At 52.0% G+C, this 135,179-nt stretch overlaps 1 protein-coding gene across 1 annotated transcript; it reads right to left on the bottom strand.

The window, feature by feature from the left end:
* Positions 1-27,169: 27,169 nt before the first annotated feature.
* CACNG2 (calcium voltage-gated channel auxiliary subunit gamma 2) lies at positions 27,170-128,106 on the bottom strand. The gene is made up of 4 exons (XM_084254953.1): positions 127,615-128,106; positions 37,485-37,568; positions 29,793-29,933; positions 27,170-28,507 (listed from the first exon to the last, which is right to left on the bottom strand). Exons 1-4 carry the CDS (start codon positions 127,823-127,825, stop codon positions 27,972-27,974), a joined length of 972 nt encoding a protein of 323 aa, XP_084111079.1. The 5' UTR covers positions 127,826-128,106; the 3' UTR covers positions 27,170-27,971.
* Between the last annotated feature and the right edge of the window lie 7,073 nt (positions 128,107-135,179).

The raw sequence follows: 135,179 nt of genomic DNA, 5'->3' as shown, positions 1-135,179 counted from the left end.
CCGTACACTTGGGTGTTCATAAATATGAGCAAGGCTGTGTTTAGTGCTTACCATCAGTCATTAAATCCCTCTGACAACCCTGAGGTTGGGGGAGCATTATCCCCAACTTCCATACACTGCCAAAGTCGCAACGCTAGTTGATGAAAAACCCAGACAGCTTGGCTCAAGTTTATACTATGTTATCGCGCCCATCAAGGGAGTAAAACCCAGGGGCTCTGGAGATGTTTACCAGACAGTTCCTATTAAAAAAAAAATCTATGCATTTATCATCTTTTGCAACCTTTTGAAAATGCTGAATGAGTTGAGGAAAATTCATTACACAAATATTTCCCGAGGCTGGAGAGCAATCAGAGAGCATAAGACACTGACTTTAGTAAAACTTGTCACTGTCTTGTCACGGGGGGACGCAAGCGCCCTAGAGGTGACAGGAGGGTGATCTGAACTGTGCAGCTACACGGCAGAAAGAGCACCGAGGAAGGGGAGGTGGTCTCCAAATAATTCAGCTTCAAAACTACCCCGCCCGTCCTGCACACAAGCACCATGCTAGCTAAGTCAACACCACTAACACCTCCGCACCCCCATTTTAGACGCCTTAAAGCTCAGCCAAATCACGCAGTGGATCCGCCAAGCTCTTCAAAATAGACTTGTTTCCAGGGTTGCCTGCCATAAGTTCAGCTTTCTTTCTATCCTATTACAGCTGGACAGAAACCTGAAAAGACCTGGGCCCACACCTTCCCTAGTAACACAGCATGGACATTTCAAGACACGCAGTTAAAAACATCCAGTTCTTCTGTCAGAGCTCCAGAAGGAACCAGGCCCCAGGTTTGCCAGCACCTCTCCAGGCAGCGAAGGGAGTCCCCTGGCTTCAGCACTTGTAACATCCAGTGCCCGGAACGGAGCCAGCAAGGAGCGCTCAATGAAAACGGAGTGACAGCTGTCCTGGCTGCAGGGTCGAGAGGGGGGACACCGACTGGGCAGTCAGGAGGGGCCCAGTCGCTGGCCGGCCACGGTGCTGTGTAGGTGATCGCGGCCACTACAGACCACACGCTGACAATCCCCGGGGGAAAGGACCGAGATCGAACCCACTCCGGCCTAACCTTCCGTTTTACAGGAAAGGTTTTCTTCTGAGTCTCTGAACTCTGGACTCCCGGGAGCAAGTCGACCACCGCCCAGCTCGGACTCCCCGATAACCTAACCCAAGGACCTCGGGGAGCCGGCAGTCACTGAAAAAAGACCCGGGCTTTACGGCATGACTGACTTTCCCAGCTCGTGGCTGCTAGCGGAGTCGAGGATCGGGGCCTTCACCCACCAGGCCGGGGCCAGGTCTGGGCCCCCGGAGGGGGACTCCTGCCCCGCCCAGCGCAGGGCCAGCGGCGGCGGGAGGGGATGTAGGAGCGGTCTCTTCCGGAAGGTCCTCGGAGGTCGTGCCCAGCATGAGGCGACTCCGGAGGCCCGAAGAACCCTGTAGAACACGCCGCTCACCTGCAAAGGCTCTGGCCGGCCCCGGATGGCGACAGATATTCCGGGCCGAAGACCGGGCCACCAGCTGCAACGCGAAGAACCGGGAAAAGAAGAAAGATGCGCGCGCAGCGGCCGGCGCGCCAAACAGTACGGCACTGTCGTAAACTGCACCCCCGCTCCTTCCGGGTTCGGAGGCAGGAAGCACGAGTCGTAAAGCAAGGGCGCACCCGGAAGATCGTCACTGATATTCACGAGGTGTTCGCCTCAACCTGTGAGGTGCCAAGACGCCAGAGGCTGGTCTCCAGTTACGTCACGGAGGCATCCGGCCACGCCCGGTGAGGGCGTTCAGAGTTATTGAGACGTGGCGGCCGGCAGTGCAATAGAAGCTGGAGGCAGGGAGCAGCTGACCGCCCCTCTGTGTCCCACAATGCTTCACGGGCGCGTCGATCCCTCTGTATCCCACAATGCGCCGCGGCGCCCTTAACCAATCACGTGATTCGATTCGCAGAGCAAGGGGCGGGGCCCGACCGTCATGGCGGCGTTGTGGTCCCCACGTCTTTTATAACTTGGGAAACTGAATTCCAAAGGGGTAGAGTGATCTCTGTGCTTTAGACTGCTAGATTAGGGGCTGGCTTTCAGGGCTCTGGCCGTACCCCCACATTCCCAAGCTTTGTTCTGCAGCGCTAGTTTGCAAAATGCAGATCCGGGTGTTCCATCGGTGGCTATTAAAACGCGCGAGCTGGAACCCAGGAATCTGCGTTTTAAGCAGCAACTGATTTTGAAATGGCAACTTAGGAACCTCTTCCCTGCGGTGGGCATCAATGCTGCCCTTTCCGCAGCTGCCTGCCATCGGACTTTGTCCCGGAACCTTAAAATGAAAATGTTAACAGCAGTATTTGTTTCCATACATTCTTCCTCAGTCTGCTCATCTCCCAGATTTCTAATTTTTTTCGAGGTGTAACTGACATGTTAGTTTCAGATGTACAACATAATTGTTATAGGACAGCCCCGATATTGAACGGGTTCCTGGGTGTGGGTCCTCACCCGCGCGCTTAAAAGGGTCTTATGAATACTCCACTACAGGCACACACAAAAGGTTAATAAAAGGTTTATTTACAAGGGAAGAGGAAATAAGGAAAATGTACAACTCAGGGAGAAAATAGGGAAATCAAGTCTTTAATGCGTCCTACCCGATCCGCTGACCTGGAAACCCAAAGTCACTCTCAGAGCTGGCCAGACGCTGCTAACTGGTGGAGAGCCAAAATGGGGGACCCCCCCCCCCCACAAAGCCCATGTGTCTGTCTTTATACTCACTTGGCTGCTTAACGCCACCCTCAGGTCCCAGCCACCTTCCCTTTGGTGGTGATGGGATTTGGAGTTCCCAGTGTCTTTGGCTTTGGCCTGGGGTGGGGGTGGAGTCCACAAAGCCTGTATGGAATTAGCTTTAGGACATCCTTTTCCCCCTAACATAATGACTTGATATTTGTATACATGGGGAAGTGATCGCCACAAAATGTTTAGTTACTGTCACCTTGTATAGTCACAAAATTTCTAAGTGATGAAAACTTTTAAGAGCTGATCTTTGCAACCTTATGCAATACCTCCCCAAGACACTTATAACTGGAAATTTGTATCTTTTGATTCTTTTAACCCATTTAGACTACATATGTGGGAGCATACAGTATTTTTTCTGTCTGTCTGACCTATTTCACTTAGCGTAATGCCCTTGGGGTTTATTCATATTGTTGCAAAATGGCGACATTTCATTTTTTTATGATTGAATAATATTCTGTTGTATAAATATATATTGCATTTCTTTATCCATTCACCCATCAGTGGACACTTAGGTTCAATTTTCCTGACTTTTGTTAATGATACCCAGTGGAAGTTTCACTGCTATCTTGGTACTTGCATAGAAGAGCTGGGAGGGAGGACAGAGGTGTGTGTGTGTGCACAAGGATTCACCAGAGACAGAGTGGGGAGCAGAACTGGGGGATCTACTGAAATACACTGCTGAGGGGAGCAGTGGGCGAGTCAGGAGAGGTCTGCTGCGCCTATGTGAATTAGCTCCCTGGCTAGGGATGGGACCCAGGTGGTAGTGGTGACAGTGCTGAGACTTAACCCTTAGGCCACCAGGGAGGCACACCATGGTCTTTTTATGCCTCAACTATACCAACCTCATTTCCATCTCTTCACTTTCTCTTCCCTTCAGGATGACACACTCTTCAGATCTACCCATGCCTGGGTTGGTCCCATCATCCATGGCTGCACTCAAAAATTATCTCTTTAAGGAGCTGTATACTCTGGCCATCCACCCTAAAACAGCTGGTTGGTCTCTCCATGCCTCCTCATCCTCTTACTCTGCTTCATTTTTCTTCAGAGTTCTCAACACACTGACTTCTTTTTTTGTTTTCTTGTTTAGGCTCTGTTTCTTCCTCTGAGGTGTGTACTCTAAGAGAGTAGAGACTTGATCGGTTTTACCTGAGACTGTGCTGTATTACCTATTTGTTGAATTGTTGAACAAATGGGTAGAGATTTTGTGAGAATGAAATGAGAACATGAATTTTGCATGATACCCTGGGCACACATAATCACTCAATGTTAGTCTAAGTCATATCAATAATAAATAATATGTTCAAGATACAAGGGAAGATATATTTTTCCTGAGTTGCTTGGGTAATGTCTTTTGTTTTCTTTTAAAATTTTATTGCTGTGGGCCCACAGGCCATCTGCTACAGTCTCTTTCATGTCAGAGTTTAATCATTTCCCCCATATTTTGGCCAAGATGTTTCTGCCCAGCCCAGATGGAGAAGAATTTGGTGTGTGGTGTCTCATTCTCAACTGTGGGTCCCTGGACTGGGGTGGGAGATCTTGCCTCCATTCCTCCTTCCTTGATGCTCCAGTTGCCTCTTTCTGCCTATCCCACTGACCTTTCTCTGCAGGGGGCTAGGATGACCCTCTCTTACATTCAATCAGAGCTTACCTCACCTTCCCTCCCCCTTTAAAATCCTTCAGTAGGGGCCTCCTGGTCTCTCAGTGCTATCAAGCTATCGCCAGCCACTGTGGCAGGAGTTCCATCCCTGGCCTGGGAGTTGATTCACATGGCAAAGCAGATCTCTCCTGTCTCACTTTCCTCCACTGTAGTGGCAGGAATGGGCACGGAGCAGGATCTCTATGATTCTATGCAGACGGAGTGACAGAGAAGTCCTGGAGCCCTCAGTGGGTTTTGCAGGCTTTTATTGGGATTTACCAGGTACATGGCAGGCAGAGGTGCTGGGGGGCCGGCAGGCCTCCCAGGCCCCAGCAAGTCTTTACTCTTTCTGGGCTCTCTGGCCTTTTCTCGCGTTCCCTCTGCTTCTCTCGTGGTTCTTTGCTTCTCGTGGTTCTGCTTCTGCTTCTCTTTCCTCTCGTGGTTCTTCTGGTGTCCCTGTGACGCTGCCTTTATAAGCCCAGTCTCTCAGCCCAGGTGTACCACTTACGTATGCCCACACCCCATTCCAGGTGCCCACCATCAAGCATGCATTCAGGACCACAAGGATCCATCATCAATCCTAATGGTGGGAGGGCAGAAAAGCCTGATACTTTACTTACCCTATACCTACTCTGGCTTTGGTGAATCCTCTCACCCTCCGACACCTCTGGCCTACACCCCAGTTCTTGTGTGCATAAATAAATAAGAATAAATCTTCAAAATCCTTCAGTAGCTTACCTTTATCGGAAGCTTAAAATCCTCACCGCTCTCCTGCCCACCTGTGACTATGCAGATGTGTCTCTTTCCCCTTTCCCAATAAGCCTCTCCTTTTAAAATGTAAAAAAATAAAAAGATAAATAAAAAAGAAGCAGCTTAAAATCCTATACTCTGTTACCATGGCCTGCAAGTTTCTAAGTGCAGCAGCTTCCCACGGCGGCCCTGCAGAGCCTGGAATGCATGTCCCCTAGACCTTCCTGAGCCCGAGTCCTCAAGTCCTCACCCAGCAGGCATTTCCTGATCACACTTGAGCAGCCTCGCCTGTCTTCACTATCTGCCCTGCTTGCCACATGCCTGGTATGGTTCAAGAACGTCCATCTTGGTAGGGCGTCCAAGAACGTCCATCTTGGTAGGGCGTCCAAGAACATCCATCTTGGTAGGGCATATTCTTCCTGTTTCACAGATGAAGCTATGGAGGCACAGAGAAGAGCTCCAGTGAGACTGTGGAGCGTTTGAGACTCAGCAGGATGACTGGCTTCTGTATTTCACTGGGTTACTGCCCTTGATCTTGACGAGAGTAGGAAATGTAGGATGGAAGCTTCACAGGCCAAAAAAAAAAAAAAAAAAAACCCAAACGAGAGGTGGGGGTAGAAATGATTAATGAGTCATTATACCAGCTGTTGGAAATGGAAACGCCTTAGGCTTAGGCTTAGGCAACCCCCAGGCACGACTGCAGGTGGGGACATGGAGATGTAGGGTATTTACCAAGAATCACCAGTCCTGCAGACCCTAGAAGGAATAGGTAAAATCTGCACTATGAAGCAATCCGCAGCCTCTGCAGCACGAGTTCCATCCCTGGCCGGCCAGGGAGCAACCCACATGGTGCAGCAGTGTCTGCTGCTGGGTGTCTCTCCTGAATCGCCCGCTGCTCCCCTCAACAGTATACTTTGGTCAATCTGCCTGTTCTGCTCCCCACTCTGTCTCTGGTGAATCCTCTCACCACCCTCCGCACCTCTGGCCTATACCCCAGCTCTTGCATGCATAAATAAATCATTTTTTTAATTTTTTTTTTCTAAAGATTTATTTATTCATTCATATAAGCACCGGGTACAGTCAGAAGCGCGGAAGGGTGAGAGAATTCACCAGAGCCAGAGCGGGGAGCAGAACAGGCAGACTGACAAAGTACACTGCTGAGGGGAGCAGTGGGCACGACAGGAGAGGTCTGCTGCACCATGTGGGACCCTCACCAGCGGTCAGGGATCGAACTGGCGCTGCAGAGGCTGCAGGCAGCTTTGCAGCCTGGTGCTCAACTGCTGCACCACCGGGGAGGCCCTACATAAATAAATCTTTAAAAAAAAAAAAAGAAGTAATAGGTAAAATTCCACAAAGGAGTAAGATCCCGCAAAGAACACCACATGCCTTGGCAATATGCAACAGCTCTCTGCTCACCTGTGTCTATGCGGGTGCCCTCCCTCCTCCCCCATTTCTCTTTTCCCTAATAAAACTGTCATTTAAAAATGCAGCCTTTGCCTGCTCTGTCTGTGCCGAATCCTTTCTCCTGAGGAAACTTGCTGTGTGCTGCTAAATGGGAAACTCTGCTGAAATCTTTCTCAAGGAAACCGAAGGACCCTACTCACTGAACCCCAATATTTCTTGCTAGAACGCCATTGATGTCTGTTGAAGATGATCTTGTTGGTTGATTTGTTATTGTGGAGAATGTAAGCCTCACAGAGGCAGGAGGCTGATGTCCTGTATCCCCAGCACTCAGGATTATTGCCGCGCTGGTGTGGCTTGGTGATCCCCTGACCTCCGCGGGCCTGGCCTTTCCCTGTGTGCCCACAGCGCTTGGCAGACCGCTCTGCTGCCCTGCTCACCACATCATCCACCTCCCAGTGTCCCCCTGCCCCAGACTCTGGGTTCCTCCATCTTGGGGCTGCACTAGGCCCCCTGCCCTCCCCTCCCCAGGATCCCCACGGCCAAGAAGCAACCAGGCAGGAAAAGCTAATGAATTCAGGGCCTTCAGATCCTGCCTTCAAGGACTGAAAAATAAAACGATCTTCACATTCTGGTCAGAAAGCTGTAGGATTGAGGGCGAGAGCTCTTTTCTTGGGAGATTTCAGTCCCTTTGCAGTTTGCAGAGGCACCAACACTGCCCTTGTGCCGTGGAACAACTAACTTTTCACCATTACCAGCAATGGCTGGCATCAGAGCAGCAGCTGACGGGAGGATAGAAGGGGCACGTTGGATTTCACTGGAGCCTTGTGGCTGCAATGTCTTACTTTTTTTAGAAAAGATTTACTTATTTATGCATACATGCACTGGGGTACAGGCCAGAGGTGTGAGAGGATTCACCAGAGACAGAGCGGGGAGCAGAACAGGCAGATTGACGAAATACACTGCTGAGGGGAGCAGCGGGCGAGACAGGAGAGGTCTGCTGCGCCATGTGGGTTGCTCCCTGGCCGGCTGGGGGATCGAACTCATGCTGCAGAGGCTGCAGACATTTCATAGGTTGAGTCCTAACCCTTTGTGTCACCAGGGAGACCCCTGCAATGTCTTAATGCCAAGTTTACAGAGGGCAAAGTGAGGCTGGGAGAGGTGAAGTCACTAACACAAGGGCCTGCAGCGAGGGAGCTGGGGAGAGGCAGAGCGGAGGGTTTATTTACGGATGCACTCAGCACCTCGTGGGGCGCCTTCTCTGTGCCTGGCAGGGTGGGGGGCATCAGCTGGGAGCAGAGCGGGCAGGGAGCCTGCCCTCACAGGGCCCTACACCTGGGGAAGACAGGAAATGGGCAAGTGGCAGAGATGTGAGAAGTGGCTGAGGGTGCTGCCCAGGACTGTATGTGAGGCTGATTTGAGGTGCAGCAAGGAGCCTCTATGAAGAGGTGACATTTGAGCAGACTGGACAGTGAGGGGGAGCAGGCTACATGTGGAACAGGGTCCGGCAGAGGCCTCAAGCCCTTTGGGTTCCTGTGTGTGCTCTTCTGAGGTGGGAGGGGTGGGTTCCCAGGTGCTGGAACTGTCAGGGATGTGCAGTCACCCGTCTGGCCCAGCTTCCCCTCCAGACCGGTGCTTCCTGGTCACTGGCCTGGCTGGCTGGATGCTCCTCCAGCCTCCGCTTGGATGCTCCTCTTGCCGGGGAGCTCACTCCTCTGCTCCTTTGCCCTCTGTAGGTTGCTTCTCAGTTAAAGTTCACATCCCCTTTGTCTATTTCCAGAGTCACGCTAAATCCCAGTTGGCCCCCATTTTCCCAAACCTTCCACTTTGTCAGAATTCTGACAAAATGGCCTCCTCTGTGATCACGCCTCTCTCCTCCGGGGCCAGTCTGTCTCCTGTGTGGCTTCTAGCCCCTAGCAGGAGGCCCTCCTTAGTCTCCTGTATGTCTGCCCATCACCCAAAGGGGCTGGTTTCTCCTCTGCCCTCTCTGCCCCATCCTTCAGGGCCGGCTCTCAGGAGTCACTAGGCATCCCTTCACCCTGTCTGTGGGGGCCCAGTAAGTGCCAAGCCCACCCAGAGCAAGGCACATGGTCTAGAAGAGAAACGGTTGCAACCCTCTTAGGATCACAAAATCTGCCACCCATGGACCTGGCAGTTTCTAAGAGTCACCCCCTGGCTGTCTGCAAATGTATGGCGGGAGGATTTAGGACACAGCAAATGCCAGTTTCTGAGGCAGCCTGGCTGGATGGGGCCTGGAACAAGCCTGGTTTATGCTGCTGGGTCAGAGGGCACGAGGAGTGAGTGGGATCAGGGAAGGGGAGCCAGAGGCCTGAGGCTGCAGGTGCAGAGACCTGGGTCTTGGCTTGCTGGCCCCAGCAGCATCCCCGTTCCTGGGCCGGCTGCTCCCTCATGCTGCCTCTGCTGAGAAATGCTTCTCAAGACCCGGGCTGCCCCTCGTTCTGTTCTGAGTCCCCGTGAAACTAGGGGTCCCCAGGGGCTTTCACTGCAGGGAAGTGGGGTCCTGTCGAGTTGTTTCCTGAGCTCTGCACTCATCGCTCCCCGCTGGTGCTGAGGAACTGCAGCGGACTGGCTGGGGCGCCCCGTGACGACCTGACAATACAGTCTTTTGCATCTCCCTGTGTGCCTTCTAAGACCCAGCACACAGGGATCATCCCTCCGCCCCCCATTTCATAGGTGGGAAGACTGAGGGGGAATGTCTTGCCCAAGGTCAGCTGACTGGTAAAATGTGCCATCTGAATGGATACCCAGGTGCACCAGGAACCAAAGCTGGTACTCACATGCCATCCCCCAGATCCCAAACCCCACTTTCTTATGAGTGCAGGGCAAGCATTTGATGTGAATCAGAGTGAGATTATTTATAGTTTTTATTTTATCCCACTTAGTGTGACTAGTCTGCATTTGCTTGCATAGAAATGAAAGGGTTTATGGAGCTGTCCAGAGCTCGCTGTCAGTAGCACACAGTATACAGTAGGTCACCCTGGAGGCTTCCTGAAATCCAAAGAATTCTAAGTTAGCAAACACCTTGAAACCCAAGGAACTGTGGATTTGCACTGAACTTTCCCATCTCAGTGACACCCCCATTTTGCTGGTGAAGAAGACTGAAGATGGGGATATGGTGCCCCGGGCAGATTCTGTGGACTGTGGCATATTTTTATCTCATTGGAGGGTCTACTGGGAGGAAGGAAAGCCATTGGGTTAGCAGTGCACCGAGCCTCCATGTCCTTGTCACCCCAGAAAAATTAAAGTGGAAAACCTGGAAGGATTAGCCAGCCCTGCCCCCCATGCTTCAAGTTCTCCGGAAGAAACAGAGGCTTGTGGTCCATTCAGATGGCTGGCATTCAAATTTATTTTTTATTTCAGCTGGATGTACACTCACCCATCACAGGACCAGTTCTCAGAATAGAGAGGTACCTGTTGAATCATCCACCCCACTTCCTGCCTCGTGCGGGCATCTCTCCAAGTGCTGAGCCATCCACTTCTCTGCCGGCCCGAGATATATCAGGATCCGCAGCCCTGGTGACAAGAGACAAAATAGATTTCCATTTCCTTTGGAACCATTTAGCTAGTTTAAAGAGGGCTTGACTATCTCAATGGGATGAGCAATAACTAGGCCTCTCTCCCTCTCTGCCCCATGCATTTTCTTCGCTTGGAAACTTGGGGTCCTGCGAACAAAGAGAAGCACTGACTTGACCTGGCTGTGCCACCATGGGCCAGGTGGTAGCCCTCTCTGAGTCTCACGCCCATGTTCTGTGGTACCAGCCTTGCTTTCTGCTCCGTGCCACAGGCCCTGGCTCTGTCCTTAGGAGAAGAAGCTGTGCCTGGCAGGGGCCTGGAGAGTCTTGCGGGGGCCCAGTGAGCGCAGGTGATATTTAAAGGGGTCTAGAGGGCATCACAGCAATGCAAGCAGACATCTGTGGGGCCAAGCTGCTTGAATGAACTTGAATCCTACCTAGTTTAATACTAGCTACTTGACCTTGGCAAGTTGCGTGACTGTCAACTCGGCTTTCTCATCTGTAAAATGGATGGAATCATGGTATGTATTTGATGAGAATAAGTCACATAATGGGAAAAGTGCTTGAAACATTGCCTGGCATGCAGGAAGCCATTATTCCATGCCATGTGGGCTAGGATGGTCAGCAGAAACCTGGATGTGGGGTAGGGGAGGGGTTTTGACTGCGGCAAGATCTTGCAACATTTCAAGAGCGGTCACTGGTCATTTGTGAGGCTCCAAGACCTGAACTGGTCATTCAGGTTCAGAGAAAGACCCATCCATGCTCTCAAGTGGTCCATAGTCTAGTGGAAAAAATGGCTTTGGCTAATCCAGGGGCTATAATTCTGACAGAATGCTTAATGAGATATGCTTTGAATCTGCACTTAAAGGGCAGAATTCACTTAAAAATCCAGATTTTTGACTTCTAGTGACACTAGTCTGGCTTTCCTGCTTGGTGATAAGAAACTGGAGGTGAGCAAGAGCTGGTCCGTTAACCAGGCAGTCTCTACTTTTCCACAGTCACTGCTACTCCCTATTGTGTCACACTTGACCTTCTTCATGTTCATGTATGTTTGCTGCCTGGCCCTCTGGGAATTTCCAAATAAATTGCCATGCAATGCTGAGCGCTATGGGAAAACAAAAAAGGATAATAGCCCAGCCTGGGGCAGTCAGGAGAAGAGAGGTGCCTTCCCAAGGGAGGCGAAGTCACAGATGCTTCTCCATAAAACCTGCGGACTCTGCTGAACACCCTCATCTTTATGGCTCAAGGACATGAGTAGAGGACGCAAAGTCAGAGTTGGCAGCATCTCTGCCATAAAGCAGCCCCGGCTCAGCGGCTTGTCTGAGGTCACACAGCCTGCTGATGGCACGACTAGGGCCAGAACCAGGACTATCAACCTGAAGCAGTTGTTTGGAGTCAGCAAGATTTGCATTCTGGAATCTTGAACTTGAAGTCCTGTGTCTTATACTTGCTTCAGTGTGACCTTGAATAAGTCTTGTCATGTCGTTGAGCCTTAGTTTCCTCATCTGTAAAGGAGAGGTAAGGATTCTGACCTCACAGGTGTGTTCTGAGGGCCAAATAGTGAGAAAACTGACAAGAGGACACTTGGGCATTTGGGAGGACTCTGGAAATGTGAGGGTCGTTACGATGGTTGAAAAGTAGCCACTATCTCCCCACAGATTTGACGCCATCTGTTCATGGGGACCTTGAAGGGGCTCTGTGCCCCCTCCTGCCTCGGCCAGTCCCTGTGGGAACACCGTCTTGAACCCAGGGAGGGAAGGTTTCAGGATCTCTGACTTTGACTGTGAACAGGACCCCGAGCACTGAATCCAGGGACTGACCTCACCCTTGAGGATCCAAGGTCAAAGGTGATGCAGGATTTCCTGGGAAAAAGGCCAATAATTCTTCTATTTTCAAGACACCCATGGCTGCCTTTGAGGGGTGTCCCGCTGTTCGGGTGCTGGGACAATTGAGACAATATAGTGTGAGTGGCTGCCCAGATTTTGACTCTCCTCCTTATAGTGGAGTATGTTTTTTGAGAAAATGTCTGCCTTCTGTAACCCAGTGTCCTCTTCTGCAAAACAGGTTCTTAAAAGTACTAAATTTATAGTTTCTGGGAAGCAAATGAGATTACGTGGCAAACAGTTTAGCACAGTGAGAAGCTCGATAATGCCAGTTTTTACTATTACTGAAAAGAGTAATAACAACCACACTTCATGTTCGTACAGCATTTTAGCACCTATGAACTGGTCCTGGCTTTCCTTTCCTCCCGCGTGACTTTCCAACCACTCTGCAGTGGCCAGGCAGCGAGCGTGACCTCATTGCACAGATGAGGAAACTGGAGTCTGGAGGGGAAGCAGCCTGTCAAGGTCACACGGCGTGTGTGTGGCAGAGTCAAGTTCAAGTCCTCTTAGGCGAACGATGAACAGACCACCGTGTTCCACAGGTTCAGGCCAGACTGTTCTTTGGATGCTCCGATTCTCCCAAAGACCCCTTTGTAAAGAAATAATCCGGTGTTGCTTCAAACTCTTGTTGCACCTATTCGTGCACTGAGCCTGTACCACCTCCGGGGGTGAAGGTGTTCCTCCTTATCCTGTGGTGTCAGTCTGACTTTTCCTCTCCTCTGTCAAAAAAATAAAACACAAAAAAACCACAAAAAACAAAACACCCTAGGAACTTCCCAGCAGCCCCCTCCCAACCTGATCCCTGTTTATCAGAAAACCCGTTGTTCTGCGCTCCAGCCGGCGGGTGGCGCTGCTCCCCAGGCCATGAAAAGTCAGGCCTGCACCTGAACCGCATTTCAATGCTTCAAATAGCAATTAAACACCTACTGTGTGCAAGTCACTGCGGCTGCTAGAGGGGATGGTTTCAGTTATTCATTGTCGTTGTATTAAAATATATAAATAAAAACAACAGCCATCACATGGGTGCAGGTTTCCAGAGCTGATGGGGCAACTTACATAGATGACCTGGTTCCATTTGCTAAAACGATCCTTATGTGGCAGATGAGGTGGGTTTTTGCACCCCATTTGAGAAGGAAACTGAGCACAAAGAGGTGATGGAACTTGAGTAGGGGCACAGAGCCCAGGGGCACGTAGTAGGCACTCAGTGGGGGACCACATGGGGCTACAAGGCTCTACCTCCTCCCCACCTTTGTCTGAGAGGGCAGGGGCTGTCTTATTTATCTTTCTGTCTCTGCTCCTAGCACAGCGCCTGGTGAAGGGCTTCAGCTGACCTCTGCCTCTGCGGCAGGAGAGAAGAAGAAGGGGGGCTCCCTGCAGGCCACGCAGCCTCCCCAAGGAAGCTGCAATGCCAAGTGGTGCGCCAGCTGTAGCTTCCAGGCCAGGCCTGGAAGGCTCCGTGGGTGCACTCAGGCTGAGAGATGCAGCCTCCGGCTTGGAGCTGGTGAAGAGACTGCAAAGAGAGGTCACCGCTTTCTCCACAGGCCTGGGCCGAGCAGCAGTGACTCACCATAAATTGGCCCTTGAAGGCTGCCAGGTAGCTGGGCAGTCAGGAATGATTCATTCATTCATTCACTCATTTATTCATTCAACAAACCTTTCCTAAGTGCCTACTACATGCTAGACCTAGGGATACAGAGATGAAACACACAGGTGCTTCAGAGCTCTGGGGAGAGAGGGCAAATAGCTCTAGGTGTCGCCTGGAGGTCTGTACTAAGGGAAGGGGAGACTGGAAGGGGCAGGCTCCACAGAGGAAAGTGCTTTTTTTTGTAGGATCTTGAAGGAGGAGGCAAGTTTGTAGATCACCAGGCAAAGAAAGGAAGGCGAAGGTGGAGGGAAGGGCCGGGAAGGAAGGAAGGGTCAGAGTCAAGGTGTGTGCAGGGAGGCAGGCCCTTGTGCATTTGAGGGGGCTCAGGGGAGAGTCAGAGAGGGTGAGCAAGAGGGAGGCCTAGAAAGCAACCCCATAGACAGTGACTTGTGTCCCGTAGCTATCGGGAAACATTTCAAGACTGGATCACCACGCCAGCAGCTGTGCTGGTAAGGCCTGGGACCAACGCTGAGCAGCGTGGTTCCTGCCATCACGGAAGAAGGACATGAGGCCATCAGCAGATGGACAAGGAGACCATCATGCCCTGATGGGGCCCTGACTGTGCCCTGTGCAGGTGCCAGGCTCATCTCACCACCCCCATTTTATAGCCGAGGAAATAGAGGCCTGAGTGCTTTGTTCAGTCGCTCAAGGTCATAAGAATCACCCAAGGTCGTAATGGTGGAGCCAGGACTTGTCTTTTGCCTTTTAAGTGGTCTCCTTTACTAAAGCCAGTTCTTTCAGTTCCATGGATTTTTCCTGCTTGTGAGCCAGAATTAGAAAGGTGCATAGGGGTGCTGCTCTCCCTGAGGTCCTGCTGGCAGCTCCCACGGGTGGCCACTCTCCACAGCTTCTGTCCAGGACCCCGCAGGGGTAAGAAAAGACAATAGCAGACTTGGGCTGTTCCCCCTGCATGGGCTTGGGGAACAGCCTGTCGCAGATTGGACCCTGACTTTTTTGGTATTTCTGAAGAGTGTTACCCCTAATTTATAGTTGGAGTGACAGGCAGGGTGCCTGGGGGGGAGGGGCCGTGGGAATGGGCATCTTTGTGTGCCAGTGTGTGATGGCTGAACTAGGGAGGGTAGTGGGGATGGAGGGAGACAGGGAACCAGGACCAGTGGGCCCGGAGGGGGCCTGTGTGGGGCAAGGAGGGGAGGCAGGACTGGAGAGCGGGTCACAGGACAGGCAGGCTTCTGGCGGGGCGGGAGGTACACAGAGAGGGAAGAGGGGCCGCTGGGGCTGGGTGGCCTGGAGCCTCTCTGGGACTTCTGGAGCAGAGCCAGCCCCTGGGTTCACGGGGAGGCCAGAGGCTGGTCCATGGGCCCGAGGAGAGATTCTGGGCAAGTCACTGGAGACTCAGTGCTGTCAGCACTTCAAGGAGCTCAGCAGGACAGGCCTGCTGGCGGCGGCAGCTGGAGGGGTGGGAGAGGCCAGGCGGGAGAGGGCTGGGGGCCCGGGGTCCTTCTCTGGAGATTTCTCGGGTTCCCAGCGCACAGGCTCTCCTGGGCAGCATGGGGAGCTGACCCCTGCACCCCGTGCCTTTGACCTGAGTGGGTCCCGAGGCCTGCATTTTCTTGTCAACAGACAATGTAAGCTGCGGAATCAATAAATACAGTTCAATGTAGTTTCTCTTTCTTTGCATTTTCTTAATAACACTATTTTCTCCAGCTGACTTTATTGTAAGAATACAGATAGAATATGCAAAAAAGGATCTAACACCCAATACATATAACATGCAAAATATGTGCACATTGACGTTCTGTCCTGGGGAAGGCAGCTGGTCAATGGCAGCCTGTTAGTGATAAGTTTTTTGGGGTCAAAAGTCATATGGGGGGCCTCCCCGGTGGCACAGCGGTTGAGCGCTGGGTTGCGAAGCTGCCCGCAGCCTCTGCAGCGCCGATTCCATCCCCGACTGCTCCCCGGACACCGGAGGAGGGTCCCACATGGCGCGCAGACCTCTCCTGCCGCCCGCTGCTCCCCTCAGCAGTGTCCTTCGGTCCTTCTGCCTGCTCTGCTCCCTGCTCTGGCTCTGGTGAATTCTCTCACCCTCCCGCGCTTCTGACTGTACCCAGTGCTTGTATAAATAAATAAATAAATAAATAAATAAATCTTAAAAAAAAAAAAAAAGGTCATATGGGGATTTTGGATGGTGTGGAGGGGCGTGTCCCTACCCCCCACATTGTGTAGGGTCAATGGCTCACACACGTCACCTGTACAGTACATAGGACAGTAGGTCACATCTGGTAATTAGTTTGCTTGGGTCTCGTCTCCTTTTTGAAAACCGGCTTTCAAAATAATGAGTGGTTCTCTGGTCTCTGTTCTTTCTGATGCCTAAATGGTCTCATCTCTGGCCCACAGGGGCCCCTCGGAGTTGGATGCTGAGCCTTATGACCCAGCCTCGATCTCTCATAACTTTCTGGCTTTCTGGAAGAGCAAGATGTTCCAGGCTCATCTGAACATTCCGTCCTGCAGTCCTGGAACCAGCCATTTCTCCAGCAGCCCTGGCTCCCTTTCACGGGGACTGCTCCTTGGTGGCCATAGGCCCGGCTTGGGAAGATGAAGGGAAGCAGCAAGCTCTGGGCAACAGGATCCAGATCTGGATGGCTCCTCAGTGCTGGCGACCTGGAGCAAGTGGGGACTAGAGGGTCAGTTAAGTCCTCCCCACCATTGTCTGAGGCGAAGAGCTGGATGTGGGAAGCATATAGCCCGGCCCCCCCTCCCAGGCTGCAATAGCTCAGTGGGGGAGCTCGGACCTGGGCTCAAGCCCCAGCCCTGCACTGTGTGTCTGAGTGACTTTGGGCACATTACTGAACCTCTGTGACCTTTGGGGTCTTCCTGGGGGAGATGGGAAAAAGTTCCTACCTGGCAGGACATTTACAGGGGTTCTGGATCCCTGAGACCAGTTGGGTAGTTTGCCTGACATGTAAGGGGGCATCAATGGGTGTGAATAGCCTTGTTATCCTTTCTTAATTATCTGACTTCAGCACCAGGACATGAGGCTTGGGTGGTTTGGAGCAGGGAATAGAGGTGGCTACACAAGAGGAAGGAATGGGGACATAGAAGGCTAAAGGAGAGGGGAAGGTTAATTCAAAACAGGGAGGGTGAGCCACTGTCAGACTGTCGGACGAGGGAGGCCCTGGTCATATGGGGGAGGTGAGGAGCCTCCTGTCGCTGGTGGTATGCAAGGAGAGGCCGCGGCCCGTGGACCACTGGGATGTTTTAGGGAGGGCTCTGCAGGGGCCACAAGGTTGATTCATGCGCTCAGCAAACTTTCAGAGAGGACTGTCGACCCGCCCCGCTGATAGGACCGGAGGCGCCAAGGTGAACGGGACATCACCCCCGCTCACAGGAGCGCTGGCCCAGGTAGCCAGCAGACTCGGGTTCTGCTCTGCTCTGCGGTTCTGCGCTTTTCAGCGTCCAGGGCTTGCAAGGAGCTGGCGGCGGCTTCGCGAGCGCTTTGGGTATTGATCCGCTGGAGCTGGAGGGCTGGGGAGCGGCCGGAGGAGGACACCGCAGTGTTATTAGTGCGGAGGACACGCTGTAATCTGTCAGTGTCACCCTGGCCGCAGCTGGTCGGAGAGGCGTCCTGCATTAACTCCTCCCTTCCCAGCAGCCACGGTGCCGCAACTGGTGTGGCACCTTCCCCAGCGCTCTCTTTTTGTGAAGGAGGGAGAATGGGGATGTTTACTCTTCTGTTTTTCCCCGGTGGTTTCTGCCCCAGTCACACTGATTTAGTCCGGGTTTCCCGAACATACCTTGGACATTCCTACCTCCACGCCTTCAACGACCACATGTCCCCACCAGCTGTGGTCGCAGAATCTACTCCAATCCTCCATCCATCCATCCATCCATCATCTTAGCATCTAAAAATTCATTCATTTCTCCATTTATCCAACCAACCGTCCACCAGTCCTACCACCCAATCATCTGCCCATCAATTTTCCATCCAACATCTCTCTACCCATCTATCCGTTCATGCCTCCCTCTTACCCCTTCCATTTGTCCCTCCACCTCCCCATCTTCCAGCCATTCAGTCTTGCAATTCTGCTTGATTGAATTCAGCTAAACTCATTTCCACTCAACTCGACTCACCTTCATTCACTTTCTAAGTTTGCAAGGCCCTGCCATGTCCCAGGCAAGAGAAGTGAGGGCTGTGTCTGTGAAGCGCCCCGGGAAGAACACTGCTCACCCTCAAGCTGGCTTTGCGGCCCACACCACTATCCCTTTGCTAGTTTTTTCCAGGAGCAGCTGTTGACTCTAAGGGGCTGTCCTTTGGAAGCAAGTGGGATCTGTTTTCCACAAACTCCAGAGGCCCCGCTGAGACAAGGAGAGGGCAAAGCACAGGAAGCCGTGACAACACAGGAGCCAAAGGGAGAGGAATTTGGGGTCTGTGGAGGGAGGAGCTTCTGTTCTGTTGTGTTAACTCTAGCAGAGACTGGCTGCATATGTGTTGGGGGTGAAGGTAAAGAGAAGGGGGCTAAGGCGACCCCCACTGGAGAAGCGGGTTAGAGTGGGGTGAGGATATGGGAGCCAAGAGGCCGCGTGGTTTACTGCTCCAGCTCGACCACATCCCTGCTGCGTGGCCTTGGGCCTATATCTGAATGTCTTGGAGCCTCTTTTTCCCGTCATAATCCCAACTTTACAAAGGAGGATCTCTCCTGTCATGTCGCTGTTAGCAGCCACGGGTAGGTGCTTCAGTTAATGCCTGATGCAGGGCAAACTCAGTCGACGCTAGAGGATTATCATTGCTCTGTACAGAGGTCCAGCCACATGCAGCTGGGAGTGCCAGCCCAGTGGCTCCTCGGCACGTCTCACCCGCTGACCCTCTGCAGGAGTTACTGAGCCCATTTTACAGATGAGGAAGTGTAGACTTGGGGAGGCTGGTTCTGGCTGTCATCACACGGTGGTGGAGAGTGGAGCTGGGCTTTCTAGCTACTGCATGTGGCCTGCTGCCCGCCCTCTTCTGCTGCCTCTTGAGGGGTGAGTCTCAGAGATGCGAGGATTCTCAGACTTCCATCTCGGTTTCTGTTCTGGGCCGCTCTTTTGGCCTCTTCTACTTTAAGCCTTGAGTGGTTAATTATAGTTTTGTGTGTATGTGTTTTCTCCAGAGAGCATGAGATCAGGACAAAATTGTTCTCCTCTGCTGCACCTTAAGTGTTGACTTTGACAATGAAAGAGACAGAATTTATGATGTCTCCCCTTTTGCCTTGCTGGTCAGGAAGCTTGTCCTTTTTGTCATCTCGCTTCCTCCTCCTTCCCATGGTTTGGGTTTTCTACCTTTAACATCCTTTTTATTTATGTGTCTTTTACTGCAAGTTCTCCCACTCGTAGAAGGAGCTTTATAAGTAAAGGTTAATTGAATGGAAAAGGGCAGGTTGCAAGTCACAAGCAAATCATTCAAATATAATTGTGAGCTTCAGGAAAGAGACATGCCTTGCTTCTGTCTGCAATAGCCCCTCCCCAGGTGTCCAGCACCGCCCCTCTTGGTGAATTCTGCATGGAAAACTCAGTGGTGATTTTCCCTGCCATGTCTGGGTCAAGGGGTGTCCTGTGCATGGAATAAACTGCTTCAAAAAGAGACCCCCACCTTCATTCGAAGTCATCCTGTGTCACGTGTCCCAAGATGACCACTGGGGTCATCTTTTGGATCAACTCACAAGCCAAGGTCATTATGCCTCAGGAAAAGAGGCTTTGCACATGTTGTTCCCTCTTCCTGGAATCTCCTCCTCTCTCCCATCCCCTGGTTTCTGTTTATCTCATTGTCCTCACCCTGCAAACTTCAGCTGAAAGTCAACATCTCAGAGAGGCTGCCCTTGACTGCGTCATCTAAACAGGTTGTGGTAGCCAGTCTTCAAAGATGGCCCCCAACTGCTCCTGGCCTCTTTCTTGCAAGTGTCCTCTCCCATCAGAAGGTGGACTCTTGCTCCTCCCTCAGAACTGGGCTGGGTCTTGGGACTTGCTCTGGCCAACAGAGTGTGGTAGACTTGCTGAGATTTCCAAGACCACGGGGCTTCAGATGGCTGGGAGCTTATGCCACTTGGAACCCATCTTCATTGCTGAGACACCCAAGGCTCATTGGGAGGCCCCAACTGGGTCCCCACCCCCTCCCACATCAAGTGCATGAGCCAGGTTTGTTGTTGCAGGGGTCAAACCCCCATGTCCCCCATGATGCAGCCTCAGTCCTTCTTAGGCGGAGCAGAAGAACCACCTGGCTGAGACTGTTGAACCATGAGTAATAATAAATTGGCTTTTGTTTAAGCCACTGAGTTGATATCAAAGAGAGATTGACCTGTTATCTTTCTAACTCATCGCCCCAAATGTTTACTTTATCAAACTTATGAGAATCTGTGACTGTAATTATCTGGTTCTTAACTTGCTAATTTTCCCTCTGGAACATGAGTTACAGGAGGTACCTGAGTTATAGGAGGTCAGGACCCAGTTTGTTTTGATGACTGCTTCTCCCAGCATTGAGCACAATGAGTGGCAAGTATTGTTTGCTGAATGATTGAAAAGCATCCTGTGGTATCCCTGAGAGCCAGGCTTGGCAGCACCCAGAAGAAGGAGGTGAGTCCAGCTTTCAGAACCCCACACTCTCAAGTTTCTCCTGGCACTTGCCTTTGCACCCCAAGCCCCAGGTCCCTGGGAGAATTGCCCCTTCTCTTCTTGCCCACCTGTGCCCCGCACAGCCCTCCACAAGGGCACTGTGACTGTGTGTGTCCCGGAGGGACAGGGTAATGGGTCTGAATGAGGACTCTGTCCTCAGGGTCACGGTGTCTGAACCCCAACTGTGCCCTGTTTTGAGTTGGTCTTGGCTCTTTCTTGAGTGTCAGTTATTTAGGAAACCCTCTAATCTCTGCTATGCAGCAGACATGGTTTCAGTGCTTTCGGTTCTTTAACTCCACACCACAATCTTTGGGGGCAGGAGTTGTTATTTCCCCTTCACAGGGGAGGAAGCTGAGACGTAGCTATCTTGCCCAAGGTTGTGCTCCTGGGAAGGGGCTTGAGCCAGGCTAGAACCCTGGCATTGTGACTCCAGAACCTCCCCTCTTAACTCCCATGCCATTCTGCTTCTTTGAGCCTCAGTTTCCGTATCAGTAAAGGAGATAATGACACCAGCTTCATGGGGCTCTGAGAATATATGATTTGGCAGAGCCTGATACATTGCAGGCCAGCGTTAAATCCTAGTTTGCAGAGACAACAAGATAAGCAGGGGCCTGAACGAGGGAGGACTTGCAAGACTTTCCTGTGAGGACCCTGGGGAGCCATGGAAGGTTTGTGAGGGGGAGAGTCACATAAAGAAACAGTGTTAGCTTCAATCCTGCCCTTTCTCTCCCCTGATCCCTCTTAGTCCCAGAGTCACCCTCTTACAGCTGATGATGTCCTGCCTGATGTTGGTGTGTGAGTTTCACATCCCGATGTCTTAGTTCCCTGTGAGATTTTGAACTGTTTAGGGATCATGACTAGTCACCCAACTTCCGGAATTGAGTGCATGGAAGGAGATACTCTCCCCTTTCCCTGCAGGACAGAGGACTTCTCGCTCCTGTTGGCCTCAGGTCACGGGGCGGCCTCCATGGTCTGTCCAGGCCCATTTCCTTCTCTACTTTGGGTGCTAGTGACAGAGCCGCGCCGGTCTGAGCTCACCATTTCCTCATTCCCTTTGGAATCCTTCCCTGGCAGAGGGTGAGATGAGGCCAAGACTGCAACTTAGTGAGAGAGGGAGGAGCTGGGAGAGCTAAGGAAGTGTGGCCGGGGCGTGAGGGCGAGAGGAGGAGACAAAGATACAGACACAGGGAGAGAGAAGGAGCAGGGCCATGCTCATTGCTGCGGGAATGGGTGGTCCTGCTGATGAAAATGGGCCATGGCCTAGGGTCGTGCTCCTCTGCTCTGTCTGACCAATGTCTGGGCACACAGCACAGGCACACATGGGCCCACCTGGGACAGGTGTCTGTATAGATCCCAGCACCCATAGTAAACACATAGTATACACACTTCTGTGCTCACCTATGCATATGGATGCAAGGTGGGGGCTACACATGCATGTGGCTCAGGTGTGGAGAGAGATAGCTGCAGGGGGGGTACATTTCCACCAAGCACCCCTTTCTCATGTGCGCATGTGCACATGTACAGGTGTGTATGTGATCATACAAACAAGCTCACAAGCTGTATCTTGAGGGTGTGCACAAGGGAACGAGAGGCACCTTGGACCTCAGGTTTAAGCAACAGGTCGCTGGTGAATAGCTGACGAGTGGCTCTTCCTTAAAAAAAAATCTGATTAAAAAAAAATCCATGCTTTGCAGCCTCTGCCCCTCTCTGTGGTGTGGACACTCTCACCACAGCCAAATTCAAGGTGCAATGTCAGGCCATAAAGCGTGCCTTTGGGAAGAGCTGGGAAGACACAGACTGGCCCCTGCCAGCCTGTAGGAGGCTCCGCACAGCTGGAGTGGCCTGTGGGGGCCCAGGGTGGGCAGGGCACAGTAGCTGCAGCCTGGGGGAGGGCTCTGCAAGCTGTCCAGATGTGCTTCTTCCCAGAGCCCAGGCACCGGGGAGCAGGTGCTATTGGTCACCAGCCAGCTCTCTCTGCCGTCCGTGGAAGCCAGTCCAAAGTGATGCTCTTGTTAGGCAGGTCTAGACACTTGGGGAGACAACACCTTCTTCCCCACCTGCAGATGGGCATAGGGCTTTTGGAGTTTGGTGAGGTCAGCCCTACTGCCTGGAGGAGCCCCCATGAAGCCTGGAGTGTGAGTGGGGGAGGAGAAGGAAGGCTTCAAACCTCCAGCAGAAGTGGTGGCCAGGAGGTGGGGGGGGCGGGGTCAGGAGAGTGGGCCGCCAGCTGGGAAGCCAGGTCACTGTGCAAGTCTGGACAGGTTGCCTGCTCCCCCCCCCCCACCCATGGCCCCTTATCAGGCCATCTGGGAGTCAGGCTCAGCTTGAGTGCTGAAATCTACAATCAAAAGCCAGACAGAGACAAAGCCCTCAGATGGGATGGAGGGGCCCTGCCTTGAACCCTGTGGGGCTTGGCTGCATGGCCCCAGGGGACTTGGCCTGAATGCCATTTTGGACTTGGAGTTTTCTAGGGCCTCATGATGCATGGCTGGTCTTCTCTTTGGTCCGTGGGCTCCGGCCCCTCTGCATCCTGGAGTCTCCACTCTCTACAGGCCCCAGGAGAGCTGCATAGCCACTAAACTCCCTCCCCCAGCTCAGTCAGCGTCTCCCCTCTTGGAGTAGAGACCTCTCAGAGCTCATGAAGATACGTGGCCTGGGTCAGAGCTGGGGCATGACAAGGGGGACTCACCCTGTGCCCCCTGACAATTCCCAAGGTGCCCAGGTGCTCGCTGCTCCCACAGGTGGCCCTTCTGGCTCTCCCGATAGAAATTCTAAACAAGCAGACAGTGAATCCCGACCACCATCATGAACATGACCTCCCCGCTTTCTTGTTTGTGATGAGATCGGAGGACAGAATGCAGCTTTCTTCTCTCTTCAGAACAATGTATCACCGTGGTTTCCCTTCGCCTGCTGCTCGGTGCTGGCGAGCCTGTGCCTGGCTTCTGAGTCAGGGACAATAGATGCAGTGAGGGCGCTGGTGCCACCGTGGCACAGGAGGCGTGAGGAGCAGGAGGGCTGTTACCATTTGCCAACAGGTGAGCACTTCTTGATTTGCTTCTTAAATCTTGACTGCTGTCGACTTTCTTTCCTTGCATCCTATTTGACATGAGTTCTTACAGTTAAAATGAACTGATTAAATGTAATCGCTGCATTCTGAGAGGCACTTGCATCCTCCTTTGAGTGGCTCACTGGCAGGAAGTCTGTCCTGGCCTGGCCTGGGCCGAGGAGGGCTGGCTCTCAAATATCGAGGGTCAAATCCTCCTGTTAGTGCGCTGGTATGGACCGAGTGTGTCCCCCAGTATATATGTTGAAGCCCTGTCCACCAATGTGACGGTATTTGGAGGTGGGTCTGGGGCCATAATTAGGTTGAGATGAGGTCATGGGGTTCCCAGCCTGGGGTTAGCGCCTTAGAAGAAGAGGCAGAGCAGCGGAGCCCCCTCTCTGGACACAGAAAGCACCAGAAGAGTGTTCTCGCCAGGAACTGTATCTGCTGGCGCCTTGATCTTGGATTTCTCAGGCCCCAGAATGGTGAGAAATCCAGGCCTGTTGTTTAAGTCCGCCAGCCTATGGTGTTCTGTTAGGGCGGCCTGAGCCTCATCCCATCTTACCTGTCTCATCTCCGCAAGTTAGGGGAGGCCCAGGGTCCCTGTCAGAGCCTCCCATTCTTCTCCCAAGAGCGCCCCTGTGGAGGGAGCCCCCGAGCATGGGGCAGGGTCATGTCCAGTGTGGTCTCACACCTTCCCGGGGAGCATGGAAAACCGGAGTGTCGCTGGGGTGATGAGTAGGGCTGCTCATTCTGTAGCAGGAAACTCAAGGACATTGTCAACCTCACTTTTTCAAATAGGTGAGGGGCTGAAGTGCAGAAAGGGAAGGGGTTCCTTCAACGTCGCTGCTGCTGAAAGGAGGAAGTGGATTGAAGCTCACTGTGCAGAGGAAGGTTTCATGGCACTGGCTGCGGCTGTCTAGGCAGGTCACGGGGGTGTGTGAGTGTCGAGGAGGAACATTTAAGAGGAGACTCATGAAATGGGATGTGGGGACCTTTTATTGCACAACCTCACAGCCTGCTAGCCCCTGACTCTGAGGCTCAGTGGCTTTAGGATGATTCTGAAAGGGATGCCAGAAGTTGGGAAAGCAAGGAAAGAAATGCACAGAAGTGAGGACCAAGCTATAAAAAAAAATCTTTATTTCATGTACCAGGATTTTTTTTCATTTTTTTCTTTTTTTAGTTTTCTGCTTTTTAAAATTTTTTTCTGTTAACAGTCTGAAAAAAAAAAAAGGACCCACCAAGAAAATAAAATGTTGGTTGGTTTCTTGAACAGGTTGGAGCTGGACATGAGCAATCGCCCGCTCTGGCAGACCGAGGCCTGCAGACCCGGCCCCAGCCCCTCCCCTCCCGCCGGGTCCCCTAGCCCTTTTCCGGTCTTGCTGGTTTCACCCCATTCCCCAGGGACCTGGGACCGAGGACCTGGGCCTCCTGGCATGGAAAGAAGTGCTGATGGCCCCCCAAACACTCTGCCGGAGCTGGGAGAATTGGGGTCAGTTTCCTCTTTGGACAATCCCCGCGTGTTAGCACGCAGGGCCTCTCCCTTCTCTCTAGGTAGGCCTTGATTTGTTTCTGGTTTGGGCTCTGGTGCCCAGTGGCCAAGACCGGAGTGGGGGAGGGAGAAATAGTGCTTTGCCACCACCCAGGGCGGCGGCCATGCTGCTCCTCCCTGGGCCCCACCCCTGCACTGCCTGGGCTGCCAGGTGTTCTGTCTGGTGGCTCAGGATGAGTTGTAGGTTCCAGCTGCTGCTGATCTGGGAAAAGAACTTTCCTCTCCGAGACTAAAGATGCGAAGGGCAGCTGAGGGTGTGCAAGCCCTCCCGAGCCTGGATAGCACCCCCAACTGGCCAGGAGATGCTCAAGAAAGAGAAGAACCAAGATGTGCCCCTGTGGGCTGCAGGGCCCCTCGCTGGGAGCAGAGTGACTCCCGGCAGCTGACGTTCCGGCTCTGAGAATCAGTGGGGTTTCCGTCAGTCTGCACTGGCCCTTGTGGCTCTGGGAAGAAAGAAAGGGGAGAAACACTGGACACCCCCAGACTTTACTACTGGGTGAGAGTTTCACTTGGGGGCTGGTCTTCACCCTGGGACAGGAACTTTTCTAAAGCTCTCCTCTCCATCCTCTTGGCCTGATTCTCCCAGCAAAACTCTTTTTTCTGACCCCCAGAGACAGAGGGGGATGCTCACGATTGGGGCACCTCTCAAGGCCCTCCTCACCTCTGTGACCCGGGTATGGTATTGAGGAAAGGGGACACAAAATGCAGAGTGGCTTTGGGGACCTGTGGTGCTTTGCCCTCTCTGTCTGAACGGCTGGATATGTTTGCTCACGTGGGTGTGTTTTTGCTTTGACACTGGAGGTGGGGACAGGGTGTTGGGAGCACAGTGAGGAGGCATACAGGGTGTGTGTGTGTGTGTGTGTGTGTGTGTGTGTGTGTGTGTGTGTGTGTGTGTGTGTGTGTGTGTGTGTGTGTGTGTGTGTGTGTGCGCGCGCATGCGCATGTGTGCATGTGTCTGCGTGGTGGATTTGGGAATGTTCTCAATGTCTGGGGCCTGGGTGGCAGCTATTTGGGTATCTCCGGGCATCTTCCTCTGGGCAGGTGGCAGGTCTCAAAAGTCAGTGACACAGGGAATAAAAATAGGCCTTTGGGAGCTCATCTGAGTCCATCCACACGCTTACGCGGGGGACGCTCAGGCCCAGAGAGGCCAGGCAGCAAGGGAGTCCAGAGTCCAGCTTCTAGACTGGTGCCTTTTCCATGCACGCGAGCAGGGTCTGTGTGTGTGCGTGTGTGTGCACACGTGCACGCACACGCTCTTGCCCACATGCACGCAGGTACGCGCGCATGCTCTGGGGGCGTGGTGGGAGAACGCTGTGAGCATAGAGGCCGATGTGACGCTGTTGTGGACAGTGGCTTCCAAGGGTGTGAATCAGAACCCCGGTGGCCGTGTATGGGATGGAGGGTGTAGACAAAGCTCCTTGTGAGTGACTGTCGTGCTGGACCTGGAGGACTGTGTGCGTGTGCGGGAGTGGGGGGGAGTGGGGTGTGCGGTCTCCCTTGTGTAGACCAGATCCTCCACTGTGGTTGTCTTTTTGTTCCACACTAGCAGCACCTTCCTGGTATAGGAAGACATTTTCACCACAGAATCCCCCTGCAGCTCCCTTGGGCCTTTCTCCTCTCTGTCCTGCCTTAAGCCCAGCTCAAATCTCTCACGTTATTTTAAAAAATGGGTTTGTATATTTGTTTTCTGTTTTCTCTTTACAAGTTCCCTGCTAAAGTTTAAGACCCCCACCCCACCCATTGTTTTTTTTTTTTTTTGTCTTCACAGTTTAAAGCTGGAAAAGAATTAAAAGAAAAATACTATCTGATTTTCTTGCAAGTAAATCCACTTATTATATATTTACATTTATTTATAGTCTGTGGTTTTTTTATTAAAAAAAAATCACCACTTGATTTTCTTTTTCTTTTTTAAAAAGAAACCTTTTTGCAGTGTCATTGTTGGACTGCTGGGTCCCAAGGGGGCTTCAGCGAGTCCAAGGACCCCCAAAGGGTCAATGAGCCCCCTTCGCAGGGGGCAGGGGGCCTATGAGTCTAGGGTCCACCATCGCCCCAGGGTCATTGGATGGCCCTGAGGTGAGGGGTGAGGAGGGAGAGCTGCTTTGTATCCCCTAGGGGGGTGGGCATCTCCTGACCCCAAGGACAGGATCTTGGGGTGGGGACCCCAAGAAGCTCACCCTGAGGATTCCGGGATTTCCGGCAATCTCTGCGGCCACCGGCAGCCGTCCCCTCTCCTTCCCTTCCCTCAAGGCCGAGGAAGTCATCACAGTGGGTTAAGGACCATTAAGGACTGGGAACCTGGGGCTGGAGAAGCCCCAAGTGCACCCCCCTCCAGGCACCTTTCACGGAGGAGGGGGCCAAGGACTCATGGGTCACCTGGAGGCCCACACTTGCCCCATCAGTGCTGGGTGGAGCCAGCTGGCGAGCCCTGGTGCTTGCGCAGCCGTCCTGGGGCACCCGTGCCGAGGTTCCAGGGACCTGGCAGTGACCGGAGGCTCACCTGGCCCTGGGGCCCCTGAGTCTCCACCCCCAGCTCACCCAGGGAGGCAGAGCCTGCTTGGGGTCAAAGGGAACAGAAAACAACTCTCCCCCTGTTCAGAACAGAACAGAACAAAACAAAACACAAACCCCTGATAAATGCAAAGAACATCTTCCTTTCCGCTCATTTCCCCTCCCCTTTAATGTTATCTTGGTTCCCTTTTATTTTTTTTCATTTAAATTGGTTTTTATTAAATGTTAAAATAATGGTACATGGGAAATCATGCATTTTCTTTTAGATTTATTGTCTAGTTTAAATTTTTATCCTCTCGCTTGTTTTAAAGTTTGTTTTTCTTTCCCTCGTTTATATTTTGTCACATTTCCTGCGGTTTTGCTGCTTTGTTCCTCTTCTATGTGTTCTTTTTTTTTTTTAAATTTACTTGTTATGTTTTTCTCTTTTTTTTTTGTTTGTTTTTTTGTTTTTTTTTGTTTTTTGCTTTTGGAAGGTTTCCCCGGGGATGGTTTGGTTCTCCCGCCCTCCCACCCCCCGCCCCGGCCCACCCCGCGCAGGCTGCGCCCCTCTTGGGCGCTCGGCCGGGACTGACCACCAGGCCCTGCCCTGCCCAGCCCTGCCCAGCGCGGGCGGGCCCGGGGGCTTCATACGGGGGTGGTCCGGCGGTTGGCTGTGTTGGAGTGGAGAGAGTCTTTGTTCTCCTTCTGGATACAGTTGTGAACCTGGAGGAAGCTGTTATCCCTGTCGGAGTTGTAGGTGGCGGTGGGCGTGGTGGCGGCCTTCAGGGGGTCCCTGCTGAGGGTGTACATGGAGATCTCCGTGGACGGCAGGGTGTTGAAGCCCTTGATGCCCACGGGGGAGGCGTCCCTGGAGTGTGAGGGCTCGGTGGAGCGGGAGCTGGAGCGGCTGCGGCGCTGGTAGCGGTAGCGGTAGCTGGGGATGCGGGTGATGGCGGAGGCCTGGAGGTAGTCCGTGGCGCGGGCCGTGGCCCGCAGCTGTTTGTGCCGGTCGATAAACATGTGCACCGCCAGCACCCCGACCATCTCGGCGATGATGAAGGACAGGGCCCCGAAGTAGAAGGACCAGCCGTACGAGTAACTATTCTTTTTGGAGTCGCTCTTGGAGGGGTCTCCGGCGTTGGCTGATATATACACGATGATGCCGATGATGTTGCTCAGACCTGCGGGGACAGGAGCGCGCGCGCGCGGGCGCAGAGCAGGGTTAGTGTCCAGGAGGCCGCAGGGCTGCGGGTGGGGTCGGAGGCTGGGGCGGCCCAAGGGGTTCCCTGTGCCTGTGTTTTCGTTTTCGGGGAGAACCCACGGACTTGGTCTTGCAGAGGGACCATGACAGGTGTCACCTCAACGTTTTACCATCCCGCTGGGAGAAAGCCAGAAAGGGAAGACCTCATGGAAACACATGGAAGAGGGGCGAGGAGAGGAATTCTATAACAGGAATGATAATGACAATATTGCTTATCGGGCGTTTACTCTGCTGAGTGCCTCTTTTATTTTAAATTTTATTTATTTTATGCATACAAGAACTGGGTGTAGGCCAGAGGTGTGTGTATGTGTGTGTGTGGGGGGGTGGGGTGGGGGGTGAGAGGACTCACCAGAGACAGAGTAGGGAACAGAACAGGGGGATCCGCTGAAATACACTGCTGAGGGGAGCAGCGGGCAAGACAGGAGAGGTCTGCTGCGCCATGTGGGTCAGCTCCCTGGCCGGGGATCAAACTTGTGCTGCAGTGGCTGCCAATAGCTTCACAGTGCTGAGACTTAAGCCATTGCACCACCAGGGAGGCCCTGCTGAGTGTCTTTCAAGGGGTTTGCAGATGATAGTGAGGAAATGAAGAACAGGGGGCTGAGTTACTTGCTCAAGGCTGCACAGGGATTTGAAGCTGGCTTAGTGGAGGGTTGAGACTGGCTCCTGGAGCCAGGCTGCCTGGATGCAAAGCCTTTGGCAAGGTGGCCTTAGTCTGAGTTTTTAGGTCTTTAAAATGGGGATAAAGAGAGGACTGACTCCTGTAGAGGGGTGGAGAAGATTCAATGCACGTGAGGGCTGGGGCACGGTAACTGCCCCTCGAACGTTAGTCATTCTCACTAAAGCCTCCTACTACAGCCCCTTTTCTTTTTCTGGCATTTGAAGCAGCCGGGGCTCATCATGTAACCAGCTGCATATTGTGGTTTTGGGGTCTGACTGCTCCCACCTGGACAGGACCCCAGGGGGAGGGGGCAAGAAAGGTCAGGCCTCAGATCCTAAGAGGCCCCTGAGTTTGGTCCTTTTGCGAGAGGTGGAAGGAGATGGGCCATGGGGCCAGGGACTCCGTGGGGGCTCAGGTGTTGGTGTGGGGTGGGAGCCCCAGTCAACCTGTCTTCCCTGCAACTCGGCCTGGTTCAGGGTCTGGAGGCCCCGCCCCCTTCCTTCTATCAGATCCTCTGCCTTCTCCCTGCTGGCTCAGCGGCCATTACCTGCAGATACGAAGAAGATGCCGGCACTCAGGATGATGTTGTGTCGAGTCTTGTAGAACTCGCTAGCTGCGATGCAGAGTCCACCCATGAAAAGCAGAATTACACTTAGGATTGGGAAGATGCTTGAGGCCCTCACAGCCCCTGTAGAACGTGGGGCAAGGAGAGAGAGAATGGTGTGGCCATGAGAGGAGGGACACAGGAGGGAGAGCTAACCACGGGGATGGGGGTGTACGGACAGGCCCAGAGTCGAGGTTGCTTAGCAACATAGGGAGGGAGGGAGAGGGAACAAGCCACTGCTCAGCTAACAGCCCCTTAGGGCCTCCCCTCTGCTTCAAGGACCAAACTCCATCAGACCCACAGGGGCCTGTGTGACTTGGTCTCTGCCCACCTCCAGTCTCATGCCTCCAGGTCCCCTTGTCCAGTCCACAAACTTCCCATGACACATCATTGCATGCTTCTGACTTAACATACTGAGCTTTCTTCCTTTGAATGTCTTTCCTGCCCTTTTTCACTCAGCAAACTTCTATTCACCCATCAAAACCCAACTCAAAATCACTCCCTCCATGAAGCCTTCCCTGATTTCTTTAGACAAAGTTATTATCTCCCTCCTTTGCATTTTGGGAGACTTGGGGCACCCTGAGAGGCTGTGGTTAGGGAACCACAGGGCGTGGATTTGAATCAGCCAGACCAGGCTGCCATCTTACCTATTTCTGGTGTGACCTTTAATCAAAAGACTCACAGAATTAGGTATAGGGAGGGCAGACTCCCTCTTTTCTGGGCAGAGTGTCAAGCTGTTTATCTCTGTTACCCCATTAGGGATTTGATCCATTTTAATGGGATAGAATCATAGGTGCACTGGGTTGGAAGGAGTCCTGGGCACTTGGGCGTCTCTCCCTATGCTCTTTCCCATTCTGCATTGGATGGGGAAGTTTGTGACCGTAAAAGGGATGGGCTGCCACACATGCATGTCCACTACAGTTTAGCCGCACTGGCCGTGATGACCCTGGCAGGAACGTCTCTCCAGGCAGTCTTGTGAGGCAGGACTGAGGGTGACACATTGTCCTTCTCTAGGCTCAGTTTTCCACATTTGTAAAATGGGCAACTGGGGCTGGGGGACCTTCCCACATGGTGGGAGTGGGGAGGATGCATCACACGTGGCAGAAGAAGGTGGGGGGCTTCTTCACGTGTTCCCCTGGGGCAGCCAGGGAACGCTAAGAAGGCACCACCTGAGCCCTCGTCTCACTGCAGCTTCGGAGCGCCCCAAGGGTTGGATGGTCTTCGTGTGGCTCAGGGGAGCTATGTCACTTGCCCAAGGTCACCAAAACTCACCTTGAACTCAAAGCTCAAGTCAGACCTTGACACCCAGTCTCCCCGCATCTCCCATCCTTAGTAGGTAGGACACTCCCAGCTCCTGATGGCACCAGCAGGGGCATGGGGAAGGGGGCATGGGAAGAGGGGCTGCCCTGAGGAGGTTAAGGAGGATTTGGATCTGTTTGAGACCAGGATCCGCCTCTGGCCTCACTCTGGGAAGAAGGTGGATGTGCCAGGCCGCCCTCCAGAGGATGGATCCGCATTTATTCCCTCAGCAAACATCTCCTGGCTAGGGGTGGGGGTGGGTGGGAGAGGAACTCTCTCTCTGCAGTTCCTCCTTTCTGTGTGCTCAAGCTATTCACGGTCTAGTGGGGAAGAAGATTCCCTAACAGAGAAAACAGAGCGGTCATCTCTCGCCCAGCCCCGTTCTGCGTTCTGGCCTCAGAAGGCTGCATTGTTCAGCCGAATCCCAGCCAGGATGCTTGCAGTCAGGAGTCCTCTCACCTCCCCCACCCAGGCTGTCAGTAAACCCTGCAGCTCTGCCTCAAATACATCAAGAATCAACCAGAATAGTTCTCAGCCTCAGCCTCCACATCCACCCTGGTCTAAGCAGCTCTTCTCCTCTTGGTCTACCTGCTCCAGCTCAGGCCCCACGGTCAGTTCCCCCGCAGAAGCAGTGATGCTATTGGAGTGGCTGTCAGCCCCTACCTCCCCTCTGCCCCTGGACAGAGTGTCAGGGTCAGCAGCTTTGGGCCCATCACCCCCAGCCCCAGATTGTCGAGTGGGGACAGCCCTGCCCTTACTAGTCCTGGGCTTTAGGTGGAATTAGGGCTTCAGCACCCAGTAGGTGCTTAATACCTGGCTGTGGAGGGGAACTAAATTTCTCTGAACCGCCTCTCTTCCCCTCCAGAAAATCTCAAATTGGGACAGCTGGAAAATATTGTACTGTCTCCTAAAGAATACAACACAGGCAGACAGACAGATACACACCGTGCCAGCACCTATATGCACACAAACAGGCACATACAAACAGGAACTCAGAAACTTAGACACAAAGGCCAGGCACTGGAAGACAGACGGTGGCAGACTCAGGCCCTCATGTATAGACACAGACACAGCAGGCAGCGGGTACACGGGGGTGGGGTGGGGGGGGGGTCGCTATCCTATCCTCAGCACCTAGGAGAGGGCCAGGCAGGCTGGAGGCTCTAGAAAGACTGTGGGATGCGTGCATTGCTCGCCCTTGCAAGAGAAGGAAGAAGCTGCACTTGTTTCATGGGCCTTGAGACTTCATAGGAGTTTGAGGGGCTACGGGCATGTACCCTTCTGGGTGGTTCAGCTTGCGGGAGAACTTTTGTGCAGCTCTTCTAGGGACTCGGGTTTAGGAAAACCTCCGAGGCTGGTAACGATAGGAACAAGGCCAGGGCTGTGTCCACCCAGCTCATACCACTGCTTTACTGGGAAGAAAGAACTCAGAGCCAGCTCCTCAGCGGACACCGTGCCTGGCAGGAGCTCTTGGGATCACACTGCTCGCAGGGTTGACAGCTCCCCTGTGTCTTCCCACCTCCGGCCCTATCCCCAAACATGCAGCTCTGGCCACAGTCACAGAAGTTGATATTTTTTGGGGGAACCATCACACCCTGAATGTCACCTCCTCCTGGGAGCCCTCCCTGGCCATCTTATACAAAAAGGGCTGTCTCCACTGTTCCTCTCTGCTCCCTCCCTTTGCTGCATTTCACCAGAGCACTTAGCACCATGTAAGATGTTTTTCGTTTGCTTATTTCTTTGTGTAATGTCTTTCTCCTTCCATTAGAGCACAGATTTGGTCTGCTTTGTTCACGCTGTAATCTTCAGCACCCACGGCAGTGCCCCACACGCGATAGTAGGTACGACTGAATAAACATAAAGAACATGCTGAATGAATGAATAAATGCGTGTGAATTCCCAGAGAGGCATACATATCATTGAGGAAATTTATAACATATATATAATATCTGTAAATATATAAATGTTATATATAATGCATAAATGTAATTTATATACATATAAATATTTTAATATAGCTGCTTCCAAGTGGTCTTTCAAACCTGATGTCATATACTCAAGTGGGGGAATTGGGGGGGTGCCTGGGGCAGGGGGTGAAGAGTGGGTGCTCCAGACCCTGACCTCTTTTCTCACTGTGATTCTATTTGCTAGGTGACCCCCCATTTTTCAGGCAGGGAGACTGTGTTCTGATCACTAAGGCACCAGGCAGACCAGAGGATGAACTGTCAATCGAACTCAAGTCTGCTGATGCCGAAAAGGTCCGGGCAGCTCCATCTCCTCACCTCCTCATACCAGGGTGCTCAGCCCCAAGAACCGAAGAAAAGATTCTCAGAGGTTTTATCGGAGCTGCCCGGCCAGCCCGCAGTCCTGCACCAGACACTGACGGTTCTGGAAGCCTGCTGGCTGCGCGCCGGGCGCTGGGGCACTGGGGAGGCAGGGTTGTTCCAGGGCAGATCTGGCCTTTAAGGCCAGTGGAGTTGGTGGCCTGTGTCCCTGACCTGGTGCCAGTGGGAGCTCCATCTGTCTTTCTGCAGCCCACCCTGCCCGCACGCCGCCCCTCTGGGTCCGAGGCAGGCATAGCATGTGCCCTCATAGAGAGCTGCTGCTCTGGGGCACAGGGTCCTGCGCGTGTCTCACTGAATTCCTTTCTACCCTCTTGGATTTCCCCCTGGGCCCCGTGCCTCCTCTTCGTCCTCTGGAAACCCAACAGGGTCCTGTCCCACGCCCGCCCCCCCCATCACCTGGTGTAGGGTAAGGTACAAAAGTGTCAGGCTTTTCTGCCCTCCTGCCATTAGGATGGATGAGGGATCCTTGCGGTCCTGAATGCACGCCTCATGGCGGCACCTGGAGTAGGGTGTGGGCGTATGGAGATGGGATTCACCTGGGCTGAGACTGGGCCTATAAGGGCGGCGTGACGGGGACACCAGAAGAAGCAGAGAAGAAAGAGAACCACGGGAAGAGTGAAGACTTGCTGGGGGCTGGGAGGCCTGCTAGCCTCCCGGCCCCCGGCACCCCTAACTGCCGTGTACCTGGTAAATCCCAATAAAAGCCTGCAAAAGTCACCAAGGGCTCCAGGACTCCCTCCTTCACCTGTCTGCTCGGGTCATAGAAAACCTGCACTGTGCCCATTCCTGCCACTACACCTGGCCGCCCTGCTGCTGTGTGACCTGCACCCCAAACTCCCCCTTCTCACCGTCACCACAGCTGACACGATCAGCTGGCCTCCCTGCCTCCTCTTTCACCCTCTTATGCTCTGCCCTGCCCCCGCCACGGCAGTCAGTGCCTGCTCCTGCTTGTTCCCGACTCAGAGGAGTAAGAACCCCAAGTCCTCCCTGCTCCTGTGCATCTCCCGTTGAGGGGCTGGATCTGCTCGCTCCCCCTCCAGCCTCCCCTCTCACTCGCTCCATCTCCCAGCTGCCTCAGGCCTCTGCTCTTGCTGTTCCCTCCTGGGGTACCTGCTTCCCTGAAATCCTCTTAGCTCATTTCCTGTGTCTGAGCAATACCCATTCCCCTGGCTCTCGCGGGGCTCACCCTCTACTGCTCCCCTTGCTCTGGGTCCCTCGTGGGGGTCGCTGTGTGCTTGCTCATTGCTTGTTTCCTCCGCTGCAGTGACCTTCACAAAGGCATGGTTTTGTTTTTTGTTTTGTTCACCTTTGGGTCCCTCCTCCTGCCCTTCCTGCCACTGCGCCCACAGTAGGGCCTGTGCACCCTGAGCGCTTGGGGTACACATCCTGAATGAATGAAGGGGGGGGGATGAGCGAATGAATGTTCTAGAGCCACAGCTTTGCTGCCACCTTCCCTAGGGAGTCCTTCCTGCTGTCTGGGTTAGGGACCAGGCTCCCGCAGCAGCCACACTTCTGTCCGGGCCTGCAGCATACACGTCAGGTTCCTGGGTCTGGCAGACAGCAAGCCCTCAGGGGCGGGGGCTGCTTTCGTCCATTATGGACTCCCCTTTATGGCCTCTCACGCAGCAGGTGCCTTTTGTGGTTGAATTGAACACACCTGGTCCAGCGCTGACTCAGGCCACGCCCACCAACCAAGAAGCCACACCCACCTCTGTCCCAGCCCTGCCCACCTCCGTGGGCCCGGAGCCCATCTGCCATTCTCTAGTTCCGCCAGGCCAGACTTAAAAGGGAGTCATAGGAACTCACATCTGGCAGCTTTAAAAAATTACCTTTGTTGTCTAGCCTGAAATTAGCATATTATAGATCAAAGGTCAGCAAGCCCTGGAAAATGCTACCTGGTGCTTGTTTTTGTAAAGTTAAGTTTGATTAGAGCTCAGCCTCTGTCACTTGCTTGGGTGCTGGCTAAGGCTGCTTTTGTGCTGAGATGATCTGGTGGGCAGTTAGGACAGAGACCATAAAACCCATAAAACTTCAGATATTTACTCGTTGGTCCTTTACAGAAGCTTGCTGACGCCTGTTATAAATGCTCAAAAAATATTGTCGAATCAAGTCAGCTCAAATCAAATCCTTGGAGTCTAGTATAAGGTCAAGTCTTTTGTTCAGGGACTCCAACGTGCACCAAAAACATGGAACCAAAAAATAAGGAAATCGAGGAAGTGGCAAACAGATCTTGAAAATTCCCAAGAAAAAGAATCTCTAACTCTGAGAGGTTAGGTGTGCTTATTGTGATCATTTCACAGTACATGCAAATATCAGTGCATAATGTTATATGTCAGTGATGCCTCAATAAAAAAAGAAATGGAGGTATAGAGAAGGTAGGAATAGCCACTGGCGAATCCTTCATCTTTCTTTTATTTAATGCCAGCATTTATTGAGTGCATGCTGTATTCCAGGAGCTGTTCTAGGCACAGCAGGCATGAGACAGATCCCCTGCCTCGTGCACTTGCCCTCTAGCGGGTAAAGTAGGACACCTTCCCTGTGCTCGCCCAGCGTGGCCCCTGGCACGGGATCAGCTTTGCTCCTCTCTGTAGGAGGGCAGCATCGCCGCCCAGCTGCATTTCTCCGTTTCTCCGAGAGCCCTCCCTGCCAGGCGCTGCTCTCCCCGGGGCCATGGACTGGGCTCCATCATTCATCTTGGCCTCCAGCTTGAGCACAGGGCCCTGCACACAGAAGGTGCTCCAGCCGCCTTTACGCCAATGCCAGGCTCTTTCAGAGCTCCAGACTCAGCAGAGGGGAATGGCAAAAATGGCCCTGTAGGAATCCCACTTAAGGGCGGCGTCTTGCGGGAACTCATGAAAGGAAATGATGAACATTGTGAGATATTTTTCCCCCTTTAAAAAAAAAACGGTCTATAAATTGCATCATGTTCTCTTCCTTTCTCTTCCCAGCTGCCTGGCTGACTTCATGTTCTCTGGGCTTTTCGACGACACCGATTCCTGGCTGACCTGAGCTCTGGGTTTGATGTGAAGAGTCATTATTGAAAGAGACAGGGCCGCTCTAGATCATAAAGTGCCTGCTACAGTTGTCATCAAAGTGCTGCCAGGGTGACGCTGGGGGAGGGGAGCAAGGGTCAGGCCCCACCTCACTGTAGCTGGGAGGGGCACCTGGGAGCAGAGGGGGTGATCCTGGGAGGATAACAAACGCCCCCCCCCCCCCGCCCCCACTGGCAGAGCTGCCTGAGGGCCTCAAGCGGGGCCTCCAGTCACTGGCTTTGCTGTCCCTGGTGTCAAGGACCCTTGGGCCCTCTCCTGGAAATCCCTTTCTCAGGGAACATTTTACCCTGTTAGTTTTTACTGACTCTTGAGAAATTTTCTTTGAACCTCAAAATGCTTTCTCTTGATAACATGTCTCAGGTGGATTTAAGATCGCAGCTCTTACATCAGGATTTAACTTTCACTTGACTTGTGGGGGAAGAAAAAAAAAATCCCATTTATTGTCTCAGTGGAAGGCCCTGTCTGGAACTGCCTGAGGAGTCTTCTGCTATTTGGGAAATATTTACTGAGTACTTATCATGAGTCAGGTACTGGGCCAGAAATATAACAGGAACAAGAGAGAGTCTGGTCTAGGACAGCTGGAAGGACTAACAGGAAAATGGTTCAAGGCGACAAGGACCCCATAGTGTGATAAAGGTGCTGTGTTCTGGGAACCTATGGGAAGTCCCTGGAGGACTTCCTGGAGGAGATGATATTTTAGCTGAGGCCAGGAGGATGAGTACGAGTTTGCCAGACAAAGAGGAGAGGGTAAGGGGTTGCAGGTAGTGGGAACAGCATGTGTCAGGCTTGGCCTCCAGGCAGGAGGAAAAAAAGGGAAGCTCGGCTTATTCCTGCCCTCTGCTGTGACCCTCTGCTGTGACCGGGACCTCTTGATGGCACTCTGAAGGATGCCAGGGCAGGACCCACCACCAGGAGGGAGATAAGAAATCACATGCACTCACGGAGGAAATATTCTGCTGTGTCAGCTTCGTAATCTGCATCCTCTGGGAAGTGATCGATTTGCTTGCACAGACCTTTGAAGTTCCCTGAAAAACAAGGGAGACGGTGCACATGAGGCATTGTTTTGGGGGCTCGGGGCCCACCGGTCTCTTCCTGACTTCTGGCTTTTCTGCAGCTGGCTCAGCTCTCTCTCTGGGCCCTGAAGGAGGTAACCCTTTGTCCGTTTGGACATCTGCCTGGTGAATCAAACCTCCCCCTGTCCCCCACCACCATGGTGCAGCGGAGAGGATCTGAGGTCCAAGACTTCAAAACCAGCCCTCCCTCCTTGGGAGGCTTCTGAGGGTTAGCGGAAGCTCATCGTGGGCATCGGAGGCTGGATTCTGGGCTGGGAATGGCCAGGCAGGAGGCTGAGGAGCGTGGTCAGCGCAGGGCCCCTGGGCGTCCGCCCGGCTGGGTATGACCCTGCATGCCCATAGCTCTCCGAGGTCGACCCCCAGTGGTGCTGACAAACAGCCCCACGGCCTTTGGCTGAGCTTGCAAAGCACTTTCCCATCTGCAGCGGCAGGAATTCACTGCGCCCAGCCCCCACAGCCTGAACGATCCCGCCAGGACTGGGCCCCAGGCCAGGCTCTTGAATTGGACTCATTTTAGCTCTACTCCAGGCTGTGAGAGGGACAGCATCCTCTCCACCTCACAGACCACAAAACTAAGGCTCAGGGAGGCAAAATGATTCGCGTGAGCGCTGTGACCAGGATGTGATGGAATCTGGGCTCCAACCAAGGCCTCCTGATTCTAAATGCACCATTTCCTTGGGGATGGCTGAGATGAGAATCAGCTGGGGTGAAAACCTTTACCCTCTAGCCTAAGGCCACAGCACCCCCGCCCACGCCACCAAGTGAATGAGCGAACTATGAATGCAAGCTTCAAATCTCATCATAGAATTTACAGTCCTCTTCCTGCCAGCCCAGAGTTTTCTGTTTCATTCACGAAACAGCCCAGCACCAGCAGAGGACAGCGAATGTCGCTGACTTTCTCTGAATGAACAGTTGACGCTGTGCCCAGAGACGGCCTGGGGGTGAGAGGCAGCCCCCCGTGGCTGGGCTGCTGGTCTGGCTCGGCTTGCTGGGGTGCCCCAGTTTCCTCACCTGAAGGTGGAGATCACAGAAGTTCCTCCTCTGTAGATTGTCTCGGGATATAAAGTGCACATTAGTAAAAGTGATGGGGTGGGGGGGATTGATGGGAGAGAAAAGTGATCTTTGACCTTTTCAGCCTCTGACATTTGGGATTTTTCTGTGACGGCTGCTAATATAACCTCACGAATGCAACCTTCAATACATGTTAGCAATTAATTTTCTTATAGAGGCCATGACTAGGTTTTATTATGTATGCTAGATATTTAGGAATTTTAAGACATTATGATATAGAGCTGAATCTGGAGGATACGGGGTGCTTATGTAACTGAGTATTTTGGGTAGTTCTAGCTATTATTATAGACTACATGTTATAAAGAAGATGGTGGCCCTCACCTCCCCCCCAACCCCCAACCCGCCATTCACTGCTTCCCTTCTGCAGAGAAATATGCCCCAGAGCATGGCTGGGCTTCTGGCAACGTTACTGAGGCTTTATAGGGTCTCTAGAGCACAGCGTTCACTCAGAATGGTCCCAGAGGGCAAGTTTCTGGAGTGTCCTCAGCTCCTCACCCCACCCTGGTGTCCCCTCTTCTCTGGTGTCCCAAGCACAGGTGCCCTTAGGCCTCTCTGCACATTAACTGGAGACCCCTCCCCCAACTTATCCCCTCCCCCCACATACTTCTCTCCCGAAGAGTCTCTGTACCAGCTGCCAAGTGGATAAAATATCCTCCCTATTGTTAAAATCACAAATCAGTGTATTTGAAAAGCACTTTGCAAAGCACTTTCATTTTCTCTCAATTCAATCTGACAAATATTTCGTCAGCTCCGACTCGGTGCCAGGCATCTTTATAAAGAGTCTGTGCAGGAGGGGGGTGCAGAGAGCAGTGCTGACGTGCCCCAGGTGCCTAACAAATTGGGGACAGTCAGGCCCGCACCAGGGCTGCTGGGCGGTGCCCCACGCCTTATCTAAGGGCCCCGAGCTCTTGTGGCAACCCGGCCGGGCCTGCTCCCTGCAGCTTGCTCTTCCTCCAGCATGAGCCTGGGCCCCAGTAGTGCTTGGACTGTCGGCTCCCAGCACAGTGCCTGGCACAGAAGGAGAGTGCCAGAGAGGCTTGGTGAGAGCGTGTATGAAATAAGCAGCAGCTCTACCCTCTCCTGTGAGGTCCAATCTGACCTCCCCTCCAGGCCTAGAATGATGATCTTGCCCTCAACCCTGGTTTTCTGGAGGCACCGACTAGCTCAAGGAGACCAGGATGCTTCTCCATCACTCCCTCATGAAGTCCAGTCACCATCCCGACACGCCCCCCATCCTCATTGCATGCTGTCCTGATGTCCTAGTCCCCAGAATCTTTCCAAGGGGTCAATTCTCTCCACTGATAGCAGACCCGCCACCAGGCCCCCACCCTGCCTCTCTGGATGACTTCAGTAGTCTCGTCATTGGTCACTTCCCGACAACTCTCACCCCTCTGGACAGAGGAATCATCGTGATCCATTGAAAATGCAAATCTGATCAACTCACCTCAAATTTAAAACACTCAATAGCTTCCCAGTGCTCTTAGGAAAAAGTTCAACATCTTTAACAGGACCTGACCCGACTTCTGTCTGGCCTCACCTCCCATTCACTTCCCTCTCTGTGTGCCAGCTCTGCCTGCCCTCCGATGTGCTCTCTCCTACCACAGGACCTTTGCACATACTGTCTGGCTGCCTGAGTCTCACCACACCCTTTGTTGTCTTTCTGCAACCTCCCTCCGTCCCCCTGCACTGTGCTCAGGGGGTGTCTACAACTCTGCTGGCTGCTCTGTGATGGGGCAGGGGTTAATGCGTTACTGATGCTGGAGGGAATATTCCAGTAGAGAGGGGAGACCTAAGAACCCTTAGAGAGGAGGGAGCAATGCAGATGCCATGTGAGGGGATGAGGTCCAGGAGGCCAGTGCAGGTGTGGCCTTTGATGGGGCGGACAATGGTGTGTCCACTGTGATGGGAGGGAGGCCGCACTGTGGGTGCAGGTGCAGGGGTGGGTAGATGTGGTATGAGCTTCTGGTTGCTTCTATTTTCTTGACAAAATGGGAAGCAGGATCATCAACTGAGAGTGAGGAAGGGCAGGAAGGGTTAGAAGTGAAATTTTTCTCATGAGATTGGGAGCGGGAATGGACGAGTACATGACGTGAACTATGTGTGTTGGGGGCTGAAGATCCCTCTTGAGGGTGTGCAGTTCCTCGGGCCCCATCTAGGGTGTCAGTGCCATTGAGCTGGAGAGTTGGCTTTAGCTGTGAGGGGTCTCTGAAGTGGGTATGAGAAGGGGAGGGGAAGGCATGACTATGCAGGTGGATGAGACTCAAAGCTAAGTGAAGGGGGCAGGAAATGGGTGGGGTCAATGCACTGGAGGCCTAGGGAGTCCAATTGTGGGAACTGAGGTGGGGGTGGGGGGCTCTCACAGAAGGGCACAGGAGGGTGGGCCGGGAGAACCAGAAGGTGGATGAAAAAGATTGTGATAGTGGAGGGGAGAGGTTATTGGCAACATAAGATCCTGAACTGGGTGGCTCAGGCGGCAGGGAGGTAAGGGTGTCATTCAGATTATTTAGCAGTGGCAGAGGTCGTACAAATGAATATACAAGACAAAAGTAAATGTTCACTTTTGGTTTTTGTCTCCACCAAGTGTGTACTGTGAAACTGCTTACGAGTTAAAAGTTGAAGTGCAAATGATTCATCCAATTATTCCAATAAGCTCCAAATCATTGCTTAGATTTTAGAAATGGTGAGGCTCTGAAGCACTAGTTGATGGCGCTGTCTGCACCACGAGTTGATGAAGGGGCCTCACCAGGTGCTGCCCACACTTCCCCGTTGGAGCACCAGAGGGATGTGCAAGACCTTGTAGGAGTAGAGCCGGTCAGCTAATGTTTAGGTAGCACCAACTATGCCATGCGTGCTTTTGTGCAACCTGCTGAGGACACAAAGGGAAAAATATTTTTCTGTCCCCACAGAACGTGCAGTTTAGGGTGGGAGACGGGAAGCAGATGCTGTGGGGTAGCAGGATCTGTGTTGTGACAAAGCAGAGCGTGTCTGGGAACACAGACGGGGAGCGTATCCAGGCGTGCGAGTGTGTGGTGACACAGGGCTTCGCAGGAGGAGGTGGCTGAGTTGATAAAGTGGAGAAGGAGCTATGTGTGTGCATGCGGGCATGCTGCAGTGTGACAAGAAAGTGGTGGGGGATGAGAAGGGAGTTCTAGAAAGATGGACCCGCAGCAGTTAAGTCTGGGGCAGGCTGGACAGCCAGGAGGGCACACTGTCTCAGGGGTCAGAGAAGCCCCCCAGCAGATTTGGGGGCTCTGGTATACTAGGGCTGGCTTGTACCAGTTCATAGGAGCTGATGGTTTGCCTCTCTTCCTAACTCACAGCAGTAGCTTGAGGTTAGCCTGGGTGAGAGGGGAGTGTTTGCACCACAGGAATTGGCAGATATCCCATACTAAGGCCTCCTTCTCTGCCCCAAGAGCAAGGGATTAAACCTTGACCAGCCCATCACTGGATGAGGGGTAACCTGGATGAGGGGTCTTCTGGAGCAATGACACGCATCCTAAGTGGAAATTTACAAAAAGACTGGTCCTGTTTAGAGAACTGGGTGGGCGAGGCAGGAGAGGGACCAGGAGTCAAACCCTCAGAGGCATGTGGTGTAGGTTGCACTGAGCAAAGGCACCTCACTGCCCGTCAAATAGGCGGTGTTGGCTTGAATTTTGGGAGGATGATGGTGTAGGGGGGACTCCCCACCAAAACCATAAGGGACTTCGATCCAGTGGCCCAACAATCACAAAATCTCTACTGAGCCCTCACCCACAGCAGTGGAGAGGCCCTCACAACTCCAGGGCCCAGTGGAACTGACCCAGGCCCCCAGGCTGAGGGGAGAGGCCCAGGGCTGTGCCTCAGGCCGCTGCAGCGCTGCCTGCGGGAATTTACCATTTCAAACTGGAAATTTCAGCTTGCAGGTATTAAGCAGTTTAAAAGGTGGTTTCATCAGCTTTGTAAAAAGCACATTAATACCTCACAACACCAACTGCTGTCTCATTTCTTTGAGATACAATAAGCTCTTCATAAACCTGGTCATTAGGGGCTGAGCAGACGCTGTTTTATTTTCCACATATTCATGAGAAGCTGAAAGAACAGCGAGGGAGCTGGGAGGGCGCAGGGACGGCGCCGGCTGCGGTCGGGGAGAGGGCGGCTAAGTAATTTTTTAAGTGAAGCAAATGAAGGGTTTGGTGGGAGCTGCTTTCTCTTGGGTTTTGAATCTTTTCTGCTCCTGGCTTGGTGCTTTGCTGGCAGGGCCCTCCCTGACAGCAGGGTTTCAGGAGGCCTCGGGCAGATGGGCGATGCCTGACTGGTCCCTGGGGAACCCCAGCCCCCAGCACAGTGCTGGCACCAGCTGGTGCTGGGGGGTTTGAAGCAACAGCCTATGTGGTCGTCCATGAGTTTGCTCATTTGCGCATTTGTTCATTCATTCATCCATTCACTGGAGAGTTTGGAAGGCCTACTGTGTGCAAGGTCCTGGGGGGCGGGGGGATTCGAATGGGGGGCGGGGGATTAGAATAGGATAGGACATCTCTTCTCCCCTCTCTCCCCCCACCCCTCCACCTCCCTCCTTCACGCCTTCCCTGGTGCTGCCCTTCCTGTTTGTCCTGAGCAAGGCAGCAAGGACTTGCTCCTACAATCTCCAGTTGTATCCTGGTCTCATCTTGTCTCCAGCGCTGCTTTAATTCCTTCCTTTTGCCGCAGGGCAAGACTCGGGAAGATCTGGCTTCTGAGCCTGGCCCTGCTAGCTATTAGCTGTGTGATCTGGAGCAAGTTACGTGACCTCTTTGTCCTCAGTTTCCTTGGCTGTAAAAAAGGGATATTAACCCTTGTCCCAGGAGATGATTCTGAGGACTCAACAAGGTAACAGGCGCGAGGCCTCCAGGTGGCTCCTGACGGAAGGCAGGCGCTTGGTGGGGGTAGCGCCTCCTCTTCCTTCCCCTTTTCTTCACCTCCCTCGCCCTCCTTTTCTCTGTTCCTCCTCTCTCCCTCCACTCCCTTTTATGCTCCCTCTTCCTTTTCCTTCAAATGCTGCCTCTTTCAGGGAGGCTTTCTTGATTGCCCTCCCTTCCCTATGCTCCCGTGCATAGGTTTTAATATACATGAGCATTGCCTGGGGATCATGCTGGGCCTGGGGCAGGGCCAAGACTCTGCATTTCACACAAGCACCCAGATGGTGTTGAGGCTTCAGGAAGCCTCGTGGATCACACTGGGTTGGGCAGTGAAGTTTTGATCACTTTGGGTCTGTTTTGGTCATATTCTCTGTGCTGATATCATTGCTTGAGAACAGCTGAGAGGAGCTCCACCAGCAGAATCTCTCCCAGAGTTCCCCCAGCACACTACAGCCCCGCGATTCTAAGTTGCTCACATGCACATTTCAGTGTTTCTGGAATTGGGATGGGTCTCATAGCTGATGGATTAATTTACTGCAGTGTGTCTCTTTTCTCCTGAAAAATCATTATTACATTGATGGTGTCTTGTAATTAATGATACTGGCTACATGACAAATGCTTATTGAGCAAATGGACAAATGAGTCAGTGGGTGTGTTTGTGTACCCTACACTCTTACGTTCTCCTAAACAGATGGACATTATGCTGACGATTAGAAACCCTGGGGCACAGGCCCTTTCGCACCTCTCTGACTAAAAGCGTATTTGACAATATTTCAAAATACGTATATACTGACTACCCAGCAATTTTTCTTAGCAATTTGCCTTGGAGAAGCCTTTGCAAGTATGCATAAGGAGACATATGAAAATGTCCACAACAGCACTGCTTATAACAGCAAAACCCTAGCACCAATCCACACTTCTGGTGCTGGAAAAAAGCTAATATCTTGGAGGAAAATAATATGATGGAATATTATATGGCAATGAAAACAATTGAATTGAAGCTACACACTTAAGAGGTGAGTTCCATGAACATAATTCCAAAGAAAGATGGTGCTGCAGAAAAATATATATGGAATAATCCCACTTCTATCAAATTAGAAACATGTAGGTCATTCAGAAATGCCCATGTACGTGGTGAAACTCTGAAGCCATGCACGGCAAAGGGAAACAACTCAAGAGGGTGTTGTCTTGTGGTGAGGGAGGCAGGGGTGGTGGCAGGGTGAGCACGTGGTGACTTCGAGCTCCATCTCTCCACTCAGTGGTGAGCACAGAAGTGCTCATTTTTATTGTTCTTCTCTACACCTTTCCATGACTGAGGAAGACCTCAGATCCACTTTACACCACAGTGAGACTGCAAGGCTGTGCCATGTAAGGGCCTCCACACAGCTAAGGAGCCGACCTAAGACAGTCTATGAAGCAGACTGTGGGTGTTGTTGCTGGCCATGAAAGAACGTGGGGTTTAACCTTCCAAAGATATGGTCGATTCAGCTCAGGAAGGCAAAGACCAGCGGTAGCCTGAGTCTGGAGGCGCCCCCCCTGAGTTTGTACCCCAGTTAGAGTCCTGGAGCTCTCCGAACCTCAGTCTTCTCATCTGCAAAGTGGGGAGACAATGAGACCTAGCCAGAGAGGTGTGAGAAGAGCAGGAAGCACTGCACGGAGGATCTGGCATGCTCCCTGGCTGGACAGAGCAGGTGCTGGGTCAGGGCCACTGCCCCTGCTGGGGCACAGGTGGGTCACACGCAAGATCCTTGCTCTCCAGAAGCTTCCAGGCTAGTCAAGGGGCTGATGATTACACTCCAATGTGTCAAGACAGCTCCAGGTGGGGGCCAGACAGGGGACAGGGGACCTGATTTGCTGGGACCCTGCAAAATGACCGTCAGCCCTGGAGCCCATGAGCTGGTAGGTCATGGATAAATACTGTCATGTGCTGGGGCCTCCCTGGTGGCATAAGTGGTTGAGTGCAGCACTGTGAAGCTGTCTGTAGCCTCTGTGGCACAAGTTCAATCCCCCAGCTGGCCAGGGAGCTGCCCACATGGTGCAGCAGACCTCTCCTGTCTCCCTACTGCTCCCCTCAGCAGTGTTTCCTGTTCTGCTCTCCAGTCAGTCTGCCTGTTCTGCTCTCCACTCTGACTCTGGTGAATCCTCTCACCTCCTGCACCTCTGGCCTGTACCCCAGTTCTTCTATATATACATAAATAAATCTTTAAAAAAATACTGTCATGTGCCAATGGCTCTAAGTTCACCTTAAGAGGCCGCCTGTGCGGTGGAAAGCGACTTTGCCACCAGTGAGGAGCCCTCGTCCTGCCCTTTATTCATCAAGTGATCCTGGGCAAGTCACCCACTTTTCCATTCATCCAGCACTTCGGCTCGTCTGAAAACCTTCACTGACGTCCTGCTCGCTATGGTGGTTGAGCTGGGTCCCATAATGGGGTGGGCTAGGGGTTCCTGGTCCCCAGGAATGGAGTCTAGGAGGTACAGGGCTCAGTCTGGGTGGACTGAGAATTCACCATCTGACTCAGGTAGGTGACTCTGGGTCAGGTAAGTGCCAGGAGCCAAGCGCTGGGCTAAGCATTTTCAACTCAACCCTCACAAAACCCTTGATTATTTTTTCTACTTTCAAGGCGTGGAAACGGAAACACGGGGAGGTGAAGGAATGCATCTCAGGAGTCCCTGCCAGTGGAAGAAGGGGCTTCCCTGTGATCCCAAGCTAGTGTCTTATTGTTATAGCAGAGCACAGTGTGAGAGGTGCTGGAGGGTGCAGGGCTCAGTCTGGGTGGTGGGTTTTCAGGAAGGCTTCCTGGAAGAAGCCCCATCTCAGGTGAGTCAGGAAGGATACGTAAGAACGAGCAGATGAAGGGGGGTGTGCTGGGAGGTGCTTTGGAGGAGCTCAAGCCAGAGAAAGAGGGGCCCTGAGACCATGAGCGTTGGTCTGTTTGAAGGATGATGGTTGGGCTGGGCGTGTGTGTGCGTGTGCGTGTGCCGGGAGAGATAGTAGCCACAGTCAGATTATTCAGGACCTAAGGAGTTACCAAAGTATGAATTTAGGAGCAGTGGGGAGCCAGGAGGAGTTTAAGGAGGTTAATCTGACGAGTTTTGTGCTTTAGACTCATGGCCCTGGTGTGGAATGGACTGGAGGCACAAGACTGGCAGCCACGAGCCCAGTGAAAACCAACAGGGTCGCTTGCCTGGACCTCAGTGACTGTGGTAGTCCAGGCCAGAGGGGGACGTGGCTCAGGCAGGGGGTCAGTGGAGACGGAGACAAGTGGACGGGGTGAAGTCAACTGAGAGCTGATGGGACACCGGGCCAGTCCTGCTTCCCCGACGGTGTCACCGAGTAGATGAAATGAGACTTAATAGACCCACTTGATAAATTGCACAATCCTGTGCCGAGGTGCAGTCCTTTAGTGAGTGAGACCGGGCTGGACGCACACCTCTCGCTCCGTACACACGCTCTCCGGCCCCGGTCAGACGACTGCTCTAAAATGCACCTGTTGTGTGATCTTGGGCATTTTCCCTCTCTTTGTGAAACAGGGTAAGTTTGTTGTAGAAATGAACTAGACAGTGTGCAGAAGTGCTGGATGCTGTGTGCGCAACGTAAATGCTGGAGGGACACACTCTCTAGAGTGTCCCTCCCCTACTCCTTGCTCAAGGATCAGGGCTTGACCGCCAGGGCCTGTGCTGTAGATGCTCTCATCCGGGGGACACGGCTGCTGGCCAGCACGCCATGGAGGTGTCAGTGTTTCCTTGCTGCTCCTTAGAATGAGAGAACGCCACTGGCTTTTCCTGCTTTGCAAAATCCAGTTTTATTTTCTGACCACCCATTTCCCTAAACCCCTTGGTGCATTTCCTCTGCATAGGGCGCCTGTTCCGTGGCAGAGATCCAGGCCAGCGTGGTCAGGTGCCACCTAAACCGCAGGCCCGAGTGGATGGAAACCTTTCATGTGACGGGGCCCAGACAGCTGGGGATGTTGGTCTAACCGCACGCTCTCCCGAGCCAAACACTCCCCTCGCAGAGTTTCAGGAATCGCCTGCCTCAGAACAGGGCAGCCAGCTCAAGAACCAGATTTTTCAGGCGGGGTCTAGCTGGATCCAGACTTTTCCCTCTATCTGTTCTGACCCTTCTGTCAACTGTGCTGGTCTCAGAAAAGCATGTCTTCTCCCTGCTCCTCCCCTTGTTACACTGTCCCCTCCCTGTGGAGTCCCCGCCCGTCTTCTCTACCCGGAACAATGCCAGGGGAGAGCCAGGTGCCCAGGAAGGGAATGAGCAGGCAGGGTGCGCGCTCAGGCGGGCGCCTTGGGTCCAAATCCCAGGAAACCCTCAGTCCTTCAGTTCAGCAGCTGCCCTCGCCCGGCCCTGTGCAGGGAGAGGTCCAGTGGCTCCTGGGCAAGGGTCATGGTCTCCTAAGAGAGTGAGCTCCCTGTCACCAGGGGAGTTCCAGCACAGGTCCATGGATGCTGGCGCGTGCTGAAGAGGGTGTTTCCATAACAGCCAGGGGCTGAAGTAGACGTTTGAGGGGGTGCTTCACCCTAGAAACCAGAACTTAAGGCGCCCTCCCTGGCACAACTCAGAGATCTCCACTCTCCTTCCTTTTAACTCTGCTTTCTTTGGCCTCCACGATCACTCATCTGGCCGTGCACCCCGGGCTGCCTTGTGACGGCGTCCCGATTGCTGTCTTGTCTTGTTATTTCAGGCTTCACAAGTGTGTGTGTCATTTTCCTAATCGGGGACTGAACTCCACACACTCTGCTCTCTTAGTGGGTGCACAGGAGAGTCTCTAACGTCTATTAAATACCCTCTCCTGGCAGCAATGCCTTGCAGAGGTGTATTTACTCACTGATGCACCTATCACATCAACCCCTGGGTAGGTTCTGTTAACCAGCGCATTCTAAAGATGAGGAACTAGCAGCTCATAGATGTTTTGCAACCACCCCAGGCCGGGTAGGTTTACCGTTGATTCTAGTGATTAAAGGAGAATTTTTGGGCCTTTGGCATCATTTTCACAGGTTGTGATGGGAAGCAGGAAACAAGCTCCCAGGGAGACAGCCCCTTCCCTATGGTGATGCCCTTTTAACCCCTTTGCCCTAAGCACAGGTGTGCACACTTGCACATGCGCACACGCCCATGCTCAGGTGTCCGTGGTCAGGCACGCATGCCCCACGCCCACGCACCCTCTATGTTAACAAGATCAAGGCTGCAGGTGATAGCCACAGAGGCCAGTGGCATAAAAAGCCTGATCAACTTCATCTACCCTGTGAGAAGCTGAGTCAATACATGGCAGCTACTATTTTTAACAGAAGCTCAGGGTGGGTGCCGTCTGAACACCTGGGTATGTTGCCTTGGGCAAGTGCTTAGGCTCTCGGTCTCGGTCACCTGACTCAGGGGGTAACTATGCCACCTATCAATTTCACGGGGTCTTGTGAGGGCTAAATATGTTAATATGCTGGTTAAAGTCTTAGGGCAAGCCAAGCCCTCTCAGGACACATTATCTATTATGAATTGTTCTTGTTTAAGAAGACCTGGGCGCGTCATGCAGGCGTGAGGAGAGGCCACTTGCTCTGAAAGCTTGTGACTGCCCAGAACTGTCCCTTTCCCCAGGAGAGGGGAGCCTGCCTCCAAGTCACTTGAAGAATGAAAACTTGGGTCCCTCCTAAGTCTAATGGGCAGGAATCAGCTCCCAGAACTTGATCGCCTTTGGTGAAAGTTCAATGAGAGTTCTTGAAACTACAGAGCAGAGAGCAAGACTTGGTCTTTTATTATCGATTGATTAGTTAAAAAAGACATTGGCAACCTTTTCCACACCAGGCACTCTGCTAGGGTGAGGAAGTCAGGCTTTGCTCTGGAACTTTCATAGCATGGAGGTGTGGGTGTGCAGGAAGGAAAGAGGCATGGACTGAGTCCCGACCCCCAAAAGCTACCCTGTTCTCAGAGGGGAGTCAGTGAGGCAGCCAGGCTGCCTCTGCTCTCCACCACCACCCCCAGGAGGAAAGGGCTTCCTGAGGGATGAGGAAAATTACTGAGCAAAGTTGCAGCTGACACAGGCAGCTCAGCTAGGACTCGGTCAGGAGGGAGGAGGCAGAGTCGGTTGTGCAGGCATGGATTTGCATTTCCATGGAAGAGGTGGAGGCAAGCTCCTGGGAGCGTGGGCACCCCCAAGGCCTCTGCCACCCCGAAGAGGAAGAGCAGGCTCTGGAGAGATCTGCCCTACTGGGCCTCCGACCCAAGCTTGCCTGCTAGAACGGCCCTTGGGTGACTTAGGAAGGCAGACACTGTTTGTGTTTCTGTCACTTAAAAACAATGTGATGTTGTGACACTCTGGAATTTGAAGATAAATGTTTAATAAAAGGATTCAATTTGATATGATGTCAGAACTTAATTAGATCCACCATGCACAGAGGGCTTTGCAGGTCCTTCAGTTGGGAGCAGCTGCAGGGTCTGGCATGTGTGTCTCTGTGCCATGGAGGGGCTGCAGGGCCTGGGATGGTGCCTCCCCACCTTCAGGCCTGCCCTCTGCACAAGGACACCAATTTCAGGTGCTCTGGTAGAGGAAGTGGAGGATTTTGATTCATTCTGTGCTTTGAAATCTGCATTTGCTCAATTTGGGGCTGCAATGTGAGAATAGAATGATGCCAGTGAACCAGCCTGGCTATGGCTCAAGACATGACCCTCAGTTACATGAGGCCTGCTCAGAGGGGGCCAACCTGGAACAGGGGTACTGCCTTTGAACCCCTTAGCCCTGAGCCCAGGGAGCTGAAGATCAACTGGTAAATAATCCTGCTTTCTCTTCCAGTCAGGCTGACATTCCACAGGTGTATACTGACACAGCTACCTGCCTGTCCAACGTGGGTCTGTAAAATGACTGCTGTCCAAACACTCCCATCACCCCCAGATTCCCCTTCTCCCCACTGCCCTGGCTGGCTCCTCCTCTGGGTTCTCCTTGGCTATTGCCTCCCTCTGAATTCTCCCCTCTCCCCCAAGTCACTGAGGGTTTGGAACCCGACACTGGGTGTCTCCAGGATGCCATTTCAGCACCACGGCCAGCGACCATTCTGCAGAAATGAGGCCATCTGGATGGCGAGAGGGGACAGCCCTCCACGAGTACATGGGCTTCAGAGTCAGACCCCCTGATTCAAGAGCCTCAGCACAGCCCCCTATGAGCTGTTAATGCCCCGCACCTCCTCCTCTGTGAATGGGGTTAATAACACCATCGTCAACATAGCAGAAGATCAAAGAACATAAATACTGTGGGCGGTTCCAGGGAATAATGGTTTGCACTTTAGATTCAGAACCCAGCAATCCAAGCTCAAATACCAGTGGGATGTCTTTAAAGGATAGAATGAATGTAGGGTTTAAGTTTATTGAGGAGGCTCAAATCACAACTCTGCCACTTACTAGCCATGACGCGGCGCAAGAAACTGAGGAAGTGTCTCAGTTTCCTTATCTGGAGAATAGGATAATAAATATCTACTGGGTTGTTGGGACGATAACTGAGCCAACAGCCTTAGGAGACTATTAGGTGCAGTGTCAGTTGTTGTCATGTGATCTTTATGTAGTGTCTGGCACACAGCAGGCGCTTAATAAGTGGTAGCAACCATAATCACTTTGAGAATGGTCCTCACCGGTATTGTTCATTGCCTTTATCACCATTGTTTTCCCTACTGACTTGACTTGAGGTCCCCAAACCTCACAACTCATTGGAGAGACGGTCACCTCATCGTCACCCCAACTGGCAGCCATCTGCTGAAGAATGCCCTACTCAGGTCGCCTCAATCCTTGCTTTTCCAGATGTACCACATCTGCCTTTCTCCAGGCCATGCCACCATTTAGTAAGCACCCCCACTGCCACTTGAAATCAATCAATGAATGAGGGAACCCCAGCCAAGGAGGCCCCTGTACTAAGCTCAGGTGAGGGTATTTTTACCAACAGTTGGCTGGCAACAGACATTTCATCAGTTACATGTGCCCTTTTCACAAGTCCTGAGATCTCCAAGTGTGTTTTGCTGGTGTCAGCCTGAGAAATTCTACTAGGGGATACACCACATGGGAGTCCACTGCCAAATAAGTCATGGGGGTGCTGGTGAACAAGGCAAAATGGACTTCCTGGGACTGGGCTTTTCAGAACATTTATTCTGCTTATTGCCTTGTCTAGCTGGCATGGGCTTAGAGTGCAAAGCCTTCCCCCTAATCCATTTTACTTCTGACTTGTGAGTGTGTGTGCACGTGCATGCGTGAGTGAGTATGTGTGACTGTGTTTCATCTCACAGGGCAAGATTCTTTGCATCATCTTTTGGGAACCACTGCACTAAAGGAATCTTGGATCTCACACCTGCACCTTATATAGAGCAGAAGTCACGAGAAAGTAGGCCATCAGTGTTTTTCCTTGAGTTCTAGGGTGGGAAGTGTTTTCACACGTCCTGTGGCATCTGCTGGCCTCTGGCATCATTTGAGCCAGCCCAAACTTCAGCCTCCTGTTGCAGCCTCTTTCCTGGAGTTTCCAGGATACCCTAGTTGCCTGGCTTTCTTCCTGCTCAGTGTTGGAGTCCTTTGCAAGCACCTCATCCTACGATTACCTTGTAAGGTTGGAGCCCTTGGGGGGCTCCCCTTGGAGACTTCTCTTTTCACACTTTGTTCCCTGGAGAAGCTCCTCTTGTGTCTTCACCTTCATCTACGTGCTGATGATCCATGAGTCTTTATCTCTAGCCCAGTCTGTCCTTTTACTCCTGACTTCATGGTGCCGGGCATCCCCCTGTGAATATCCCGCAGCTATCTGAACCACTGCCTGAACTTACTGCTTATCTTCCCTACAGACTCTCTTCCCATAGGCTCTTAACAAGCCATGCCTCCATCCAGTCATCTCCACAGACTGTAAATCTGGGGATCATCCTTGATTTCTACCCTCCACCTCTTCTGTTGAATTAGTTCTTTAATGTGTCTTGAATCAGCCATGCCTTACTTTAGACTACTGCTGATTTCTCTGCAGTCCAACTCCCACTTGGCATCCCTGTTTTCCTCTTACCCATTTCTAATCTCTCCACTCTGCAGTCACTGGGACTCACAAAAGGTGAAATCTGGGGTCCTCTTCTCTGCTTGAAGCCTCCCCACCCCGATGCTTCCCATCCCTCTAGGGTAGGGTTCAAGCTCTTTTGCAAGGCCTGCAGGGTCCATAACACTGGACAGCAGTTTTGCTCTCCAGCCTCATTGCATCAGAAGCCGCGACCCAGCCATTCTGGGCCTCTGACTCCCATGATCCACCGCGCTCACTCCCGTCTCAGACTTTTCTCCATGTTTCCTGCCTGTCCTTCCTTTCCCACTTCCCTCCGAGACCCTCCCCTCTGCCCATCCCCTAAGTACCTCTGATGGGTGATTCCCTTGTCAGCAGACACACCATTTTCTCTAGAAAGGCTTCCTTGAAGGCTGCTCCTTCCCCTGTATGGCCCCCAAGAATGGCCTGGCCCCATTTTCTTCCCTGCAGCTACCCATTTTGCAACCCTTCCCACGCCACTGCTTTCCTCTGCGGGAGTGCAAGCCTCTTCAAGGGCTGCTGTGTTACATTCATGCCTTCAGACCCCAGGCAGCCTGCCCACCTTCTCGTGTCTCCAGACATGCCCACGTACCATCGCCGCCCTGCCAGACAGCAGCAGGCTGGTGGAGCAACAAGTGGGGGGACTGAGATGCCACAATCAATTTTGCTGGGTTACTGAACTATTGAAAGGCTGTGGAAGGAGGAGATTGCACTATTGACTCAAATGAGGTTTGGGGATTTGCTGTGGTTTGCAATGATCCATTTGCCCATTACCAGCTGTGATGTGGAATTGGCAGCGCTGACATATGGCCTGGACCTTCTGAACAGGAGGGAGGATGCTTCGGAGCCTGGCAGCAGAGCCCATTTCTTCCCTTCCACTGCCTCTTTTTGCTCTCCCTCACCTCTTGAGCAATGCCAGCATGGCGGCAAGGCCCTTAGTCACCAGGCACGGTGACTGGGTTTACTTCCCATCTCTTGCTAGAGGAAACTCCCCACTGGAGCAGGGACCCTTTCTGTTTCATTCATGAGATATCCCCACCACCCATCAAAGGCCTCGTACCAGGTGCTCTGTGAATGTCCGGGGAAGGAATGAATTGGTTGAATGTTTTCACCCCCACATGCCCATTATAGCACAGGAGGCGCCATCTGATTGGTAAGGAGGGAAAAGGTGTGCACAAGGTTTGTAGTGACTGGCCTGTGTCTCACACAGAGATCAGTGAGTAAACTGCACGGATTGCCCCACAGGGTACATGCACCCGGGACCTCATAGGTGCTATGTCCACAGGGCCTCACCAGCTTGGTCTGTGATGACGGCCACACTCAGCACCGCTGTCCCCAGTCACTGCCCCCTAGTTTGTCCTTCAGTATACTGAGCAGGTTTGCCCTCCCTTTGCAGTGGGAGGCCCTGCCTGCCATACCCTGGCCCACATCCCACGGCCCTCTCTCTCTCGCTACCTTCAGGTCGGTGAGCAAAGCTCATCTGACCATGATCGTCTGTTTCCTAAGGGGACGTATTTTTCTTCCAATCATCCAGTCGCTGGCTGGTTGGTGTTGATGGCCTGTTTCTTCACTTATGTGTTTCTTCAGTCTCCCTCAAGATGCGCAGGGTGGGGCTGTGCTCTGTGAGCTACTGCAGCCCAGTGTTTAAAGCAATGCCTGGTATACAGTACGCACTCAATGAATACTTGTGGCTTACATGAACAAAATCTTGCAAGTTCTGTATGATCTAGCCCTCTGCTTACGAAAGAATGAACGTTATTATGGGTTTCAGTTAAAGCAAAGAATTACTGATGTGCTCCACTAAGGTAAGAAAGTGTGTTCATATTCAGCCCCCGACTTAGTCATCGGTCACTTCATGGCATCTTGGCCACTGGCCGATGCGTGTGTGACAGTGGTTCAGCCGGCTACACCTGGCGGCCTGCATGGGTGGCTACACCCTCTGGGTGTTTGGAGTTACACCAGGACATTCTCACCGCCACAAGTTTGCCTGATGACACATTTCTCTGAACATACCCTGAGCCACGAGGCTTGTCCCTCAAAACAACCCACGTAAAAGGTGCTATTCTAATTTCCCATCTTCCTAATTCAGGACTCAGAAAAGTCAAGTCACTTTTCCAAGCACCTCCAACTCAGAAACCCAGGTCACCTGACTTCTCATCGTGTGTCCCCTGGACAACACTGAGCTTGAATTATTTAATCTCTTCCTGCCTTGGTTTCCTCCTCTGTGGCATGGAGCTCAGAGGAACCTATGTCTCACAGCATATGGGGAAGGGGCCAGTGTGGGGAAGTGTTTAGAGAAGTGCCTGGCACATACAAACCACCCTGTAAATACTAGTGTTCCTGAGTTATCTTAATCTTGAATATTTTATTGAAATCACTCCTTATTAGATTTCATCCTCAACTTCTCATGTATTTTTCATGGCAGCTGTGTTGTAGGTGAGATTCATATTAAATCATTGTCTTTTGTGATTGAGCTTTATTCTGGTAAAGCTGTACCATATAGAGTGGGACGTCAGTCACTGGATTTTATTGTCTCCAGGTTATGTTGCTGTTTTCCCAACAAGAATATAAGGCTGTGGAAATTAAAGAGTATTGTAAGCACAGGTCCAGAGGAAGTTTTATTGCTTCCCCTTTTTTCATTTAGATCTGCAACCCGTTGGGAACTGTTCTTTTTCTATATGGTGTGAGGTAGGGGTTGAGATATTGGCATCACCCCATTTTGTCCCACTTGTTTGGTTCCCACTGTGCTCCCTGTGTGATTGGCATCTTTCTTCTCATGACCTGTTTTGAGTTTCCCATCTTTGCTAGTTCATTATTCAATTATTTTGTCACTATTTTTTTCCTATTCTGTGTCATGCATTGTGCTGGGATTTGGGAATATCGGGCACTGAGGAGACAGTGAAGGAATTGGGTACCATCTTGCACAGGCTAGTGGGGGACACTCACATTGGTCAAGTTCTGGTGCATGTAGTGGGTGAGGGGAAGGGCATGTTCTGGGAATCCTGGAACTGTGTAACTAGGGTCAGACCCATTCTGGGTGCTCAGTGAAATCCTCCCTGAAAATCCATTGAAGCTGAGACCTGAGGATAACCAGAGACTACCCAGTCAGAGGACAGAGTCGGGGAGATGGGGATTTCCTCAATCTCTTCGAGCGTTGGTACACTCAGTATCACTCCTCCTGTTCATGTCTTATTTCCTATCTGGGTGGGCACTCCTTGGAGACTAGGAACAGATATTTGCTTATAAAAATCCTTATGGAACCCAGCACTGTAGTGGGCTGAGAGCAAATAAAGGCTCAGTGCAAATTTGTTGATGGTAGGTAGAGTCACTGCACCACCTAGTAATGCTGAAAAAGTCACTCAGGGGAGGGACCTGGGGAGGGAGATGCAAGGACTTTTGGAAACAGATGCCCCTAGTGTGGACTTCGGCTTTGTCACTTACCAGCTAGTTCATGTGGAGCCAATTACCCAATCTATTTGAGTCTCAGTTTCCCCATCTGAAAAATATGTCTCACACCTACCTCATAGACGTTCTATTAAGATAAAAGGTAAAATATGTGCCAAACCCTACTCCTGGCGCCTAGTAGTTTTCAATAAAGCATGGTCATCCTCTTAAATTCCAGAGGCAACTTGGCACAGCAGGGCAGATATGGGCTTGGGAGTCTGTTCAGGGATTGAACTCCCTCTTCATCCCTCTGTAGTCTTTCTGCTTGTCCACCTGTAGAATGGGCTCACAGCCCCTGCTTTTGCAGATTTTTGAGATGAGTTAAGATAATTTATGTTGAGTACCTGCCACATTTTAAGTCTGCTAACTGTTAACCATTAGTCTGAAGTGGCAGCCACTTGCCAAGAGCATAAACCTGAGCGCCTCAGTCTACCTAACCCTGTGGCTGACCAGACAAGCACGTGCACAATGACTGACTGATTCTCTGTGGCTCAACAGTGCCCTCGCCCTCACGGAGATGGGGGGCAGGGAGGAGCAGCAGGTGGCAAGTTCCGAGCTGTGTGCTGGTGACACCTGGTGGCTCTGGGATGGGCTCCAGGCTCTGGATCCAGGACACTGCCAGCCTTTCCTCTGTGACTTTGTTCCCTTGGGTCTTGGAAGGACCTGCCTTCCCTCTTCCCTGATGCCATATGGCTGTGTATTCAGCTGGGCTGGAACCTGGTGGAACCCGGAGGAAGGCAGCCAAGTATGCCTGCAGGGGCCCCTCCAAGACAGCTGCTCCTCTGCCACATCCCAGGCTGTAAAGGCTGCCCCGTTTGACTGCCAGGTCTGCTCACTGTCCCCACACCAGTGACCGGCTTTCCCCTTCCTGGGGAGACAGGTGGCAGCTGTACATGCTGGGCTCCCCCCACCATTCTGCCTTCCTGCTGGCCACCCGGGCTCGTCCGCCCTGGTCCTGACAGACCAGGAGGAGTGAAATACCCAGGATGAGGCAGAGTTGTCCCTGATGGTGAGTGTGGCTGTTCCTCGGGCCGGTCCTCAACTCTTTCTTTTAAGATATTATCTTTACAGGGGCCTCCCTGGTGGCGCAAGGGGTTAAGCCTCAGCACTATGAAGCTATCAGCAGCCACTGTAGCACGAGTTCGATCCCTGGCCAGGGAGCTGACCCACATGGCGCAGCAGACCACTCCTGTCTCCCCGCTGCTCCCCACTCTGTCTCTGGTGAATCCTCTCAACCCCCTCACCTCTGGCTATACCCCAGTTCTTCTATAACTCTAAGGATAAATAGCATACCCGAGGACACAGAACTAACAGACCAACATTTTCTCATTAACCACAGCTCTCTCAAATATATCAGCAATTTTAGTAATTACCAGCTCAATAAGCTTCTATTCAATAAAGGGAAGAAAACAAGACAAAAATCACAAAAAATACCCTTTATATAAGAAAGTGTGTGTCCACCTGAAAAGCATTTCCACCCATCATCCACCCGCCCATCCATCCACCCACCCGCCCACCCACCCATTTATTTTTCTATTTATTTTTATGGAAAAGAATTAAGTCCTTCCCCCGATGTGACCTTGCCGAAACACACTTCTCTCCTTCCCTCTTTTGTTTACCCGCTTCCTTTACTTGAAAGACCCTTCCTTGAAATCTTTCATATCAGTGAAGCTCTCCCTACAGGAACAGTGTGATAGACACACTGTGTCTAGCGCACCTTTCTCCCCGCTAGCCCTTGTACCCGCTTGGCCTGCCTCCCTTGCTCCTTCCTCCTAACCTCAGAAACCTCACTTAGTCAGTTAAGGTCCCCTAATTTTCAGAAGTATGTTGCTCTGCCGAGGGTAAGCACCCAGTAATTGTCTGCGTCATCCTGATGTGCTTGGCGACACAGTTCCCTCCGCTCCCTCCAGCTTGCCATGCGGAGCGGCCCCTCATCTTTTCTTGTGGCTCAATAATCTCCATCGTGTGGCGAGGTGTAGGGTAAGGTAAAAAGCATCAGGCTTTTCTGCCCTCCCGCTGTTAGGATGGATGATGGATCCTTGTGGTCCTGAATGCACGCCTGATGGCGGCCCCTGGAGTAGGGTGTGGGCGTATGGAGATGGGATTCACCTGGGCTGAGACTGGGCTTTTAAGGGCGGCATCACGGGGACGCCAGCAGAAGCTGAGAAGCTGAGAGAGAGCAGAGAGAACACCAGAGAGCCCAGAAAGAGTGAAGACTTGCTGGAGGCTGGGAGGCCTGCCAGCCTCCTGGCCCCCCAGCACCCCTGCCTGCTGTGTACCTGGTAAATCCCAATAAAAGCCTGCAAAAGCCACCGAGGGCTCCAGGACTCTCTGGACTCCGCCTTTACCCCATCTGCTGGAATCACAGAAAACCTGCTCAGTGCCCATCCTGCTCCTTACCCGAGGCCACGACACTTGACATGATCCTCTGTCAGCGGACACTTCCATGTCCTGGCTGTTGCACAGAATGCTGCAACTTGGAAAGCAGAGGGGCAGCAACAGGAGGCTTACAGATGGGGCTCACACTTAAGAGAAAAGGGTGGAAGTCACTTTCGGTGGGCACCTACTGTGTGCCTGGCACTTTCCACAAAAACTTTTTACGTTCTCACAGGTAAATTGTGAGACCAATGTTACCATTCTTGCTCAGATGAGGAAGCTGGGGCCCAGCCAGATTAATAATAGGAGGTCACCTAAGATCATGCGGCAGCTAAGGGGCAGAACTGGAGTCTAAACTCAGGTCTGCCAGGTCCCCGACTGACATGGATTCCATTGCTTTAGGGGTTTTCAGACCTAAGCAGTGTAGGGGTGTGTGGAATTAAATCATCCTCTTTGCACTGCAGGAGGCAGATTTTTTTTTTTTTTAAGTCTGATGCTTAAGGGGCCTCCCTGGTAGCGCAAGGGGGTTAAGACACAACCTATGAAGCTGTCCACAGCCACTACAGCACGAGTTCGATCCCCAGCCAGGGAGCTACCCACATGGCGCAGCCGACCTCTCTGACTTGCCCGCTGCTCCCCTCAGCAGTGTATTTCAGTCAGTCTGCCTGTTCTGCTCCCCACTGTCTCTGGTGAATCCTCTCACCCCCACATGTCTGGCCTGTACCCCAGCTCTTGTATGCATAAATAAATAAATCTTAAAAAAAAAAGTCTGATGCCTGAAATGTAAGAATATATCACTACGCACACATTTCTTAGGCTCACTCTCACCGCTCTTAGATGATTGTCTTATGTAAACAAAAATGCCAGAGGAAACGTCGCAATACTAACCGCAGTCAAATGAACAGCCTTGACTTAAGGGCATGGGTGATGGTGTTTTGCTGGAGCCTCTGTTGAGTTCATTAGGCTTGGGCCAATATGTGCCACGTGATTCTGTTTGTCTCCCGATGCCTTCACTTTGAACGACCTCAAGACCCTCCCACAGAAAGACCAGCACAAAGTGTCATCGGAAGCGGTGGCCGGTCGTCCTCCTGTGCTGCTGCTCTTTTCTCATTCATCTGGCAAGTAAGATAGAGAATTTCCTGCCCCAGGAGGCTGTTTCTGTGATGTCAAATCAAAGCCTAATTTATCACGTAATCTAAGAAGTGCAAGTGTTATCCTGGGCTCCCTGTGGCTCACCGCCACACCGCCTGGAGGAGTTTACTCTTTGTCATGGAAAAGATCCCACCCAATTGTTGTCACTGGAAAGCTGGACATACCTGCCACTCCAGGGGCAGCTGGACATGCTTATTAACTTGTTAGAAGTTAGACGCTGTCACTCGGGGCCATGGCTTTGTGTGGAAACAAAGACAAGTCCTAGCACTGAAATGTTGCTCCAAGAGACCGCTGCGGAGCCTCATAAGTCAGTTATGCGTAAGTGGATTTGAAAAGATTATCATCAACCAGAAAATACATACAAATGTGTGTACACACACGTGCACACACGCACACACTGCCTGGACTGCGTGTCTAGGAAGTGCTTCTCCCCGGGAAATCCTCTGCTGCCTTCTGTGACTTTGCTCAGATTAGGTCAGCAAAGGCAAGTAATTGGATCCTCACCTTTCAGCACAAATCTTCCAAATCTGTTTGCAGAGGGCAAGTGGCTCAGAGCGGTGTTCCCTTACTGGCATGAGAACTTAAGGCGGGTGGCCCTCTGGGAGGCAATTGAATGCCTCTCAACGAAGTGAGAGCAAAACCCGCACACCAGAGTCAGGCTCCCGGTGTGGGGAGACACGTGCTTCCTCGGATGCACTTGCAGAAAAATGACTTAGTGTTTTTTTTTTTTTCCTTTTTCTTTCCAATAAAAAATCACCACCTTGAGAATCTCTTCTGGTTCCCTCTGTCAGTTTATCTGGTTTATGATACGGTAGCATGTTGGCAAGCATGGGCTTATGAGTGAGGGTCCTTAGAGTTCAATGCCAGCAACACCGCTTACTGCCTGTGTGACCTCGGGCAAGTTATTTAACCTCTCTGTGCCTCTCTTTGCTCCTCTGGAAAAGGGTGCTGGTGGTACTCTGTGGCCGCCGACTAGGTTTGTTATGGAGTTCACATGAGACAGGCCTCTTAAATGCTCAGCATGGGGTCCCGCACCAGAGAGTTCATGGGCTCGCCCCAGACCATTTGCGTTATTCGCCAGCTTCTCTGCTGCATTGGCCAGAGGCCTGTAGGAGCTCCGAGAGGGAGGAATATTTGCTATTCAAGTCCTTGTTCTTCAAGGAGGCGGACTTGAGGTGGACCTCCTCTGGGAAGCCTTCCCTGCTTCTGCAAGCCCAGAGCAAGAGCTGCTTTCCCCAAAGGAGAGGCTGCTGGGTAGGCGTGCTTGTCCAGGTCTGTCTGCTCTGGTCATGTCTTCTAGGGGCCCCACATCTTACAAGAGGGGAGCAACTGGAGGGCAAAGATGACTTTCAACTTAGGATTAAGCCTAGTGCCTGGATAAATGACTCATATTGGTATCACATAGGAATTGAGCTTGTTCTTGAAATTGATAAAAGGGGAAGTTAGAAGAACAGTATGAATTCCGCTCCAAATGCCCATATGTGGTTTTCATTAAAAAATAAAACATTTAGTACAAAGCGTTCTCTCTCTCTCTCTCTCTCTCTCACGCTCTCCCTCCCTCCCCCTGCCAGTCCTCTCCTACACCACCCGCCTGCCCTCTCCCCTCCCTGCAGCGTGGTTCATTTCCAGGAACCATGTCTTCCTCATCCTGGCATCACAGAATCAAAGACGCACTGGTGAATAATAGATGCTCACTTAAACACTTCCCGACCAGAGCCAAGTGATAAAGACACCTGGCGCTTCAGCCACTGAAGATGAGCTCACAGGTTTGCCAGGAGCCGCACAGCTCCCACCAGGTTAAGCAAGAGCGTCGCTTAGTGCGTCTGCAGCGCCAAAGAGCAGGTGCTCTTCCCTGAGCACTGGCTCCTGCTCCCTCCGTGCTCCCGGCTGTGATCTGGTTGACCACCCCGCCCCATCACAGAGCAGGCCGACTGTCACGCCCTCTACAGGTGAGGAACTGAAACAGCGACTTGCCCGAGGTTGCAGGCCCAGGTGAGGGTCAGGACTCACACCTGCCAATTGGCTCAGCCTACGTTTCCTGGGTCCCTGCTCTGCACTGGGCATCATGACCCCATCAGCTGCCGCCGTGCCCCAGAACGTCCTGGAGCCTTTTCTAAAAACAGGCTGGTGGGCCCCAGCCCCCCGGTTTCTGGTGGAGCAAGTTTGGGGGGATGCAGGAGAACCTGCCTTTCTAATGGGTTCCTGGGGCTGACAGTCTGGGGATGCGCCCTGGGAGCCACCGACCCCAATCTTGCTGCCTCACCCTTTGATGGGAAATAAGTGAGTTCAGCAAAGTGTGTAGAGACAAGTTACCTATGGGTGGGCCCAGGGGCCAAAAAATGTGGGGAAAGCAGAAAGTCAGGCCTGGAACTCCCTGGGGAGGGAATGGGTACTTTGGAGGCCCCTAATCTCTGCTGACACCAAATGACTTAAAGGGCAAGACCAGGTGTCTGCTGTCTCAGCTTTCAGATTGGGGAGCAGGGGGGGTTGCCTATGTTTGGGGGCGGTTGGAGGAGGTCAGGGGCAGCATGGTGTCTGGCGTCCGTGTGTCCAGCCCGCCCTTCCTGGTGGCGTCATCTTGGGCCTGTGACCTTATTGTCTTGTGCTCAGTTTCCCCACCTGGGAAATGAGGAGGCAGGAGTGCCGGCTTTATGACCTTCACCGTGAGGTCACGTTAGGGCAGCAGCGCCTGGCCCAGAGTTTGCCCTGACTTTGTCAGCTGTTCACGAACCTGCAAAGACAGAGTCTGAAAAAGTGAGGTTCACGCCACTGACCCGGAATGAGAGTGGGGGGCTGCTTACAGACTGCCAATAGCATTGATAATGCTGGAGAATGCTAATAGTATGACTCGCCCTTCAGAGGCATGTTATCTCTCAAAAACGAGATATCTGGGGCCAGTTACTGTGCAAACCACTGGCGTGCTTGTTTCCCGCGTCCCTGCGGTCATGTCCACAATACCTCTGGAGGCAGGAGGATGAGACAGAGGCTCCCCCTGGTTAACCCCATTAGCGCTCTGTGACCTCGGGCCAGTTGCCTGACCTCTCTGGACAAGGCGGGGTTGGCCTCTATGTTCTCTGAGGGCCGTGCCCTCCTACCTGGTGACTGCGCACCCCCCGTCATTAAGACACGTCACTTCTGAACGCCTGCGTGCTCCTCAGTGCAGGGACCCCTCGTCCTAGGGCCTTGGGTGTCACAGTGCCGGGCTCCCTGGAATTCGTGATTTGGACTTCTAGACACTTCAGGGGTCATTTCCCAACCACAGCGTCCCAAGAAGGTGGGGCTGTGTGGGAAGGAGCAGGGCTGGCCCGAGGCGAAGCGGAGAGTCAGCGGTTTCTCTCACTCTCTCAGCCCACCCCAGGCTTGGCGCAATGCCCCGCTACCTGCTGGAGCCACGCGCTATCCCTCAGCATCCTGAGCCCCGGGAGCCGGCCCGTGAGGTGGGGAGATGCAGAGTTTCTCTTTGACACGTGAGAAAGCAGGCCCAGAGGTCAGGCTGCTCACCCAAAGTCGCCCAGCTCGAGGGTCAGAGTCTGGATTTGAACCCGGCCTGGTTGCTCCCAGCCCATGCGGGGGCACAGCCCTGAGCTGCGTGCCTGTGTCTTTCTTCCTCTCTCCTCTGGCTTTCAGTAGTCCCTTCCTCCTGTCCGCCCCCTTGGAACCTGTTCCTTGCGCCTTGGGGGGAGGTGTGGTCAGCACCTTCCATGTACAAAGAAGCCGGGCAATGCCCCATCCCCCACACTGTGATTTGGGAGTTGTGGGGTGATGTGTTCTCTTGCTGGTGAACCACAGGGCCAGATGATGCTTGAGGTGTCTCCTGGCTCTAAGGTCCTTTGAGGTGAGGGTCCTAAGTCCTGTTAAAGAGGGTCTCTGCAGGCAGTTCTCCTGCCGGCCTGTGACTATGCAGGTGTTTCTTTTTAGAAACATTTCCCTTTGCAAAGAAGCAGCGGCAGCTCTCTGCCCACCTGGCTCTATGCAGGTGTCTCTTTTCTTTCTCCTTTTCTTAATAAACCTGCCCTTTTAAATGTGTAAAAAAAAAAAAAGATCTCTGCAGTCCTGTTAGGCTTTGCACAATCTCAAATGTGGGACTGCAGGATGTTTGGAAACAAACAAAAGTCTGTTCTTTAGTCAGAGGAAAGAGCATTGGGTTTGGAGTCTGAGAACTCACCCTGGCTGCCCACCAACTCCCCTGTGGCCTGGGGTAAGCGCTGCCCTGCCTCTGGGCTTCATTTTATTTTTTTTTAAAGATTTATTTATACAAGAGCTGGGGTACAGGCTAGATGCAAGGGAGGGTGAGAGGATTCTCCAGAGACAGAGCGGGGAACAGAACAGGCAGACTGAAGAAATACACTGCTGAGGGGAGCAGCGGGCGAGGCAGGAGAGGTCTGCTGCACCATGTGGGATTCTCACCGCCTGCGCCACCAAGGAGGCCCCCGAGCTTCATTTTAAGTGAGGGTTAGTGGAGACCAACTTTTCTTAGTTCTGCAGTTTGGAGATCATGTTCCTTTGATCTATGTGTCCCCCACCCCCACTCCCACTGGAGGGGAGTGTCCTTCGGGGCAGGGCATGGCACCCCTCCTTCGCCTTGCCCAGAGTCCCTGGGTCTAGACAGCAGCCCACACCAGCTCTGTGTTTAGTGAATGCTGAGGAATGAATGAAAGATGCTTCCAGGATCTGGTGGGCTGCACCATTCTGCAGGCGGGAACATATTACATCCAGATAATCACAATGATAGTAGCTAATCTGGGCTCTTAAAAAGAAACTGTTTGTATTATACTTTGTCTGACTTGATAAAATAGCTCAGCCTTGGAGAAATCGTGTTGATCTTTACAGTTTGTTTTTTGTTTAATCATTTTTTTTAACCTTCTGAAAGTAATTTGACTATATGGGTTTTTCTACCTCTAGTTATTTTCTTGGAAAAAAAAAAGCAAAGAATGAAAACAAGTGTTACTCAGTAACAGGCAATGCAGCTGGGGAATTTAAAGGCACAGACATGAAAATTTTAGCAGAAAGAGCTAGCTCCCTCAAAACCTGCTTATAAATCTGCATTGGCTTCTTAGGAATGAGTGTCTGTTGCAGACCAACTACAAGCTCCAAATTTTTTTTTTTTAATTTTAATTTTAATTTTTATTTTTTTTGTTGATTTTGATTTTCACTTTTTTTTAAATAATAAATTTTATTTTTATATTCCCCATACAATTGCAGCCCCCCCATTCTGACCCCAATCCCTCCCCTCCCGCCCCCCGCCCCCCTAAAAGTGTCTCTGGTTCATAGTTTTTTGTTGATTTTTGATTTTCACTTTCTTATAGTTATTCTTTTTCCTGGTCCCTTATTTAAGTTTTCTAGATTCCTGCTATGAGTGAGACCATCCGGTATTTTTCTTTTTCTTTTTGGAAAAGCTCCAAATTCTAATCCTATTTCTGATCAGACTTGTCTTAGCCCCCCGTGCATGTCACACGCTCGGATGAAGTTTTCTCCTCTGGAGAAAGGTAACAACTCGACCTACTTCATTCTTGCTTATTGTTCCCCTTTTTTTCTTTGTAAAGCATCACCCCATTCATATCATTCATTCCCATTTTATCTTCTCCTTTCTTCCTCTTTCTCCTCCTTCCTCCCTCACTTTTTTTTAAAAGATTTATTTATTTATACAAGCACTGGGTACAGTCAGAAGCGCGGGAGGGTGAGAGAATTCACCAGAGCCAGAGCGGGGAGCAGAGCAGGCAGAAGGACCGAAGTACACTGCTGAGGGGAGCGGCAGGAGAGGTCTGCACGCCACGTGGGACCCTCCTCCGGTGGCCGGGGAGCAGCCGGGGATCGAACCCCGCTGCGCCACCGGGGAGGCCCCCTCACTCTTAGATTTTAACTGGACAAAATGCAGAATTAGAAAACAGAAACTCAGATTTCTTTGTTATCACTGAAGACACTATTTATGGAAGATCTTTGCGGATCTCACGGTAAAGGCAAGCTGAGAACTGTAACCCAGCAGGAAAGAACTTTCTTAGGAGTTGAGTAATGTTTTCAGGCTTGCTTATTCAATATTGCAGCTTTGAAACCAGATTCCCAGCCCTGTAAGAGGGTTCCTGGCTCTAGGGTTAAAAGTTGGCACGTTGTTCAAGCAAGTAAGTCCCAAGAGTCTACATACAGCTCTAGCTAAGGAGATCGCCTCTCAGCCTTGACCAAAGGAAGGACAGAAGTGAGACCCCCCAAGATGGTCAGTGGTCACAAGGTGAACACATGTGTTTGGTGCAAGCCTTCATCAGAGATGAGTGCATTAAATCATGATAGAATGCTGCAAGCCGTATCCCTGTTCTCATTTTACAGATGAGGGGACTGGGGTTCAGAGAGGTTAAGGGGCCTGGCCAGGGCCACACAGAGAGGAAGTGACACAGCCTTCCTGACGTCAAAGCCTGTGTGTCCAGGCTTTCTGCTGAGCAATGCTGCCTCCTGGCATCAGGTTTTGGATGATTGGATGGGAGCCAGACAGGAAGGGACTGGGGATCAGGTGAAGGCCCCCCACTCCTACCCCCACCGCCTAGGACCAGGGTGGTGGTGGGCTAGACAGAGGTGTGGTAAGGGGTGCAGGCTGTATATCTAGAAAAGTAGGGGGGTGGGAAGAGAAATGAACACAGGGTGGGGACTCCCTTGGATTGTGTGAGAAAACCAGGGTAATATGTGATATTTACTTACACATGAGAATAACATCATGGTGTTTTTCTGATTTTAAAAGCAGGGATGCGCTTGGTAACACATTGTGTCTGTAGAGAAAGGAATAATAAAATAAAAACGACTCTCAATCTCACACTCTAAAGATAATCTTGACCCACAGCTGGGCTTCGACTTCTACTTTCTCAGGCTTTGCTACCTGACATTCACCTCAATCTTGCCTGTTGGTGGGTCGCCATGGAGACCGCCAGAAAGCAGCTCACAAGAGTAACTAAGTTTTGAAATTTGGACTCGGCACCTGGGGTAACCAGGTTATTGTCACCTGATAATGTCTTTGGGTTTATTTTATCTAAGATGGAGTTGAAAGCTAGCCAAATATGTTCAGCCCAAAGTCACCTTTTCAAAGATTAAGAACATGAGAAAATAGTTGACAGGAGGTTAAGAAAAAGGACAACACAGAATTGTTTATCCAATACGATCTGAGTCTAAGAGATATATCCATGTTAACAGAGAAAAAAGATAAAGGGCTTTCAGTATTTCTGCTAAGCTGTTTTCAGTGCTTATTTCCGGGCAAATTATTTTAACTGTCTTCTAATGAGCATGTTTTGCATATGCAAAGAGTAATGTATGTTATTTTTTTAAAGGATAGATGTTTGGGAATGAGATGTTTTTGAAATACAGTGACTAGGACGGAAGAGACAAAATGAAACAGAGTATTAAGCAATTTCCCATCGACCTTCATCAACGTTCTAGCCCGGTTGGATGTTGCAGAGGTGGTGGTGGGAGTAACTGGAGGAAGGGATGCTCATCTGAATTCCTGAAATATTCATTTTCTGCAAATGTCTCAACTCCACGCTATCTCTTAGGAGTAAAAACACCAGTTAAAATGAGCACGAGAAAGTTGCTCTCTGCAGGATCCCCAGAAGTTCTCATTTACAGTTGGGGTCCCGGGTAGTTTTGTCTATTTGCATCTACCAGAAATCAAACAGAAGGGGCAGGTGGGAGAACACGGCCTGTATTTTCAGCCCCATGGGCTGAAATTTCCTCAGTGTCGTGTCTGTTTCTGAAACCGTGAAGAACTCCCTGAAAGCTCCCGTTTGGGTACACAAGGTGGAGAGAGGAGCCCGCAGTCCCTCTTGGGTGGAGCTGAGGAGCCTCCCTGGCCTCCCACGGTGCTGGCCTTTTGAATGAGAGGTGGAGACAACAATAAAAACCCAGACTCCTTAAATCTCATGGGAGAGAGGAGCGGTGAAAGCAGGTCTGTTTTATGGAGCACCTTCAATAAAAGAGATTTACAGGTAAGTCATTTTCTCCTCTTTCTAGGTGTTAGATTGAGAGGATCCAGTAAACAAAGCCCTGGAGAGAGCTTGGTATAAATAAAAAAATCTGACAACTGTCAAAACAAATAGAAACCAATCAGAAATACTATGTCTAGGGAAGCTCCAATTCGCAAGTAATTCAGAGAAGTGTTAGCCTGTTGCAGCAAGAGTGAAGATTAAAGGGGCATTGGGAGGAGATGTAGGATGCCCCCCAAATTCACACTGGAGGCTGATTGAGAGAAATGGGTAATACAGGTTCAAGCTTATCTCTCTTAAGGGATCGCCAGAGCCCTCACTCTCAGGGAAGCATCTAGTCCTTCATTCACTTCCCAGGCAGCCACTGAGGGCCTCCCCTGGGCAGGCTGGGAGCTGGGCAATGGAGATGTAGAAAGGAAGGACATAGACTGTCTCCAGGGAGCTTGGAGCATGGGAGGTTCTTTGCCTCATACAGTGTTAGAACAGCAACAGGTTTAATGTTGACAGTTATTGTGGGAATTGGAGGAGAGGCAACCAATTTTGTGTGTGTGTGTGTGTGTGTGTGTGTGTGTGTGTGTGAGCTGATGACTGGCAGAGCTGAGTTTGAAGGACCAGCAGTTAAAGAGGGCCAGGGGATGAGAAGCCTACGGGTCAGACAGCAGAAGTCATTCATTCATTCACCACATACATTGGGCTCCTACTGTGCTCTGGGCTCTGCTCCAACAACTGAGAAGAAAACGGACAATGGCCCTGCTTCAGACAGCTTATATTCCAGGGGAGCAGACAGTGGGCAAAGATGGAGTTTCCGAATAGCCATGTGTTATAAAGTCTACAAGAAGTTACCATGTGATCCGAGGACACGGTGGACAGGAAGGTGGCTGCACTGAGTCAGCCATGCAAAGCCTGGAGGATGTGCATGCAGGTGGAGGGGGCAGCAAGTGCAAGGACCTTTAGGTGAGAGCAAGCTTGGTGTCTTCAAGGCACAAGGAAGGGGAGTGAGAGGGACACAGGGGAGATGGGGTGCTGTGATCAGACAGGTAAGCAGAGGTGGGAGCATGTGACATCTATGGGCCTTGGTGAGGACTGTGTGGGTCCAGAGAGACCAGCTGATCAGCAGCGGTGATAGCTCCAGTGGGAAGCCATGGGGAACTGGGTTGAAATGGCAGTTGTGGGCATGGAGAGAAGACGACAGTTTGGAACTGTGTTCCGGAGGCGGAATCAACATTCATGGGAGGATTAGATGTGATGAGGGAAGGAAAGAGGAATCAAGGATCATTCCTAGGAATTTTGCCAAGAAAAAGATAGATGGTGGCCATTAACAGAGATGGGCAAGGAGATGTTTTATTTTGTTTGAAGTGGGGACTGGCAAGCATTTGAGATCTATCGATTGCTCGGCCTGGCATAAACCCAAGTTTCTGGAAGAGGGTGAGCGATGGCAGCATGGACAGGTAGAGACCATGAAAATCCTGTTGTTCCCACAAGAGAACCAGACACAAGGTTGAAGCCTCGGATAGTCCAAGGAAGTCCTTACAGAGGGGACACAACTTTCATCCTCGGAGAGGTGCGCTGCCAGGGAAGATGTTTGTTTGGCGGGATGTGGCGGGACGCAGAGACCAGTTAAGATGCCGTGTAACAGTCCAGGCAAGGTTGGTGATGGCTGAAGTAGGTGGGCTGGAGAAGCGGGAGGATTCTTGAGCTCCTTACTGGGTGGGAAGAGGCCCTGGGGCGTTGTGAATTCTTATCCAGGTAAGATGAGGGAGAAGGTGAGTTTTAGGTCCTGGGTTCCTAAGTGCCTGGGTGTATCCACCACGGCAGTGCAGGGCAGAAGAGGTGAGGCATTTGGCGTGCAGGTGCTGGGCCCCGGGGGGTGCCTCCTTAATGTCCATTTACCCTTCCCTTGTTTCTTACAGAAACCTGACTTTGTTTAGCAATTGCTGCCCTGCCCCTTCCTGGTGCCATTCATGCCCCCGGGAAGCTGACTCCACTCCGGCTCAAGGACGGTCCTCTCGATAGGGCAGTGACTCCCCCAGCCAATGGGCAGCATGAGAATGGCCATGTGATCAACTTGGGCCAATGAAACAGAAGAGGTTTTCTCGGGGTTCTGGGAAAGCAACTTCTTGCTGTCACCTGAAAGCATCCAGAAGTGACCCTTCCCTGGCCCCCTGGGTGTTGTGCTTTGAGACTGAAGCTGTCTCACATCCCTGAGGATTATGAGCGACCCCAGCAAACAGGCTAGAGCCGCCCAGCTTGTGAGTAGCCGTTTCCAGACTGTGAACCAGGTTGAGGGACACGTGGTCTCACCTGCAGCTCAAAATATCTAAGAAGAGACCAGGGCAGGTAGGTGTCCCGGGCGGTTCCCAGCAGACTCGTGGGCCGCCGCTTTCCAATGGAGCCCACGCCGTGGGCTGAGATTAGCAAGAACTCGAGTGCTCATGCTTTTCTGAGAGTTGGTATCAATAGGGTTGTTTTCCTGTCCAAATACCATATTTTTTTTTTAAAAGCAGGGAAAGAATAAAGGGAAGGAAGAACCTCCTGGAAGAATGTACCCCACTACAGTATGCAGTAGATGGGGTGACTGTGGAAGTGCTTTAAAATCTAAAGGAGAGATGCTAATCAGAGTGAATCAGACACTGTTCAGAGAGAAGCTGGATGACCTAGTTTTTGAGATTTTTTTTTTTTAAGTGGGAAATCACTTTGCGCGGCTCGCTCCAGATGACCTCTGAGAGCTGTGGACTAGCCCACAGGAAGGAGAACGGGGTCTTCTGGTCTGGCCCACATGGAGGCGGAGTCCAGGTCCAGACTTAGAGCTGCAATTGTCTCCCCCGCCTCATTTATAAAATGGAAAAATCAATTGACTCCCCCTCCCCGCCCCAGGAGGTCCTGTGAATTTAATTGGCAAACTCAAGTGAAGAGCCTGTACTATGCCTGGAAAATAGTGGGGGAGAGAGAGAGGGCTGGGGTGGGTGGCTCTGGGGAGAGGGCGTGAGAGAAGATTTTCCCCTGGTCTCTCTCATCAGAATTTCCTCTCTAGCACCCTCCCGTCTGGTCTGTCCTCATCTTATTTGTCCGCTGGATTACCCCCTCCTTGAATTTCTTCATTTGCTCTTCCAGTTTCCCTGGCTGTCCCTCCTCATCTCCCTGAGGCCTGTGGAGTTTTCCAGGACTGCATCCTCCAAACCGTCTTCTCTAGCTGCACTCAGCCCTTCTGCCCATGGAAGCCGCCATCTAGGGCGTGGTGTGATAACACACGTGTGTAGGGGCGTGACCTGACTATGCACTTGAAACATATACTGTGTTGTAAATCAATGTCACCTCAATAAACACTTAAAACAGGAGAAACATCAGGGTCCTTTTAAAATAAGACAACATAAAGTCCACCACCCTTACCATGGGTGTGAGGCTCTACTCCTTCTGTGCCCCTTGCCAATCTCCCCTGCCAGCTCTCCTGGCACTCTCCCCTAGCTTACCTGATCTCCTTGCTGCTTCTGGAAAATGCCAACCATATCCTCCCTTCAAGCCTCTTCTCTTACTATCTCTTCTGCCTACCTATACCCGCACTATCTCACTTCTTTCAGGTCTTTGCTTAGATGGCATTGCTTCAGAGAAGCCTTCCTGAGTACACTGTATGACCTGGGAACTCTGCTAACCCCCTCATCCTCCTGCACCTTCTCTCCAATATCCATTTCCACAGCACCCAGCACCACCCTGTATTATATTCATCTGTCCATGTCTTCTTCCCGCCTCGAAATGTCAGCTCCATGAGAACAGGGTCTTGTTTTACGCACAGTTGTCTCTGGCTTCTATGATGGGATTTGGTACAAAGTGGGCTCTCACTGACTATATTTTTGGATGAATGCATTCATCAAGGGTCACTGCTATTGTTTCTCCAGCATTAAGATTCTATATGCTCATAGATGGGGAGAATCAATAATCAAAATGACTACTCTGCTTAAAGCAATATGAACATCAAACACAATCCCCATCAAAGGAGCAATGCTATTTTTCAAAGAAATTGAACAAAGAATATTGAAACTTACTTGGAACCACGAAAGGCCTTGAATTGCAAAAGCAACTCTGAGAATAAAGGAGAGAAACAGAGGGATCACATTACCTGATTTCAAACTTTACTATAAAGCAGCAGTGCTAAGAGACATGTGGTATTGGCACAGAAACAGATACCTGGATCAATGGGATAGAACTGGAAGCCAGAAATAAATCCACATACATATCAGCACCTAGTCTATGACAAAGCAGCTATGATCAGACAATGGGGGAAGGACAGTCTCTTTAATAAATGGTGCTGGGAAAATTGGAGTCACACATAAAAGATGAAGTTGGATCACTCTCTAGCTCCATACACAAAAATAAATTCCAAATAGATTGAAGATTTAGACCTGAGACCTGCAACAATAAAATACATAAGCGGAAACTTCGGCTGTTTGCTCCATGTCAACAATAAAGATGTTTTCTGAGACTTGACCTCTATGCCAAGGAAAATAAAAGCAAAAAATAAACAATTTGGATTGCCTCAAGTTAAAAAGCTTTTACACAGCAAAGGAAAACATAAGAAGATTAAAAAGACATCTTACAGAATGGGAGAAAATTTTCACACAATATATAACTGACAAGGGATTACTATCCAAGATAGAGCAAAACTTACCCAATTCAACAATAGAAAACCCAACGATCCAATTAATAAATGGTCAGCAGATCTGAGCGCAGACAATTCACCAAAGAGGCTATCCAGAAGGCCAATCAGTACGTGGAAAAATGTTTGTCATCACTTTTTACTCCGGAGACGCAGATCAGATTCATAATGAGATATCGTCTCATACTTGAGGGAATGGCACGTATTAAAAACACCCCAATAACAAATGCTGGAGAGGATGTGGAGAAGGAGGAACCCTCCTACAATGTTGGGGCACTGATGCCATCATGAGGGAACACTGGATTTACCTTAAAAAACTAAACACAGTAACACAGAATGACACAGCAACCCACTCTTGGGCATCTATCCACAGAACACGCAATCATCCACTCGAAAAACTACATGTTGTGCAGTGTTTATTGCAGCACTCTCCACCATAGCTAGCCATGGAGCGACCTTGACCCCTGGATCAAGAACGTGTGGTCTCTCCACTCTCTGGAATACTACTCAGTCACAAGGGAAGATGAAATGTACCAATTTTAGGCAAAATGGAGGGAGTTTGAGGGTCTGATAGGATATGCAGTAAAGCAAATCAGAATGACAAAAATAAATACCGGACATTTACGTAGTGGATGATTTGATGTATTCACAAAAACGAGTGGACATTCATGAGTGCTGTGAGGCTCTGAGCTCAGGAGTTGGGGGAGGAAGGCCCAAGGGAGCATGGGGCAGGTGGTGGGGAAAACAAGGAGGTCAGCTTGCCCTGCGCTTACTAGATATTTTAAAAGTCATAACATGGAGATGTGGAAAAGGTTTTCTTCCTCTTAGGGACCTCACGTACCAGCCCAGACCTTCTTTTTCCTCCCTAGCAACTTCAACTTTCTTTTCCTGTGTCTCTCTTCCTTCTAGTGCTCTTCTCTCTCTCTCTCTCTTTTTTTTTTTTTTGCACAATCTTCCTCCTCCTCCTTTTCCATATTTCAACCTCACTTTGATCAGACGGGATTTTTCAGTCCGACAGAAACTAATCAAGAACTGAGTGTTAAGATTCTGTGGTTTCTGCTCGCAAAGCAAGGGGTCAATGAAAAGACCTCCCATGATCCCTTTCGGCTTTCCAGGCCCAGGATCTGTAGCTCAGCAGATGCTCAGCACATTGCTTGCATGGGAACAGCTCCAAGCAGAATTACTGATGCTCAAGGGCTCCGATCTCCACACTCATGGATGCCCTAGACTTCCTAAAAAGCCCTTCTGAGCGATGTGGTTAGACAGCCATTTAGACACGTCTGTTTTGGAGGTAGTTTGACCTATGGTGAGAATGTCAAATGAAACAAAAACATTCTGACATTTTAAGAGCTTTAATTTACTCAGGATAAAAGCCGTAGCATCTGAATATGTCAAGCTTATGAGGCACAGACTTTGGAAAAGGAACACGCGCCTACCTAACGCGGGCATGTCAGAGGGTTGATTGACTCGCGGAAGGGGGGCGAGGGAGCGCCTTCCCAGGACACGGAGGATGCCTCTGCAAAACACCTGCCGCTTGGTTTTAGGGTAAACCTGCCACTCTGCAGTCTGAGCTGGGTTACATGTGAAACTAAACAATTGTCAGGATGATTCAAATAGATGCATTTCGGAGCCCCCAGAAGGTCTGCATCCCGCGATTGGCGTCCATCAGCAGGATGTAGTGGAGATAGCACGGGCAGGAGCTGTGAGACTGGGGTGTGGCACCGACTCCGCTGTGTGCAGGGAATAACACCTGGCAAGCCACTTAGCCTCTCTGGCTCTGGTTCCCGCTGTCACAAGACAGAGATGGTTGTGAATCATCCAAACCTGCTTCCCCTTTAGTCTAGATCCAGTCTGTCCACGCCTTAGTTGTGGCCAGGTGAGGGCGTTCTGGCCCCCAGGGTGGTGTGGGTGTGCAGTGCCATGCCCCAAGCCTGGCCAGCCCAGGCTCCTTCCCCTTGCAGATTGAGCAGAGTGACTTGATGCCTTCAGATGCCATGTACTGAAAGAACTAGTGCCCAGATCAGTGCTTGGAGGAGAGCTGCCTACTGTGGACTTCAGGGAGTGAGAGACCAGTGTCAGCGAGAAGTGGACTTCCATGCACTGAGCCACTGGGACTGGAGAGTGAGCTGCCATATCAGATACCAGCACCTACTACATTGTAAGACGGGGAGAAAAGGTTTTTGGAAAGTTGAGCTATATACATTTGTGAGTGAGTGAATGAGTGAGTGAGTGAGTGAGTGAGTGTGTGAGTGAGTGAGTGTGTGTAAAGTTCCTAGTACAGGTCTTGATATAAGACAGGGGTTCGGTGGGTTTTAATTCTTACCATCCTCTTGCCTAGTTAATCTACCATAGTCATTACCTGTGAGGGTTTCACTAGAGCTGGAGGGGACGTGAAGCAGAAGCCTGTTCCCAGCAGTCAAGGCAGGTGTTTACAATGGAAAGACAATCATCCTTCATGTGTCTACATGTCTACTCTAAAATATCAGGCCTCTTAAAAATACATATAAATAAGTCCTCCCCTGGTGGCACAGGCGGTTGAGTGCCGCACTATGAAGCTGTCCGCAGCCTCTGCAGCGCCGGTTCGATCCCGACCGGCCGGCGAGGGTCCCACATGGCGTGGCAGACCTCTCCTGTCTTGCCTGCTGCTCCCCTCAGCAGTGTGCTTTGTCAGTCTGCCTGTTCTGTTGCCCGCTGTCTCTGGTGAATCCTCTTCACCCTCCCGCGCATCTGGCCTGTACCCCAGTTCTTGTATAATAAATAAATCTTTAAAAATATATATAAATTAAAAAAAATCAGGCCTCTGAATGGAGAGAGTCTCTAGGCTAGGCCATTAGAATTCTGAGGAAGACAGTTCTTTTGGTGGAACTCATAAGAAAAGACAATAAATCACCAGATATTTGGAAGAGAGCAGTTTCATAAGCAACCACAAATAATGGTCAATCAAAAAAGAATTTCTATTTCATTTTGGAAACAATTGATTCATTGTCATAGCATTTATCCTTTGCTAACCATGTTACTGAGATAGGCTATTTAGAAAATTAACCTGGAATATGGAAAATGCTATCAATTAGGACAAGGATGCTCATTACTGGGACATTTATAAAGTCAGCTATCAGAAACACACATGTCCAGTAGCAGGAGAATGCGCAAGTAGATCGTGGAGAATCCCTGTGATGAATGAAGTCTGTCTCTAAGGGAATCCCACCGAGGGTCACAGCTTAAATTCCCATCTGCATAGACTGGCGCTTACATTTGAGACTCTGGCCCTGACTTCTCCAAATTCCACTCACGTATCTCCCGCTGCCTACAGGATGTCTCCATTTGGGATTAAGGCATCCAAACCTGGCATTCCCAAACCCGAGCTTCTGATTCACACGCTCATCCATCCCTCCAACACAGCCCTGCTGCAAACCTCTGGTTGATTCAGGAATCTGGACTCCGTTTTCATTCTTCTCCTCTCCCACCCCCTCACTCCCATATCCATTGTTAGCTCCCCAGTATCGTTTTTTTTTTTTTTAAAACATGCTAGTGCACCACCATTTGATAGCAATATTTAAAAAAAAGATTATGCATACAAGAACTGGGGTACAGGCCAGAGGTGTGGGGGGTGAGAGGATTCACCAGAGACAAAGTGGGGAGCAGAACAGGCAGAATGACTGAAATACACTGCTGAGGGGAGCAGTAGGTGAGACAGGAGAGTTCTGCTGGGCCATGTGGACTAGGTCCCTGGCCAGGGATAGAACTCAGGTTGCAGCAGCAATAGCTATAGTGTGACAGTGCTGAGACTTAACCCCTACACCACCAGGGAGGCTCTCCCCTATATTTTCAGTCCACCCCCCTTCTCTTCACCTCTATCTTACCTCGTTGACCTAAGATACATCTTCTTTACTGCAGCTTAGCTTCTCAGCCTGCCTCCCTGCAGAACCCAGGCTCCTCCTAGTCTGTTCAAGGTGCTATCACATTGCTTTGCTCTGCTCTTCCTCGCCCCCTGAACTTTACAATGACTTCCCACTGCTTTGAGACTAAAGAACAACATTACATGGCCCATGAGATGCCTCGTTGTTGGAGCCTTGCCCGTCTCTTCTCCTGCCAGGTTCACATCCACAGTGTCCAGCTTCCAGACTCAGTCACCCAAGGTAGCCCTCGGGGTCCTGCCTCCAGGCCAGCCTCCTCTGGGCTCTGCTTCTTAGCTCACACACAGACTGGGTAGAGGAAAAGCCTCAGGGACATTCTGGACGGTGAGGAACCAGGTGTTAAAAAAAAAAAAAAAAGGGGGATCACTGATGGTACAGAGTGGATGTCCCACCTTCACACCAGCGAGTCTCAACCCTCAGAGCAGCCTTCCGGCGCTGGCATTGAGCCGGGGCTCATCACTTGTTCGAGAACATTTACGATGTGCTGGACCCAGTGCTGTTTTCCCTGCTCTCAAGGAGCTTACCATTATTTAACACATCTCAAACACCTGGGTATCAGGAGGGCAAATCTGTATTCAGGGAACTCCCGCGGATGTGTTTGATTTCCTCGAGTAAGACATTTAATTTTCTGCAGTAGCAATAGCAGCCCTCGCTGACCACCCCGCGGTGCCGGGGCGGGCGTGACTCTGCTGAAGCCCTCCGACACCTCAGACCCCGAACGTGGTGCAGAGAAGTCGAGCTTTGAATGGGAGCTGTTGACGGGCGGCTTTCCTGGCCCATGCTTGACCACCCCCACTCCCCGCCAGAGGACTTGTGTTGTTAAATGGGAGAGCAGCGCGGGTCCTGCTGGCAAGCGCTCAGGGATTAATGTCCAGGGCGTTAACATCATAATTGGGCCACGTTGAAGGCAGCAACATCTGCTGTGTGAGGCTGTCATGCCAGGACCCACATTGTGTCTCCCGGCTGGCCAGGACCTCCTCTTGGGCGGCAGCCTGGGTGGCCTTAAGGTGGCACTTAGCACATGCTCAATAGCTACTGTCAGGTGTTGAAATGCTCTCATTAGGGCCAAGAATTGACTGGTGCCCTGGGCTTCTCAGGAAAACAATGGGGACCCCTGGGAGAGGCCTTGTGCCTGGTGGTGCCCGGGGAGCGCTAATTGAGTTACTGCTAAAGTGACAACGAGAAGCTGTGGTCAGTGACAGGTACGGGTGGCATGGGGCTGACAGGCGGCTACAAGGCCTCCTAGCAAGACCTTGCACTGCGCATCATCTCGCTGGCATCGAGTAGTGGGGAGTCTTTCTTTAAATGTTTCCTGGGCAGGAGAGTCCAGTCATCAGGCGGGGAGATCAGACTACTTGTGTCTGGAGGGGCTCGCTTGTTGGGGGCAGTGGAGGGGGGATCAGCACACTCCCCACTGGCACGGGCATTTTCTCATTCAGTGAGGACATTCCTGGGAGGCTGTTTCTCTAACGCTTGTTTTCCAGGAAAGGAAACTGAGGCGCCCAGAGCTTTGCTAACCCGCTTACAACCACACACCCATAAAAAGTAGGTCCTGTATTGGCACTTGTCTGTTCCCAAAGCCCACACGGCCTTTGCTACATGCTGGGTCCATTTGTGGACGTGACTGACTCATGTCAATATTGTCTACTGGGTTCAGTGGTCCTGCTTCCAAGAGAGATCTCGGTGCGTCCAGCCGGGCCCTAATGATCATCACCGTCTAGCCAGTCTCTCGTCCCCTCGCCCCCAGCAGGAGGAGGCTTAACACATCACTGCCTTGCCTCCCATTGCTTTTAGGCTGGACCCCAAAATGCAGTAGCCCCAAGATCCAGTAACGAGGACACATCTTCGGCCGCTGCCCGTGTCTCTTGCGGTCTTGCTCTATTTCCCTAATCTTAGCCCGAGCCACCTGGGTCTTCCTACACTTTCTGGAAGGCTCAAAGTTCTCTTTTTTTTTTAGGCTCAAAATTCTTAGTCCTGTCTCAGACTTCACATAAACTCAGCATCATCTTCCCATAAGCCGTTGCTTCTGCCAGGAACACACTCCCCCAATTTCTTCTTGGATGACCTCCACTCAACCTTACACACTCCTTACTCAGAGAACTCCCTGTCTAGCCCGAGCCCTCTCCTGAGCATCCTGCCCCCTTCCTTCCTCACTCTTTAGTGATTTGCAATGCCTTTCCCTTTGTGATGTTACTCTTTGCTTCTTTTTGGTCTTTCTTCCACTCTACTTTCCCAGCTCAAGGTTAGTGAGCAGGGCAGAGCGCTTCCTCTCCATCCCTCAGCTTCTCACAGACTGCCCGGCACACTGTGGATTTCCAATAAGCATTTGTTGAATGAAGAAACGGTTCTTAAAAGCTGTTTGCACTGTCTGTGACAACGTAAGTGCAAGTGAGCATATTTATAGAAATCGGTTCATTTTAGCTCATTTATATTCATCCATGCGTCATTTCCATCAATATTTACTAAGTACAACTGGGTGCTGAGGATGCAAGTGAATGAGATGAAGTGCCAGCCAGGAACTCGACTGGGGGCGGGATGGGGTGGTGTGGAAATGTGTGAGGGTGCAGCCCGGGGCCTCAGAGTCGGTGGCTCTAAGTCTGTCGCAGATCCTCTCGTCTCTCAACTGTGACCTTGGCCAAGTCACTTCACTTCTGAGATCACCACATACAACTTGGAGATAACCACATGCCTCTGTCACTTCAGCCACAGATTGAATGAAGTATGTGGAAGCCAATCATGGCAAGAGATGCTGTTATGATTGTTTATTTCTATGACTTGAGGGAGACTTTGGGGGGAGCTAGACCACATCTACCCAAGGGAAGCTCTTAATTAAGTACCCTTAAAGAGGGTATTGCCTTTTGGGTAGGGGATGAGAACAAAGATTTCTGGGGGATCTGAGATTGTGGGATGTTGAGAATCAGCATGCCTCCATTTCTCTCTCGCTGAGGGGCGCACACACTTTTTTCCAGAAAATTCAGTGTCTTTTGTGACTCTCCCTCCCTGTTCTCTCCTCCTCCCCACTCTCATCCCTGTGTCATCCTTGTCCTCCCCAGAGAAGCCTGTTGCTCCAGCTGTCCCTTCCCCTTAGCCCAGGGAGGAACGAAGGCTTGGAAACATCTCCACACCCACTAATAATGCTGAGAGTTGGCAACGGTGGTTTATTAATGGCTCCTCCTCTCTTCTCTCCCAATATCTGGGAGACCAGTGCCCCAGGATGGACCATCCCGGGGTCCCCAGGGAAGGACCTCCTGGTGACTTGGAGCTGGACAGGGCTCTGAGGCCCCAACTACGCTCCCGCGCTGGGCAGAGCGCCCCCCTGCAGGATCCCTGAGGAGAGGCTCCCAGCCCTATTGAACCTCATCTCCAAGCCCAAGCCACCACCCACCAGGGTCCACACCCCAGCTCCGCCACCTCAGATGGGTTAAAGCAGCTGAGATTCCATTTTCTCATCTGTAAGATGGGCGGATAACAGCAGTTCCTCGCTGGCCGCTGAGAGGATAGACACCCATCAGAGCAGGGTGCTGCCCACAGTCAAACTTGGCAAGTGCTGACCCCTACAATTAACTCTTGGTGGAACCCAAGGACTGGAGTGAGATTCCAAGGGCCGAGAAAACACCCAGCTCCCCCAATTTTCCTCTTCCTGCTCCCTGGGGAGTAAAATTCCTTCACCAAGGAATATTCCTTTCCTTGGTGTGGTCACAGACCCAGGCTGCCGGTGGGGATCCACATGGCTGCTTGCTAACCAGTTCCTACGTCAGCATCTGGGGTCCCTCACTTCCCCAGACCCTTCCTGGCCAGGCTGCCTTCATTTCTTGTCTACAGGCTGCAGTTCTTGGCCCCGGACTTGCCCCTGCACAAACCATCTCCACCCAGCAGCCAGAGAAAGCTTCTGAAAACCCAAGTCCACAAGCGTTGCTCCTTTGCTTAGACCCTCCAGCAGTTTCTGATGTCCCCAGAGCCCAGCCCTTGTCCCTGCCTGGTACACTTCCACGTCTGGCCTTTACCTGTCCCCTCATCCACTCTCTCTCCCACTGCCTCCTCCTCAGAGTCCATGAACATTTCCAGGACAATGAAAATGCACTAGCCTGGAATGCATTTCGGGTCAACTGGTTTGCTCATTCACTTCTCTTGGGGACTCTAACAACCGTTCTCTCTGCTGGGGGTCCTTCCATGGTGACCCCATTCTACGTAGTCCCCCGCTTCCGGTGCACTCCACCTCTACCCTGATTCATTTCTCTGATGCCCCTATCACTGCCCGACAAGCACATATTTGTTTATTGCTTCTTTCTTCCCATTAGTCTGTGGAGCCCACGAGGGGAGGGTCTGACTAGGGTCTGACTGGATCCTGCTGGCTCTCTAGGGCTGCTTTGGTCTAGAGGCCCAGAAGTATTTTTGAATGAATGCGTCATATGCAGCAATAATTAACATTTTTCATGAAAATGTGCCTGGTCCATTGTAGCTATTTGATAAATGTGCATTTTTAATCCCTTCATTATCGACTCAAAAGAACATTTTGAAAAAGGCAAATAACCCTTGGGAGGGGCAACATGTTGATTTAAATTCTCACGGGATTCCTGTAACAGGGAGGATGGCCTTGGGAGGGCAGGGAAAGCAAGCCAGGGGCCCTGTAGACAAACTTCATTTGCTAAGCAATTTTGCCTCTGGCCAGCTCTGTTTATGTCTGTGTGTACGACGATTCTCCAGGCAATTGAATTGCATTACCCTTTTCATTCTAATAATATGAACAGAATTCAGATGTGGTATTTGATGATGTCTTGTCTATTGAACGACTTCAGGACCGCCTGGCACACTGCAGCAAATTACTGTCAACTTGAGGGCCGCCATGCCTCCACCAAAGTGCCCATATTCCCGTGGAAAACCCCGGTCATTTACAGTTTATGTCTCAAAAATGAATTTTTATTTCATTGACTTCATCTTTAGAGTTATCAGAAATGTGTGTTTATTCCCAGGGAGACTTCAAATGCAAGAATCTTCTAACAAGACCAGTGCTGGAAGATTTCCTGGAGGGGGAGAAAAAAAGCATTCCCTGCCTGCTTGGAATTGCTGTGCGTATGCTACCTGCTGGGAGAGAGAGAAGGGTAGGCTGGATTCCTTCCAAAAATTGGAAGGGAAGCCGATTCAACTTGGGAGGGTGTTAAAATCTTAAGACTGAGGATGACAGACCGAGGGAGGAAGCGCAGGAGAAAGGGAAACGTGTGAGCAGCCTTTTCTGTTCTAACTGTTCTCTTAAAATCAAATGCCTGGAAATTTGCAGCATCTAGCAAGTCCCTGGGCCGGTCACATAGTAAGTGCTCAAGAAACATACGTTGAATTGGAGGTGAATTCCACTGGTGAGGGTTGAGGCTGTGCTAGCATCTGTGCTCTGCATGGGGACCCCACTGAGCCATTCCCCCTCCCCCCCTCCCCGAGGTACATCCATATTGCCCAATAATTTGTCACAGACAGACCCAGCATTGAAGCCTTTGGCCGTGTCACAGGGAAGAGGGCAGCCCTTCCGAGGACCTCTGTGTCAGGGACACGGCACAGCTCTGCCCACACCCGGGGTCTCCGAGTCAGAAGGGCATGTCTTTGCTGCGATTCACTGTACTACTGTTGTTCCTATTGCATTGACAAAACTCCGTTAGCTTTTTAGGAGGGGTTTGTACTAGCTGAGACCAGGGGCTTAGTTATCTGGACAAGGAGGAATTCTAACCAGCCTCTGACCCTCCCTGCTTCCTCATTTTCTGTTCGTAGACAGTTGGGGAAAAACAGACCATGGAGAACAGCGTCACCACTGGGCCAGCCACCTGGGATGGGCTGCTGGAATCAGGGACTGTAAGGAGTTGCAGCAGTCAGCCAGCTAAGCAGCACCAGTGCGAAGCTGTTGAGTTAGGGGTGGTGGTGAATCCAAGCCAGGGACTATTCTGGGCATCAGTTATGGGCAGATGCAATTGCCTTGTACCGTCCTAGTCTTCTGGGGGCGTAGCAATAACAAAACAGGCAATTTGCTCACTCGGGACTTCTGTTCTAATGATCCGCATCTATCTATGCATCTAATACAGTGACCAGAAATAAAACAGACCAAAAAATGTTTTTTTCTAAAAGAATCAGGATCAGGGCCTCCCAGGTGGCGCAGCGGTTGAGCGCTGGGTTGCGAAGCTGCCTGCGGCCTCTGCGGTGCCGGTTTGATCCCCGGCTGCTCCCCGGCCACCTGAGGAGGGTCCCACATGGCGCGCAGACCTCTCCTGCCTCCCGCTGCTCCCCTCAGCAGTGTACTTAGGTCCTTCTGCCTTCTCTGCTCCCCACTCTGGCTCTGGTGAATTCTCTCACCCTCCCGCACTTCTGACTGTACCCAGTGCATGTATAAACAAACAAAGAAACAAATAAATAAATAAAACATGCCTCTATAAAAAAAATTAAAAAAAAAAAAGAATCAGGATCAAAGAATATGGCAGTCAGAGGGAAGGTTAGTGCTAGAGGAGAAGAAAACAAACACCCGTGGGTGCGCCGTAAGGTCCTGCAGAGCTGCTGAAGCTAAGTAGGACCCGTGGCCTGAAGCTCCCTGGTGGCCGAGGAGAAAAAGCAAAGGCTCTCAGACACCCGGCTCTCCTTGTTCAGAAAGGGACATCTACTTTCCCTCTTTCTTCTCATGATGAAGTCTGCCATCTGATCGTATTAGCAAGCCTTAGAGCAATTTATGACTCAGTGACCACCATTGGCCCCATATTAAAGATGGAGGAACTGAGGCTTAAAAACAGTAAATACCTCGCTTGAGGTCAAATTAGGAAAGTGACAGAGCTGAGTCAATTCAGAGGCTTTGCTCTTAACCATCTTCTTCGGTGCCTCTTCTGCAGGGCATCAAATGATACTTGGGTAATTGCTCTGGGAGATAGTCTCCTGCCAGGAGATTTTTTTGGAGGAAAAAAAATAAGAGAGGCATGTCCATATGCAGTGGGAAAGCTGGATGTCAAGTGTGAGGGCCACTGGTGTTTAGGCTCAAGACATGCCAAGCGCCTGAGGAAAACCAGATCCGTCAGGGGCAGCACCTGACCGTGCTGAGCCCATTCTCAGTTGGCATAAGGGCATGGACTTAGCAAGAGAAAGGAGCAAAAAAAATAAAAAAATAAAAAAAATAAAAAAATCCCGGCTAGCTCTGCTCCTGCCTGGTCGCAAGCTCCCCGCTTTATGACGGAACCTTATTAGGCTTCCAAGAGTGGCTGGGAGGTGCTGAAGCAAGCAGAGTGTGTTTTTTTTTCTTTTCAGATTGGCTTCTTGCCTGAGTCACTACTCCTGGGAACCACGTGAGTGTTCTCGCAGGTTGAAAAAGGAGACAACTGCATGACCAAGTTGAGAAAGTGTGCTAATTGGTTCGAGTTCAAGTTTGTTTACAGAAAATGCGAACCCTGAGAGGAAGCAGAGGCTAAAAGTTGTATCGTGGATTCTGGAGCCAGACAACATTGGCTCAGCCACTCACTAGCTGGTGGACGGTTTTCTTAGACCTGCCTTAGTTTTTTCACCTGTAAAATGTTCATAATAATGATGATGCTAGTCATAACAGCCCCAAACAGATTGGCCATGAGGATGGATGGAGCTATGAGTTACAGAGCATTCACAACAGTGCCTGGCAAAAAGTCATAGATGTGTTTATAAAAAAATTGGTTACATTCCTTAAGGCAACACTGCTTGGTCACAGGGTCATCTCTGGGATGACGGATGTGGCAGCTGCTTCCTACGTTGGGTTAAATCTAGTCGCTGGGGATGCAGCGATGGCAGAGGACATAGAAAATAGTGCCTTGATTTATCCCTTTCGGTCTCAATATGTAAAGACAAAAAACCAAATCCAGTTTTCTATTGCATTTTGGAGTTCTGAGTCCAATAATTTTCTAAAATGTTGAGTTCTGTTTGCAGTACGGTTTTGAAGCAACAGCTGCTCCTCCACCCAGAGGTGGCTGTGAGGCAGTGTTCAGGGTTGTTTGTGCAGACCCATTTCTCTCGGCTCCCTCATGAGGATGTTGGGGGGGGGGTCTAATTAATTACTGTTTGCAAAGCACTGAGAAATCCTCTGGTGGAAGTTGCTATAGAAATGCAAGTTGCGGGGGAAAAAAAATGCAAATTGCGGTATTATTATTACATGTGCCTGTAATTGTTTTCAAAGTTTACTTATTGGGCAGGGAAAGAGGGAGAATATATTTTTTTCCCTTGATGGCAGTGCATTATGCTTTGTAAATTGGCATTTACGGATGTTAAATCACTTCATGGAGACAGCGTCTCTCTCGAGCTACAGGAATCTCATAATGGGAAATGTACATAAAGCATTTCTTTTTTCACTTTCGCATCCTCCCCCACATTCAACTCCTCTTTCCACATTTAAACAAAATGAAAAGAAACGCTGTAAAGACAACCATGTAGATCTAAACTTGAAAACCCTGAATACATATTTCTATATAAAATTTCCTGCATTTAGAGTCAGCTTGCTTTGTGGAAACATCCCTCCCATTCATTGATGCTGCAGTTTGAGCAACATTAGGGGGAAATAAAATTTTGCAGTGACAAAGTTAGGGATAGTCACAGACGCCAAAGATTAAAACTATGTGTTGGGTTTTTCCACCTAAAATCTATCAAAAATCTAGTTTTGGCTTGATTTTGTAAAAAACTGTGTGAAATGACTAATAGCAAGCTCCCATCTTTCCATGGGGTGCTTGATTTCTTTCTGCACTGTTTGCCGACATGAGGGGGAAATGCCTATTTTACAGGTCTGGATGATCACTGTGAGAGGAAACTTATCTGCTTTCCTCTAATGTACCAGTTTTCTAACTCAAGCTTGAGATCGTGCACTCAATCCTGGCATCCAGGAAAGAGCCAAACAAACAAGTTCCCTGGAATTAACATGTAGCATGACCCAGAAGAGGAACGCGAGACCTCGCCTGTGATCTGTTCCGGGAAGAATGCTATCATTGCTCCTACTGACTGCCCCGCAGCCAAGTTTTTCTCCAACCTTACAAAAATGAATTTGCAGTTACACTTGTTTTTTAAAATCTCGCCAAAAAATCGAAGCAGCCTATTTTCATCTGCAAAATGGAGCAAATACGAATAAAATGTAAAATCCGTATCTGGAGTAATGCCCAAGCCCCACCCCGGACAGGCACTTGGAGCATCAGCTGCTCCACACGCCTCTTGGGTGTTCTAGTTTTGTGTTCGAGTGTTCAGGTGAGATTCTCATCTCTTCTTCTCCTTGCCCCACTTGAGCCCCTGTGATATCTTGCATGTAATAAGATTTCTCATATAATATTAGATAAAGGAAAGAATGAATGAGTTGGGTCTTGCTGCAGGAGGTAGGAAGCACTTTTACATTTTCGTGTCACCCGATGATGGCCCCAGGGCGGGGCAGGCAGCAGTGCTCTTCATTCAAACCACCCAGTCGGTGTCGACTCACAACAGCGGCAGCAGCTGTTTTTTGTTCCCAGCGGATTAGCCATATTGCAAATAATCGATCAGTCAAGGATTCTGGCATATCTTCATTTTATATTCTTACAGCTGTTGTCACTTACTTAACTGCATTCGATCCTATTGATTTACCTCTCAAATCCTTCCACTTTCCTCTCTCTCTATTCACCATCCTAGTCCAAGCCACATCATCTCTCATCCAGACAGCTGCAAGGGCTGCCTCAGAGGTCTGCCCTCAATCACACTTGCTCCTTCTTATCTCCTCATCTGCACTGTAGCCAGCGGGGTCAAATGCAAATCTCATCACATCAATTCTAGGTTTCCTAAGGCCCTTCAGAGGCTCCCTTATTCTAAGGATAAGAGGAAACATCTGCCTTGGTTTCATCTTCCACAAGCCTTGCTTTACTCTTTGCCTCGCTGCCTGCCTTCCTGGTCTCGATTTGTCCCCCTGCCTCAGGACCTTTGCACATGCCGTTACTTCTGCCTACCTCTGCCTAGGACACTTTTCTTTTTTTACCTTTCACCTAATTACCATGTTATCCCTTCAAGTCCAGTTAAGCCTCTGGTTACAGGCTCTAACACTTAGCACAGCATGGGTGTGTTTGTATATCCAAGGTCGCTGGGAGTAGGAAATGGTTCTGTTGTTTGCTTCCCATCCTAGCCCCAGAGCTTAGGCTTCCCTGAAACGAAGTAGGAATTTAAGACATTTTGTTAATGAATGAATAACAGGAGGTGAAAGTAACATCTTTGTCTAATAAAGCCTGAGCCAGAGGGGAAATCTATTTGCGTAAATGTCTATTTCCCGACTACTGGGAAGGTGTGCACCCACCAGGTAACCACATTGCCCTGCTCTGCTTGATAGCAGTCCTTAGTATCAACCTGAGAAATGATGCAATTATTCCCAGTGTAAGTTCAGCCCTTTAAAAAAATGATTCCATCAAGTCATGGCAAGTGTTCAAGAGGCCCATAATGAAATGCAAATAAAAGATTTAAAAAGGGTGTATGATTTCCAAATCAAGCTACAGAAAAAAATAAAACCGTACAATTGTATAATGATGATTCTCTATCAGTGAGATAAATAGCCCAGAATTCACTGCTGTGGGGACGCACTGCTCTTGTTAACATAGAATAGATGCTTCTCCTGCCCTAGGTTGTCACGTCCGGCTGTCACAACCTTCTCAGAAACCCAAACCAGTCCCTACTGGGAACACGCCGCTCCCTCGGCCTCCAACTACCCCTTCCTTACCGGCCACCTCACCTCGGATCTGCAGAGCCCCTGGGCGAATCTTGCTTATCTCCCCCTGTCCAGGCCACACCGGACCAGCAGTCTCATCCAGTCCAAGTTTCAGTAAATGGCCCCGCCGACCCCTGCTGTGCTCAAGACCCACCCCTGGGAATCAGGTTGCTTCTCCTCCCTCTGTGACCTGTTCTGTGCCAGCCAGCAGCAAATCTTGTCCCACCTCTGTTCCTTTTCCCCAACTCCATCATCCTCACCTTCACCACCACCCTCCCTGTGAGTTTCCCGACGTTCTCCCTCCCGCCACCGACCAGCGCTCGGGAATGGTGCTGGGGAGGGGAGTTTGGTGGGGCTGCTCCTGCAGGTTGGGTCTCCACCTCACCCCAAGGAGGCAATTGAGCCTTAGGGGCACCGCGATGGCTGTGGGGCCAACATGCAAACTTGCCTCTGCTGGAGGGCCCAGGCTGCGCGCCGAGATGTTGTTTGGCAAGCACAGAGCTGGCCCACATGTTTTTTTTTTTTAATTTGGATGAGTTAACATTGAAAAATTGGGAGGTTTCACATAAATATTTGAATATTTGGCTTCTTTTGAAAAATCGAAAGATCTAGCAACCTTGGGCTGCAGTGCGTCAGTCGGCTAGGGACTCTGCTGTCATTGCACACATCCCTGCCAGGAATGCTGCCTCCATGAGGCCGCCCGTCCAGCTCTCTGAGCACTAGAGGCTGTACCAGCCTCAGCTCATGGAGACACAGAAGTAGCATGAGAAGGGCTCGTGGGTGAAGAGGCCAAGGACAGCCAACAGGAGAGGCCGGGGCTTGCAGACTCTAGAGACTGTGGGTGCTCTGGGGGACCCTCACACTGAGTTGCCTGTCTGGGCCAGTTCCTGGCACGCAAACTTGTAGAAGCAATGGCACTACCCGCCCTCAGGGTCAGGCGGGCAGAATAAGGGGTTGGTCTGAGGAGCATGGGCCCTTTCTTAGGATTCTGGACGGCGTGAGGCCTCAATATTCTGCGTATTGGCGAGTCACAGGTCTTGCAAAAACACCGCAGATATCAGATTTTTTGTCTACACTGCCAAGGAGAGAGGGAGCGCGAGAGCGCGCGAGCACACGCAGAGATGCAATTTTAGTACGAAGTGTTCTTTCATGCAAGAACAGCGGACCAAACTCCTGCCTCCTATGCTTCCCATATTCTCCAGAGAGTCAACCTTTCCTCCTTGAGGAAAGGTCTCCCTCTTCCGTCTGTACTAAGTGAATTTGGGCATGCTTCCGCCCACATTTCCCTTGCTTGGTTTAAAACCCACACTTATAAGTCTGCTAGGATACTGCTCCTTGCTCGATGTATTTGGAGACAGTGGAAAAAGCCATGTCCTTCAAAGACCAAAAGTCAAAAGCCAAAGGAACAGTCCATTAAGAAGTACGTCCATAACGCCAGTCTTATAAAGCACGCTACTTTAACTCAGACTCGTTATGAGGTCACGGTGTCCTCTAGCTACAAGAATTTCAAAAGGCCTCTTAGAACTTCAGCTGAGCGGGCTCTTCCCCACACCCAGCAGTCTAGTTATCAAGAGCGGGAGCTCAGATTCCTCAAACACCACGCAGGACCCGTGCCTGCTCTCCCCTGTCTTCAGGGTAAGTGAAGTTATGAGGCTTTCCCTGTCCGTCTCCCATTAGCCTCCACGACCAGCACCTGCCTCTCGTGCGCCTATGCTGAGGGGCGAGGAGCTGAAAGGGCAGCATCACTTTTTTTTTTTTTTTTTTAAAGAAGTGGCATATAGGCCAGAGTCATGGGCAGTGAGAAGAGTCACCAGGGAGAGTGGGGAGCAGAACAGGCTGATATACTGAAATGCACTGCTGAGGGGAGCAGCGGGTGAGACAGGAGAGATCTGCTGCGCCATGTGAGTTGCTCCCCAGCCGGTCACAGCCAGCCTCACAGCGTTGCGCTCAACCCCCTGTGCCACCAGGGAGGCCCACGTTGAGATCTTGAGAGAGACAGAAATACTGAGCGAGAAAGCTGGCTTGTCCCTGACGCAGCATTAAAGGCCTAGTGATAATCTTCTGAAGACCCCAAAATTCTCTTTTCATCTGGGAGAACTGAAGACCCTACCTGGCCTGGGATGGTTGTAAACACCATCCCAACTTAGTTTTTGCCTGACTAGAATCTGAATTCTTCTTGGAGAGACAGGAAAGTGTTGAGAAAGGTGAGCGGGGAGAGCAGACAGGAAGGGGACAGCAAGAGAGAGGAGCCCAACTTCATCTGGAGCAGGGAGCGGGGTGCAGGGCCAGTAGGCACAAGGAAGGCTCATTCTCGACTCCGGCAGCCAGAAAGGAGAGTCCTGGAGCCCGGAGTGGGTGGTCCAGGCCTTAATGCTCTAAGGGAGCCAGGCACACCAAGCAGAAGCAGGCATGGAAGGAGGCAGGCACGCAGGGGCCAGTCAGGGCCAGGGGACTGGCAGAAGGCAGGCAACTGAGCCCCCCCACCTGCCCACAAATCTTCACGCCCTTGCGCCGGGCTCTTGAATCTTCTATAATCACCCCCCCTTGTTCTCGCATAGCTGTGCTCCGCCTTCGCGTGACGCCGCCCTTATATCTCCGCATCCAGGCGCAGGTGGGCACACTTACGCATGCGCACACCTATGCACCAGGCACACGTGCCCTGTGCCCACACTCCCAACTGCCTCCTGCATCAACACCATCAAGGCTTCAGGTGATGGCCACAGAGGCTAGTGGCGTGAAAAAGCCTGATTATATCACATATCCTACAGGAGGGAACTCATGCTGGGGCCAGGCTGGGGGATTTATGCATTTGGCCTGGGAGATTCTAGACGTGAGAAATGTTTCCATGGGTTATGAACTGGGTCCTTTTTAAGGTTCTTTAGAGACCACAAGGAGAGATTGGACTGGAATTCCTTTTAATTCCTTTTTGACTAGCATCTTAAGAGGTGATTCAGAGCGAGCCAGTCGGAGCTCTGTTATTTGTTAGAGATACGTGAACTTAGGCTGCTGGACTTTCAACAAAATAGTTCCTGTAGGAAGAAGAGCAACTCTTCCATGTGAGGTCGGGTTAAGTAATTAAAATCAGCATCCAGTGACGCCCTCCTCTGTCCCCTCCTGTGGTAGTTTCCTGAATCCCCATCGGTGTGCCCATGGTTCTGATCTAGGGCTCACCCCTGTATGGCCTTTGTCAGTATACATGTGTGCCTCCTTTCCTGGACCCCGAGGTGCTGGTGAAGAGGGATCAGCTGTGCTCTAAGACTCATTATAGCTTCAGCCCTCAGCTAAAACCACAGAAGCTGGTACATGCCAGGCTCTCAGTAAGTGTTGAATGAATGGTAGAGGCTGCCAGTGGGTACAGTTTACCTAAGATTGCCAAATATCTTTAACCAGTTCATCCCAAGGGTTACTGAGACTTCCGGGCAGCACAGGAGGGAGCAGGCTAGTACGCTGGGGAGCTGATTTAAGTTAGGGCATGGGTTGGGGGGCTCAGGAAACGACACTGGGCCACTGTAGTTATTGTGTGTGTTTTTTTTAAAAGATCTTTTTTTTTTTTAAAGATTTATTTATTTATACAAGCACTGGGCACAGTCAGAAGCGCGGGAGGGTGAGAGAATTCACCAGAGCCAGAGCTGGGAGCAGAGCAGGCAGGAGGGCCGAAGTACACTGCTGAGGGGAGCAGCGGGCGGCAGGAGAGGTCTGCGCGCCATGTGGGACCCTTGCTGGTGGCCGGGGATCGAACCGGCGCTGCAGAGGCTGCGGGCAGCTTCGCAGCCCAGCACTCAACCGCTGCGCCACCAGGGGAAGCCCTGTAGTTATCATTCTTACAAATGATTCAGAGAAAGACTAAACCCTGGTGAGTTTATGTGTGACAGCAAGCTGGCCCCACACTCAGACACCCCCTTGGCTCCTGTCTTCCTCTCCAAACCCACACTCTGAGGCACAGTCGATCAATCTGACCATCACACAAAACCCAAGCCTGACCGCTTCTCACCACCTCCTCCACTCCCCCATCCTTTCCACCTGGACCAGGTAATGGACTCCTGATTCGGTCCATCTGCCCCCGCCGTGGTCTGTTCCTGCCCACCAGCCAGATGATGACCTGTCCTTGCTGGGAGCCCTCCAGTGGTCTCTCAGTCTGGCCCCTGCTGCCCCTCTGACCACCCCAGCTCCAGGGTCACTGGCATCCTTGTTCCCCAAATGCTCCGAGAACATCCTGTTTGTCCAGTGGCGAGACTCTGGGGCAGGGAGTGATGTGACCTTTCCCCTCAATCCTTTCAGGTTTTCCCCAAGGATTCCTTCCTGGCCTCCTGCTTCTAATTGCAGCCCCCTGCCCAGCCCTCCCTGTGCAGTTCTTCTCCATAGCACTTAGCTCCACCTGACCTGCTTTTTAATTTGTTTATTGTGTATCTCCTCTAACACAAGGGCTCTTGGTGAGTGTGAGGGCTTTTGTTTGCTCTGCCCACTCTGGTATCCTAGCACCTGGCATGGCTCCTGGCACAGAAAAGCTCCCAGCATGTTTGTGGAATAAATGTCAGCATCCTTCCAGGCATGGAGGTCCCTCCCAGGGGCCTGAGCCCCTCCGGAGATTGCTGTGAGGGGCTGAGATGATGGGGCACGTGTGTGAGTGTCTGTGGCTTACTTGTTAAGGGCAGTGTTTAGTTCTGGCCTTTTTGCCTTCTCAGAAGAGAGAATGTGGTTTGGGCAGCTGAACAAAAGCCTAGCTAGTCATCCCGGGAGAGAAAAGTACGGCAAGGGGGTGCTGGGGCAGGGGTCCCCCGCATGTGGGTGGGTGCTCCCTGCATGGGGGAGCCTGTGTTTCCTAATTGGATGCAGCTGGACAGTGGATCACACCCTCTGCCTGTAATGTTTCTCAACTATAGACAGTTTTCATTTTTATAAATCTTAAATCACTTTTTTACTGACACAATTAAATTGGCCTGTGACTGGACAGCATTGTCATGAGGTTCGTATGTTTCCTCGGCCATGATCCGGGGAGTGGAAGCTTCTGGTTCCAGAATGCTGAGCTGGTGCAGAAAGCTCTGGACTCCAGTGAGCTGGGTGGGTGGGAAAGTCCTGGTGCATTCTGGGGCCTGGACCACCCAGTACTCAAACTCTCATCTGCTTCCACTGCCCAGAGGCCCCAGGGGCCTAGTGAGGTGCTCTATATTGGGGGCTGTCTCCTGAACACCCCTCACCATATGTGGGTACACGGTGGCGGCGAGTTCCAGCCTGTGCTGGTTTACAGTAGGGTGGGAATCCTTCGGGAACAAATACAGGCCAACTAAGATGAACAGAGACCGCAGAAAGCCACAGCAGCGAACCAGAAAGTGGCCTTGGACTTGGTGTGGGCAGTGTCATGGGAAGCACGCTGACCTTGACCGGCCCTGGACTGCGAACTCTATTTTATTACTTTTTAAATTTTCAGGTCTATTTCATAAAGTTTATTCACTTTCAAATAAGCTTTCTATTTCTCTCATTTTATCGTGGCAGCACTGGCTTACATCCTGTGTTTGGTTGCGGGGAATGGGTTTGCACCTCCTCTGATGCACGTCACCACACCGCCCCCAAACACGCCGCCCCCAAAGCTCTCCATCCCTTTGCCATCAACACTGGCATCCTCTGCCCTCGTTGCCCTCCCCTCCTCCTCTGCTAGACTCAGCTCTGCAGTCATGTTTCCAGGCCTTGTGTTGCTTTAGTTCTGTCCGTTCCTCTATTTTGCTTCTCAGACACATTCCACATCCGCGTGACATCGCCCAGCATTTGTCTTTCTCCTTCTGACTTATTTCATGAGCAACATTCCCTCCAGTTCCAGCCATGTTGACGTGGATGATTTCATCTTTTTTTTTTTTTTTTTAGAGCTGAGTAGTATTCCACTGTGTGTGCGCCACTGGACTGAATTTTAAACCAGAACAAGAACCAAGGTCTGGGTTAACATCAAGGGAACGTCCCTTAACATCAAGGGAACGTTCACCCTCAGCAAAAAGGGCATGGGTGGAGCGGCACCCCTGGCTGGCCTGCTGGAGACTTTTATCTGGGGGCAGGACGAGGAGAAAGGAGCACTCACTACATACTAGGCCTCACATATACAAAAACGCCTTGAGAAACGAGAAGCAGTTATTACTCCCGTGTCATGGACGACGCTCAGATGCCACCTCAGTCACTGGGCATCTCAGGGCCGAAGCCTGTCTCCTGAGCCGCCTCTCCTTTGCCGCCTCCCTTGGCCACGTGCACAGTGATCGCCAGGTGCTCTGCACCTGTGGTGGTGGAAGCAGGTATGACCCTGCCCTGTGGAGGGTCCCGTCAGCGGGGAAACTGACTAGGAACAAAGCACCTACCCAAATGGGCACAAGGGGTGACGGAGCCGTGAAGGCACCAGATGGGGTGCAGTGGTGGGGACAGCGTGGGGCGGTGGGGTCTCCTTAGGTGGCCAGGGACTGTCTTCCTGTGGAGGCTTAGGATAAGGTGTAGTCTGGCCTGACAAGGGCTGCGAGGCAGCCGTGATGCCAGGAGGGACGGGCTGAGTGTCTCAGGAGCTGGGGTGCTTGCGAGTCTGCGAGGACCGAGAGGGAAGACTAAGGAGGTGCTTCTCCAGAGTGGTCTGCTTCAGCGCGTGGTTTTGCAAAAGGGCACCCCTGACCGGAGAGGAAGTTCCCGTTTACGCAGTAGGGAGGGCGTACCGGGCTCCTGGAAGTCCAAGCGATGGTGCAGAAAAGGATGCTTAGGTATGGGGGCAAAAATACCTCTAGCTTCCCAACAGGTATAGATGCAGTCCCACCTGCACCCCCTGATGCATTATCAAGGCAAACCAATTCCGGGGGTGTGGGGGTGCTCCATTCTCTTGAGGGTGAGGGTCTCGGCGACAAGCTGCCTTCCCACAGCACAAGCTCTGATCCTACGCTAGAAAAGAGGCCGCCTAGTGGGGTGGGGGCCACGTGTGTGTAGACTCTGGGTCAACATGGGGACCCCGATGGTATTTCTCATGCAGGAGAAAGGAGACCAGGAAGGGGGTTAACGCTGGTCACACCCCTTCACACTGCATGAGATCTGTGTTAACTGTTTCACATGACTCTCGTGCTAGAGGCTTCTCCCTGTCTCCAACATACAACTGGGGAAATTGAGGCTCAGAGAGGTAAAGAAGCTTGCCCAAGGTCACTCAGCTAGTCAGGGTGTGCCATGTCTTCCTGACTCTAAAGCCTCTTTCCTATGGACCAGATTGGGGGGCATCTTAATGGGGTTGTGTGGAAATGACACCAAAGAAGGAGGACCTGGAGGTGACTCTGAGGGAGGGAGGGATAGTGGGGGTGGGATGATGAGGGGACAAAGGGGGACAGGAAGAGCGCTGGTGTATGGGGACAGGCTTTGCCCTTGGGGACAGTCAGATCTGGGTTTAAATAACCGCTGCCCCAGCTGCCACCCTCTAGCAGGTAGAGGGAGCACCTTGAAGATCGCACGCAGCTCCCAGGCCACCCCTCCCCGGCCTGCCACCAGAGAGGAGGCCCCCACAGCTCCTTTTGCCTCTGGCTGCCTGAGTAAGCAGTCCCCCAGAAGAGCCTGACTCATCTGCCTTGGCTCCCTGCCACTGGAGCTGCAGGGAGGACTCTGGCCCAGTGGCCTGGTACCTCCCAGCCTGGTCCGACTGCCCAGTCTCCTCTGGGGAACCGACAGGGACAAATCCATCATGAAGCCACTCCTGGTTCCTGCAGAAGCCTCAGCCTCCCAGGTGAGCCTGGCACATGCCTGCACCACTCGCGCGTACGGGCTTGCGTGTTAATATGTCACTGTCCCTGGCAGGGCAGGGATGCGCCTGAGTCACTTCCATCCCCAGGACTCGCGACAGGATCTGGCTCGCAGGGGCTGTTCAGCAAATATTTGCTGAATTCCCTTCTGATGAACAGGAAACTCCCACCCTTGCAGGGGGACACTCCTGTGCCCCCAGCTCCTGTTATCGGAGCTCAGCCCTCTATGGCAGCCCTTGGGTGTAAAGCACACAGACATCTGCCACATTCCGGCATTGTTTTCCTTCCAATGCTTTCGATTGCTGGTTTTATTCCAGCCCATTCTCACTTTCTGTCTTGGAAAATCACAAGGAAACTCCACGCTGCTCCTAGAATTCTTGCCAAGGAGCAGAATAGAGCACATGGCATCGAGTTCCCACACAAACAAAGACGGGGCCACTTTCAGCGAGCAGCTTCCTTCTTCCTGCCAGCCTGAGCCGCCCCTGACCCAGGTGAGGGGGGCAGCGTGCAGACCTGGCCGGGCCAGCATGAAGACCTGGTGGGTCCAGGTCTCACCCACAGGAGCCCCGAGGTGGGTGTGCCCAGGCAGGGTGGGGAAATAAACACGAGGGGAGGTTGTCCACTGGGGATAACCTGGACACTCACTGCACCCCAAACCTGCTCACTCCCTGCTCACCTATCTAAAGCCCACTCTCAGTCAAGCCTCCTCTGTGCCTCAGCTTCCTCTTAGCCTGTGGGGGGCCTGGGGTGTAAGTTCATAGCTAAGAGCAGCTGTAGCAGTCAGTGCTGCTGTGGTCCTCAAGCCCTGACAACGAATCCGAATCCGAGCCTTTGGGAAGGGCTGTGGCTCCCCTGGCAGAGAGCAGAGTTGTTTTCAAAACCAGCTCTGCTGCCTGTCACCAGATGAAAGGGCACTGGAACCCAAGGTCTCCTGGGCAGGAGAGCCTGGCCCAGAGCTCGTCATAGGATGAGACTCTGCAGCTGGAGGCGAAGTGACCTAATGGACGGAGGCTTGGACTTGAAGGGGGACAGTGTTTCTGCTTTCCTGTCCCTGTGGAACTTCAGGCACAGGCCTTTTCTGAACCTCCATGTCTTTGCCTGGAAAATGGGGCTAATGATATCCCCTGTTCTGGATGTCTTCAGGAGACCAGAGAATTAATTACGGCTTCTACTTTCTATGACTACGATTCCATCTTCACTTAACACTTGGGGAAACTGAGGCACAGAGATGCCAGGAACTTGCTTGGGGCCATTCATCCATCCCTTCTCCTGACCTGGGCCTGCTCTGTTTTCCTCTCTCATCTGCCTTTCAGTCGCATGTGGGAATCAGGACTAAAAGGCCTGCATTTCCTCAGACTTGCCCAGCTAGTCCTCTGTCTGCCTTTGTGAGCCTTCCGCCCACAAAGGAAGGCTCCTCCACTCTGCTGGAGGAGCCTGTCCAGCCTGTCTCCTCCACTCTGCTGGACTCTGTTGTGTCCTTCAAGACTCAGCTTGGATGTCTCCTCCTCCAGGAAGCCTTCCTGCCTGGACATGCGGGTCCTAAGAGCCAGGCGCGCACCACCTGCAGGTAACACTGGGTTCAGGTCATCACCCACGCTCTCTTATTTGTGCCTCCTCATAGGAAGCCATTTTTTCCACCACTTCAGGGGGGAGGAGCCAGGGTCTGAACTCAGGTGAGCCCTTTCCCGGGGCACCGGGTTGCACGTCCCTTTTCACCAGCCTCGTACACTAGACCATGGCTTGTTTGTCTGTGTGTCCCCAGGCCCTGTGCCGGGCAGGGATTCGACCACAGATGTTGAAAGAATCCTGAGCACTGGGGGCAGTTTTCTAGAATAAAAATCATTACAAAAAATAGACCTCAGTCAAGCACCCCTGATATTCCCATCTCCTTCACTGGCTTAAGGCAAGTTCTCAAGAGGATCCTCACCTGAGAGCAGGCCCTCGCCCGAGTCCTCAGGCAAGCCCACCCCAGCGCCTGGCACAGAAGGAACAGTCGACAGGTAGGGGCACCTCACACAGGTAGGTGAGACCCGACACAGCGCAGCTCGCTGTGAACACAGGCTACCTTGTGGCCCCCAAATCCAAAGGCCTTTGGTTTCTGCCTAGGGGTTCTCAGAGAAAGAGCGATCCCTAGTTCCCCCAAATGAGGGAAAGTGGGTTTTGATGACTGCGGCACGCGCAAGCCAGAAATGAGATGGCAAAATGACAAGCAAGTCCCAGCGCGCACAGCCGTCTCCGGCAGCCTGAGTGTTTCCTTTTTAGAGCAAAACCCTGTAATATTAATAAACGACAGAGAGAAGGATAGAAAAATGACTCTTTCCCTTTGACATGGTGAAGATCACAGGGACTAGAGAGACCTTTAATCTTTATTAATGCGTCTCGAGGGGGCCTCGCGCGCGAGCTGCGGGGCGCAGAGATCCAAAGCGCGGCCGCTCCAGCCCTCGGCAGCCCTGGGCGTCTCAGAGGACCGCCGGGTACTGTACAGAGTCCAGCAGGCCCGCGTCACAGGGACCCGCTGTGTCCTGGGCAAGAACAAGGCAGCTCTAACCCAGCTCCCATCTGTGGGGGGCTGGAAGACAAGGGAAATTCAGGACACCGGCCTCGGTCACATGGACCCGCTTCTAACCAAGGGCACCGATGCCCTGAAGATGCCCAGAAGGAAGCAGGCTGTTGTGGCAGAGACGGCACAGACTGTGCTGGGGAGGGAGGGTCGCACCTGAGTTCATTAAGGATGAAAGGCCAGCACCCCGTTTGCGTGGTCCAGCCTCCTCTCAGCCTGCCCAGATACTTCTCCCCACCCTTCCTTCCTGCAGGAGGGCGGCCACAAGGGAAAAAGTCTGTAGCTCGCTCTTATGCAGACCTAATTCCACTGGCTTAGCGAGTCAGGAATTTCAAGGTAGCTTTAGGAGAGCGCAACAGAATTGAAAAGTTTTATAGTAAGGATTTAAGAGCCAAGAAAGTACAGGGTCAGACACAAACACACAGAGAAATGGAGAGAGAGCACCCAGAGAGCATGTTTTCAGTGGCTTGTTCATTCATTCAAAAATACGTCTTGCTCACCTCCTTGGTGCTGGCACTGGTCTAGGCACAGGACCCGGTGGCCGGCTGGACCACCAAGATCCTTGTTCTCCCAGAGCTTCCACACCTCTCCGTGCTCTAGTTTCTCCAGGAGCCGGGGTGCACAGCCTTACTCTCACGCAAGTCACACTATAAGGCAGAGGGACCACCCGCGGCTCCCCCACTTTCTGCATAAAGGATGATCTAGGCTTAGAGAGGTCGCTCTGCCCAAGGCCATGCACTGGGTTGTGGGCCCAGGATCTGATCCGCCTCTCCCGACTCCCAACTCAAAGCCCGCTGACTGGCCTGGGGGGAAGTGGCCCCTGCGAGCCAGTGCTCAAAGAAGCCATTGCCTAATCTGGTTATGTTTGCTGGACTGCAGTGAAATAAGATGGAGCTCTCTCATGAGCATCATCTCCTGTTTGCAGAACAAGAAAGCAAAATTAAGGTAGGACTTTCCGGGAGAATAAAGCATGAGTTTTAGGCTGAGATGCAAAGATAATAGACCCAGGAGAAATGGATTCCTGATTTCATAACTCGGCTCTGCTGATGGGTTGCCTGGTGGGAGGGGCGCTGCCTGGAGGGAGCCGCTGAGGGTGGCAGATCCTGCCAGAAGGACGGGGAAGCTGACAGAAAGAGAGTTGGTGAAGGCAAGTCAAGGACTAGTGAGGAGATGGGGACCCGTGGGTTTCCCGTGAACGCCAACTCGCTGCTGGCCAAGCCTCCACTTTGTCTTCCCATTGTCCACTCTTCACAGCACATAGCGGGATTATTTGCAACAGTGACAGCAGGTGGCTCTGGAACCAAGCTGCCTACGGTTGAGTTCTCTGTGCCCCTTCCTATGCTGTGTGACCCTGGGCAGATTGCTTAACCATTCTGAGCAACTATCATCTTTAAGTGAGGGATGAAGCCGTGCCATGCTCAGATGGTGGTCATGGAGATGAAGCAGCCATGTGCACGGGACGCTCAGAGCAGGGCCTGACCCGCAGCAGATGCCCAGTTAACGCAAAGAGCCATCATTATTTAAAATCTATGCCACGTCCCTGCTGGAAGCCCCTGAGTGGAGGCTCTGCACGTGCTCCGAGGGAAGCCGCTTTCTAGCCCGACCTTCAGAGCTGTTTTCAGTCAGGTCTCTCTGCTGGGTCTTCTAGCTTTCTCTCTGCTCTCCCTGCCTTCCCACTGGACCAAATGACTGGCAGCCCTTGCCAGTACCTTGCTGGTACTGCTTTCTCTGCAAAGAGCCCACGGACAGTCAGCTTTTAGACTCAGCTCAGATGAGAGAGAAACTTCTCACGTCTCTGCCCACCCTGGATTGACCGCTGCCTCTCTGTGCCTCCACTGTGACCGACCTCTCTAGATTTTGACCCTATCTCCGATGTCAGGCTCACATCCTGTCATTTCTGAGGTCCCAGTCCTGCCCAGTGCTTAGTGGGAATGGACTTGGCCATTGAGGAAGGAGACTGCGCGGGCCAGAGGGCTCTGTGATGGGGCATCGTTGGGAGGGAAGCACGTGCCTGGCGATGGGGAGCTGCTAGTCCACGCGGACCCTGGACTTTCTTGGTTCAAACCCTTTTGAGACAAAGAGTGGGAAGGGAAAGCTGCATTCCGCCTTTGCCTCGCCTTTGGATAAGGGAGGAATAAAGCAAGGGTTCGTGTTTCTCCTTCGAGAAATTAGGTCACTGGGTGTTGTGAAGTGTGCCTTACAGAGCTATGCTAATCAGTTCTCTTCTGGCCTAAATATCTGGTAATTATCTTGGTTTTTTGCTTTGGCAGACTTGGCTTCTTAAAACAGTTCATCCAAGCCGGTGCTTCTCAGAGATGATGCTCACCACCACCACTGCCACGGCTACCACCACGGCCACCACCACCACGGCCACCACCACCATGGCCGCCACCACCATGGCGGCCACCACCACAGCCACCACCACCATGGCTGCCACAGCCACAGCCACCACCACCATGGCCACCACCACGGCCGCCACCACCACGGCCACCACCACGGCCACCACCACCACGGCCACCATGGCTACCACCACCATGGCCACCACCACCATCACTATCACTGCCACTGCCACCAGCAGCAGCAGCAGCAGCAGCAGCAAGCATACCAGCTCCTGTGTGTGCCAACACTGTGCTGAGGACGCCTCAAATCTTCCCATTGTCTATGAGGCAGGTGACACCGTTAACCCCACTCGACAGGAGGGAAGCAGGCTCACTGTTCTCGGTGCTTTTGGCAGCTCCGCCTGGCTCTTGCCCCCTCTTCCTCCTTGCCCTGCTGCCTACTCCCCACTCTCACTCCTCATCCTGGGTGAGCGGGATTTGCAGGCACGAAGCAGAACTCCAGGGGGTCCAGGCTCCTGCTTCCTCTGTGCTCCTGTCATTCACCCCAGAACGTCCACCACCCTTGCGTCTGGAGCCCCCATGCATCCTCCAAGGCCCAGCTTGAGTCTGAACTCTCTGGAAAGTTCTCTCTGGACTCTCCTTGCACTTAGAATCCAAAGCACTGGCTTCAGTGTTTGGTTTCCTAGTGGTTGTGTGCATGCTTGTGCATGCATGAGTGTGCATGAGTGTGCATGGGCATGCGTGAATGCTTTCTTTTATATTTAGACTATAAATTATTTGAATATAGAATCAAGTCTCATGCTCTCCTTCTGCCTCACTACTTGGATAGAACACGGATCTAACTATAAGATTTTCCTCCAGACTTCATTAAAAAGTCGATGGCAAACAATTATTAAATGCCCACTGTGTACCAGATACTGATACCAGCACACTGGTGCGCTGGATTAGACCCTGACTATTGACAGAAGGCAAATGTGAATAGAACATTCAGGGGAAAAGGCAATAAATATGGGCCATTTTATCTTCAGAAACGCAAAACTCTACCGTCCCGTCATTGAGTCTAACATGCCAAATTATGCTATCAATAAAAATAAAAGTAGATATAAATACAGATTACATAGCTTAGCATCTTCTGAGTAGTTGGCTTGTTTGGAGGGGTCGATTTTAAGTTTGCATCTTTACAACCTCATAGTCTCACTGGGCTGTTAAAAGAATGATTCTCATAATAGTCAAATAATTGAGTTTTTAAAAAAGACTTCACTTAAAATGTCTCAGTGTTCAGAACTTTAGGGCAGGCCTCTAAAAACCTATATTTCTGGAGGGGAAACTGAGGCTTGGCGAGTTTAAGTCAGTTGCCCAAAGAGCAGTGCATTTGGAATGGCAGCTCAGGTCCGAAGTCTCCATTCTTTACTAGTTTCTCCTTTTCTGCCTCTGAAGTTCTAAAATTATAGCAAAAGAGAGAGAAGCTTTGACCTGTGGTAATACATTTTCTACGGTCAGAAATAACGAAGTGAAAATTAATCTGACAATCCCCAAGGAGGCTGAAAAATACCACTTCCCGCCCCCCTTGGACTCGACCCCCATCACGGCTCCATCATTGACAGCTGATCGGTTTAAATAATTCATGCCCCCTTGTGAGCCCACTGCTTGGGGTTATTATTTGCTGGGTGAGGGCTGAGGCTGACAGGCGAGTACAGGTTGACGTGCTCCAGAGTGAGGCTTGAGGCTGTCACCGCCCCCCTAGTCTAAAGCACGGAGGGTCAACAGGCAATTTCTGGGATATTCTGCACACATGCCTTCCAGGGTCCTGCTGGCCGCGGGAGAGGACGCCTGTCTCCTGGGACACCTGGCAGTCCCTGTGCTCTAAGTTACAGACCTACTGAAGCTGCAGGCTCCTCCAGGACACTGCTGCCTCCACCTCTCCCCCGCCACGGGCACTCAGGTCTTCAACTTTGTGGGGGGGGGGGGCAAGGTGGGGGAGGCGGGTCCAGTTCCTCCCCGCGGCCCCCTCCCAGGAAAGAGGTGCGCAGTGTGCGCAGCCTTTTTGCAGAGAAGGGTCAAGAGCTATTTTCCTGGAGGTAAGAGGCTGGGGTGGGGCAGGGCCAGGAGAGGCGTGACAGTGGCAGCCTCAGCCAGGGGTAAGGAAGAGGGGTGGTGAGAGAGAGAAGCAACAGCTCCAGCGCTCATCCTCAGAAAGGGGGAGAATGGCACCTTGGACTTGAGGTCAGGGAAGAAGCAATAGACCTTGCCATATACCTGGCCATATACCTGGAAAGCGTGGAAGGGGCGCCAGGGAGCAGCACGGGGTGGGAGGGCAAGTGGGAGCTGAAGGAGACGGAGTGGAGAACCCCACGAGTGAGGTGGCTCCCGCCGGGCTGACTTCAGCGAGGCGTGCTGCAGAGGCAGCTCTTCTAATCAGATGTCAGAGGCCCCCAGCTCCTCGGGGTGACCTTGAACCTGAGGCAATTTCAGTTCTCCTTCCTGTGTCCCAGCAGAGCCCCTGCTTTCCCATCAGCGCTGGGTCCTCAGCACAGGTGGGACATGCCACGGGACCTCAGGAGACTGTGCTGAGGCCTCGCTGGACCTCTGCAGAAGCAGGGCCCATGGGGCTGAGGAAGGGGGTGCAGGGGTGACGTCCCTCTCTGAGTAGCACAAGGATGAGGAAAAGATGGAAAGTCGGGAAGCCGAATTCTCTGGATGCTACTCACGCCAGAACTATTGATAAAACGCAGCCTGCCAGGGAGGAAAGGCCTCTCCTGGGTCCCTCACAGCACGGCCTCCACAGAGCGGCCATTCCAGGGGAGAAACCCTGGAGATGCCTGGCCAGGTGGCTGGCGAGGGAGGTGGAGGAGGGTGTGGGCCACGCTGGGCGGAAATCACACAAGACAGTCGGCCGTCACCGGCTCCGCTGCTGCTGAACCAGAGGATCCGGCCTCCCTCCCCCGCACCCCCGGGGGCGTGCGCTTTACAGTTTGCACGCACTGGGGTTCAGGTCCGTGGTCTCTACCTGGTGGTTCCAGCAGTGAAACACTCAGGTGAGCGGGAGAGGGGCAGTGTGTTCACGAGGGAGGGGGACAGGGCTAATCAGTAGGAGACCCCGTGTGAACCTCGGCGGGCACGGGGTGGGGGTGGCTGGTGGGCTCCCTCCCTCGTGAGCCTGCTGGGCCAAGGCAGGTGAGGAGGTGGCTGATAGCTGCAGGTGGACACTGGCCTGGTCCTGGGCTCTGCCACCTGGGGGGTGGGGAGGGGTGACCACGGGGTGCCCCAGCACCAGCATGGGCCTGGGGTATGCAGAACCAGCTCGTTCTCCTTTTGTTCTTAAACCACACCTGTGCTGGACACCCGATTGTACAGGTGAAGACACCAAGGCCCCGTATAGGCCACTGAGAGCTGGGGTGAGCATGGGGCTTGCGTCCCCAGATCCTGCCCTGGCCCACGAGGGAGGGGGCGGGAGCCTCACATGGGCTCCCCAGAGCAGAACCAGTCCCAGCGATCCGCTCAATGGCTGTGTGGCCTTGAGTGAGTGACTTTCTCTCCCTGGGCCTCAGCATCCTCATTTGTAAGCAAATGTAATTATAAAAACTCTCCGAGAGTGATGTTGAGGCTCAAAACGCAATACTGCGGGCAAGGCTTATACAGTGGTGCCTGGCCTGCAGCAAGTGCTCAGTAAATCCCCCCGCTTAGTGCTCGTAGGGCTGGTGGGAGGGCTCAGCGAGGTCATTTAAGAGCTGAGCCATCAAACACGTCAGTCCCTTCCCTTGCTCCTCTGACCCAACAGGTGAGCTCTGATCTGCCTCTAAGGCCAGGGTGGCATGGGTTCCCTCTGCCTTTTTATGCTGACTTTTGTCGGAGGGGGGCGCTACTGCCCAGACGGCTAGTTCTGTGGAATAAGAGCAGCCCTGAGTGAGGTCCCGGCAGTGACCACAGCAGCCTCCCTCATCCCAGGCTGTGCAAGGTGTGTCAGCTCCAGGGTGACCGGGCTGCTGGGCCCGCTCCTGCTCCAGCCTCTCCCTCTCGGGAGTGGGGAACATCCTGGCCCAGCCTTTTTTCTTGTCCTGGGGAGATGGTTGTGAGAGAGCGAGAGAGGGAAGGAGAAAAGGCAGGACTCAGGACTGTCCCCCCTGGACCTCGGTGACTGTCAGCCACTGCAGCGGGTGACAGCAGCCGCCACCGCTCTTCTTGCTAAGTCCACACGCTGAATCCTCAGCACCCCCCAGGTCGGCGGAGCCACCACCCCTCATTTTAGGAGGCGCAGAGAAGTGGCAGGTTTGCGTACACATGGCTAGGCAGGGGTGGACGCTTATTGGCCACCCCTGGCTGTGTTTCTCTCTAGGAGGTCAGTCTCTGCCACATGGAACCAAAGCCCCCCGCTGTCGTTTGTGTGACCCCCAAGGCACACAGCTCAGTGCAGGATCTCATTGCAGCAGCGCCATCACTTGTGGAGCAAGCAGCAAACACACCAGCCCCCCGCGCCCACGGCTCCTATTCTAAGTCATTCGCTGCTGAGAGCGGCCTTGAGAGACTCGGGCCTTAGAACCAGGCACCTACCCCCCCTCCCCAGGGGACCCCTCTGAGGCTCCACATGGGGCCCCTGCCAGGAGTGGCTTCGTAAGCCATGGCTGCTGCTGCAGGTCAGGTTTTACCTGCTCCTTCCGCTAGAGGACACGGAGGTCCAGAAAGGTGAACGGCCGGCCCAGGTCAAGGTCACGGTTGCTCAGAGTGGCAGGTGCAGCCCGACCGCCACTAGCCCAGATTCGCTCCTTCCACATCCTCACATCCGGCGCTGCTCCCTGAACCCCACTGCCTGGGAGCTGCTCGGCGAGTGCCCTGGAAAACGCAGGGACCTCTGCTCCCTCTTCCCGCTCTCGTAATGTGAAGTGCGCACACACACGCGTACAGATTTAAAAAACCTTTTGTCAGCACCGAATTCATCTGAACTTACAGCAAGAATAATACTTCACTGTCCTCTTTACCTCTCTCTGCTTCTAACAATCTTACAGTTTCAAACAGCCTCCGCTTCAGAGGAAAAATAATAATGAATGACTTAAAATAACTCTGCTGAAGAAAATGAAGGTTTGCTGTGAATTGCAGAGGGAACAACTCCCTTTCAGTCCCTCTCTCTCTTCGTTTCCTGGCGGAGACTTTCAGAATCTGCAAGATCCCTGTGCATTCAATGATTCCCAGAGTCACAAAAAACTGGAGTCAATGATTTGATCTAAAAGTATATTTGCCAGGTGTCTCTCCCTGTAATTCCAAGCTGCCACCAATATCACCTTATCAAGGAAGCGGTGATGTTGTTTTCTCTCCTTTCTTACACATTGTCTGGTTCACAGGAACAACACGGCTTCCCCCCACTGGACAGCTCCCTCTGGGGCGGGTTGGAGGGTCCACGCGCTGCAGAAGCCTATTAGGGTCTTATCTCATTCACGCGTGGTCTGGATCAAGAGGAGGGAGTTGTCAGGAGAGACCAAACCGTGGCCCCAGCAGCTTCATAGGACTCCATCCCGGGGTCCCAAGAGGATGCAGCAGGTCACGGGACTTCGAAAGAAACCCTATCTACCCCATGCGGGCATAAAGGAAGCTGGGGTGACCAGAGAAACAGCTGCTGGCCCGTGCTGACCTGTGACTGTCCGGTCGTCACTAGCTGTGGTGGGTTTCATGCATTTCCTCTGTAGTCACGGCAGAGGGAACTGTGGATCATGCTCCTGGTTTGCACAAAACTTGAGAACAGTTGTCGCCAACCAAGTAGCTGATGGGAGCTCAGTGAACCAATAAAATCACCTTCCTTTTAAGTGCAATTTTGGGTCTTGCTGTGGTTGGACAGTCCCCCAAGGGCATGGACATGAACAAAGCCAGTTTGGAGGCCACTCAAGTGAACTTATTACCCAGTTCTTATTTACAAAATGCACCCAGAGCCCCGGGTCGTGCTGTGGTTGTGCTGTGAGGCCGGAGGTCAGAAAAAGGAGTGAGTTGCCGTGGATGCTGTGGGCCAGCTGGGGCCCGAGTGCTCACCCCGTAGAAGGAGGCTCCTCAAGTCCTGGACTTGCCATCTCCCCGAATGTTAACTTGGGCTGGCTCGCAAAGTGTTGAAGCACGAATTCCTCCCTGCCCCGGGGGAGGATTGTGACCCATGATGTGGGGAAGGAGCAGGAGAACCTTGCTTGGTCTAACGGAAGTCATGTTTAACCCCCGTGGATCAAAGCTGCTTCCGAATTCCCCTTCCCTCCTGCTCAAAGAGAACCAGCCCATCCTATCACCTTCTATTACCCTCTTCCACGCACGATCACATTTGACCCAATTCCCCCTTCTATCCAAAGACTCGACCCAATTCTCGAGCCTTCTCCCCCACAGTTCTGACCCAATTCTCTCATCATTTCCACAAAGACGTGACCCAATTTGCCTCCATCCTTCCCCATGCACGTGTGATGACATTCCCCCCACACCTCCCCACACTACAGACCTGACCTCATTTCCACCTTCATGCTAGTCAGGCACACCTGTTCCCTGCCCCCGCCCGATGGGCAGGCGCCAAGGCGGCCACCTCCTCGTCCCGGGGCCGTGTCACCCGTCTCTTCCAGAAAGCGACTGAAGACACAGCTTCCTTCCTACACGCAGCCTCTTCTTTCCCCAGGTGCAGTCACAGGGCTCTGACCTGCTTCTTCCGCTCTCACACCCCACACGGTCCCCCCGCTCCCCAAGGACGCTCGGGCGGTGTCACGGCTGGGGTGTCCGGCCCTCCATCACAGCCAACCTTCCCAATTAAAGTTCGCAGCGCAACCCAGAGCAGGCAATTATTGCAGCACCTGGCATGGCCAGAGGAAACGACACAGCTGTCCCTGCCTTCATCTGATACTCAGTTATTAGGTCATTTTTAAAGAAATCATTGCGTTGGCAGCATATCCGTCAGCATTTTGAATTTTCTTTAAAAAAAAAAAGTGATGTGTGATTAATTCTGGTGAAGTGCAGTGGACTGACAGTTGAGGCTAAAGTCTCTTATGGGAAGTTGTGGAAAAGAGCAGCCCCGCCGTCTGCTGAAGCCCCCTCGCCATGACAGGGGGACCCCTTAAGAGGTTATCTGAGATGACTCTCCACGGGCTCCTCGTTCTCAGCTGCTACCTAATTAAAAAGTAAATATGTTTCAATTATCACAAATGATTTTTATTTATCCACTAGGAACCAGATCAAAATCATTTATTTATTTTATAAAAGCTGCTAAGCAGTTATCAGGTGACAAGGGCATCGCGTGCTATGGATTTGGGGGACTGAGCAGGGTGACTAATCTCGGAGTGGACTTTGCAACTTCACGCTGGTTTCCGTAACTGTCCACTCGTCCTGCCTGACTGGCCTCTGCGTGTGCTAGGGACAGACCCCCCAGCTGTCCTCTCTTTTCTCCGAACTTGACCAAGTGGAGACAACAGTCAGGAGGAAACTGAGGTTAGAAAGAGTGGTTTTGAAAAAACCCAACAGAGTGAAAGGTTTTTCTTCTAAAATGAAATAACGCAGGTTAAAAGGCTTGGGATGCTATGAAGGATATTCGAAATGTGCATTATGATGATACCAATCCCTGCTAGCATCACAGTCACCACCACCACCGCTGGTTTCATCACAATTGCTTCCACTTCCACCATCGCCAGCACCTTCCTCACCCCCTAAAAGCTGGCACTCCAATTCCATTCAACCCCATCACCCCGGCTGCGGACTACGTGCATATCCTGGAACTAAAACTCCAGGTACCGACCAAAGGTCAGACATACTGACCCCACCTTCCCCACCTTCACTGATACCAACATCGCCCCCAGCTCTGGGATGCCCTCAAGCCACCACAGCTCTGATTCTGCCTTTCCCTCCTTAATTCTTTTCTCTTGCCAAGCTTTTCACTTACAAATTTATCCTCCTAAAGAATGAGAGAAAAGGAGACAAATCATGCCCTGCCTTTGGTTATTTTAATAAATTTTTTGTTTTCTTTATGAGTAAGTTAGCAGCTCAAGACCTATGGTCCATCTCTCCATCCACGCATCCACCCCCACCCCATCCCTCATTTTCTTTCCACATTTGGTTGCATTTCTGTGATTCCTTCTAACTCCTTCATCCCCCACTCTCACTTGCAACTGGCCTGCAGCTCAGAGCCTCGAGGTAATTGATGTGGGACCTTAGAGAGAGAGAACACGCTTCCCAGTGCCCTCGGGGAGAGCCCAGACCTTTCCACTTGGAAACAGCATGCCGGAGAGCAAGTAAATTATTTTATCTTTCTGTGGAAAAAAAGATTCCATCTCTTTATTCGGAGTTAAGTTTCTGCAAAGGAGGATCTCAGTATGTCTGACCTTTGGTCGGTACCTGGAGTTTTAGCTCCGGGATATGCACCTCGTCAGCAGCCGGGGCGATGCTGCTGAATGGAATTGGAGTGCCAGCTTTTAGGGGGGAGAGGGAAACACCCAGAGCTCCCCACGCAGCTGCCTTTGCTCTCTCTTTTCGGGTCACATTCCTAATCAATCCCCTCCTTTCCTTTTGTCTCTTATCAACATTTATGATTCTGATGCTGAAGTAAAATTAACCATTCATATCTGGAACCCATGGCTAGACTCTGGTCTACAGCCCGATGTCAGCCCGACGTCAGTGACTAATCTGCAAAAAATCATTGAACTTTTTGGCCTTTGTTCTTTTGTGGAGGGGGACGTGCAGGGGAATCACCGCCCTGCAGGCAATGCTGTGGGGATGGAAGGAACTGGGGTCTGCGCAGCAGCTCCAGAGCCTCTGGCCCGCGGCCGGTGTGCGTGCAAGCTCACAAGCATTTCCTGTGGATTATCCCACACTTGCCCCTGCGGTGTCTGTTCTGTTACAGCCAAAGGATGCTGCTCACTCTTGGGACTCCATGCCCCCTGACCCCCTGGCTCCTCTCGGTGGTGCTGGCCATTAGGAGACTCTGCTCAGTGAACTAAGGAGGTGTGACAAGGGCAGAGCTAGCGGCATTCTGGCATTCTCTGGGGATTTGTCTCTGCTTTGCTCTCTGCAGGACAGACAGCCCAGTGCCCCAGGTGGGGATGGTTCCCACCACTTGTCTGAAGCTTGAGAAAGGAGCTGCAGGGCTGATGCCCTGTGGAGGAGAGAGGATGGAGCTAGGGAGTCCCGAACCCCACGGACTCCCGCCTCCACAGCTGCTGGTGGAGGCTCCGGGCAAGTTACTTAATCTCTTGGCTCCTCATTTTCCTGAGCTGCCACTTGTGGATCCGGAAACAGATTCTGCACATTGTCCTGAGGACACCAGGCCCCGAAGAGGATGCTTCACAAACGTTTCTTCTCTGCCTTCGCTCTCTATCCTCTCTCTTTTTTTTTTTTTAAATATTTTTTATTTATTTGTTTATTTATTTATATTTATACAAGCACTGGGTACAGTCAGAAGCGCGGGAGGGTGAGAGAATTCACCAGAGCCCGAGCGGGGAGCAGAGCAGGCAGAAGGACCGAAGTACACTGCTGAGGGGAGCAGCGAGCGGCAGGAGAGGTCTGCGCGCCATGTGGGACCCTCCTCCTGTGGCCGGGGAGCAGCCGGGGATCAAACCGGCGCTGCAGAGGCTGCGGGCAGCTTCACAACCCAGCGCTCAACCGCTGCGCCACCGGGGAGGCCCTATCCTCTTTCTTTTTGAAGACTAACTTTTCTTTTTACTTCCTTTTTCCCCAGGTTTTGGGATTCAGATTTTGAGAAGTGCTGGCTCTTGGGGTGGCTTGTGCACCATCTGAAATTGTTAAGAGGATGGACACTAAAAAAATCCAGTAAGTGATAAAACATTTGATTGCATAAATAAGTACAGCCACACAATTATTGGGGATCATTATGAAATTGTGAAATCCAATGAAGCCCAAATAATAATAATTGTGTTGAAAGTTACACCCTCTAATTTGTTTGAAAATACTACCCTAGTTTTTATTGATGCTCAATCATGCAGTTATTAAGACGAAGACCTCCAGACTGACAATCCTAATAATGGTGATAAATCCTCCTGCCACGGAGGGCTCTCACTTTGTTTTAATTGAAGGGAAGCAATGGAAGTGTTTTCCCTCATTTGAAAAAAATCTTCCCGTTTTTTCAGGCCATCTGTCTGGCTATTAAAATCCCATCAGCTCCATTGCAAGAACGCTTACTTCCCCCACGCCTGCCATCCCAGAGGGGGCCCTCAGAGCCAACTAGTTCACCACAGCCAGCCCCTCCAAGGGGAAACACGTGCAGCCGCTCCTCCTCAGAGGCACCCCGTCTTTCCTTCCCGGCCTCTCGGTTCATGGCTGCACAGACGTGATGATTTATTTCCAGGCCCCCGTGTCCATACCCAGAAATTAGTTTATATCTTTAATAATGTGTTGATTCATTCAACTGTTTAAGAAATAACTGTCTCTTCTCAGCAGTCCGGGCTCTAACGAGACAGTGCTGGATCTTCTGCACAAACACGCTCGGGGGTGAGGTTCAAGGCTTTGAGTTAGGAGCTCGTTTTATGGGCCCAAATCCCCTGCAGTGAAGTGGCTGAGTCAGGACAAAAGGCAGGGAGGAGATAGTGACGATCCTCTGGCCCGACCCCGTTCCTAACCCTGGAGACGCTTGGGTTTGTGTCACGTGATTCCAGACCCTTCCTTCCCGCCCCCAAATCCTTGCTGTCACTACAGTCCTACAAGGCAGTCATTACAGTTATTACAAGGCTGACTTCCTCACCCCACCCCTCCACTGGGGGAGCAATCATTATTGAGAAATTTCACAGCTTCTTGCAAGCAAGTACGTCTTGGCACCAGGGGCAGATCCCTCTGCAGTGGAGAGACTCCAGGGTGGAGAAAGACACCCTCCCACCTCTGGAAGATGCAGCGCAGAGACCTAACCCTGGCCCTGTGCTTTTAGGAGGGGGCGAACCCTCCAGGTCAGGCCAGGGTGTCAGCCGGGGAGGCAGGCTCGAGACCTCTCTCTCCCAGGGTTGCCGTCCACACCACTGTCCTTTCTAGAAGGGAGCAGGGGTCAGGATGCTGCTAAGAGCCGAGTGCTGCTGAAGCTGCAGCAGAGCTCCTGGAGTCCAAGTAATTCCTGTGGATTGGCCTCTGCCCTGCCTTTCACTTGTCAACTCAGTGCCCCTTTCATCACCGAAAGAAAAAAGCTGAGGAGTAATAGGGATGGAGTGACACCAGACTCTGTCTCTTTCAAACCTGGTGATGGTTATTGGTCAGAATGGCACTCTGCAAAGAGCTCTGGGCGTTTGTGGTCTGAGGGTGCATTTAGGTGGATTAGGGATGAACATTTAACCAGCTCTAAGTGTTTCTAATGTGTGTTAAAAACTTAACACGTGCATTAAATCTGAGATCCCTTGGACAGGATTAGGGTGAGGCTAAAAAGGGTCCAGTTTAAAATGAGTGTTGGATTTGTAGCAATAGAGGGGGTGCCCGGCTTTAGCAAAAATAATGAAGGCTGCACTGGATGACTGAAGGGGGGGAGATCTTGATTTAAGACACTACAACCGTCTTTTCGGCCCCCACTCTGTGTGCAGATCCTGTACACAGATTACTTTAATTTTTATAACCCGCGGGTGATGGGCACTGCTTCCCGGGGCAGACAGGAAAGGGGTGATCTGCCAGACCCCTGCCTGCCTGGGGTCACAGCGCAAGTGGGGATTCAAACCCAGGCCCAGACCGCGCGGCTGATGCGGGATCCTGTTGTCCAGCCCATTGGGGGAAGAAACTAGGGCAGGAAGTGGTTGGGTTCCAGGGAAAATCTATGGTCCTGGCTGCTGTGGTGTGCGCTGCTGTTGTCTGGCCTGTAACTTTAGCCTGAGTCCTGCCGTGGGTTCTGGGGTGTCAGGGCTGAGGCCACAGGCAGTTGTGCCCTGCCTGCTAGTTCCCGGCTCTCAGCAAGGCCTCCTCCCGCAGCGTTTCTGGGCCTGGAAGGGGTGTTTCTCCCTAGCTGGGTGGGAGGCAGGCCCCTCTCTGATTCTGCTGTGGCTTCTCCTTGCTCCGACCAACTGTCAGGGACCCTCTGGCTACAGTGTCCCATCTGCTCCGAGAGGGCACAGCCCTGCGCCCGGGCGTCTGCCCTCTCCCTGGAAGCCTCTGCCCAGCCTGTGCGCCCTGCTCACCCTCCCCCTGCTAACCTCATTATGCCGAGCGTCTGCGGGCGGGTGTCTTCCCTCTCCTGGCCTGTCTTCTGCTCTCCAGGGCTCGAAACGCCACTGACTTAGACATGGGGCCGGGGCAGTTCCCCTCTCCTGCCTGGCTGCCCCTCACATCTGACTCCTCACCCACTCTGCCTCCGGCCGTGTCCCTGTAACCCCGGGTTGGCACGGTGGCTGCTGAGGCCCACAGGGGAGCGCGAGAGACACAATGTTCTGGAGCTGGAGGGAGGCCCTTTGAAACAGAACTTTCAGGCCAGGCTCTTGTGTTCTCCTGTGAACCCCAGCCTCAGGGGAGGGACACGCCCGAGTGTGGAGAGCAAGAGCTGAGAGGCAGCTGCTTCCCTGCGAGCCCCACACAGACCAGCTCCCCTCCCCCATCACCTGCCATTCTTTCTCCTTTCCTGTTTTGCTTCTTTCTTTCATTACATTTTTTCGCTCAGTGCCCACCATGTGCCAACGCTGCCTCAGCTCCCGCATTCTGATCAACTGGCCATGTTCCCTTTTGTGGGCCAAGTGCCCATCCTGTGCGGGGCCCTGGCCAGCCAATGGGCCATGGCAAATCTGACTCTGCCCAGACTCAGGGCCTTGGGTGACGGGGACAAGGATTTGAAAGCAGCACAAGAAAGGACAAGATCATCGAGCACGTGGGAAGTGGCCTGGGCAGCAACCCTGGCTGGCATGACCTTTGTAGCGGCGGGGATGCTGGCTTCTGCTTTGAGCAGCCCCATCCCTCCCATCACTATGTCAAACACAGCAGAGAGGCCACGACAGTGGGAACAGCCTCCTGCCTCAGTCCGCCCAGTCACACACCCTGCTGTCCAGGAGCAAATCCGGAAGAGGAAAATCCGTTCCCGGGCTGTTTCTGTACTCTCTCAACCCTGCTGCCCTTGCCTGTGACTTTGGGGGGCAGCTAGAGGGACCCAGGTTCACCCCAGGAGTGCAACTGCCTCTGTCTCCCAAAGGTGGGGATTTCATCACCCTAAAGAGGCAGCAGCAGAGCTGTGGCCCCAGCAGGCATGGCGAGGCTGGGTGTGGTGGGCTGGCCGGGCTTCTTCAGTGGCCCAGGATTTACTGCTGTCCTACTGGGTGCCAGGCTCTGTGCTGAGAGCCGGCCAGGCCTGGGGCGTGCGGGTCCTAGTCCCAGCATGGCGGCTCCCAGCTCTGCAGCCCGAGCAAGCTCTACAGTGACAAGGTGGGGAGGATCTACACTGCATGGAGAAAGGCCTTAGTTGCCTTCCTACTTTCCTTTTCCTGTGGCCACAGGAAATAGAACCAGGGCAGGCGATAACCTGGAACAAAGATTCTATTTTCCAGACTTCCTTGTAGTTAATGTGGGGTCATGTGACAAGCTTCTGCCAAAGCAAACGTGTGATACCTTCTTCAGAGCCAGGTGATGGAGCCCCTTGCACTTGTGTCTTTGTGTCCTCCACATCCTGATGCCTGGAAGGGGGAGGCAAGGGCTGGAGCTCTGGCAGTCTTGCTGGACTGTGAGGTCAAAGGCTGCACAGCCCATAAGGGAATGGTGGGCAGGGAGCTCGCAGGCACTGGCGGTGCATTAAATCTGAGGTCCCTTACGAGTGTGCAGAGCCTCAGACCTGCCTTGTATTCGTGTCTCCAGATTGGTCGAGTGGGGAGAGAGGGAATTTTCTGCCTTGCAGTCAGAGCTTATCCTTTCTGAAACAAGTGCTGAGATACTTTCCGAGTGTATGGTTCTGGAGTTGTGACATTAGGGGAGCTCCACAAGCCCTTGTTCCCTGCACTTGGCAGAATGGAGTCCCCCGAAGAAATCACACCCCAATTCCTGCCACTTGCGGCTGTGGCCCAGATGAAGGCTACAGATGGAATTAAGTCAGCCAATGTGCTGACATCAAGATAGGGAGGGGGCCTGGATAGTCCAGGTGGGCTCCATGTAATCACCAGGGCCCCTAAATATAGAGGAGGGGGCAGGAGCGTCAGGGTCAGAGGTGACAGCGTGAGAAGGCCTGTCTGACACTGCTGGCTTTGAGGGGAAGGACAGACGACTGGCCAAGGACTCTGAGCAGTCCCTCGGCACCAGAAAAGGTGAGAGCTTAGGGTCCCCCTTCCAGCCTTGAGGCACAGGACCCTGCTGAGTGTAGCCTGGAGCCAGCCCCCCACTCCTGACCCCCTGAACTGTCAGCCAGTAAGTGTGTGTTGTTTAGAGCCATCAGGTCTGTGCTGATTTGTTCCAGCAGCAACAGGAAACAAATACACCACCCTGCCTGCTGTTGGTGGACTGAGTCGTGACAGCCCACGTCAGAGGCGAGTGGCATCAGGGAGGTGGACTGCGTGTAGCCCCCAGGACAAGGCCCAACACACACGGGGCCTCAAGCCACAGCCCTGCCTCGTGCCTCTCTTTGCACCACCTGTGGCCAAAACAAAACATACTGATACGGGGTGCTCAGTAAGCCCCCCTTACTCATGGGGGATACATTCCAAGACCCCCCCAGAGGATGCCTGAAAGCACAGATCGTTCCAAACCTACTAATACTATGTTTTTCCTACATGTCCAACCGCGTGAGATAGCTTAATTTGTAAATTAGGCACACTCAGAGATTAACGATAACAAATAATAAAATAGATCCTAAATAGCAATGGACTGTCATCAAAATGATGTGACTGTGGTCATTGCCTCAAAGCCCCTTATTGAAGGGAATGATTTGGACCATGACTGTGGCTAAGGGGGGAGCTGCGGCTGGCCACGGCGTTGGCAGATCCCTGCCCTCTGAATGTATCCGGTCCTGGGAGGATCATTATCCTCATCTTAGGGGCGAGACAACAGGCTCAGCCTCCTGGTGGTAAAGGGAGAATTTAAATCTACCCACCGGGGAGCCCCCGGGCCATACTCAGAAACCTTCTCAAAGTGTGGCCCCCAGACCTGTGGTATGAACCTTACCTGGGAGCTGGGAGTAGTCTCGGCCTCCTCTGGGCTCCCTGCATCAGCACTTGTGTTTCTCGAGCTCCCCAGGGGACACAGGCAGGCATGTGTAGGTAAATAAGTTGATCAGGCTTTTTACGCCTCTAGCCTTTATGGCTATCACCTGGGGCCTTGATGGTGTTGCTGCAGGAGGATCTTGGGAGTGAGGGCGAGGGCAAGCATGCCTGATCGTGGACACCTGGAGTAGGAGTGCGGCCTGCGTAAGTGTGCACAACAGAGCCTAGAGGCCGGGGATATCAGTACGGCTACGAGAGGACAAGGGGCTTGGCTATAGGAGAGGCAAGGCCATGAGAGGACGCCAGAGAGAGCCCAGAGAAAGAGTAAAGATGGGGGGAGGGGCATGCTGGGAGGCTGGGTTGCCTGCCTGCCTCCCAACCCCACCCCCTGCCTGACCTGTGCCTGCCTGCTTGCATGCCAGCCTCCCTGCCTGGTGTGCCTGTGTGCCTGGGGTCCCTGAGAAGGCTTCAAAGCCTGAAAAATCCACCAAGGGCTCTGGGACGCTCCCTTATCCATCTACCCGAATCCATAGTGAATTTGACCTGTGCGTGCTGGCCACTCGAACATGGAAGTTTGAGAAGCGCTCCTCTAGACTCTAGTGCTCTGCCTCCTCCTTGATCTCATTTCCTCCAGACCTCATTTCCAACTTCTGCCTTGGGCCTTTCTCCTTTCTTCTACTTGGCAAACTCCTATTCATCCTCCAAAACCCACAGCAGAGGGCACTTCCTGAGGATCCTTTACCTAACCTCCCTACGTAGAGTTGCTCCCTGGTCTGGCTCTTGTACATGCTTTTATCAGAGCCTGAACTTGCAGTAATGGCTCCTGTGCACACTTCCTGGCCGGACCCCCTTCAAGCAGAGCCATGTCTTCTGTCACTCCACAAACATTTGCTAAGCAACTACCATGTGCCAGCCACTGCTCTCCCTCCAGGGACCATTAAGATATTAAGATAAACAAGATCCTGGCCTCATAGATCTTCGATTCCGGTTGGAATAGAAATAATGCACATGGTAGACAAGCAAACAGGCTCAGGGAACCTGGAGTGTGATGAGGAAGCGAGATGGTCCAGAGAGGATGGCCAGGTAGCTGGGGGGATTGGGCACTGCCCTCCCCTCCCCTGACAACTGACTTGTTTCTGTGCCCCAGGAACTAGCCTGGAGCTTGACTTCTGTCAATCTTTCAAAAACGATCACAACCGCTCTGACCACCCTCCCAGCCCAACGACCTCCCTGGAAGTTTATATCCTTCCTGAGCCTTTGCTGGGCAACTTTTGCCGACCTGAAAACTCCTGAAAGTTGCCTCTTTGCCATCACGTTTTCAAGGTAAAAAGGAAAAGTGGAGTGTCCCCTCTGGCCCACCTGCCTCCCAGCCCTCTCCCCTCCCCAGCGCTGCATCCCTGGTGCCGGCCAGCGTGTGCTTATCGAGCAAGGCACACCACACGGCCTGCACAGCGAGGCACCCTTCCCGAGCTGGGGTCTGGGTCAGAAAGTGTCAACCTCTGCAAGAGAAGCAGAGAGGGGCACACACGGGGCAAGAACCTCTGATAGCACCGCGGGACCCCGGAGATGGCCCGTAAAAGGCGGGGACGGATCAGCCTTCCACCAGCCTTCCCAGCAAGCTTGCTTGGGACGCGCTGTTGACGCCGCTCTCAGAGGCTTGGCTTTATTCGCTGTCTCTCTGAGCTGCTACACCCTGCCTGCGCTGGTGGCGTTTTGCTTACATTTTCACCCTAGAAGACAAAGATATCGCCTGTAATTTGCCATCGGCATAGAGGCGCGTTTGCAAACTCAGACGCCTACAGAGGCCAGATGAAGGCCGAGGGGCTCTGCAGCCGCTCCCCTGCTCGCTGGCTGGCTTGGGGAGCAGCGGGGACTTTGGGGAATTGCAGAGCACCCGCCACATCTCAAGGGAGATGTGCTGCCCAGCTCCTGCAGATTTTCCCAAGCAGGGATGGCCCAGGGTTACAAGAATCTGTTATTTTTTATTTATTTATTTATTTATTTGGTAACGGAAGCTCCAAACAGGGATTTTTATAGGAAAGTTTTAAATTTGTAGAACAATTTGAAGGCCACTGTCTCTTGCTGCGAGTACAACCCATAATAAGCACACTGTGATCAGGACGGCACCTGGCGTGCAGGGAGTGCACCTGCCGCGCACCTGCACCTGGCAACACAATTGCCCAGGAGCACCGCACTCAAATGTCACAACCAACTCACAGGAGACATGAATCCCCTCGGTTTACACGTGGGGCTATTGACTCAGGTGGAATTCCTTATTCAAGGTCATGCAGCTGATAAGGGATAGGGTGGGATTTGAACCTGGGCCGCCGGATGCCAGAGCTGATATGAACTCTAGACCCCGCCAGAACGTAAAGCCATTTTCCTTATAATGATGCCAGGGAACATCTGAGGTTAAATACACATCATCATCTTGGGTGCAAAGCTTTTAAAAGACATTCATCCACTCAACAAACACTAACCGAACACCTACTGCATGCCAGACGCCGGGCTTGGCCCTGAGAAATAGGTGTAGAATCATTCTATTCACATTGAAGGCTGGGAAATAGAAATTCCCCCTGTTTGCTCTGTCTCTGGGAAAGTCACTCACTGTCATGTCTGCTTAACGCCAGACAGTCCCCAGGTGCTGTGGTCTCCCGCCCTAGGTCCGCTGCCTCTTCACGTCCAGCCTCTGCACTGGGTCCTCTTCCCTCGACTCCCTGCTCTGTCCGCCTCTCCCGCCCACCTCTCCTTTACAGGGTGCCCTGAGCCATCCTTCTTAAGTGCGTGTCATTCCCTTCTCAAAATTCTCCTCTCTGGCCTCTTCACACAGTGTGAGTCCCTTCATGCTTCGGCCATTGGCTAAGGTCTCGCTGGGACTCATGCCCCCCGCTACCTCCCCTCCCGCACCTGGCTCTCCAGCAACAGTGGACCCCCGGGAGGCCCCTGCATGCCCCTGAAGCACTCTCCACCCCGCAGGTGCTTGCTGTGTCCCTGTACCCCAACTAGAGCTAAGCCGCTTGAGGGCAGGCCCGTGTCTGTTCACATGGGAAACCAGAGCCTGGGGGGGGACCTGGCACTGCGGTAATGAGCACGCTGCTGAGGAAGCAGACGGGGGGCTCCGGGGATGAGACAGGAATGGGAGCAAGCCAGAGGGGCGGGAAGGTGCTGTGCTGGAGGTGGAGGGGTGCCGGGGTGGGGGCAGGCTTGGGGGCCTCAGAGGTGTTGGGGGCAGTGACAACTTAGCTGATTCCTGCAGACAGGGAGAATGTGCTTGCAAATGGGTTCCCAAGCCAAGGCCAGGGGAGAGGGAAGGTATGTGGTCACCCCATCTCCCTTCACCAACTGTAGGGAAGGTGCTCCCCTCATACTTGGAGGCACCCCTCTGTTTTCAAAGCAGTGAGAAACGGGCAGCTCCCCCTACTATCCCTTACTCTCCCCTGCGTAAGGAGCATATTCTGACTTGAACTTCCAACTTTTGAAGACTTCATTGCGCTTGGAGGAACGATTCCAGCTCAACCTTGCTTTCAGCTCCCCAAAGAAATGTATTCATAGTTTTGGGGGTCCGGGGAAAACTGTAACTATAGTAGTTAATGTAAAGGAAGGCTGTGCACAGGTCTTGGGGTTGGAATCCCAGTTCTGCCACTTCCTGGGTGACCTTGGACAAGTTACTTAACTTCTCTGAGTCTATCAAGATGGAGATAGCGGGTATCATGGCATATAGCTTCAGAACTGGGAAGATTACAGAAGATCTAATTTCTAGAAAGCATCTAAAGCAGTGCTTAGCACAAAGGACACATTCACTGAATGGTTAATTGCCATTATTATTATTATTATTGCTTTGGTTATTTAGGTGTTAAAGTGATGCCAGAATAGTTGCTTTTCAGGGTCACCTTCTTTGCAAAGTACATTGGGGGAAGGCTGGGGAGGAGTTCGTAGCCCTAGGGAAAATTCAAGAAGCATAAAATGAGGCATGGGCAGAGACCCAGGTGTGCGGGAGGGAGTGGGGGTGAATGGCCAGCCCTCGATGCAGGGAAGGGGGAAGGAGAGCAATGGGGCAATATTGGGGTAAAGAGAGGTCTGGGGTTAGAAACGGCAGGTAAGGGGGATACTCCTGATGGGGAGGTCAGAGAGAGGCAGGCCCAAGGGTATTTACAAGTTGCATGGTGGATGGTGTCGCGAGAACAAGGTGCTGACTCGCCATACAACAAGGCCACAGCAGTGTGCACCTGGGATTGCATGCCTAATCCTTGGCATTCTTGTTAGCAGCTGGAAGACTACCCAAGGTCGAGGAAGTTCGGGGAAGAGTGAATAAATAGAGTGTCAATAAGACCAGGGGTGGCGGCTCCTTAGAGGCAAGCCAGGGCTGCCAAGTCAGTACCTGGAGGCCAGGAGATAAGTAATGAGGACCGGATTGAAAGGTAAGGCTGCTGGCCGGGCGGGGCGGGCTGGCAGCAGCTTGTCAGCTTCTGAAGCTTTGTGCAAAGCTCTGGCTCAGGAGACACCCCAGAGAGCCTCCCAGGTTGCGAGCTGCAGGGGAAACACCTGCCAGTTCTCAAATGTCTTTCAGAATGGGGTGCCCCCAGCCTGGGAGAAAAGACGGGACAAGAGGATGCTTGGGGTTTGTTTAAAAGCCCCACCCTGCTAAGCGGGGAGCTTCTGGGGGGGGGTCTCCTGTGCCAGACAGACACAGCCCCAGCCCTCAGGGGCTGACAGTCCCACGGGGGCCACAGACCATAGTCAGTGCTGGAAAACCAAAGTGTTGAAGGAAGTAAAATAGGGCAACAGGACAAGGCGACTACATTAGAGAGGGTGGCACAGGCTCCTGAAAAGGAGACATTTGAGCAGACACTTCTGCTTCATCGCCAGCCCAGGGCCAGCGCGCAGGATGTCCTCTCAGGAGGCTTGTTGTCCCGGAGGGCAGCGCAGAAGAGGGCCGACAGAGCTGATGCTCTTCTCCCCTCCCCTCTGCCCTCTCCCTTTACTCCAGGGAACTTCGTGCAAGTCACCTGCTTCCTGCAGCAACCAGCTTGGCCTCACCCCTTTCAGAGGGCCGCACCCACTCCCTCTGGCCCTTGACAACCAGCGGTTTCCAAAACGGGCCAGTCCTAACCTCCCCTGGCTCCCTGGGCCTCTCCTTCCTTCCACACGGAACACCTACGGTTCGGGGCGTCATTTCTGTCCCTTTGGATCCCGCCTTGCCGCCTCCCAGTCTCGCCCCCCTCCCCTTGCTTCCGCCTTCCAGCCACGCTGGACACACGCGGTCACTCGGGCCTGTGCTTCTGTCCACACCCTTCCGTCTGTCTGAACTCTCCTCTCTCCTTGGCTTGCTCATGCCTCTGTGTCCTTCAGAACGCAGACTTCCCCAGCATCCCTCCTCCCCAGCCTGGGCTCCCCGAATCCCTGGTTTTTCTACTTCACGCTGTGCCGCCATCACTGTCTAGGCCAGGAGCTCTGTGAGGGCAAACATGGGACCTTCACTCGGCCTGGCCGCTCACATGGCACCGGCCGTGCACGCTCGCCACAGCCGATCCACCGTCACTCTCTCCCTGGTCAAGGAAGATGCTGGTGACATCACGTTCTTCTCCCCTGCTGCTCCCTGAGGCAGGGGATGGGCACCGGCTGCATGCTAGAGGAGTCCCTTGGGTGCTCTTAGCACCCCGCATGCATTTCTTGCTGCCAGAAAGGTGGCTCATCATCTTCTTTGATTCTGAGGCACCTATTTTAAGTTTCAAGTTTTCTGAAATTAGAGTGTTTTATGATTGATGGATGTGCACACTTAATTTGCTTTCCCCTCCTCTGAAAGCTGTTTAAGTAGATAGTTCGCTTTATAATTGATGGTGTCTAGAATCGAGGGAAGACGGACCTGGGAGAATGAACAGGGCTCGCTAACTCTACCCAGGAGACGGCACTGGGATGCCGGGAGGCCGGAGCAGCTCTCCAAAGCCCCACGAGGGCTGACAAGCATTCCTTGGCCCTGGAGAGCACAGCCAACATCTCTCTACTCTCATTCCTATTTCCTGAAAGTCTGGTGGTTAGAACTGAGCTTCATTCAAATTCCAGCTCAAATCCTCCATGATCTTAAAGGATTGTAAGTCACGCCGGGATCTCTCTGAATCTGTGGGAGGTGGTGGCAGAGGTAGCAGGGGGTGAAGGCAAATGTCTCGGGTGAAGGGGGGCTGTCTTGGAAGGGGCCTGTTATGGAGGTTCTCTGCTGGGACTCACCTGGAGCACCCTTGGGGAGGGTGGGGCCCTGCTGCCCTGTCACCTCCCATCAATACCTCCTCTAAGTGTCGTTTGAATTTTGTTGATTGGAGCTGGATCCATCTCTGTCCTCCCTGCCCTGCGCTGCCATGGAAAGCTTTGAGGGCAAAGAGATCACCGCAATCAGAGCTGGGTGGGAGTGGTGGGCGGGAGAGGGGGACGCATGACGGAGAAGTAAAGAAAACTGCTCTGACCCCCATATTCTCAGGGGCAGGCATTAGCACCTCTTTTAAGTAGCTGGCGCAAATGCAGCCCAGAGAGTGGATGAACTGGCTCAAGGTCACACAGTGTAAAAGCAGATACCAGAGGTCAAAGAGCAAAGCTTTTTAAGAAGCCTGCCAAGACCCCACGCCTTTGGGCCCTAACTGCTTCTGCATCTTCCCCCACACCACCCAGTGTCACCCCCTCCCTCCCACTCGACACCCCACGGCCTTGGCCATCTCAGTTCTCGCCATCCTGGGCTCTCCCGGGGCTCCTCTCACTGTCTTCCTCACTGATCTGTGCCCATGCTGTCCTCCCACCTGGAATGTTCTTTCTTCCTCCCTTCACCCAGTGAACTCCTACTCATCCTCCTGCTATCCATTCCCGTCTCACCTCTGCAAGGAAACCTTCTCTGATTAGATATACCTCGATATTATAAACACACAGGCCTTTGGGACGCCCCTCGAAAGTACTTATCACAGCCGTAATTTACACACACACAACACACACACACACACACACACGCACGCACGCAGCATCCGTCTCCCCCAGTGGGCTCAGAGGACCCTGAGGCCAGAGATTGTGAAGGAAGCTACTTTGCATTGTGATGCCAACGCCCGGCCCAGCACTTGGTCTCTGGCTTACCAATGATGTAACGCATTTTTATTTGGTTATGAACCAATAAAGTAGAAAAGTGAAGGAATTGTCTATCTGTGGCTAAAAACTAACCTGGGAACTAAAGTACCCATGTCCCTTGAATGTGGCTTTTTGACCCAAATATTTATTTACGGCAAAAAGGAGTCATAGAATTTTAAGCAGTTGAAACATCTCTTGTGTCTGGATGTATATAGGCTCCTCCCCACCCCGACCTGCAAGCAACCCCTCCCCGCCCCCCGCCCCAAAGTACTCCCGGGACCCCTGAACAGCCACTCTACATGGTATGGAGGGAGAGCACATGGGCAGGGTCTGTGAGCAGCCCAGCACCCCAGCACCCCAGCGCTGCCTTCTCAGGCATTTGTTTTCTCTCTAAACATTTTCTTTTAAAATTACCTTCCTTTATCACAGTCCCGAGCCTTCCTCTCCTGCCTCTCTCTCTTCTTTCTCTCTCCCTCCACCCTCTCCACTCCCTTCTCTGTGCTGAGTTCATTATTGCCAGAGCGTCAAAAACATGGCGCCTGTGCCACCGCAGCTCACTCTGTACAACGCACAGAACAGGCCTTGGACGGGACGAGGGGACCGAGGGCCCCACTCCCGGGCCCAGCCTGTGGCAGGCAGTGGCCACGGCTCTTCTCCAGACCTGACACTGTCGCCGCCGCTGTGCTCGCAGCAGCGGGCACGACAGACAAACCCCCTGCCCTCGGGGACCTGCGAGCGCAGGGCAGCAGGGTAGCAGGAGCACAGGGCGCCCCGCGAGGCGGTGGGAAGCCCTCACCGGGAAAATAGTCAGGGGCTCGTGAGGGGCAGGGGTGGTGGTTGTGACTTCAGACAAGGCCTCATGGAAAAGAAGACATCCGTTCTTGCAGCCCCTAAACTACCAACAGCCTGTGAGGAGGCCACAATGCTCCCTTTTGACAGGACGGGAAACTGAGGCTGAAGAAGTTAGACAACTTGCCCCAAATCACCATAGCTCGTAAGGCCACAGGGCTACCAGCTCTGGGTGGCTCTAGAATTCTCTCAACTACACGTCATGCCACAGAGCTTCACGGGAACCCTCCGTGACCTGCAGGGGATGGCACATTTACTATCTTCTGAAAAATGTGCAGACATGAAATCCACGAATGGGCAGTTTACCCTGAGGACACCTCCAAAACGAATGGGCAAAACCAAAGAGGCCTGTGAGGGGTCTGGCCCGTGGGGTTCTGGTCCGTGGGGTTGCATTCCATCAGCTTCAGGGGCCTAGAGGGCAGGGGACGAGCTGCCCCCCCGAAGGGCAGGGCAGGTGAATCAGGGAGTCAGGTGGGTGGGAGCTCAGGCTTCTGAGGTGCTCAGGCTGGGCCCGCAAGGGAGGCTGCTTCGGGACACAGCGGAATCCAGAGCCAGCGGAGGGCATGAGCGCCGGGCGCCCTCTGCAGGCTCGCAGGGTGGACACAGAGGCCTGAACTCGAGTTCTGGTTCTGCCACTCTCTGCCCACATGTCCTCAGCCGGCCCTTCGGTGCCTCACCCTGCTCGCTCTACAGGGAGGGACGGGGGGAAGTTGGAGTGAACAGCCGGGGAGGGCTGTGAAGGGGTGGCATTTGCAGAGTTTGCCTCCTAGGGTGGCAATGGCTGGAAATGTTGGTCCCTGCTCTGTGGGAAACTGCTGATGAGAAGCCCAGGCCGTGGGGAAAGTTTCTGGGAATTGGGTGGGAAGGTGAAGAAGAGAGCGTTGTAGGAAGCTAAGTAGGATGATGCCTAATTCCCGCGCTCTGCCCCAGAGGTGTCGAGTCTGGTGGACAGAAGAGCAAATTGGACGTTGATACACTTTAAAAGCAGAAATGGGAAGAGCATGAACTGGTTATTTTTCCCTTCCCTGCAGAGGCTGAGTGCACTGGTAATTTTTCTTTAGCCAATTACGAACTGTGCAACCCCAGTGACTGACTCCTTCTGAATTCTCTTATTTTATCATAATGAATTCATGACTCATTATTCTTCTTCTAAAAAAGTAGTTCCAGGAAGAACAAACAAATCAACCTGACTTCCTCGCACTCTTCTCTCTTTTGCTTAATTGTTGTTTTTCTATAAGACCTTTGCGTTACTTTCCCTAATTTTAAGAATTTTTTAATCAACCCATCGGTAATGCACCTACTGTGTGCGAAATACCTAGAGAGTCCAATTCTCTTGGGAATCACGGAACCGTAGGCACGCAGTGTGGCAGTCCATCAGAAACTCCCACACTCAGTTCTTCTACACTTAAAGAGTGGGACGGCCTGAGAGCTTTCCTAAGAGAAAAGATTTTCCATCTACAGAACCAGAGGCCCCCGGCTAGGCAGTGTGGAGCACTAGCCACCTCACAGGGGGAGCGCAGCCGTGCATCTGTGAAGTTGGAAAAGATAATTCAGCAAAAATGAAGACACTTCTGGCCCAAAAAGAGCCAGCATGTAGAATGGATGGCAGAGCCACTGCGAGCACACGGCGTGGGAAGGAGAAGCAGGAGAGGCCATCCTGGAGAAAGCTGGGAAATTCATCAGCGGGAAGTGAAGCCTCTGGACAGAGAGGCCAGTTGCTGCTCTGCCTCTCGCTCGGCACACGAAGGGGTGGGAGAGCGAGAGAAACGAGGGGGCCAGGATGGCTCCTGCTCAGGGCTGGCCAGGCAGCACTGCTGGCTCCTCCTCTGCGGGGCTGGACATCCTCCTGGGGAGACGTGGAGCCTGGACAGAGGGGAGGAAGCCCCAGGAGAGAATCAACACAAAGAGTGAAATTCTTGCTGCCCCTGGAGACAACGATTTCTTCTGGTGACAGCAGAGCTTCATATGCGGAGCAGCAGCCGCTGCGCGGCCAGAGATGCTCGCCTGGAACAAGCTGTCCTAGTGTCCTGTTGTAGATTTTATTGAAGTCTTCCCTGAAAGAACCAATTCATCTCTCCACTTGGAGGTTCTCAATACAGCTTTCCTGAAAAGTTCAAGAACTTTCATTGCTTTCTTCCTGCCTAAATCCACACGCAGACCATCCCCCAGCCCCTCCAGGCCACTGTGGACTCCAGCCTAGGTTTCAGGTTCAGACACAGGGCAAGGGGGGGACGGGGGTGGGGGAGACCATGGTTTCCTCAAGCTTCCTTTTTACTGCCCCTAACAGGTGGCCACATCCCTTCTCAGTCTCCAGCAAATGAGTGAATTTCAAAAGCAGCAATAGAGGCAAGGAAATAGACGTGTTATTCTTGTTAAGAAGTGAACAACAAAAAAAATCATCTCAGGAGGCAGAAAGTCCTAGTTTTCAAACTAGAGAAGCAAAAAAGATCAGAAGCAGGGAGGGTTGTTTTTCATCTGGAGGCAACCGCAGCCTTCGGGAGAGAAGACCTGAAGTCTATTCATAACTTCTTGGGTATAGGCACGAGAGAGTCAAGAGGTGTTAGGGGGAATCATTTTTTGAAAGCCCAGTGTGTCCCAAAACCCCCGAATCCCGACAACTTGATTTCCTAAAGGCCAACCTGCTTTTAAATGTTCAAAAGAGCCAGCACACAGACACCCCACAAGGGCCTTCTATGCCAACCTTCCGGAATAAGCTCACTTACAATCTTTGGAAATCAGCACAGTCTTTGACACTAAGTGGCTTAAAATCTTCCTAAGTGACCAAGGCCCACTTCCTTGGAGGGGTCCCGGAGCGGCAAAACTCCACATAGACCGAGGTTTTGGAAATGAAAGGCCAGGGGGAACGGGAGCCCCCCGCTCCTACCCTTCCTGCCTGGGCCTTGGCTACAAGTGGAAGGGGGAGCCGGCGGCAGGAGCCTGGGCCAGCTCTCCCCTCACTGCCTGGGGGCGCCGCCACCCGGGCAAAGGAGCCAGACCTCTGGCTTCTGTGTGCATCACCCAGTTCTAACCCTTTTAGGGATGATGGGGGCGGGTGCAACTTTAAGAGAAAGTTAAGGGGGGTGGGCAGCACAGTGGGGCATGTGGACACCAAGCAGATGGAATTATAATCAAAACATGCAAGTGGTCCAATGCTACCTCTCATCCTCTTGCCTTCTGGGAATTCCAGAATGTTTAAAAGATCGCAACATGAACACTGACAGATAAAACCTGATAAGCAAGCATGATTATACCACCTCACCCATTTCTGGGCCTATTTCTCCTAAAACAATGTCTCGTCTTCCCTCTAATCTCTTGGCTGCTGATCGCCTACCATCTAACTCAAATCCAAGGAAGGCAAATTGCTACTATGATCATTTCCCTAAAGCAACCCTCCTTCACTTTGCTTTGCTTCTCTTTTGGAATAAAAGTCTGCCATAAATGTTTAATTAAATGGAAGTCTTTCTACTGTGAATGACTAGCTGCATGAAAGGCTCTTCATTTTTTTTTTTTTGAGAGGTGTGTGCGTGTGTTTAAAATAGTCCCTATTAATTTTCCTCTATTGATTCTCTGGCTGGGGAAGAGCATATAGTATTCAGCATAGAGCTCCTCTGCAGACTATGTTCAGGCAGCGGTTTGGATTGAGAAAGGGCACCAAATGCAGTATGCGTCAAATAGACCATCGTTCAATGAAGTCACTTAGCTATTCAAAACATGTTCAGCCATCACTCAACCGTTTGCACCAAGAATGTTGGGAGGGGGCCCAGGATTGGCGCTCCTTCCCAGACATCACCCATTTCCCAAAGAGCGGCTTTTGCTCAGTTTGGGTTGGACCCTGGGGCCACATCAGTTTCTCCCTCTCCTGTCTGTTTCCCTCTCTTCCCCCCGCCCCCCATCTCCTGGCTTCAACTCCCTGCATCACCATCCCATGTTGAGCTTAAAAAACAATCCTGCAGTCCCCGCTTCCGAACGCTGCCTCAAACAGCCTCCAGTGCTGGTTCACATCAGAAGCAAAACACAGGAGCCTTCTCTCCGCACAGAAACATGCATCTCTCCAGGCATGTCTTTCTGGGCGACCATCACTTGTACACACAGACATCTAGAGCCTTCAAATGCATTCCCTGGATTCGCGTCTCTTGCTAACTGCAGGTTGTATGACCTGCAGGAGTTTTTTCCCCTGTGCTTATTAATGTGTCTCGGAAGCACATGCCTTTATCTGCACCCTGCTCTCCCAGGCTTTATACTGGGGGACCCCTTGGCTCGCAGCACACACACACGGGCACACATGTGCCAATAACCCTGCAAGATCAAGGCAAACAGCTGACACCCCCGCCCCACTGCTCCCCCGCTGTCCCCCTCAACCTCCTCATGCTCCCTCCCGGCCTCCCTGCACAATGTCTGATCTCCAGCTGGCTGCAATGCTGACTCTACTCTCTTCTGGATAACAGACATGTCACTCTGCGTGGAAGTGAATTGGTTCTCAGCCTAACCTGCAAGTGAACTGCTGTTTATTAGAACTTGGGCTTGTGTCCTGTGAGAGACGTATGTATTTATAGACTTTGCAAATGTTAAAATACACATAGACACACGCAGCCAGTCGCCTCGAACGGTACGTGTGGCTCATAGACATTACGAAATGCTCTTGAACTCAGCTTGAGATCCTGGAATAATTAGGATTCACCAAATAAGGATTCTTAGAAACAACAGAATATTTTTTTTTTTTAAAAGAGATTTGCGGATGATGTTGTGTCTGGGACTTTTGGGGAGTAAGGGGCGGAGGAGGGGGAAGGAAGAACCTTTCTGAATTCCTCATTACGAAGAGGAGCAGTGTTGAGAGAGGCAATTATTTGTTCCCCTCATAGATGGCAATGCTACATCAAATGGCACATCCTAATGATTCCAAAGCTGGCAGAGCACACTGGACTTTTAAGGACAATCTCTTGTTGTTTTCATCATATCATAGATTATTCAAATGAAGAGGCTGGGGGAAGGAAGGGGGTGGTAGAGGCTGGAGAGTTGAGTATGGTTTTGGCTTATGGATTTTCTTGCTTCTGAAACTAACCCAACCAACCTTGATCTGTGGTGGAAGGAGTGAAGTAAGAAAATGGTGGCATGTAGAGGGGACTTATTTGGCAGAGGGTGGGGAGAGGGGATGAGAGGGGAGGGGTGGGGTGGAGAGGGGGAGGAGATGGGGAATCAAATACCTTCTAGGCAGCAGGTTCTCCATAATCCAGAATGGGTCATAACTTCCTCGTTCTTTTTGCTGGTTTCATTCTCACTGACACTTTTGGTCTTGCAAACCCCTCTGGAGTACAGCCAATAGTCGGTTCCCACAGCTATGGTCATCAGACTGAAGGCAGCGAAAGCACCAACGGTGGTTAAAAGCATTTGAACACCTCGATCAAACAGCCCCATAATTCTTCATTATATAAACACCCAACCGACTTCTGGTTCTCGGGAGAGTGTGTGTGAAGGTGCGAGTACTAAAGCAAAAAAAAAAAAATAAAAATAATTCCACTACTAATATAATGGATATATGTGTGAATAGAGAATATGGAGAGATATAAAAAAAGGGAGGTAAGAAAGCTCACGTAAAGAGTGTAAATTATAAAGATCACACGGGAAGAGAGAGGCTTGCCTTTTGAGATCAGAAACTGTTCCAGTTGCAGTGATTTTTTTTTTTAAAAAAAGGAAAAAATAAAAAGACACCCCCCACCCCCCCCAAGTGAGATGCCTTAATCTCTTTTCCTAAAATTCTGGTCTCCAGTTTCCATATGTGTTAGCTAATTTGGAGATGGCTTCCACAGTGAACCAGGCAACAGCCGCATTCTCAACACAGTCTCTCATGGTCGGGACCTAGACAGTTAGCGATTGTAAAAGCCGAGATGCAACCTTCCGTCTTGGTTCTGGGCTCTGCGGCCTGCGCCATGAAAAAAATCCTTTGCTTCGCCAGTTGTCTTCCTTGGGGGGTCTCGGGTGCTTCCGTTTCAGACCAGACTTCCCAGTATTTTGTAAGCCCTTGATCTCAGCTGAGCAGGCGCGGGGGTCTCGCCTTCCATGGCTCTGCCCCGGCAGCAGCAGCAGCAGCAGCAGCAGCAGCAGCAGCAGCAGCAGCAGCGGCGGCAGCAGCAGCGGGGCGGGCAGGCGCCGGCGGCAGGACGAGCAGCGGCGGTTATTGTTGTTGGTGGCGGGGGGAGTGTTGGCGAAGTGGGGGAGGGAGGGGGTTTCTCCCGTTGAATCGAGCGAGGCGGGCTTCCCTCCCCCTATCTGCAAAGCTCCTGGAAACAAGGGAGCCGGCGTCTTGCTGCAGGATGGGCCGCCCGCCCGCCCCCCCACTGGTGCCGGCGCGGCCCGCCGGGCGCTCCCACCTACTGCATTCCCGGGTGGTGCTGAACTGGACAGCTCCCCGCCGCGCCCGCGCTCCGCGGCTGGGGCGCCCGCCAGCCAGGGGGGGGCTCGGCCAGAGTCCTCCCTCCCTGGGCGGGCAGCAAGGCCGGGGGCAGAGCCGGGCTTGCCTTTCCTCTTTTTTACCCCAGTGCTCAAATGAGCGCTCTCCTGGGCTCCCGGAGCTTAGAGGAAGGCGTAGCTGGAGAGAGCTCGTTCCCTCTCTCACTCTCTGCGCTTCCCTCCCCCCTTGGTGTTTCTTCCAGCTCAGCCTCCTTCTCATTCCATCTCTACGTGCCCAGAGCTTCAAATACAACCCTCCCATCACAATCAGACTGGCACAAAACTTCAACCAGCCGTTTCTCTGCCTGGAAGCGGTGAAAATATAACCTGGATAGGTAATTACAAACACTGCGTCTATGTGTTTTTTAAATGATTGTTTTCACTTTGCTGGTTTTTGGTGTTTTTTTTTTTTTTTTTTCCTGGGAAGGGGGTGGTTTTATTTTATTGGCACGTTAGCTGCATCTCCTTTTGGTGGTTCCTCTCTTGTCTCTTTGTCTGTCTCTGGCTAACAGGGGGTGTGCAGTGCTCTGTGTGTCTCTGTAGTTTTCCGTGAAATTCTGAATCTTGCGTCTACAAGCAGACATTTTGGAAGGATTATTCATGGAAAAGGGTGCGAAAGGGTGACTAGTGGCTGGGGATGGGGCATGATTTCCATCTCGAGGATAAACACATTTGCAGGGGGAGAGGGTGAAATGTGAATTTAGAGAAGTTTTTCACGTCATTCATAAACTGCATTGGAAGACATAAAAATCTCCTTGTTATGAACATGGAAGCACATCATAACCTTTCCTCCTTCCTCAGCAGAATCGTTATCCTGAGTTAATTACAGCGTCACCTCTTGTTTCTATATGTGCAACTTTTCCTTAATGCCACCCTTGGAAGAAGAAGCCCATCACATTCCTGCTGCTACTGATTACATTTTCTTTGAGCAGTTTATAGTTAAGCCAGTGAGAGCACACGAGACAGGATGTGGGTGCACAGTTTTTAATTTGGGGTGGGGGAGGAGCCTAGAGAGAGGTGTGTTTCTGACGGGTCCTTTGGGGGTTAGAGATGTTTCATTTTCACAACTCAGTTATTCCATACTTTTTCCTCTCTCCCTCCATTTTTGTTCGGAGATAATTTGCTTGACAATTGCCCAGTAGTGATCTGGTGTCTATTAAAGAGTATATAAAAGATGACTGAATTAAAACAGATTTTCCTTGATGTTGTCTAACTTCTTTCCCTTAGCTCATAGTGGATCTGTAGGTATAGTCAGTGCATTATTTTTAATGCAGAAAAACTACCTGTTTCTTCACCCTGCATCAAGTTTCCTTCTGTCACTCTCTGCTGTTTTCTCAGAAGGGAAGGCACTTGGGAGAGGGTCCTGGTATCTGGAGAACAGAACCAAAATCCCAGCAGCTCCTGCTCAGGTATCTTTAGGGTATAACCTGCACTTGCAGACTAAGGATTGACAAGACACTTTGGTGTCTTATCCTATGAGGATGGGGCTGAGGGTCAGGGAGGGGCTGATCTGCAGACTCTGCTCAGCAGGAAAGCTGGCAAGTTCAGACCCTGACCCAGGTGGGTGGTATTCTTGGCTCCTGTCCTAGGGAAAAAAATCAGGGGCAAGCAGGTTAGCCTCTTAGATGGGCTGGGCCACTTGGGGGGAGTGGAGAGAGGCTGGTGTGTATCCATGCACACCTGGGAAATTTGCTCTCACTTTCTCTTTCTACCTTGGCTGCCTTTGACCTGTCCAAGAAGTTCCTTCAGACGGAAGATAAAGTCTCCTTATCATTCCAACTGTTCTTTTCAGAACACCCCCTGAATCTTTTGCCCAAAAGGAGTCAGTAACAGAGGCTCAGAAGCTTCTGTTTGTCCACAGAAGCTGCTAACATCTTAGCCAGTGGCTGCAGATTCAGCAGCATTTGATTACTCTTCTGGCCAGATAATCATTGAGAACAGGAAAGGGGGGTGGGGAAGAAGGTAGCAGGTTTTAGGCTGCCAGCCTGGAAAGAACAGAGAATTCTGGAGACAGAACAGGCCTGGGGCACAGCTTGACTTTGCTAATTGGTAACCACAGGGCTGGCTTCCCAGAGCCTCAGTTCTAGCATATGTAAAATGGACTCATGGTCACCTGCCTCCTTTCTGAATTTGTCCCAACTAGTCTCTGCTTTTCACTGCTGTCACCCTGCTCCAGGTTCTGTCATCTCATTTGTAGCACTTCACTGTGACCATGCCCTCTCTCTCCCTGACCTGTGAGCCCTCTGAGGTCAATAGCTGTGTCCTATTCACCATTATATCTTTGGGACCCAGTGCAGGGTTTGTGGCATAGTGGATGCTTGGTAAACAACGGCTGAGTGATTATAGGGTGGTGGGAAGTGGGTGAAGTGCCTGGCACATAGTAGGCGCTCTATAAATGTGACTTTCCTTTCATTTTTCCTCCTACCTCCCCTTTACATCCAGACTCATCTCCAGCTTCTTCCATTCAACTCACACACCAGGCCCCTTCCCCCTCCCTAGCTCTGCTCCTTAGGTCCCTTCTGCAGGCCAAACAAGGCATCCGGGGGAGCTGGTTTGCTGCAAACCCCGCTAGATGGTTTGGATCCACCACGCACACATATTTAGCAGCTGCTGAATGGATGCTCTTAGGGGAGCAGCTTTGTGCCCCCGTGGTTGGTTACTTGGTAAGGGCTTAGAGGAAATTAGCTGAAATGCCACAGGCCTATTTTGAGCTCCCTCTTTGATGGAGTGGAAATAACATGGGATTTGGGTGCAGCAGACCTGGCCTTGAAGCACAGGCTGCCATTTTTCTCATTGCTTGACCTTGGGCAGTCACTTAACCTCTGGAAATCGCTCTGTATCTGTTAAGGAGGGCCGGGAGGAACCGTGCCGTGTGTTGTCAGTGTTACATGTCAACAGCAATGACAAAAGCTAGTGTGCCAGGCACTGATCTGAGTTGAATCCTACAACAATCCTAAGAGATCGGTACCATCATTACTCCCAGGCTACAGATGAGGAAATGGAGTCGCATGATGTTTTAAGTATCTGGCCCAAGGTTGCCCAGTTAGTGATGGCCGAGCTGGGACTATAGTCCAGCAAACTCTTTTGAGACCCCATGTCACAACCACTGTGCTTTGACCCAAGATACCAGCTTCCTGAGTACGTGTCTCAGACCAAGGCTATTTATTTACTTCTCTTCCACAGACGTGGCGAGCATTTAGGGGTACACCTACTGTGTGTAGGGTACAATGCTAATTCCTGGCAGTGCTGAGCAGGACAGATATGATTCATCTTCAAAGGACCTAAGGGCAAGTGGGAGGAGCAGACAGGTAAAGAATAGCCAGACAGTTGAAGAATGTTAGGGGAGGGGTGCTGGGGGGTCATGGAGCAGAGAGACCAAAGCAATCCGCGGGGCAAGGGGTATCTTCTGGGAGGACAGGACATTTAAAGTGAAACACAGGAATAAGAAAAATTTAGCTAGGTCAAGATGGGGGTGGGTGGGTGGAGGGGAGCTGGGAACAGGAAGAGCATTCCAGGTTGAGGGAACAGCATGTGCAAAGGTTCTGCAAATGCACGTGTGGAAAAAGATTGGCCTGTTTTAGGGAAAGCATACTAAGAATGTCTGACCTAAAGATATTGACGGCAGCTGTTTTAGGCTGTAAGCCTGGAGGCCTTGGGAAGGAAACTAAAGCATAAGAAGCAACGTTGGGGGACAGGGGATGCAGGAAACACACCCGGAGACAGGGAGAGCAGGTGGTTGTGGGTTGTTCTAGGCGAGACAGCGGTGACTGGGGCCAGTGTGCAGCAGCAGGGATGGAGGGAAGTGGAGGCATTTAGGGGTACTGGGGAGGAAATTGATGAGAATTGGTGTCCATTACTGAGCTGGGCCCTCTGAGGGAGTGAGAGGTGGGGAAACCAGGAACTCTGCTTTGATTTTGTGCATAATTTTGCTACATTCTCCTGCCTCTTCACTCCTGCTCCAGCCTCTCTCTTTGCTGTGTGTTTACTTATTAGTTGGGAATGTGAACCCATCACTCCATTCTAAGCCCACTGGGACTCAGCCTCACGGAGGCAGGGATTTTGTGCTGCTTGGCTCACCCTGTGTTTCAAACACTTTGAACAATGCCCAGCGCATAGTAGGTGCTGAAAGTGAATGCTGTTACTCATGTAAACTTCTACGTACACGCCTGCTCTGTGACAGGCTCGAGGGAGGCAGATGAGTTTAAAACACTCAAATCAGGGAGCCAGGCAAGCACATAGCCCATCCAGGACGTGCACTCCAGCCTGGGGAAGACCCGGGGGTGTCTGGCATTCCCCACTGTGTGCTTCTACGGTCTCCACACTTCTTTTATGACACTTTTCTCCAGGTTTTGAAATTGCTATTTAATCCCAGCCCATAGTAGGCTCACAATACATATTTGATGGAAAAACGAATGCGTGAACAGAATGAAGACACTCGCTGTGGAAGTCCAGGGCAGGAAGCAAATGTTTCTATGTTGGAAAGTCTCAAGTGGCTTTGTTGCGGGGACAAGCTCACCCTCAAAGTCCAGGTGGGAAGATCGCAATAAGTTAAGGAAGAGAAGAGAGCTTCTCAAGGCGAGGAACAGCCCATGAGAAAGCGGAGAGGTTGGCAGCAGGAGGAGTTGTTCAAGGAGTTGATGTGACTGATGTGACAGATGGGAAGGTAGGGGCCGAACGGGGAGACCTGCAGCCAGGGGCGACCCACTGGTATCACTATCCTTTGGGTCTTGCCCAAACAAGCAAGGAAGTGGGACGAGAAGAGGGCATGGAGCCCGATGGACTTGAGTTTGAATCCCAGCTCGGCTGCCAGCGCATTCTGTGATTGAACCCCACTGAGCCTCAGCCTCCTTATTTGTAAACAGAGATAGGTACCTAGTTAGTTCACACCGCAAGTCCCCTGCACTTGCTTTGAAATGCTAGTCTCCTTGAACTCTGGATCCTAAGCTCATCATTCAGGTCTTGGTGAAATATCACCCGCCAACAAGGCATGGCTGACGACACCATTTAAAACGTCACTCTCTATGACATTGGCCTGTTTTCTTCCATTACAGCCCTCGTTGCAACTTGACACTCTCTTATTTATTACCTGAAATCTCTTCCCACCTACCTGCCTCCTCCAGGATGTCAGACTACATCTGTCTTGCTCAGTGCAGTATCCCCAATGCCGAGAAAGCACCTGGATTCTTGTAGGTGCTTGGTGAATGCTTTCGGAGTGAGTGAGGTGATGATTGTGGCGATTAAACACAGAGAGGTGGATAGAAGCATTTGGACAGGAGCAGGAGCAGGCCTCTAGGGGCCCCTGACCCTTGGCAGGTAGGGGGAGAGGATGGGAAAGGTGAGAGACCCCTGGGATGCTCTGAGAGCACGGAGGGGTGGGGTGGGTGAACAGGGCTCAGACAGTTCAGAGCCAGACATGGGCAGGGAAACCCTGGCTCGACTTCCCTGTGCTGCCCCACAACAGGGTGTTTGTTATGTGCTCTGAATCAAACACAAAAATGAGAAGATGTGGTTCCTGCCCAGAAGCCATCACAATGCAGAGACTCAAAAGTGGAGCTCCAAATAACTGGGTGCAGGGCGGAGGGGGGCGGTGCACCAGGGAGAGGGCAGGTGAGCCCACCTGGGTATTTAGCTGGGGCTTCCGGGTTGGGGCCAGCTGAGCTAGGTGTTGAAGGATGAGTGGACGACAAAGAGCAGAGAGGGTCAGGGAAGGGTTTTCTAGGCAGAGGCAATAGTGGGTTCAAAGATAGGGGATGTGAAACATTCACTCAAAAAGTTTATCGAGTACCTACTATGTGCTCAAGGCACATCCTTGAACAAGACGAGGGTAGTCTCTGCCTCCAGGATCACACATGCCCAGGGAGCCCACACTAAGTCCTTGATCACACAGCTGCTGGTTTAATTGCAATCAGGGGAAGGGCAAGGTGCGTTTGTAGACACTACAGAGTTAATGCTGTGAGTGTGGGATGGTCCTGACCGCTCTGCCTCTATTTCTCCTCTGAACTCAGTGGTGGCTTCATGGGATGGTTGTCATTTTGGGGGTGCATGGGGGTCTCTTTTTCTTTACCAATGAATTGCTCTTATGTGTCCCACCAACCCTAGGAACGCGGCTGACCAGGCCCCTCACAGCTAAGGCCGCTCTGTGCTGGGAAGGGAGGGCAGCCAGAGCCTGCCCGCCTGGCACAGGGCCTGGTCCTGCTCAGGCCAAGCCTGACGAGGAGAATGCTGGAGGGTGAACCCGACCTTGTCCACTGCCTCCTCATGAATTTCTCAGGGGCGCCACTCCTCTGACGCCCAGTGCCCTTGGGTACCTGTGGGGTCTCGT

Source organism: Talpa europaea (genome assembly GCF_964194135.1).
Source record: "Talpa europaea genome assembly, chromosome: 15".
NCBI classification, from domain to species: Eukaryota; Metazoa; Chordata; class Mammalia; order Eulipotyphla; family Talpidae; genus Talpa; species Talpa europaea.
Note: the sequence above shows the minus strand (reverse complement) of the source record. Positions and strands in the feature narration are given on the sequence as shown.

Excerpts from the sequence above, each read along its gene's own strand:
- CACNG2 (XM_084254953.1), bottom strand. The coding sequence starts at position 127,825 with ATGGGGCTGTTTGATCGAGGTGTTCAAATGCTTTTAACCACCGTTGGT. Across the intron at positions 37,569-127,614 it reads GAGAACCTGCTGCCTAGAAG|GGAACTTCAAAGGTCTGTGC; the intron begins GTATTTGATTCC and ends CTTGTTTTTCAG. Across the intron at positions 29,934-37,484 it reads CACAGCAGAATATTTCCTCC|GGGCTGTGAGGGCCTCAAGC; the intron begins GTGAGTGCATGT and ends CACGTTCTACAG.